The 141,819-nt window shown below is 43.9% G+C and overlaps 11 protein-coding genes and 2 long non-coding RNA genes across 16 annotated transcripts; 12 read left to right on the top strand and 1 right to left on the bottom strand.

The window, feature by feature from the left end:
- The first annotated feature begins 6,092 nt into the window (after positions 1-6,092).
- On the top strand, positions 6,093-7,020 carry LOC107279131 (uncharacterized). Its single transcript, XR_001540480.3, has 2 exons — positions 6,093-6,303; positions 6,608-7,020. It is a non-coding gene; the product is annotated as an uncharacterized lncRNA (long non-coding RNA).
- Positions 7,021-40,660: 33,640 nt separating this feature from the next.
- LOC4348553 (F-box/LRR-repeat protein 15) lies at positions 40,661-50,261 on the top strand. The gene is made up of 17 exons (XM_015759007.3): positions 40,661-41,488; positions 43,058-43,319; positions 43,404-43,536; positions 44,195-44,294; positions 44,374-44,571; positions 44,659-44,929; positions 45,045-45,143; positions 45,224-45,312; positions 45,414-45,513; positions 45,620-45,790; positions 46,053-46,205; positions 47,046-47,206; positions 47,278-47,476; positions 47,825-48,288; positions 48,371-48,434; positions 49,581-49,670; positions 49,764-50,261. The coding sequence occupies exons 1-17, from the start codon at positions 41,082-41,084 to the stop codon at positions 49,839-49,841; spliced, it is 3,039 nt and encodes a 1,012-aa protein (XP_015614493.1). The 5' UTR covers positions 40,661-41,081; the 3' UTR covers positions 49,842-50,261.
- Positions 50,262-52,372: 2,111 nt separating this feature from the next.
- On the top strand, positions 52,373-54,981 carry LOC4348552 (MOB kinase activator-like 1A). Of its 2 annotated transcripts, XM_015757620.3 has the most exons (8): positions 52,373-52,575; positions 52,644-52,683; positions 53,232-53,280; positions 53,577-53,685; positions 53,779-53,872; positions 53,953-54,086; positions 54,201-54,364; positions 54,671-54,981. In XM_015757620.3, exons 2-8 carry the CDS (start codon positions 52,658-52,660, stop codon positions 54,743-54,745), a joined length of 651 nt encoding a protein of 216 aa, XP_015613106.1. In that variant the 5' UTR covers positions 52,373-52,575; positions 52,644-52,657; the 3' UTR covers positions 54,746-54,981. The 2 variants fall into 2 exon arrangements, with proteins under 2 accessions (XP_015613106.1, XP_015613105.1); XM_015757619.3 differs by having other exon boundaries at positions 52,415-52,683.
- A 1,062-nt stretch (positions 54,982-56,043) lies between these two features.
- LOC136353674 (uncharacterized) lies at positions 56,044-56,683 on the top strand. The gene is made up of 2 exons (XR_010737066.1): positions 56,044-56,179; positions 56,254-56,683. It is a non-coding gene; the product is annotated as an uncharacterized lncRNA (long non-coding RNA).
- A 2,289-nt stretch (positions 56,684-58,972) lies between these two features.
- Positions 58,973-60,623, top strand: LOC4348551 (F-box/kelch-repeat protein At3g23880). The gene has a single exon (XM_015757824.3). The coding sequence runs from the start codon at positions 59,071-59,073 to the stop codon at positions 60,346-60,348; it is 1,278 nt and encodes a 425-aa protein (XP_015613310.1). The 5' UTR covers positions 58,973-59,070; the 3' UTR covers positions 60,349-60,623.
- A 3,907-nt stretch (positions 60,624-64,530) lies between these two features.
- On the top strand, positions 64,531-66,956 carry LOC107275889 (SH3 domain-containing protein C23A1.17). Its single transcript, XM_026021014.2, is given in 5 exon segments — positions 64,531-64,705; positions 64,708-64,736; positions 65,776-66,092; positions 66,094-66,494; positions 66,497-66,956. Coding segments are annotated over 5 exon segments (1,227 nt in total). The 3' UTR covers positions 66,802-66,956.
- Positions 66,957-69,706: 2,750 nt separating this feature from the next.
- LOC107277819 (uncharacterized) lies at positions 69,707-74,099 on the top strand. The gene is made up of 3 exons (XM_015758153.3): positions 69,707-71,944; positions 72,052-72,341; positions 72,795-74,099. The coding sequence occupies exons 1-3, from the start codon at positions 71,692-71,694 to the stop codon at positions 73,848-73,850; spliced, it is 1,599 nt and encodes a 532-aa protein (XP_015613639.1). The 5' UTR covers positions 69,707-71,691; the 3' UTR covers positions 73,851-74,099.
- A 1,078-nt stretch (positions 74,100-75,177) lies between these two features.
- Positions 75,178-78,892, bottom strand: LOC4348550 (uncharacterized). 2 transcript variants are annotated; one of them, XM_015757512.3, is made up of 8 exons: positions 78,754-78,892; positions 77,350-77,443; positions 76,962-77,009; positions 76,827-76,873; positions 76,332-76,398; positions 76,211-76,254; positions 75,737-75,794; positions 75,178-75,540 (listed from the first exon to the last, which is right to left on the bottom strand). In XM_015757512.3, the coding sequence occupies exons 2-8, from the start codon at positions 77,440-77,442 to the stop codon at positions 75,490-75,492; spliced, it is 408 nt and encodes a 135-aa protein (XP_015612998.1). In that variant the 5' UTR covers position 77,443; positions 78,754-78,892; the 3' UTR covers positions 75,178-75,489. The 2 variants fall into 2 exon arrangements, with proteins under 2 accessions (XP_015612998.1, XP_015612999.1); XM_015757513.3 differs by having other exon boundaries at positions 77,350-77,427.
- Positions 78,893-79,000: 108 nt separating this feature from the next.
- On the top strand, positions 79,001-80,929 carry LOC4348549 (probable glutathione S-transferase BZ2). The gene is made up of 2 exons (XM_015757511.3): positions 79,001-79,423; positions 80,346-80,929. Exons 1-2 carry the CDS (start codon positions 79,076-79,078, stop codon positions 80,730-80,732), a joined length of 735 nt encoding a protein of 244 aa, XP_015612997.1. The 5' UTR covers positions 79,001-79,075; the 3' UTR covers positions 80,733-80,929.
- Positions 80,930-85,319: 4,390 nt separating this feature from the next.
- LOC4348548 (stress enhanced protein 1, chloroplastic) lies at positions 85,320-86,405 on the top strand. Of its 2 annotated transcripts, none has more exons than XM_066305031.1 (4): positions 85,320-85,429; positions 85,631-85,681; positions 85,778-85,959; positions 86,056-86,405. In XM_066305031.1, the coding sequence occupies exons 1-4, from the start codon at positions 85,372-85,374 to the stop codon at positions 86,158-86,160; spliced, it is 396 nt and encodes a 131-aa protein (XP_066161128.1). In that variant the 5' UTR covers positions 85,320-85,371; the 3' UTR covers positions 86,161-86,405. The 2 variants fall into 2 exon arrangements, with proteins under 2 accessions (XP_066161128.1, XP_015613638.2); XM_015758152.3 differs by having other exon boundaries at positions 85,610-85,681.
- Positions 86,406-89,591: 3,186 nt separating this feature from the next.
- On the top strand, positions 89,592-113,629 carry LOC4348547 (protein OPAQUE1). Its single transcript, XM_015757865.3, has 38 exons — positions 89,592-89,861; positions 90,019-90,162; positions 94,985-95,130; positions 95,201-95,357; positions 95,666-95,724; positions 96,080-96,236; positions 96,934-97,083; positions 97,180-97,316; positions 97,953-98,099; positions 98,167-98,268; positions 98,717-98,774; positions 98,865-98,966; positions 99,694-99,731; positions 99,805-99,931; positions 100,030-100,203; positions 101,082-101,213; positions 101,300-101,409; positions 102,577-102,637; positions 103,081-103,258; positions 103,768-103,973; positions 104,849-104,968; positions 105,611-105,709; positions 105,905-106,126; positions 106,476-106,594; positions 106,802-106,892; positions 106,985-107,029; positions 107,105-107,188; positions 110,027-110,197; positions 110,276-110,425; positions 110,879-111,055; positions 111,173-111,310; positions 112,065-112,135; positions 112,226-112,325; positions 112,397-112,453; positions 112,554-112,610; positions 112,721-112,801; positions 112,890-112,972; positions 113,068-113,629. The coding sequence occupies exons 1-38, from the start codon at positions 89,733-89,735 to the stop codon at positions 113,207-113,209; spliced, it is 4,521 nt and encodes a 1,506-aa protein (XP_015613351.1). The 5' UTR covers positions 89,592-89,732; the 3' UTR covers positions 113,210-113,629.
- A 4,763-nt stretch (positions 113,630-118,392) lies between these two features.
- Positions 118,393-124,573, top strand: LOC4348546 (serine/threonine-protein kinase RIPK). The gene is made up of 5 exons (XM_015757339.3): positions 118,393-118,993; positions 121,233-121,368; positions 123,298-123,434; positions 123,827-123,950; positions 124,115-124,573. The coding sequence occupies exons 1-5, from the start codon at positions 118,580-118,582 to the stop codon at positions 124,471-124,473; spliced, it is 1,170 nt and encodes a 389-aa protein (XP_015612825.1). The 5' UTR covers positions 118,393-118,579; the 3' UTR covers positions 124,474-124,573.
- Positions 124,574-132,536: 7,963 nt separating this feature from the next.
- LOC107279087 (uncharacterized) lies at positions 132,537-133,820 on the top strand. The gene is made up of 2 exons (XM_015758151.1): positions 132,537-133,177; positions 133,277-133,820. The coding sequence occupies exons 1-2, from the start codon at positions 132,537-132,539 to the stop codon at positions 133,818-133,820; spliced, it is 1,185 nt and encodes a 394-aa protein (XP_015613637.1).
- The last annotated feature ends 7,999 nt before the right edge of the window (positions 133,821-141,819 follow it).

The following is a 141,819-nucleotide window of genomic DNA, read 5'->3' as shown; positions in this document are numbered from 1 at the left end:
GAGCCCGCCGCCGCCGCCACCGAGCCCGCCGCCGCCTCCACCGACCGGCGACGCCCTCCACCGAGCCCGGTGCTGCCGCCGCGAACTCCTCCTTCGCCGAGCCCGGCGCCGCCGCCACCGAGCCCGGCGCCGCCACCACCGAGCCCCCCCGGCCGACCTCAGGTGAGTCCTCCATCGCGCCACCCTCTGCTACCTGCATGTGGTGACTGATGAAATGTGGATGTTGGGATGAATTTAGTGATAGATGATTTTAGTTGATTGATGACATGACGATGAATAGATGAAATGTGGTGCATTAATGAATTTAGTGATAGATGATTTTAGTGATAGATGTTTTTTGGGATTGATGATATGTGGTGAACGAATGATTTTTTTTGATTGATGACATGTTGATGAATAGATGGAATGTGGTGCATTAATGAATTTAGTGATAGATGCATGATATGTGGATGAATAGATGGTATGAGGTGAATTTATGATTTTAGGATTTGATGATATGTTTAATTTATTTATATGTGACATTCAATTCATTCTATTACTGTGAGATGTGCAATTTAGTTTATTTATATGCTTCATTTATTTATAAGTGACATTCAATTCATTGTAATAGATTGTATCACTGAATTGTGTATTTTTGTTATTTTGAAAAAAAGTAGACGATGTCTCAGCAAGGCGAACCAATGTCGACGACAACTAGTGGGTCCTCAAGGGCACGTACTCCTAGGACTGGGAACAAAATCCCTAAGGAACGGTTCCGCATAACAGCGGTGGATGCCGTAGGGTTGCCGGCATCTCCAAAGAAAATATTGAGCCGATTTAGGTCTATCTGCGGAGTCATAGGGAGGCAGAAATTCAATATTCTGCAAGATGACATCAAGCTCGTGCCGGCCGCAGAGAAGGACATTGCTTGGCTAACGTTCAAGGAGAGCTTCGATTATCCTGCGGAGCATGAGGACCGTCTCAGGTGGGCTGCATTCAAGGTTATGGGCAATGCTTGGAAGAACTTCAAGACTAAGCTAGTTGGCGAGTTCGTCTACAACCCGGCGAATCTAGATCCAAGAGAGAAATTTCCTTGGATCACAGAACAGGTCTGGGAGGAATTCCATACGAAGAAGTCGACCCCCGAGTCCAGATCTAGTAGCGAGGCATATCGTTTGCTCCAGACCAAGAACCAGCATCCACATCGGCTTGGCACTGCCGGATATGCCGGTAAGGAAGAGGAATGGCAGCGTGAGGATGAAGAAGCGGAGGAATCAAACACGCCGCTCGTGTTTGGCGATATCCCACACCCTCGGGCTAGGAACTGGGCCAGAGCCAGGTACCAGAAGAAGGATGATGGCACAATCTTCATGCCAAATCCAGAAGATCAACGAGTGTACGAAGCTATAGTAAGTGTCTAGTCAAACTAGATGTTCGCATTGTTTCCGATCATGCAGTTTATTTAACCCCACTAAATTGTAATGCAGAAGGAGTTGGTTGCTGAGCAACAAGCCTCGCAAGAGGCCTGCTCTCAAAGATATGAGGATGACCTCCTCACGAAAGTGTTGGGCAACAAGGAACACCGTGGACGGACACGGGGCGTTGGGTCTTCTATTCCCTGGAAGTATGGATTTCCAGACTACGCGTGGCAGTACAAGAAGTGGACTTCCAACAAGGCGGAGAAAGATGCACGCCTTGAAGCCAAGATCCGGGCGTTGATAAGAGCTGAGCTGACATCTGAATTCGACGAAAAGCTCGAGTCGATGAGGGCCAAGATTAGGCAAGAGATCCGAGAAGAGCAACAGAACCCCCAGGCTGCCGCCGCTGGTGCGCACGAAGAGTTAGGAAGTCCCACCCAAAAACGTAGCAGTTGCACATCAACTGAGGTGGCGGAAAATCCAACATCGGTCGACAGCGCCATCGACCACATAACGGTAAAAGTTTCATCCACAATGCATGAAAGACTTAACGAATCCATATGATATATAATATTCTAAAAAAATTGATTAATCTATCGCAGGAACCAACGAGCTGCACCCTCACAGTTAGGGTGATGCCGACCTTCACGGTTCCAGCAGCCGAGGGACTTGCGTACAAGCCGACCCCAGAGACAAGAGTGCATGGAGCGCAACTCAGGAGCGACTGTGCAAAAGTTCAAGTCGACTCGGTGAAGCTGGAATATGAGCTATTCCCACTAAAGTATCCACCGAATGACGAGGTCCTCTCACTAGGAAATGCCCGTGGTACCTTCATCCAATGGCCCAAGGACCTCATTGAGATCAGGATTACAGTGAGGCCAACCACTGCACCAGGCGGTCGTCCACCAAAGAGACCCGCCTCTGCTCCTTCAGTCCCTCCTGCTCCTGCTCAAGATCGTCATGCATAATCTTACGATATGCAGTTGCAGTACGACACGGATTTTTGGGAGGACCGAACGGAGGCCGACAGCAAGGCGATTCATGAACCCCCACCGATGAAGAAGAGCAGGAAGGCACACTCTTCCCCTCAGAGAATTACTCTCGATAAACCCGAAGCAAAGGGGAGAGGAAGGGGAGGAAAGGTGCAGTCCTCGCTTCTAGCTCCAAGGAAGCTAGATCTGGGCAAGGGCCAGGAAGAGGCTAAGGGCAAAGAGGTCAAGAAGAAATACGTCGCTCCACAGGAGTTCCAACTAGGCATGCCATTGGTTGGAGATGACGTGCTTGCCGCAATGGGCACCGCTTGCAAGGACCTTCACGCATACTACATGGAGAAATCTAACGCCAGGAAGCCGAATAAAGCTACCAATATCCTTGGAGAGCACGATGGAAAGCCATTCCTTGGTCCAACAAATTATATCGTTGTCGACTTCAAGGATCTATTCGACCTCTACAGGCTCCGAGCGGTGGACACAAGCCTCCTTAAGTGCTACTCCTTGTAAGTATTGTCGCACAACTTAATCTGGTAATAACAATCGGATTAACTCGCTAACAAGATCGTTTATCCTGTGTGTAGGTTAAGTTGGCAATGGTGTCAGAAGAATGCACCGGAAGTTGCCTTCCTTGATCCATAAGTGGTCACTGTCACAAATCTCCAGAATGACCGTCAAGGAATGGTCAACTACATCTACGACACCTTGTGGTCCCACCGAGATAAGGAGTACATTATGTGCGCCTATAATCAATAGTAAGTGTGTTATCTAAATATACACAACAGCATGAAACATTCCTTCAGTACTTAATTAACTTTCACTATATTAATGCCGCAGTACCCATTGGATCCTTCTGGTCATAACACCTAAGTGGAGTACATGTCACTACCTGAACTCTAGAATTGATAAGAACGCATATGATTGGACCCCAATTCAACTAGCGATAGATGAAGCGTGGGTCCAATACGTGCAAAGAGGAGGCCTCAGGAAGACAGGACATGACACCCTTATCCACAAAAAAGACTTCCCGGTGAAACAACAAATAGGTGACCAGTGCGGATTCCATGTGTGCCACAATATGCGCCTTCTGTACAGAGAAAAGGTGAAGACTTTGGCAGAGTTTGAGGTCGGTGGTCTCAATTGTGATAGACTAACTACATTTTAGTACTTATATATGATCGATCAATTAATCTGGAATTATGACAATGTAGGGCACAATAACCAAGTCTCTGCCTACCAGCTTTGAGGAGGTTCGCGAGGAGATAGCCAGCTTCATCCTCCGCGAAATAATTAACCCCAAAGGAATGTTTAGGCTTAAACTAAAATGATGAACAATGTTGAACTTTTATGTTTAGGCAATGATTAACACTTATTATGCAACTGTGATGATGTAACTGTGATGCTTATATTTATGTATATATTTCATATGTTTATGTTAAGACTTGCTAAATAAATATTTGATCCAATTAACTCAGTTTTGCAGGTGAAATATGATAAATATTTGAATGGATGTGAAATATGTGAATGGATGTGAAATATGAGATGGCTGTGAATGTGTGGTTGTGTGAAATATATTGATGTATGTGTATGTGAATGCATATGTATATGAATGGGTGATGCTGGGGGGCTGGGGATATTGGATATCTGTGTTTGTTTCTGTCATTTCTGCAGCGGGCATAGCTAGCAAAGGCCTGAGGCTAGCCAAAAAACAAATTTTATTTTTTTGTGGATTATAGTCATCTGTGACGGGCCATAGCTAAATGCCCGATTGAGATGATAGTCATCTGTGATGGGCTCTAGTTTAGGCCCGATTGAGGTCAGTAGTCATCTGTGACGGGCTCTAGTTTAGGCCCGATTGAGGTCAGCAGTCATCTGTGACGGGCTCTAGTTTAGGCCCGATTGAGATGAGTATCATCTGTGACGGGCTCTAGTTTAGGCCCGATAAAGGTTAGTAGTCATCTGTGACGGGCGCTAATTGTGGCCCGATTGAGATTGGTCATCTGTAATGGGCTATAGTTTGACTGATCGTCTAGGTCAAAGCTATCGGTGACGGGCTTTACTTAGGGCCCGATTGAGATAGATTCATCCGTGACGACCGTTTGCCCGATTGAGATAACTCTTCACATTAGTGACTTCTAGCCTGTGACGGACGCTGTGCCCGATTGAGATGAGGGTATCCGTTCTAGTGATAGGCCCAGCTTTTATAAAATGGCACAACCGTAAATTCTTGTTTGGGGTTGGACCACCTTACAAGTTTGGGCATAGCCACAAATTTCTACCAAGAAAGGACTAACAGTTCAGCAAACCCTCTAGACAACTCTAAACATCACAGGTTTAGGCGAACTATTCGGCGGGGCGGCGGTCACAGGGCTTCCCGCACGCGGTGGCCCCTCCCTGGCGACGCAAGCGGCGGTCGCAGAGCTTCCCGCGTGCGGTGGCCGTACCTATTCGAGGCAAGCGGCGGCCAAGTGCGGCGAAGGGAGGCGATGGACGCGTTGCCGGGGGCGCAGCATGGCAGGCGGCGGCCGCAGTCCTTGCATGGCCAAGGCAGGCGGCGACCGCGTCGAGGGCTAGCGGGAGAGAGCACGGTGCTGCGGGCACGCTCCTACGGCTGCATCCGGGTGTTCCTCATCCTGTCCCTGCTGCTGCTCGCCGTCAAGGTAGCCGCCTACCTCCAGGGGTGGCACCTCGAGGAGGTGGTGTCGCTCTTCGCCATCGACGGCCTCTTCGCCGCCTCCTACGCCTGGTGGATGCGGCTCCGCCTCGACTACCTCGCGTCGCCGCTGCAGTTCCTCACCAACGCCTGCGTCGTCCTCTTCATGGTCCAGAGCATCGACCATGAAGGCTAGTATTTCTGAATTTTGGTCAAATTTTGTAATTGCCTAGTATTTGTGATTTTTTTAAAGTACAAAAACATCACAAGAGATGCTCATATTTGGTCGAAATGCTCATCACACAAGCTGAAATCACAAAATAGAGGTAAAATCACACAAAGCTGAAAAAATGGGGCACAAATGCAATAACCACCAAGGGTATAAATGTCATTTTTTCTACAACTAACACCGTTAATACCAGCTGTTAGAAGTGGGGGTACACTACTGATTCAGATTTAAAAAGTAGGAGTAAAACTGTAAACCCTAAAAAGTGGAGGTAAAACAGCAATTCGAAAGTAGGGGCATAGATGCAATTGTCCCTATATATATTGTGAAAGAAAGTAGGAGAGTAGTATATAAATAAACAATGTAATGAGGTGCTGGGGATGGCAGATTCACTCGCATCAACATGTCCATTTCAAAGGAATATATTTGTGTGAAAAATTTGAAAGCATTTCTCGAAAGATCAAATGAAACCATTTCTTAATCCAATGATCAAACCATTTATGTGCAGTTTAATTTTCTTCGTCCATTGGACGTTTGAAGCTTTATATTTGTTAGCTAGTGACGGAGTAACAAAAAATTGGTGACTATATACATACATCCTTGTTTGTTTGGACATTATATTGCACTTGCAATCTTCAGAATGCTGCATGTTGCTTTCTGCATCAACGTATCTCACAGCAAGCGTAAACAGTTGATGAAGCGCCACTCGAATAAGCATGAGGGGGCCCATCTGACAGTGAGTGCTTGCCAGAAGCTTTCTACTCCTAACCACATCTAGTAGAATATTATCTTCTCCTTTTTACGCCTTATCCTTTGAGAGAATTCCTTTGGATGGTCGGTATAAGAGATAGCAAGAAGGCAAGCTAAAACAAACCAGCTAAGCATAAGGTGAAGGGTAGATAAAATACAACGGTGAAGTTAAAAGAGAAACAGAGATGAACAAGCGAAGGTTCTCTACACACTCCCTTATCTTGGTGACTGTGCTAGCAGTTCTAATTGTTCTTGCTATGCCAACAGCTTTGCTGGGGCTCAGTATAGGTACAGTTGAGATCCTTATCCCCACATATATATTTTTTTTCCTCTTCAATTTCAGGTTAGAAACAAAATTTTCTTTGGCCGGCCGTAACGTCCCATGATACGGCAAAGACGGGAGATGTAAACCATTTCCACTATCTTGAAAAAAAAAAGAGCAAATTTTTCTTCGAGAGTCGCCTCATCTGGCCTTCTAAAAATAAACTTGAGTTAACTGACAATTGTTAATTTAAAGCATCTTATATGATCGAGCAGATAATGAGCATCTCATCTGTAGATTATTTTGTGCTCACATGAATTTTTCCACCAGGGAGGCGTGCTTTGGGTGATCCACATGGAGTTCAATCCACAGCTGCCATGCAACAAGATGCTCAGGCCGTAGGTCCTGCGTGCAACACAAACGATCCGAATGTTCCATCTCCATGCCCACCTCCACTATCACCTCTCTCGCCATGAAACCTGGGCAAAAACAAAGCTATGCTCAAGGCCTTCGCTTCCTTTGCTCCAGCAGGGGATTTTGAGCCATATATGGTTACACTATTAGGTGATAAAGCTATACGTTTGTACCACGAGAACTATGACAAGTAAACGTATAGATTAACCAACATCTGAATTGTGACGAGAATTCGTACGTTCTTTCAGAGAATGTTGTACCTTGTGTTATATGGTGCATGTACCTCTATATAGTTGTGTTTGAATAAAACGAAGACATGAATTTGGCGAGCCGACAGGAGTCATCTTGTTATTTGTTTTCTGTACTACGAAGTATGCAGGCTGTACCATATAATTTGGGAGAAGTTTTACCATGTTTGCGAGGTACATAGAGGTATTGAGAAGTTTAGCTATGTAGACAATTGATCGAGAGAGGGGTAAGGTATGGGAATGAATTATTGTAACCGATAGCAGTGGAGTAAATAGCTAATAAAAAATATGCATCGATTGGAATTGGATCAGATTACACCACTCACAAAGCCAAATCGCTCTACTCCATCGTATCACCGGCGTCAACACCATGCACGTTCGATCACCGATATAAGCTGCATATTCGATTTGTGGGTTTTGCTTGTATGCCGGCACCGAGGAGGATGGCAAGATTGGCAAGGACGAGCTTGCAGAACACGGGAAGCTGCCACGCGAGGTCGGACAGCATGCCAAACAATCTAAATCTTCTCAACCATTGTATACATGCAAATACCAGCCGATAAATAGACCTCAATCAGGAGGTTGTTTCCAAATTTATGTGCAGAAAGATGGCAAGATGGTTTTATTAAGGATTAAAGCCAGGTCTTGCTGTCCAACACTAAAATATTCATATTTCAGTTTATTAATTGTGGTTTCGTCCAGAAGTGATTTTATCAAGATTTCACGTTTTTTGGATAAAATTTAAATCTTCAAACAATCATACAAACATTCAGTGGTATTTTAATCGATTTGTGTTTCTTATGAGCAAAATGTAAATATAAGAGAAACCATGCAAATAACGTAAAACAGAATTAGAGATAGAGATAAACTACCTACACGGTACATATCTAACCTACAACTAACACTAAAGACAATTCTATATTTTTACATCTCCTAGCAATATATTTACCCTCTCTACCAACCTAACTACCTATACCTTTGAGATGGTACCTTTTATTATGAACCGTTGGATTTTTATTATTTTTGAAATGCAAACACCGTACAATCCCGAAGTAGGAATCAATCGAGTCTGCATTCTAGTAACGTTAAAGCACAAAATTTGACACTTTTATTTCGAAATCGATGTACCACAGTTTGATTTGGCATAAATAATCAAGAATTTTAAAAACCACAGGACTACGCGCTGTGAAAGTACTTTATCTGTCTAAAAAATGTCCAATCCTGATGATTAATCTAGACAAGCAAATTCAGATTCATCGTTAGAATTTGACTTCTTTTTAGACAAGCAGTAAATTTTAGTGATGCCATCAAGTGATAAGTCAGTCAGTGGTCAAAGTGTAACCTTATAAGGTCTACATGGCACTGAGTGCTTAGAGCAGGTACAATAACAGGCTATTAGCCAGCTGTAAATATATTTTAGTAAGATAAACGATGAGAGATAAAAGCAGCGGGCTACAGATCTGTAGCCAGCTACAGCGCGGACTCCAAGACTCAATATGTGTATGGCAGGTGGGACCATATATTAATAGTATAGTAAGCAACTATTGTATGAATTGGCTATTAGATTGGCTATAGATGAATTGGAGCTAGTAGTGGGCTGTACTATTAAATTTGCTCTCTTATAAGGTCTACATGGTGGTGAGTGCTTACCGGAAGTTCCTATACCTGAGACCCTGACCAAATATAGTAGAAGTTTTTCCTTTTTTATCTTTTGACACTATGGGGGTGTTTAGATTCAGGGGCGTAAAGTTTTAGCGTGTTACATCGGATATTATATCGGGCACTAATAAAAAACTAATTACAGAATCTGTCAGTAAACCGCGAGATGAATTTATTAAGCCTAATTAATCAATCATTAGAAAATGATTAGTGTAGCGCCACATTGTCAAATCATGAAGCAATTAGGCTTAAAAGATTCGTTTCACAAATTAGTCGCAATCTGTGCAATTAATTTTTTAGCCTATATTTAATACTTCATGCAGATATTCAAACGTTCGATGTGACAGAGTATAAAATTTTGGGGTTGGATCTAAACCGGGCCTATATCTATCCAGAAAGCTTCTTGAAGGGTTAATATAAGAGAGAGCAAGATAAGGCTATCCAAGATACAAAGGTGAAATTAAGGACTGGTTTATTTCCCAAAATTTTTTCCCAAAAATATTACATCGAATCTTTAACACATGTATGAAGTATTAAATATAGATTAAAAAAACTAATTGCACAGTTAGAACGGAAATCGCGAGACGAATCTTTTGAGCTTAATTAGTCCATGATTAGCTATAAGTGCTACAGTAACCCACATATGCTAATGACGGATTAATTAGGCTCAAAAGATTCGTCTCGTGGTTTCCAGGTGAGTTTTGAAATTAGTTTTTTCATTCGTGTCCGAAAACCTCTTTCAACATCCGGTCAAACATCTGATATGATACCTAAAAATTTTCTTTTCGCGAACTAAACATGCCCTAAGAAAAATAGGGATGAACAAAGCCAAGAGCTAGCCTCTGCTCACTCTCTCCTCTTGGTGACTGTGCTAGTGGTTCTAATTGCTGTTGCCATGCCAACTACTTCGCTGGGACATGGTGCAGGTAAGTTTGTCATGGCACTCCCCTTTTTTATCTCCTTTAGTTTCAAGTGAGAAAATGAATTTCCCTCATACAAATTGCTTGTTTGTGTGCCCACATGCATATCAAGGCATGTGGGCACACAAACGAGCAATTGGATGCAAAAGTTATTTAATCCTGCACAGATATGCAATGATACTATTTATTTCTACATGAATAAACTAATAGAACATCTTAGATGATAATCAATTTGAGAAAATCTTAAAAACCTTATGAGATGATTGGGATGGAGAGAGTAATTGGCTTAGGGGTGACAATTTTCATGTTGGAGCAGGGGACGGGTAAGAATTTTTATCTGCATCTGAGTGGGGACTGGGGGCCTCGCAAATATGCAGGGACGGGGATGGGGGAGGGGTTTGACCCGCTGGTCACCCGCAGGGCCCCGGGATAGCCTATTTCAAGGCCCAGCCGACCCATTAAGGGAAGGAGTATATAACTATGCCCTAATTTCCTCCACACCATTCAATCGCCAACTTCCCACCCCAGCCAACGAGCCGTTGGAGCGCTGCTCCAGGAGGGAATGGGGGATTCGGGTCTAGCCAGGGCATGCGCACCTCGCCCAGAGCTCGGCTGCCCCGGCAGCCCCGTCGCCGCCCCTAGCCATCGTTAATTCGTCACCTCCCCACAGCTGTTGCAGGCCCTCTCCACCTCTAGCACGTCTTTCATCGTCTCCTTTCCTAACGTCGTCGCCCTCCACCTACGCTCGGGTAGAATGCATGTGCTTCCTTCCTGCGGTGCCACTCTCCTCCGTCGGCCTCTGGATCTGGATCACCACTGCTAGGGGCTATCACCGTCACGGCCACCGCCCCACCTCCATCTCCACCACCCAGCCCTGCTGTTCACCGCCCTTCTCCGCGCAACCGCGCCTCTCTCTGAATTGCTATCAGAAGCAATTTGAGGTCTATTTTTGTGATTTATAATTATGTTGGCAATGCGGGGCCATGCTCACCCGCCGGGTCCTGTGCGGGGGTGGAGGTGGGTGATGTTTTTCACTCATTGCCTTTGTGAGGGTGGGGGCGTTCCAGCCTAGTTCGCCCGCCCCGTTGCCACCCCTAAATTGGCTTGTTTACATAGACTCAAAAACAAAAAAAATTATATAAGTAGGAGCATCTACTTTATGTTAGGTTCTATGGCTAAGTAGGAATGATATAATTTTTTTTATAAAACTCCAACTAAATCTTATATGCAGTTACTCTTAGAGAAACATATTAGCTTTGATTTTGGGCAAATCTACAAATGAGTGATGAGGAGAAGGAATCCATGCCTAAATTTAGAAATTACAATTATGCAAATTTTCGCCGACTTTGGATGCCTATTTTCTAATAGGATTGTTGTTTGAATAAGTTATATCACTTCTTTTGGTGGAGTTGTTATTTGTCTTCCATTTCATTTTATGGTAGCTAAGTTTCGGGGCTTTAAGCCAATAATTATGTAATAATTGGTTGTAGCTTTTGTTGAATTGAAGGCAGACTTTCGTCCATTATCTTAAGAAAATTGAAGCGTTCGAGTCAAAAGTCACGCCTAATTTAAAGTCTAGTAGTTTGGAATTCAAGAATTGTGCACAAAACACATGGGTTGATTCTCTACTTTTTTTTAAAAAAAAGAAAACATGGGTTAATTCTAGTAATGCAAAATTCATTTGTTTGGCATGCAATACTTATATCTTATATGTTCAATAAATGAATAAATGAATAAAAAAATAATTAGGTATATAGAAAATTATATTTATGGAATTTAAAATAAAGTGATGGGCGAACTACGGGAGTTGAACCCACACATGGATGATTCACAATCCACTACCGAGATCCCGGCAAAGGATTTTCTCTTCTATTTTTTCTGATGAATGGACAAGTTTATTAGATAAATAGTTGAAAGCATGCAGTCTGTTGCGAGAATCACTAGCTGTTTTGTAAAGGATGATGCGTTGCCTCTTCGCCAGCAAGTATTAATTCTCTTAGCAAACAATATATTAACACAAAATTAACATGATAAGGCTGAGTACGAGAGTGCACGTTTCGAACCCATCTTATTGACGTGGAAAACGAGGTAAGTATTGTTTTAAAACTTAAAATAGATTAATATTATATTTTAAAGTAACTTTCCTATATTTTTTTTCAAAACCCATCATTTAGCAGCTTAGCATTGCGTGGAAGAAAAAGATAGAACTTGGGAAAGATTTGTTCCAAACAAAGCCTAGGTCTCTAAGTTAATTGTGTCATAGTAGAGTGATGAGCCACCAACCATATTAAAATCTTAATGCTCGTGATTACACACAGACGGATGAGTGTTCAATAGGAATTTAATGAGGTCTAAGGATTTATCATTGGATTGCCAATTTGCCATCTCTTGAGCGTGTGAGGGCGAAGTACTACAAGCCTCTACATGTATATAGGATTATACGATGAGGTGAAGGAGAGAAGTTAGGAGAAAGAGAATGAGCCACATCTCGTGCAAGGGGCAACCTCCACACAATCTCTAAGAAAAGTGAAAGAAGATGTGAGAGTAAATTAATATTGGGGTTTGGGTATTAGTTGTGATATATTGTACACTACTACGAAAACCATCTTTCGTGGTGGCCATTTTGGGTTTTCGTTAGCGGAATTTGGAGACACCACAAAGCAAAGGCAAGTGAAAAACAAGATCTTCGCTGGCGGTTATCGACTGCTAGCGATAATTCAATTTCACTAGTAGCCGTCTTAAGCCATCCGCCAGCAAGGCAGCAAAGATCCATTTTCACTGGCGGATGTCTTACACCGACTGCCAGCGATAATTCATTTTTGCTGGCGGCATCAACCGCCAGCGAAAATCTATTTTGGGCCAAGAAAAAAAGACCCAATGCAGCTGCCCTAGCCACCAGCAAAGAGGAAATTTGAAATACAAATCATTTACACAGATCAAACATCATTTACACAAATCAAACATGAAATACAAATCACAACATAGGCATCATCTGGAACAACATGCACAAAAAAAATCACATCTAGCAATGGAACCCTAGCCACCATCGGCCCCGTCCCCTCCCGCGACATAGCCACCGCCACCATCGGCCCCGTCACCGCGGTCGCGGTCATCGTCGTCAGCTCCACCGCCGCCCGCCTGCCATCGGTGCCGCGGGGGCCACCACCCCCTCCATTCGGCTAGATCTGGGAGAAGGAGAGGGAGGGGAGGGAAGGGGAGGCGAGAAGCCGCCAGATCCGGCAGCGTCGTCGTCGTCAGCTCCGCCGCTGCCCGCCTGCCGTCGCCGCCGCGGCGGCCGCTGCCCCTCCCTCCGGCTAGATCTAGGAGAGGGAGAGGAAAGGGAGGGGAGGGGATGGGAGGAGCTGCTAGATCCGGCAGCGTCGTCGTCAGCTCCATTGCTGCCGCGGCGGCCGCCAACCCCTCTGTCACGCCCAGAAATTCCCGAATAGGATTCCAAGCAGAATGTGCATTAAAACCCCCGTCCAGGACCGGCCGGGGTACACAAACGACAAAATTGACATACAGATCCACGTCTTACAAACATCATAAAGCCTTACATAAATGCAACGGAAAATTAAAAGATAACTGGAGCTAAGCCATGACTTGGACCGCAGCGGGATCACCACTCCACAAGCATCCTTGACGGCACGGACGAAGCCTACTCCTCGGAGAAGCCACCATCTAACGCATACTCAAACTCTGGGGTTTGGGGAAAATAGAGCAAGACTGAGTACTACCCACTGTACTCAGCAAGTCATACCGGAATAGGGGTATGATGCAGGGAATTATCAAGGGATAGTTATAGAGGTTCATTTGCATAAAGCGAGCATTTATAAACAGTAGTTGGAAGCAGTAAAACAATTATAATAATTAATCAATATTAATCATCCACTGTCCAACGCTATACCATGTTGCAACAGGCCCAACCATCCACCTATACTATTCAATTCCATTAGACTAGACTAGGGTGAATCTAATCACGGTGAATCTGGTTGACCGCCCATAACCGCGGGCACGGCTATTCGAATAGTTTTACTCTTATCAGAGGTGTACAACTGTACACACAAGACACAGCCCCACGATACGTTTTCGTGCGCCGACATGCCACCACGACATACCGGATAGAGGCCGTGATAGGACCCTTCGCATAACCCCCTCTAACCAAGCACACTACACCTCAGGTTTCACCCCCACTCCTCGCAAGGCAGCGAGCAGTCCCCTCTCGTGCCTAGGTGAATCCGGAAGCCGCATAGGCCGTCGCAGGGCCCATCCAAACTCCATCACGCCCACCCTTGCCTGGATGCGTCAGCTAGAGGAAAGCTACACTACAAGCCCAGCCGTTGCCCACGCTGGCTTGTGGTAAGTACGAGGAATTCTTCCAGGGTTTCCCGCGAACTGGTCCTTAAGTGCCATGGGCGCGACTAGCAAAACCATGCACCCACAGCCCACCATTTAACATATTTTAATGAAGCGACACCAGGACGGTGGCTCTAACCCAACATCAACACTAGAACCTGAAGTCTATCCATTAATATGATTTCCCCCATTGTGTGCTAGTTGAACTAAGCATGGCTAAGCAATCCCTAGTCCAATATCTAATCATGTTATATCCCAAGCTAACAAAGGAACATGGTACAAAATAGCATGGCTATAACAGTAGGTAAACATCCCATGGTAACAGTATAAAACAATGCAGTATTTGAAGGAAAACAATGGAGCATTTCCAATATAGGATCAACATGTTCAAGTGACAAGCATGACTTGCCTTGCTCTGCTACTGGAGGAACCTCGGCGACTATTTCAAAGTACACCGGAGCGTCGGGAGAGCCGGAATCTAGACGACATAGAAAGCAAACAATACAAACAGGCTACAAGACTACTGAAACAGAGAACAAAACCATTTTTAATGGATTCTATACATTTTTCTTGATTACTGAGACTTGAATGGGCTTAAACGGAGCTCGGATGAATTAGATATGATTTTAGAAGATTCACTGTATTTTTACTATAACAGAAAAAAATCCTTAATTTATTTATTGCGCAATAAATAAATCCCGGGAGAGAGAGAGAGAGGCGACGCCGACATGCGGGCCCCACATGGCAGTGGCTGCGGGCGCTGGTCCATGGTGGATCGGGTCCATGGACCGGGGAAAAGGGGCGGTGCACCACGTGGTGCACACGTGGCGCGCACGTGGCGGCCTCATGGCAGCCACGCGGGCGACGGGATCGGATGGCCCCGATCTACCGCTCGGTAGATCAGACGGCGGATGCGGCTCGCGGCCGGCGTGCACGGGCACGGCTCAAGCCAGCCCGGCGGCCATGGCCCGCGGCGGCGCGAGGCGGCGACCGGCCGACGGCAGAGGGCGGCGGCGCAGCGACTAAGCGGTGCGGGAGAGAGGGAGAAAGGGGAGGAGGGGCCTCACCGACGACGATCGACGACGGCGAGCGACAGAGGGTGATGGCGACGGCGAGACGAGCTCCGGGACCACCTAAGGGATCAAAAGGGATAGTAATTTGCCCGTGCTACCGCTACGGTGACATTTAATAACATAATTCAAGCAACCTGCTAACGCTATAGTGACATTTAATAACACAATTCAAACAACCAAAAATATATACAAGACTATATTGCATAGTTATAAGATCAAGCAAAAATTAAAAAAACTATCACTATATAAATAAGTCAATCTGTTCTGTACAATCTGTTGTACGCACATAAATAAGTCCAAAGTAGGTAGTTCTGTACAATATATAAATACTGTGCAGGTAATAACTATCACTATCTTTGACCAGTAGTGAAACACATATTGTTTGCTACAGATCAATAACAAGGCAACATATTGCATACACACCATCACAGTTCGATCATCATCGATCCATTAAAGCAGTCATGGTCAGTGCAAGGCTAGTTTTCTGTAACTCAAGACATTTTGATCTTCAGAATATGTTTGCACGGCCTCATAAATAAAGGAGAAGGCATATTCACAAATCTTGGAATACAAAGGAGGTAAACGAAATTTAATTTGTTCTATGACAATAATCTGAAATCTATAACACTCTAAGTATGACATCCAACAATTATACGAGAAGGTAGTCACAACTTAAACCTTGAAGCCGGAACCCTTCATTTTGCTTGTCATCGTCCAATGATATGAAGAGATTCCTTTTGCTTGTCATGTTATCCTGCGAAGGAAGTGAAAAACATGTTTGCTCCATTGTACCCGATGCACAGAGAACAATTTTGGATCATAGCAACTACAGTTATGTTTGCTCCAAGTTTATCCTTGTCAATGCAAACATAGTGTATTTACTTACCAACAAACATTGTTTCTTCTTTGATTTCATATTGACAAACAGATCCCTTGAAAGCTTGCTATTTGAAGAGGATATACGCCTCGGTCCATTCTTAAACAGTGAATAAATCGTAAGGGTAACATATATAAAAGGCTATAAATTTGTCATAATTTTATTCTTTTCTCTCTATATGATTCATGAATTTGAAGATATGATTATCCATTGCACTATCCAATACTCTGTGAATTGCATTTGACGATCCAATACTCATGTGTTCCCAGTTGAGTAAACACATGATAGTTCTGTATATACAGGCATGTTAGGCCTCAATGCATGGTAGGTCTGAAATTAGTATAACGGCAGAAAAAATGACAAAACATTAGTTTGACAATTAGCCTATAAATACGACTTCTCTAACCCAACAATTAAGAGTTACTACAAAGCTTTTGTTGAGGTAAATATCCTCTGCATGAAATGACTGACAAGTAGTACTTGCATTATACACATAACATAATTTGAACATAATTCCGTTCAACAGCCAAGATGTGGAGGCGGCATCAGGCTCTCCTTCGCCGCATCTCACCGCTTAAGCATCCAGCGGGCTGGCCTGCTAGGGGGATCGGATGCTACTACGCCACCGAGCCGGAGGGCAGGAAGCCAAAGACGGCTCCTTTGCAGGTAATTTCTGGAATATGTTATCTCTAGGCTAGGCTCGGTGCTTGCTATCATGGCAAATCCCTCCCTTTTGAGTAATGAATGCAGGTCATTGCCGAAATACGTGTCTCTTACCTTGAGAGTTTTGGCGACGAGTTGTATATTTGTACGAAATATCAGTCAGGATAAAGACAGTGAGAACAGTGAGAACAACGGACTGAACACATTATTTACCACTGCAGCTCAACAGCATAATAAGAATTTCTCATAAGCAAGCTATCGTTTTGTCTGAATTACTACTTTCCTACACACATTCCATAGAGATGCTTTGATTTTCAGTGGATTTTAACTTTTTTTTAATCGTCCCAACTACACTTGTGGGAAATAACAAACTTGCATTATGTAAAAGTTTGACAATCGGAATATACTGAAAGGCACCCATTCTTTGGGGTTTCAAGAAATCCATGTCATCAGACGGATATAGTAAGAAACATCCATACTGAAATTTGCAGTCAAGGGGCATGGTGGATAGGTTCCATTTGCGTGCCAAAGGTGGTGATGGCGGCAATGGCTGCATCAGTCTTCCTCGCTCCAGGTCAGGATCGCCAAGGCAAGCCTGATGGTTTAACGACTCCCCTGCTGCACAGCCCATGGAATTGTCACATGGTGCTAGCAGTAATCTTTTTGTGTATTTTTTTGTGGTGTAATAATGCCTGGTCGTGATCAACATTAGCCTAGATCTTAGTGAAAAGGAGTAAGATCTAGGCTAACTTCCTTCCCCATCTCACAGATTGTTAATTGCTTACAAAATAAAATTCAGCAGCAGCACCTAAGTAGAGTAAACTATCAGATGCCCTGTTTTTCTACATAATGCATAACATTAAATTTATTTCTTTCTGAATAGTCTCCAGATCACAATGAATGCATTGGAAAATATGTCGGTATTTAATCAATCTAAATATTAGTTGGCCCTAACACATTGACCTAACTTAACACTTACCTATGATGAGATCGGATAACGAGTGATTGACGACGACCTGATGGCTGCGCGGTGGAGACAGGACGGCGAGCGATCCGATGGCGGAACGCGGTCAGCGCGAGGGTGCGCCGGCGGCATCAATCTGGAGGCGGGAATCGACGGCGGCGCAATGGCGACCGGATGGAGAACGGACGGCGATGGGATCGAGAAATCCGGATGGACAACGGACGGCGATGGAGAGAGGGGCGGCACGCGGCGGGGAGAGAGGGGCGGCTGGGGTCGGCGGCGACGTGAATCGCGGCAGGGGCGGCGTGATGGTGGAGATCGGTGGCGGGCTGGCGTTGCATGAGAGGGAGAGAAGAGAGATTAGGGCTGGGGAGGCGTGGGCTGGGATGGGGGAGGGGGCGCAGTTGAGAGGTGCGAGGTGGAGAGGATCTGAGCGTTGGATTTTACACAGAGATGATCCGAACCGTTCCACGAGGAATGAAAGAATGAGTGATGAGTGATAAGTGAAACCATTTGTTCAACTATAGGGTAGAAGATAGATGAGTTAGAGAGGGAGAGGGAAACCATGGATGGGTAGGGCGGCGACCGAAGGCGCCGGCCATGGCGAAGCTCACCGGCGCGTGGCACGGGCGGGGTTCTAGCGGCGGATTACTACGGAGGAGGGGTGGACGGGACGGCTCGCACGACGGCGAACGCGACGACGTCGACGGTGCGGCTCGGCACGGCGGCTAGTGGCGACCGGAGCGGCGGCGGCAGCGGCGGCGGCGGAGAGGAGGACGACGGCGCTAAGGCGGTGGAGTGCACGGGAGCGGGCGATTGCAAAAATAAAAAGAGAGAGGAGGGAACGTGTCACGCCCAGAAATTTAACCCAAATTTCCAGACTATTTTGCGTATTAAATCCCTGTCCAGGACCAGCCAGGGTACACAAAACGACAAGTAATATACAGTTCCAAACGTAAATAAAGCGTAAAATACTTACAAAAGAGGCACTTAGTCCTCGCACCGAAACGAAAGCAGCAGCAGCGGTAAAAGGCGATCCTAGCGGGGCTTCAGCTCCACTCCACAGGCAAAACTCAACTGGGGTCTGAGCCTTGGTCCTCTAACTTCGTCTTCAGCTCAAAAGCACTACACTTCTGAAAAAAGGGGAATAATAGCAAGACTGAGTACAACCACCGTACTCAGCAAGCCACACCAACGATGCAGATGTGCAAGGGGATACAAGGATGGTTTGTGGCTATTTGCATAAAGGCGGTTGTAAAACATTTTATTGAGCAAAACCGTAAAACTGTTGAGTAACTAAAGTAACATTAAATCTCCACTGATCAACGCTACACCACGTTGAACAGGCCCAACCAACCCACCTGTACTACAGTGCATTGGGTCGATTTATTAAGATGGGACTAATCACGGTGAATCTGGTCGATCGCCCATAACCGCGGGCACGGCTATTCGAATAGTTTTACTCTGGCCAGAGGTGCACAACTGTACCCACAAGACACAACCCACCGACATGTCACCGCGTCATCATGTGCCCATGATGCACACGTCACCATGTCGAGTGATTGTGACGAGACCCTCCGCATAACCCTCCCCTAACCATCCACACCACGCTAAGGTTTCACCCCCACCCCTCAAAAGGCAGTGGGCGGTCCCCTCTTGCGCCGAGGTGAATCCGGCAACTGGACAACCGGACACCCCGGCCGACCCAACTCCATCACGCCCACCCTCGCCACCGATGCCTAGGAAAGGGTCGAGCTATACTTCAGATCAAGCAGTTACCCACTCCCGCTTGTGGTAAGCACTGTAAGTCTTCCAGGGTTTCCCGTGAACCGGTCCTTAATTGCCATGGGTGCGACTCGCAAAACCATGCACCCACAGCCCACCATTCAGTCACATTTTAGTTGGATAATTACGACCATAGAACTTGGCCAGATGTCTCGAGCACGCAGCTCAACAAGATACTAGAATGTCTAATACTGCAATTATCCCATCGACTGAGCTAGTGGTAATTAAGCATGGCTAAGCATATAGTTCTAGCTAGGTCATCAAAGTAACACAAGCTAGGCGATTTATTACCCACGGTTGACAAAGGACAGATATCAAGTAAACATGGCACAAGCGAGCAGATAGGTAAACCCTGATCCCATGTAATTAGCAAAACATGCATATTTATTTGTAACCGGTAAAACATTTATAAATTGGGATCAACATGCTCAAGGGGAATGTGTGACTTGCCTTGCTTCTTCAAAACAATCTTCCGGACTCTTTTCCTCGCGACTGCGGACTTCCGAAACGACGGATTCTACACGCTAGCACGCAAAACAAGGAAAAACTCTAATAAAAACCAAGGAAACAGTACATAAAAAGTAAACAAACATGTAGAGCTCAATTTTAGATGAATTTTGCAAGTTGAATGGCTCAATTCGGAGTTTGAATGAATTAGATATGAATTTTAGAAGTTTTGAGACATTTAAATGAATTTCTAGAATTATTAACGAATTATGACGCAATTATTATTTATTTTTCCAAAGGAAAAGAGGGTTGCTGACGTCATCAAAGGGGAGGGGCGGCTCCGGCAAGCGGGCCCCACCGGTCAGCGGCACAAGGGCGCCGGTCCACCGTGGACCGGGACCACCGAGGCGGTCCACCGCCGGTCCACGGGAACCGACGGTCCGGATCGGCCCAAGCCGATCAGGCTGCCAGGGGCGGCGCGGCTGGGGCACAGCACGGCACAAAGTCGGCTGGCCAAACGACGGCGCGCGGCGGCGCGGCCACCCGCGGCGACGGCCGGCGACAGCTCCCGCGGGCGAAAGCGGCGCACGCGAGAGCAGCGGCGCGGCGCGGCAAGGGGGAGGCGGCAACCGTCTGCCCGGCACCACCGGCAACGGCGCGGGCACGGAGCGCGGAGCGCGGCGGCAGCGACCCGGTCGGACGGCCACCGATGGTGGCAGCGCGTCGCGAGGACGACCTGGAGGCGGCTGACGAAGGGGAGGAAAAGAGAGAGGGAGGGGAGTGCTCACCGAGATGCACGACGGCGAAGGGGCGGCCGACGGCAAGGAACGGTGGCGGCGGGGCTCCTCAGGAAGACGACGCGACGGAGCTCCGGCGACGGGCGTCGCTCGGGATGGGGCGGACGGGCTCGGCCTCGATCGGCGACCGAGGAAGGAGGAGCTCTGTCACACCCAGAAATTCCCGAATAGAATTCCAAGCAGAATGTGCATTAAATTCCCCGTCCAGGACAGGTCGGGGTACACAAACGACAATGTTGACATTCAGGTCCACGTCTTACAAACATCATAAAAGTCTTACATAAATGCAGCGGAAAAACGGAAGACAACAGGAGCTAAGCCTTGACTAGAACTGCAGCGGGAACACCACTCCACAGGCATCCTCGACGGCATGGACGAAGCCTACTCCTCGGAGAAACCTTCATCTGACCCATACTCGTGCTCTGGGGTTGGGAAAAATAGAGCAAGACTGAGTACTACCCACTGTACTCAGCAAGTCACACCGGAATAGGGGTATGATGCAGGGAATTATCAAAGGAGAGCTAGAGTAGTTCATATGCATAAAGCGAGCATTAATAAACAGAAGTTGACAGATTTAAACAGTTGTAACAATTAATTACTATTAATCATCTGCTGTCCAACGCTATCCCACGTTGCGACAGGCCCAACCATCCACCTAAACTATCCAAATTCAAAAGATTATACTAGGGTGAGACTAATCACGGTGAATCTGGTTGACCGCCCATAACCGCGGGCACGGCTATTCGAATAGTTTTACTCTGATCAGAGGTGTACAACTGTACCCACAAGACATAGCCCCACGACACGTTTCCGTGCGCCGACATGTCACCACGACATTTCCAATATAGGATCAACATGTTCAAGTGACAAGCATGACTTGCCTTGCTCTGCTGCTGGAGGAACCTCGGCGACTATTTCGAAGTACACCGGAGCGTCGGAGGAACCAGAATCTAGCGACATACAAAGCAAACATTGCAAACAGGCTATAAGACTACTAAAACAGGGAACAAAACCATTTTTAATGGATTCTACACATTTTTCTTGATTTACTGAGACTTGAATTGGCTTAAACGGAACTCGGATGAATTAGTTATGAATTTTAGAAGATTCACTGTGTTTATTACTATAACAAAAAGTCCTTAAATAATTTATTGCGCAATAATTCCCAGGGCTGACGTCATCAAGGCGGGGCGCGGCGCCGGCAAACGGGCCCCACCGGTCAGTGGCTCGGGAGAGGGAGGAAGGGGCGGCCTGGCTGGGCCTCGGCCTGCGGCCGGCCCAGCAGGGAGGAGGGGGAGAAAACGGAGAGAATGGGCCGGCGGCCCATTCGGAAGGGGAAGGGAAAAAGAAAAAGAAAAAAAGAAAAGGATTTTCCTGGAATTAAAATATTGCTTGCTCAATTTTAATTGGTTAAAATTATTTCTAGGGCTCTGAAAATTCCACTAAAAATCCTGTTAGTGGATTTCGACATGTAGAACTCAAGAAAAAATTCCACATGCCACTTCCGATTATTATTTGCATTGATTTAAAAGGGTTTACTCTTGCTTTGCACTGGTATTTTCTTAGGGTCGCTTATAAATTAAACTTTAGGCTTGGGAGGAGAACTTTGGGGTGTGACAAACCTATCCCCCTTAAACGGAATCTCGACCCCGAGATTCGGAGGAGCTGGCGAAGAGGTGCGGATGGGCGGCTTTCAACTCATCTTCCCTTTCCCAGGTTGCTTCCTCCTCTGAATGGTGACTCCACTGAACTCGGCAAAACCTGGTGACCTTGTTTCTGGTTCTTCTTTCGCTGGTATCAAGTATACGAACCGGCTTCTCCACGTAGGTCAGATCCTCCTAGAGATCGATGTGCTCCGAAAAGGCCTGTTCTTCGGGTACCCTTAAGCACTTCTTTAATTGGGACACGTGGAACACGTCATGGATGCCGATCATATTGGATGGAAGTTCTAGCTGATAAGCAACTTCTCCCCTTCGTTCCAAGATTTTGTAGGGTCCCACGAAACGTGCTGCCAACTTGCCTTTGGTTTGAAAACGGTGCACTCCCCGGAGCGGAGTGACACGAAGATACACGTAATCCCCTGCTTCAAAAGTGAGCTCCCTTCGGCGGTTGTCCGCGTAGCTCTTCTGTCGAGACTGGGCAATCCTCAACCTTTCCCTGATAATTCTGACTTTCTCTTCTGCTTCCGCTAATACCTCTGTCCCGAACAGTTGACGCTCGCCTGTCTGATCCCAGAAGAGAGGTGTGCGGCACTTCCGGCCGTATAATGCTTCGAACGGTGCCATCTGTAGACTGGCCTGGTAGCTGTTGTTGTAAGAGAATTCCGCATATGGCAAGTTTTTGTCCCAAGCTCCACCAAAATCAAGAGCGCAAGCTCTCAACATATCTTCCAAGATTTGATTGACTCGCTCGGTCTGACCATCAGTTTGCGGGTGATAGGCCGTGCTGAAATTTAAACGGGTCCCCAATTCTTCCTGCAGCTTCTGCCAAAATTTTGAGGTGAACTGACTCCCTCGGTCAGATACAATCTTTTTGGGTACTCCATGTAGACACATGATTCTCGAGAGGTAGAGCTCTGCCAACCTTTTGCTCGTATACGTGGTATGTACTGGTATGAAGTGAGCAACCTTAGTGAGTCGATCCACGACTACCCAGATTGAATCGTGACCCGATGATGTCCGGGGCAATCCTGTTATAAAGTCCATTCCGATCTCCTCCCATTTCCATTCCGGGATTTGAAGAGGTTGGAGTAAACCTGCTGGTCTTTGGTGCTCTACCTTCACTCGTTGGCAAACATCGCAGAGTGCGACGAATTCAGCTATTTCTCTCCTCATGCTGACCCACCAAAACTTTTCTTTGAGGTCTTAATACATTTTGGTGCTGCCTGGATGAATGGAGTACTGGGTCTGATGAGCCTCGGTGAGTATCAGATCCTTCAGTTCCTTGTCGTCAGGTACACACAATCTTTCTCCCAACCAGATTGTGCCGTGTTCATCCTCAAGGAAATCCCGAGCCTTTCCGACTCTCATGTTCTTTTTCAGCTCTGCTATTTCGGCATCATTCACTTGAGCGGCTCTAACTTGATCGACGAGCGTAGGCCGTGCTTCCAGAGCGGCTACGAACCCGTGTTCAACAATTCCCACGTTGAGACGCTCCAACTCCTGCTGCAATTTCTCACACATGCCCTCGATGCATAGGGCAGTGCAGTAACTTTTCCTGCTTAATGCATCTGCCACCACATTGGCTTTACCCGGGTGGTAGTGAATGTTCATGTCATAGTCTTTGATTAGTTCCAACCATCTTCGTTGTCGGAGATTTAGGTCCGGTTGGGTGAAGATGTATTTCAAACTCTTATGGTCCGTATATACTTCGCAGCGGTTGCCAATCAGATAGTGCCTCCAGATCTTCAAAGCATGAACCACTGCTGCCAATTCCAGGTCATGGGTTGGATAATTCCCTTCGTGTGGACGCAACTGCCGCGAGGCATACGCAACCACTCTGCCCTCTTGCATCAGGACACATCCAAGTCCGTGACGGGATGCATCGCAATAGACTTGGAAGTCTTTCATCTGGTCGGGCAGAATCAAAACTGGTGCGGATACTAATTTCTTCTTGAGCTCCTCAAAACTCTTATCGCACTCAGCTGTCCATTTAAACTTCTCATCTTTCTTAAGCAACTGAGTCATAGGACGGGCGATCCTGGAGAAGTTTTCAATGAATCGGCGGTAATAACCCGCAAGTCCAAGAAAACTCCGAATCTGCGACATGGTCTTAGGTGGGGTCCATTTGGTAACTGACTCCACGTTCGATGGATCAACTGCCACACCCTGAGCTGTAATGACATGCCCCAGAAACTTGACTTCCGTCAACCAGAAGTCACACTTGCTGAACTTAGCATATAGCTGGTGCTCCTTCAACTTCTCGAGTACCAGACGGAGATGTTGCTCATGTTCTTCTTCGGACTTTGAATAGATAAGTATGTCGTCGATGAATACCACAACAAACTTGTCCAGAAATTCCATGAACACTTTGTTCATCAGATTCATGAAAAATGCAGGTGCGTTGGTAAGTCCGAAAGACATAACCGTGCACTCATATAGCCCGTACCGAGTGGTGAAGGCCGTCTTTGGAATATCCTCTTCCCGAATTCTCAACTGGTGGTAGCCTGATCGCAGGTCTATCTTAGAAAACACTTTAGCTCCTTTCAGTTGATCAAACAAATCATCGATTCGCGGCAAAGGATATTTGTTCTTGATTGTGACTTCGTTGAGTGCGCGATAATCAACGCACATCCTCTTCGTCTTATCCTTTTTCTCCACAAAAATGACCGGAGCACCCCAAGGTGAAGTACTTGGTCGAATGTACCCTTTCTGCAGCTGCTCATCAACCTGCTTCTTGACCTCTGCTAGTTCGTTGGCCGCCATTCTGTACGGTCTCTTGTAAATTGGAGCGGTTCCCGGTGCCAAGTCAATCCGGAATTCAATCTCTCTCTTGGGTGGCATGGTAGTGAGGTCTTCGGGGAACACTTCTGGATACTCGCAGACTATGGGGATATCTTCCAATTTCCTCAAATTCTTTTCCACGGTGACCACTGGGATTTCCGCTTCAATCTGATTCAAGGAGACCCCTTGCTTTGGTGAGTCTGGTGATTTGTACACTACTGTTTCTCCCTTCTCGTTGGTCAAGGTGACTGTGCGATTCGCACAATCAATGACTCCCTTGAACTGGGTTAACCAATCCATCCCAAGAATGACATCTAGGTCTTTGGATTTGAGAAGAATGAGGTTGGCTAGAAATGGTGATCTTTGGATTTCTATTAGCACTGAAGGGCTAAAACTGACTGAGGTTGAACTATTTCCCGGGGCATGAACCCTCATTGGTGTGCTAAGCTCTTCTTTCCTTAACCCATGCATCCCGACAAACTTCTTTGAAATGAACAAATGCGTTGCACCAGAATCAAAAAGTACTGTTGCAGGGATTGAGTTAACAGGAAACGTACCCAGTACAACCTCTGGTGCTGCTTGTGCCTCCTCCGCAGATGCGTGGTTGACACGAGCCTGGATAAACCTTGGCCCGGCACGCCTAGGCTTCGGGCATTTGTCAGCGAAGTGGCCAAGCTCGCCACAGTTGAAGCAGGACCCTGGTTTTGCTCCAGTCTCCTTCTTGGCTTGCGCGGACAGGCCTGACTGTGCCGGTGCCGTTGGTGGGCGTGGAGCTGCACCGCGGTTGGGCTGACCTCCATGGTGGTTCTGACTGCCACTGGCGCCCTGGGGAAAATTGCTAGGGTTGAACGGGCGGTACTGGCGGACGATCATGGTGGTAGGTCCACCCTGCTGCCCGGGAGCGAAGCGCGGCCTCTGGTGACTTCCCTGAGGTGCCCTGAACTGAGCGGCCTTCCTCTTCCTGTCCATCTTGTTGCGTTGATCCTCCTGACGGATTGCCTTGTCCACCAGCCTTTCGAAATTGGCGTAATCTCCAGATATCAACTGGTTGGTTAGCTCATCATCCAGACCTGCTAGGAATTTTTCCTGCTTCTCGGCGTCAGTACGGACATCCTCCGGTGCATATCGCGCGAGGCGATTGAACTCATGGAGATACTCCGTCACAGTCATGTTACCCTGATGGAGTGCTCGGAATTCTCTCTTCTTTTGTGCCACGACCCCGTCTGGCACCTACGCCTTCCTGAAGCTACGACAGAACTCTGCCCAAGTGACTTCAGTGCCTGGCGGGCGGGTGGCCATGTGATTGTCCCACCAAGCTGACGCAGGACCTTGAAGCTGGTGTGTGGCGAAAGCAACCTTCTCCTGATCATTGCACTGCAGGAGATTCAGCTTCTTCTCTATGGCATGGAGCCAGTCATTCGCCTCCATAGGGTTGGTGGTGCTGGAGAAGGTGGGTGGCCTGACACGTAGAAACTCTGGCAACTTGGACTGAGGGGGAGGGGGACCAAACAGCTGATGCTGCTGTTCAGCGTGCTGCAGCATCCGCTGGTGCATCTGCTGGTGCTGCTGCTGCATCTGCTGCATCATGGCTGCCATCATCTGAGTCTGATGTGCCATCACTTGGGCTAGCGTCGGATTCTCGGGAAGTGGTGGCGGACCATTGCCGGAATTGCTGTTGGGATGCACACCCTCAGTGCGCTCTTCGCCGTTGTTGCCCTCGCCTGTTGCGCGGCTACCATTCCTGGTGTAGACCATCTTGAGGAAGAGCATACGGGGGAAAAGAAGAAAAACAGATGCTCAGGAACTAAGCTTTATTATAAAGGAATTTAAACTGCAATTGTTCTGATCTGAATTAAAACACTTAAAAAGCAAGCAAAAATCCTTATTAAGACAGCCATATCATAGGCACATGATATCGACCGTCGACTGACCCCAAGCAAGCAACCTAAACACACAAACTAACAAGCAGAAGCTAGCAAGTCGATAAACTAATGGAAAACGGGCCTAATGCTCGGAACGGCTCCTGCGGTCGGTGGAGTCGAAGGCGTCCTCCTGCTCGTCACCAGGTCCCTCTGAGCGACTCCTGGAGCCTGGCAGATAAGTCTCGCCGCTGCCCGACTCTGAGCCACTGGAGCTACTGCTGCTGAGATCGCGGCTGCCACTGGGAGTAGCGGACAACCAACCTCCGTTGCCACTGGCTGGACCCCTGGCGGCTGATGCTAGAGCGAAGGAGAGAGCGGACGCGGGAGCTGACACGTGAACGGGAGCTGGAGCTGGTGCTGGAGCTGCAGGAACTGCCGGAGCTGCGGGCGGAACTGGAGGTGCGGGAACTGCGGGCGGAGGTGGGTTCCTGGGCGCAAGCTGGATGCGCACGGGTGCAGTCGTCTTCTTGCGGGGCGTAGTGCGGATCCGGACTCCTCCTGGCGCGGGAAGACCCTTTAACTGAGCATTCTCCCTCTTCAGGCGCGCTATCGCGTCCTTCAGAGCGACGATCCTCATGAGCTTCCCATCATTCAAGGCCTTGGACGCCTTGTGCAGGTCCGAGTGCATCCTATCCAATCCCCTCATCACAGCACACATGTGACCAAAAGTAGTGTCGTTCTCGCCGGCTGTCGGACGGAAAGTACTGACATCATCACCGCTGGCTCGACGAGGGTGAAATCGGTACGCCGTGTCGTGGAAGATGTAGTTGTGGCGCTCCCGTAGTCTGGCCATCATCAGGTATGCTGCCTCCTGACAGGCGTGATCTGCTGTGCCTCCGGATGCCTCAACCACCATATTAGCTAGGCAGGTACCCACGTAGCCGTGGACCTCCAGGCGAACACGGTGAGGAAGCTCGCCACTGAGCGGTGGAACAGTCGTGTACTCTGGCGCGTTGGGGTAGCCCACCACCAGCGTCATACGTGCCAACTCTGCCACAAAGTCAATCATGCCTTCTCCGCGGTGGTTGGGTGGGTGGCCGGCCATCTAGAGAAGACAAAGGAGTAGGGTCAATGCATGCTCAAATCCAAATTTAAATAAAGCAATAAAAGACTCAAATAAGAGAATCGAATAAGAGCGAAATTTTATGCATAGATCATTTTGCATGAGAGCGAATAAAGAAGACAGACTCACATAATGATAAAATAAATGGGAAATTAGATACATACTAATAATAACAATAAGAGCATAAATACCTTGCAACCCATGTTCCTGAGCTAGGACCTAATGCATTTCACCCATCAAATCCCAACTGACTGACGAATAAATCTCAATAGTTTTACTAAAACCCTAGACTGACTTGTTTTGACAAATCTCACTTAAACGAGCGACCAAGATTTTTCCCCTTGAACCACAAGAACAGATCCCAATTTTCCCAGAACAAATCCAATTGCAAAGAACATATGCAATGAAAAGGATTCAGAGGGCTCTTAGGTTTTTCCATTTGGCTTGTCCTACGGTCAAGGTCGGCTCTGATACCAACTTGTCACGCCCAGAAATTCCCGAATAGAATTCCAAGCAGAATGTGCATTAAATTCCCCGTCCAGGACCGGCCGGGGTACACAAACGACAATGTTGACATTCAGGTCCACGTCTTACAAACATCATAAAAGTCTTACATAAATGCAGCGGAAAAACGGAAGACAACAGGAGCTAAGCCTTGACTAGAACTGCAGCGGGAACACCACTCCACAGGCATCCTCGACGGCACGGACGAAGCCTACTCCTCAGAGAAACCTTCATCTGACCCATACTCGTGCTCTGGGGTTGGGAAAAATAGAGCAAGACTGAGTACTACCCACTGTACTCAGCAAGTCACACCGGAATAGGGGTATGATGTAGGGAATTATCAAAGGAGAGCTAGAGTGGTTCATTTGCATAAAGCGAGCATTAATAAACAGAAGTTGACAGATTTAAACAGTTGTAACAATTAATTACTATTAATCATCCGCTGTCCAACGCTATCCCACGTTGTGACAGGCCCAACCATCCACCTAAACTATCCAAATTCAAAAGATTACACTAGGGTGAGACTAATCACGGTGAATCTGGTTGACCGCCCATAACCGCGGGCACGGCTATTCGAATAGTTTTACTCTGATCAGAGGTGTACAACTGTACCCACAAGACACAGCCCCACGACACGTTTCCGTGCGCCGACATGTCACCACGACATACCGGAAAGAGGCCGTGACAGGACCCTTCGCATAACCCCCTCTAACCAAGCACACCACACCTCAGGTTTCACCCCCACTCCTCGCAAGGCAGCGGGCAGTCCCCTCTCGTGCCTAGGTGAATCCGGAAGCCGCATAGGCCGTCGCAGGGCCCATCCAAACTCCATCACGCCCACCCTTGCCTGGATGCGTCGGCTAGAGGAAAGCTACGCTACAAGCCCAGCCGTTGCCCACGCTGGCTTGTGGTAAGTACGCTAAGTTCTTCCAGGGCATCCCGCGAACCGGTCCTTAACTGCCATGGGTGCGACCAGCAAAACCATGCACCCACAGCCCACCATGTGATTTATTTTAATTAACCAACACCAAAGCGGTGGCACTAATCCAACAATACCATTAGAACCAACAGTCTAAACATTAATAGGATTTTCCCCATTGTGCACTAGTTGAACTAAGCATGGCTAAGCAATCCCTAGTCCAATCTCTAGTCATGTTATAACCCCCAAGCTGACAAAGGGACATGGTACAACAATAGCATGGCTATGACAATTGGTAAACACCCCATAGTAACATTATAAAACCATGCAATATTTGAAGAAAAACAATAGAGCATTTGCAATATAGGTTCAACATGTTCAAGTGACAAGCATGACTTGCCTTGCTCTGCTGCTGGAGGAACCTCGGCGACTATTTCGAAGTACACCGGAGCGTCGGAGGAACCGGAATCTAGCGACATACAAAGCAAACATTGCAACGGCGCGGGTCGGCGTCGACCGAAGCGGCGGCGCGACGCGGCTGGAGTCGGCGGCGGCGGCGGAGAGAGGTGGTTCGCGTGGCTACGGCGCTACGGAGGTGGAGGGGGGAAATGGAGCGGTGGCCGAGCTTGCCCGGCCGGTGGCAAAGCTGGCGGTGGCGGCGGAGCAGTGTGGCGGCGACCCTAGTGACGGGAAACGGCGGCCGGAGTTCGCCGAAGTGTGGCGGCGCGCGGGAGCGGCGTGGGGAGAGCGAGGGAGAGAGTGCCGGGTTCGGGAAACAAGGGGAAATGGACGAGGGGAGCACGGGGGTGCTTTTTATGGGCTCGGGAAGGCGGGATCGAGGCCGGACGTGGCGGAATCGGCCGGCGAAGTGGGGCGCCGACGTGGGGTGGTGGAGGGGTTAACCGGCGCCGATTTTCGCGGGGAGAGTGGGGGGAAAGGTGGAGGAGGTGAAGGGGATCGTTTTCACGCACTCATGGGGCGGGGTGGGGCGCGGGAGCCGCGGCGTCGTGGGGCGAATCCGGCGGCCATGGCGGCGGTTGGGGCGACGGGAGGTTGGGGAAGAAGATGACAGGTGGGGCCTCGGGTCCCACCTGTCGGGGAGAGAGAGAGGGGAAAACGGGCGAGGGAGGTAAAGCAGACTTGAGGGAGAGAGAGAGCCGAGCGGGCCGAGGGAGAAGGCCGGCCCGAGAGGGAGAGAAAAGGGGGATTGGGCTGAAAGGGGCCCAAAGAGAGGAAGGAGGATTTTATTTGTTTTTCTTTTTTTATTTTAATTGATGTAATGATCTTTGTGCTATTAAAACTATTTCTCGAGCTCCGAAAATTCACGGAAAATTCCGGAGAGTACATTAGGGCACAAAGAATATTACAAAATATTCCCGACCAATGATTTTTAAAGGAAAATTTCAAATTCTCCCATTATTTTACTTGATTAAATTGATTTAACTTTTATTTAATTTCTAGAAAATGTATTATTAAATGATTTTAAAACCCGAACGAAAATCGGGGCGTTACAGAACGGTGGTGCTTTATATAGACCCACGAGGGTCGATCGTGGCCAGGAGACCGCGATTTCGTTGGCGGAGTGGGGAGAGGTGGGGAGGAGAGAGAGGCGGGATTCAAAAATTGAATCCCGGCCGTCTCGAGCGCGGGCGCGGGCGGGAGAGAGGGGGAGTGGGCGCGGGGGACGCGGGCGCGAGGGCGACGTGGCCCGGAAGTCACGGGAGCGGGGCGCGGCGGCGGTTGCGGGGCACGGCGGCGCCGGCTGGAGGTGGGAGACGGGCCCGACAGGTGGGCCCCAGGGCTCGGGCGGCTGGCTGGGCCGTGGCCTTCGGCCAGCCTAGCGGGGAGGGGGAGAGAAGAGAGAATGGGCCGGCGGCCCATTCGAAAGAGAAGAAGGGAAAAAGAAAAAAAAGAAGGAAATGAATTTTCCTGGGATTAAATATTGCTTGTGCTCAATTTTAATTGGTTAAAATTATTTCTAGAGCTCTAAAAATTCCACTAAAAATCTATGACCAGACCACTAAAAATTATTTCTCGTAAGGGTCTGGTCATAAAGATTTGAGAGAACTTTTAAAATTCTGACCATTAATAATTTCTCAAATACTTAGTTTTAATACAAAGGAAATCAAATTTGGCTTGAAAAGTTCTATATATCACGATATCATCAATTCGTTAGATATATTTCATAAACTTTTCTAAAACAAAATTGTTATTCGGAAGGGTCAATTGCATATTTGCCACTGGATTGAACAGGTATCGTGGATCTGCAACTAAAAAAACTATAATTGTAAATTTGCCATAAAAAACAGTTTGAACATAATGTAACTGACACTGAACTCAAGCTTAGACTAACACCGTTATATGGCTGGTTTTCATGAAAATTAGGACAAGAATGCCCTTCCTCAATAAAACACCATTTAAGGCAACAAGCAAGAACATAGTCAACAAGCATCATTTTCCTTGTACAGAATCTAGAGTGAGCGCAGCCAATTTACAAATGGTGTTGATCTGAGGATGATATTAATGAAGACGAACTTTTCCTGTATAAAATCTAGAGTGAGCAGCCAATTCACAAATGAAAAGAAAAAAAAAGGATGACAAGTACCTTTTGCTAGCTATAGGTCCTCCCTGACATGTCTTTGCAAAGTGGCCACCATAGCCACCATGCCGCTTGAAGCAGTCGACGCTGACAGCCGTCGCAGCGGCGTGCCGCGGCCTGACGCCGCCCGACGGAGACGCCCACTACAGCTGTTGCCCCAGGCCGCCGCAAGTGCTGCAGTAGACGTCGACACCCGCTGCAGTCGCGCGCTGCAAACCTGACGCCGCCCGCTGCAGCCATCGCCCAAAGCCGCCACTTGCCTTGCCTAATCGCCGAAATAAATCTGCACCTCTTCTATTGGCATCTAATACTCTAAAGTAACATATTGTTGGTTGATTTGCTCCTGATTTGAAAGAAGGATGAGAGGATCTGAGGTTTAGGGTTTGTCGTGGGAGAGGAGAGGAGGAGTTCGAGTGGATGTTTCTGATGTGGTAGACTTCGGGAAGAACAGGGATAAGGTTGAATCTGGCATGGGCAACATGGTATTATCGCGTTGCCTTTTTTTAAAATTCAATTTCATGAATTTTTTTTATCTGTGAATTGGAACGGCGATGGCATACGGAATCTGCGCACACTGTTTTCAGTGGTAAATTTGTAATTCGTGACTTTATAATGGTTATTTAGAGTTAAGGGGTGAAAGTAGTGGCAAATATGCAATTCTCCCTATTCGGAAACTTATAACTTTCTATGAATCATGCCATATATGTCAAATATCTAGATAAACATATAAAAATGCATCTTGTTTAATCTAGTAAACAAAAAACAAAATTTACACTGATTTATACCAAAATTGCAGTTTTTCGTATTGTGCAAGTTTAGCATATTCATTGTTCAAGTTTAGTCGATTGATGGGTAAGAAAAAAAATCAAGTGACTGATAAATACCAACAATTTCTATTGATACACACTCGTTGCCCTTGATAAAATAACTCTTGATAATAGAAACGTGTATACTTATGTGTTTGCATGTGTTATCTCCTGTGGGGGGATACCACTCAGAGTGACCTCGAGCTTATCGGCGGCAGCTACGACAATGACGGATGACCTCGATCAGTGACGAGTGATCGAAGCCGATCAGCGGCCGCATCTACTACGGCGGCGGCATCCTCATCAGCGAGTGGCAACGACTACAACATTATCGACTGCAACGAGATGAACTCGGCGGGCGTAGATGACAAGCACATCTGTGGCGGCACGTGTTGGAATTAATAGATAGGCCTTAGCCAATTCAAAGATTAATTCTTTAGAAAATCATAAAAGCCCACTTCATAGGATGGTAGACATGGGGACTTTAGTACCACTTTATCTATTTCAGGAGATAGATACCTCATTATAAGGTGGGATGCTCTCCTAGCCACTTGAGGCATATGACGTAGAGAGAACAGGGGGGCATAGCCCTTTTGCAGTTTTGTTTTGCTGCGGGAAATTCGGATTTGTTTGTTTTGGAAACACTCCGAATAATCCGGTGCGTGAAACGGCATGGAGTCTGGATAAGTTACGCATGACTTGTCCGGTTCTCGGTTTTGTAGCTTTGTTTTGCTGTGGAAAATTTGGATTTGTTTGTTTTGGAAACACTCCGAATAATCCGGTGCATGAAATGGCATGGAGTCCGGATAAGTTACGCGTGACTTATCCGGTTCTCGATTATGCGGAGCGGAGATCGTGCAGGCGTCCTGATCAAGCATCCTGATATCTCTATATAAGTTGAGTCGCCACCTCCACGTAACATACGTAAAATCAATCTAGGGTTTGCCTCCTCCTCCTCTGTACTGCGCCTTCGCTTGTAGTCTACTCCATCCCACTCGTCAGCGTGCACCGGTGATCGGGAGAATAGGTTTCCGGAACATTCGCCTTTAACGTCCTGCAGTGGGAGAAGGCGGCAAATAAGGTTTTTGGAACGTCGCACGACTGCTCCCTGTTCGACCACAACGGCTCGTCTTCCTCTTCGCTCGCGTGCTGCGCATCGTCGTCAACCCCCGCAATCGCGAGTACTTCCTGCTGTGCAACTGGTTTTCCGGTACCCTCGGTACGTATTCAGCATGTTGTGCATATTCGATCTGTTCATATTTTATTATCAGTTTACATGTGTAGATCTTATGATACATTTATGTTAGTTTACATATGCAGTGTCAGGATTTATTTATGAAATAAATTAAATCATTATCTGCTTATAAACCCTCGCCGTAGATGATGGAGTGGTCGGCGAGCCACCGATCGAATTCGTCTACAAGCTCGGGCCTTGGCCGGCAGCCCAGTGAGCTCATCAACCCTATGCGAAGGCACGACGAGCTCATCAGCCCCATCCAAAGGCAGTGCTGGCTTAGCCACCTCTCCACAGTTCATAGACCGGTGTTGAATGCACGATTTGCGCCAAGGCTGTCTAACCGGGTGAACCAGCCATTTGGAGTTCATTTTTTTTAAAAAAAAGAAAATGCTGGGACATTTCATTCTCGAGGACAATTTCATCAATTGGAATTGAGCATCTGAAATTTGTTACTTTTGATATTGGTACGGTAAGAACTGATAATGATGGGTTGCTATCATGTTGTGTTGATCTTGTTTATATTGGGGCTGAACCAAATCAATTCATGTGCAAGCTACAATTCACCAACCGATAAATATGGTTCACACAATCAATCTCTCATCTTGTCATGTACTTTAAGAATAACTAGTAATCGTGCACATACAAGGTACGTTCTTCACAATACATATTCTAAGATAGCCATATGTCAGCCTCGATCCTCCTTTTTTTTTTCAAAGTCCCCGAGTCCCTCCAAATTGCTGAAGCCAAAAGTCCAATGCAGTGCAGATACAAGTTCAGCCCGCCACTTTGTTGCATTCTAACTGCGATGCCCATAGCACCTGATTGTTACAATAGCTGGTGAGAAAGGAAAATGATTGAGGCCGAGTATAGTTTCAAACTTTTTCTTCAAACTTTCAACTTTTCTATCACATCAAAACTTTCCTACACACATAAACTTTCAACTTTTCCATCACACCGTTCCAATTTCAACCAAACTTCCAATTTTGGCGTGAGCTAAACACACCCTGAATTATACCTCACCATCGGCATCTAGCTAAAAAATCACAATCAACAGGTCGTTATTAGTGGATGACATTCACGTTTGCACAATTTAATTTCTGAATTTAAATTATTCTCCACTGGACATGAAAATGTCCAGACTATATATCAAAAAGTGCCAACTTAAGTTGTGATCACTATTTGCTCCTAAAATTTGTGAAAATAGAATAATTCCAATTATAAGATGTAAATGAATAAGTAGAGCATGCTCACCTTTCCTAGAAAACAAAGAGCCCATGCGATACCTCAAGCCCTCAACATGCAGAAGAAAGAATAGAAATAACAGTGAACGGATCTTCTAACTTTTGTAAAAGGATCTTCTAACTTTTGTAAAAGGGAAATGCTATTGTCTTGCAAAACCAATGAACAGTGTAAAATGTTAGCAAATATTATTAATTCAGTAAGCTGCAAGCTGAACCAGAGGAATGGAATGTGCTGATCATAATACCCTGCTTTGCGCTAAATCTAGTGTATCCATAGCTTTATGCTGATGTAAAGTTAATCTACTGAATCATTTTATCAAGCATTTGTTGAATACAATAATCAAGTGGAACTTCGCTCCTCATTCCAATGAGCATGGATATTTATCAGTGGATGAGACTCTACTAATGTTTATGCAATTTAATTTCTAAAGTTTAATTGCAGCTCATAGGTTCCCTAAATTCGTGCGTATTTATAGAATCAGGTTAGGAAGCAAACTATAGACATACCTTTTGCTTGCTCTACCACTTCAAAATTGTAGTTTCTTTTCCTTTCCCACATTACAAACCAGATATTACCCAAAAAAAAAAAGAAACCCATGCCAAAAAAAATACAGGGACATTAGTTGAGATTAACTGCATAAAAAAATCAAGATTAGAATATAAAAAACATTAAGACTATTTTAAGTTTCACCACGTTGCTCATGGATACCATGTTTTTATCTACATAAATCTTTGACAAAGTTGTAAAAGTACGACATGTGTTTTTCAGTAACCATAAGGTATTACAAGGTCATGTACTAAGACACTGAATAATTCTAGGAAAGCCGAATTATGTAAAGATGAAAGTTACCCCACACAGCCATCTATTTTTATTCAAGAAACAGTTTCAATGTATCTTCAGCATTTCAGCAATCAACAAAGGTCCTTGTTGGACTCAAAATCCTTGTCATCAGTCATTAGCGTAGGCAAAAAATCTTGATGAAAATAATGCCCTGAGATGCTGAGAAAAAAAAATAAAGTTGGCTGTTGCAGATGTAATTTCCTAAGAATCATATACATGTTCATCAGGTATTTTAGTTGATGCATTGACACATGGAACATCTATTACTCACCAAGATATATGCATATACGGCCTGAAAAGTAGTAGAGCAAAAGATTAGTTTAGGATTCTCCTAAATATATGGTTTTTCTCTTCAAGAAGTTGGGTATTCTCTAGGGATCAAAGACAAATGTTATATATTTCTCAGTAACTACTTACAAGAATAGTAGGATGGCTTCATAGTGATTAGTGGTAATCATCTGGATTACAAGCAAATTTAAATCCTCCAGTGATCTCAAAACATCACATTACCTCCAAACAACGAAAAATAATAATAGAACCAGCCAAAATTTTCCTCCTATAATAGGCTTTGATTTGACAACTTTTGCCGCTGCAAAATTAAGTCATTTGGAAGCTGAAATTATATAAGTCTGCTAGATTAAAGATTTTCCGTAAAACACGAATCCTTGTTGTGTACTTTACGCAATCCTTGTTGTAAAATGGGATCTAAAATCTAAGAAACCACCTGAGTGTGATGTGATAATACCTGAGGTGCAGTACTCAACTTCTCATATGTAAGCATAATTTTATCTGCTCCTAACCAAGAGATGAGCAGACTAAAACAAGATAATTATACTGCTGACACCAGCCACGCTGTCGGCTGAACATGACATGAAATCAGCATTAGTAAAGTTCGGAAGAAAGAATGGATGCAAATCAATTGATAGGGGCTGCACAGTTTCAATAGACATACCTCAAGTCCTCAACATACAGCGCTGGTATATATTATCTCGACTCACTTAGCCCCAAAACATGCTTCCTCGTTTAACCTCTCCTATCCTTAGCTTTGGTAAATTGACCATGTTGTTCTAGACAAATGGCCCTCCAATAATTGTTTTATTCCGTAGCAATTATGGTACTAAACTATGTGCCATGTTAGAAGTCTAAACCTGGACATCACATTTGTCTGGTGACAATGTACTTGAAATTGTAACCTTGAATGTTTACTTAAAGAAAAATGAAGTTACATACTGCGATTTTTTTTGGCAGAGATAGTTGTTTTGCTGCGAACTTTAGGACCAAGAATAATATCCATATCCAATCAAAGAATATATTTTTTTTGCCTATCTTGTTGAGCGACAAATCAACTTCTTCTAGATTACTAAAAGCATGAACGCACCTGATGTGGATTGAGAAGAGACAAGGGCACAACAATTGTGAAGATATAGAAGACCATCTGCGCGAAAAAACAAATTGGAGCAGCATCACCAATTAAAACAACAAGCATGACTATTAGATCAGCACACAGCCATGGTACCTGAGCTGCCTCGTCCTGCTCTCCACCTCGGAAATCCCTATTTTGCGAACAAAAGAACAGAATGGGAGCACCTCACGTCCTCACCAACACGGCATCTCTGAAATTGTGCAAGGAAACTACTGATGAGAGATCGATTGTTGCTTCAGATTTAATTTAATTTGGCACATGATCCTTCTATGGCAGCGCTTGCCAGTATTTCCTCTCGAGTAGCTCATGTGTTTCGCTCGTCAGCATGTAATTCAGGTCATCCAACCATATGATCATGCAATTAAATCATGCAGACATGAAACAATGCATTATGAACTAAGGGACATAAAGAAATTCAGTCTTATGAAACAAAGACATTAATGGTGATGTGAAACAACAAAAACCTTGCCTTACTCAAGCTCTAAGATGGTCTCTGAAGAAGGCATCATCACCTGCACGTAGTATCTTCAGGATCTCGATTAGGGTCTCCGTGGGCTGAAATTGAAGCTCCCTGGGAGAGTAAATAAATAATTTACTTCCATAGTAGTCACATTTTGAAGATTTCATTTGCAACAGCAGCATCATACATTTGCTTCCATAGTAAATAAATAATTTACAGCAACCGTTGTTAGAAATTTTATTCAAAAGTTCACAAAAGAAGATCACCTCAATGTAATGTAATTATTTGATTGTTCACTAAATTCAACAAAAAAGGAAAATCATGGTCACTTGTTTTCAGATCGTGTTTTCAATGTTTTCAACTACCAAATGCTACAGGCCAATGCTCAAGGAAGAAGATTAAAATTTCCACACGTATGGAGAAGATTAGGGATTAGGGAAAGAGACAGGATTTGAGGGACTTACTTGATTACTTGATGAGGGGCCGATGCCTGCTCCGGTGGCGGCTCCAAGTGAGAGTCCGACGGATCTCCGGCAGACTTCTGGCAGAGCTCCGGCGAGGATGCGGCCAACGGGACACGATGATTTACATGGAAAACCTCATTGATGTGAGGAGTAAAAAACCATGGGACTAACGGTCCACTCCAAACTTCCACTATAATCAGCAAATAGGTACAAATGGAGTCTTCTCTAGAACATCTAGAGGCACATCACAACATCAGCTATAACATCAAGTTACACACTTGGTATCACAACATCAACCATCAAAACTAACAAGAGGTATATCAATAAACAATTAGAGAAATAGTATATTTTTGTCCTCTTTGGTTCTCAGACGAGATATCCCAAACCATGTATGCAAATTGTATGAGGCAGAAACGATGGTCTATGAGTCCCTTCCAAGCTGTCCAAAAACAGCCCATTTGGACACCGTTTGACCCCTCGAACTGACATTCTACTAAATGTTGTACAAACTGTAACTGCAGTAACTCGACCTGATAAACTACTATTCAAATCTGGTGCTCTTCTCAACCAATCCTCACATAAACTAACTAGATTGAAGTGCTCAAAGTGAGGAACCAATCCAACCACATATGAACCTCCAATCGCTAATTTAATGAAGATCGGGTAAGAGCCACCAAGCTTAACAAACTGCAAATCTTCTTCTCCACTCTCCTCTCATTTCTCTTGTGTTTTTCTAGTTTCTTCTCCTCCTCAATAGCCGCTACTCTCTACTCTTTCAATGGAGGCTCACATTTGTTGGACTTTTGGGTTGCAATGGGCTGAGAGCAAAAGCTCCATGTGGAGAAAAATTTAGCCCAACAGTTCATTCGTTTGAGAGAGGACGCATCAACTAGATTATTTTTTCCCGTATGGACGAAAATCCGACGGAATTTATTTCGTTGGTAATTTTGGTAACCGAAAAATACGGTTTGCTTGCTTTTAGACACTAAATTTCGCTGTAATTTTGGTAACCGAAAAATAAGGTTTGCTTGCTTTTAGACACTACGTGATATCTCATCTCCTCTTGGACACTAAAATCGTACCATTATTCATGTTCTAGTTAGCAGCAAATCAACATGCTTACTCAATCTGGCACTAATTCCGAGATTATGGAAAAAAAGTTTTATCCTCTGCCAGCAATCAGCAATTCAAGAGGTTCATCCTTGCTCAAATACAAGGTTCATCTTGCTCGGTTGCACCGGTAAAGGTTGAGCAGTTGCACGTGTAAAGGATTTTGGCCTGGTTTAGTCCCTAATTTTTTTTTAAAAACATCACATCAAATCTTTAGACATATCCATGGAGCATTAAATATAGATTAAAAAAAACAAATTGTACAGTTAAAGGGAAAATCGCGAGATGAATCTTTTGAGCCTAATTAGTCCATGATTAGACATAAATGCTATAGTAACCCGCATATATTAATGACGAATTAATTATGCTCAAAAGATTCATCTCGTGGTTTACATAGCTATAATGATCGAATATGCTAGTAAGAAATTAAAGAGGATGGAGGGGATATCCCAATTAAGCTAACGCTGGATTCTACTCCCATACTGACAGGTGGACCCCCACAGGGGCTAATTTGGTAGGCGTCTACCTACCATTAACGGCGGGAAGTCAAACCTACGCCATCACGTAGCTGACCGCCCCGACCACTTGCTCACTGACAGGTGGGCCCGGGTGGGTACAGGATTGCGCAAACACACCGGGAAACAGCACACCCCCGTGAGGGACACCGTGGGCCCACCCTGTCCCTCCCCTGTCTCGTGCGCGTCTCTCGGCGGTCAAAGCGCACGTCAGGGCAACCCAGGCACACGACGAGCGAGCTGTACCAATCCTACCCACCCAATGACATGTGGGGCCCCAGTAAAATCGTTCCCACATGTCTGTGACGCCACGGAAAATAAATCGAAGCAACGCGCACCGACCTGACGCGCGCAACATCTCTAACGCCGCTGACAGATGGACCCCACGCCGTCTCGCCGACCCCCCTGGCCCTCTCATCCCGTGGGCCCGCGAACAGCACGGCCCCACCTGTCATTGGCCGCGGGTACTCGAAGAGTCACGTAGAAACGGGACGAGATGAGCAAATGCAGTGCACCCACGAGAACCCCGCCACGTATCACTGATACGTGGGCCCAGTAACCGGATGGCCCCACCTGTCGGCGGTCAGATCCGCCCGCGATACAAAAGGGCCGCGCCTTCCCATTTCCACGGCCCGAACAGTCTCTCTCTTCTCTCTCTCTCTCTCTTCTCCCCGAGAGCTCGCGAGGCGAAGCCGCGGCCACCGGCGCTCGCGCAGCGCGCAGATCCGCGCAGCCCGCGCGGCCGTTGGCGAGAGCGGCTGTACGGACGCGGAGAGCCTCCCCGCGCCTCGCGCGCTGAGCCGGAGGCGGGCGCCCTCTACCCCCACGCGCGCGCGGAGCCGCCCCGATTCGGACAAATCCGGTGGAAATTCGGCGGCAATCGGGGGATTTCCGGTCGGTGGTGAGTGGCGGCGTGGTGTGGTGGGGTGGGGTGGGGTGGGGTGGGGTGTTCGGACTCGTTCGGTGGTGGCCCGAGGAGACGCGGAGGGTGTGGGGGGCATGGCGGCGGAGGTGCTACTAGGGTTAGGTTTCCTCGCGGTGGTGTAGTGGCGACGATGGCGGACCGGGGGAGGATGAAGGGGGTGGAGGGTGGCGAGGGAGGGAGTGGTGCCGGGGAAGGGGCGGAGGGGAGGGACGGGGAGGCACGGGAGGAGCTGGAGCTCGCGCTGTCGCTGGGGCGGCGAGGGTGGCATTTGCCGGCAGCGCGGCGCGAGCCGCCGCCCCCGCCCGCGGCTATGAGGTGGACGATGCCTCCTCATTCATGGGACCACGACGCAGCCGGGAGCTCGCGGGCTGCGACACACGTCCCTCCGCTTAGGTGTCGCGACATTTGGCACGGAGACAATGATGCAGGGGGCGCTATAGAGGGCGCGGAGGAGGGAGACGAGGAGGACGAGGAGGGAGATGAGGATGGAGACAGGGATCTGCAGAGTAAACGGCCCAAAGTGCGCGGCTTCGGCGAGTAAGTTGCTTCGACCGTTACTTTTCCTATTTTGCTGTTTTGCATGCTTGTTTGTTGTGTTCAGAGTTTTAGTGGAGTTTTATTGCTGATCTCATGTAAACTAGTAGTTTGTAGTTAAACCCTATCACGTCGATATTGTAATTTGGAGCAACTCATGGATGCCATAAGTAAGTTTTTTGTTCTGTTCAGTGTTTTAGCAGAGTTTTATTGTTGATCTCATGTAAACTAGTAGTTTGTAGTTAAACCCTGTCATGTTTATATTGTAACTTGGAACAACTCATGGATGCCATAAGTAGTTTGAAGTCGCGTTGGGAGTTTTTTATCAAACACGCTTATTAGAATGAAAATAGGATAAGTCCAATTTACTCCCCAGAACTATAAGATTGGATAATTAACCCCCTGAACTATTAAAAATGGTTCACTTTACTGGTTATTTACATTTCTTTTCTTTGTTTCTCTCTATATCAGTCGTATTTTAAGCTTAAATTTTGTAGAGCCATAGATGACACCTTTATCAAAGTTTTAAAATTGTCCCAAAATTTTTCTTGACTATCTGCTTGAAATTTAAAACCTCTATGTTTAAATTAGTCTCAGTGCTTCCAACCTATGTAAACAGTGATTAAAAAATTGAAAAAATGTTGAGAGATAAGTTATAATGCATATATCAATCCCACCAAATTTTATTGCAAAAATGACCTATATAGAGAGAAATGAAAAAGAGAAATGTCGTTACGGAGTAAGGTGAACCATTTTCAATCGTTAGGGGGTGGGGGGGTGTAAAATGAGCCGAAAATTTGTTTATGGGGTTAGATGCTCAGGTGAAAGTTTGGGGGGAGTTAAATGGACTTTTTTCATGAAAATAATGAGGGAAACAGTATATAATTGCACTTGTAGATGTTTTATTCTGGTTATTAGAAATACTGATACCCCTTGGATTGGTAATTGACTGCTCTGCCTGTGGTTGATGCACTTGTTCCCTATTCCCTTAAATTCATGTTAGTACGTATTTTCTGCTGCAGAGACAGCCTACATAAACTTACTTGCCTAAGTATCCTTCTGGAAGTTTTGTAAGATTAATGTGGACATCTAGTATTCCTTCTTTTCACCATTCTTCCTTTCTGAACTATGACTTGCATCCCATTTACGTCCTTCAGATAATAATACAGTAGATCAATATTGATTGCAGCCATGCTGCCAGAATGATTGGCAATCAATTTTTTGTATTACTGTTTTACAATTGTGAAAGAAGCAAGATGTTTGCCTCCCCCCTCTCTCTTTTGTGAAAGAAGCAAGAAGAGGTGCTACCTCATAAGTAAACCTTGCATAGATTATCTGATATTTTAGTATTCACATTATGTAGATTATTCCAGGTAGTTATATCCTACATGATTTTCATACTGTTGTAGGTTAGGGCTTATCTTTCTCTGTGGTTGGCAATGGGTATTGATAACCTTGTTTTGCTGAACAGTAGTGGTATTTTCTTTTTATGTGGACTTGGTCATGAAGTACTTCTTTTTGCTTACCACTCTTCATGTACATAGTGAGTAAACATATTCTTCCTTTTTGCAGAGAAAGCCCACAACATTCTGGTGTAAATGCTTCCTTCTTTGGCTTGGAATCAACACATTTCCCTGGTTCTGATGAACATGGCCATTTCAAGCTCTCACACTGTCCAGAAAATGAATTAGATTTTGGTTTGTCGCTTTTCCCAAATGATGGTGTTAATGAGAACCCAGGGGATGGCAATGTTGGTGATGTAGAAATCTCAGGTGGAGAAAATTCTGAAGATGTTGAAATAAGAATGGATCTATCTGATGATCTATTGCACCTGGTGTGGCGCTTGTTTCTTTTGCACTTCCTCTATATGCAAAATGCTTGGTTGAAGTATACTAATTTGTTAAATATGCTATTACAGATATTCTCTTTCTTGGGTCAGAGGGATCTATGCAAAGCAGGTGCCTCCTGTAAACAGTGGCGCTCTGCAAGTATGCATGAGGACTTCTGGAAATGCTTGAAGTTTGAGAATACTAGGATATCTCTGCAAAACTGTATGTCATTTGGTTGGCTCTTTTTTATTCTTTTTAAATACTATAATTCATATGTGAAATTATTTAAATGTTGTATGGATTTCAATGGCATTTAGGCGTGAGACAGCCAGATAGGGATTGTTGACAGAGATTTTTCAAACTATTACCCAATTATCGTATTCTTTTATTACTTGCTTCTTTGGTTACAAGGAACACAACTTCTTTACCTAATGCTACAGAGGCTTGGATGGATCTAAGAGCTTTGGGATCATGTTATCTAGCTCTCCGAATGGACTTCCATCTATGTTATACTTACATGATGTTAATGATTAGACATACTTTAACTTTGCTGATAAAAGTACAAATATAGAGGTGATGATGGAGTCTGGTATCAACTGCTAGAAATTTGCATTTGGCTGTAGTGAAAACCATCAAACAAATACAATTTTATTTGGATTGAATAAAACATGTTGATTGAAACCCATTATTTGTGATTTATAACTTCTATTTACTAAAATGGAATTGTTCTCTGCTGTTAAGCTACACTAAGCATATGTTCTTTTTCTAGCATATACACTACAACTGTTTAGTCATATCCATTTCATGTCTGATTGTATCCCTCTGAATTATTACTCGATATTGCTGACATGCTTTATCACCCTGTTGTTGACATTTGCAGTTGTTGACATTTGCCATCGTTACCAAAATGTGACATACCTAAATCTGTCTGGTGTCCCACATGCAGAATTACTGGTGATGGAAGCGATAACATGCTTAAGGTTTTCTTCCGATTCTATTTCATTAACCTTTGATGTGATAATTTTGTCCTCGTATTTATCAAAAATGGCACTTTTCTAGGCATCTCAAGACACTAATAATGGGCAAAGGGCAGCTGGGAGAAGCATTTTTTCAGTTGTTGTCTGAGTGCCCATTACTGACTACTCTGACAGTTAGTGATGCATCCCTCGGGAGTGGCATTCAAGAAGTAACTGTTAATCACGATGGATTACGTGAACTTCAAATTTTGAAGTGTCGTGCACTCAGAATATCTGTCAGGTAACAAGCTTGTTGCAAATACTTCATTATATATAATATGTTCATGTGTCTTTTGATCTTTTCAATATATGTTGTTTTATCATCCAGATGTTCCCAGCTTCAAATACTCTCATTGAGGCGAACTGGCATGGCTCATGTATCACTCAACTGTCCCCAGTTGGTTGAATTGGATTTTCAGTCCTGCCATAAACTTTCTGATAATGCCATTCGCCAAGCTGCTACAGCTTGTCCGCTGTTAGCATCACTAGATATGTCATCTTGCTCATGTGTTACTGATGAGACACTGCGTGAGATAGCTAATTCATGTCCGAATCTCTCTGTTCTTGATGCATCTAACTGCCCAAACATTTCATTTGAGGTTTGTTTCTCTTTATCCTGTGTTCATTTTGTGTTTGATGGATCTTGTCTGCCACAGTATGTGAATTTGAAGCATGTGTCTGACTTTTATTCTGTTTATTTGCCTCCATAATTAGTCGGTAAGGCTTCCTATGTTGGTAGACCTGAGACTACTAAGTTGTGAGGGGATCACGTCTGCTTCCATGGCTGCAATAGCTTACAGTCGTCTGCTTGAGGTAATTATTTAGTTCTCCTTGTAATGGTTTTCTACCTTTTGTCGTAAGTACTAATGCAGCTTCTTTTGGAACTGTTTCAGGCATTACAACTTGATAACTGCAGTTTGTTGACATCTGTGTCTTTGGATCTGCCACATCTCAAGAACATAAGTCTTGTTCACCTGCGCAAGTGAGTAGGGATTGCTTTTGCTTTGTCTCTTTTAGTTATTGCTGTTTATTTTTATGATTGTTCCCCATTCTGTAATATGGTTGTTGTAAATGCCATGTTAGGTTTGCTGAGTTGACTTTGCGAAGTCCTGTTCTTTCTTACATTAAAGTTTCCAGATGCTCAGTACTTCATCGTGTTAGCATAACATCAAATGCTCTTCAGGTCAGCTCTTATGTTTGTTAAAAGGCTGAATTTTTTTACTCTGTCTATTGCTTTCTGCGCTGACCTCTTAAACAGACATTACTGATCAGAGACTTTGTGGCTGCAGAAATTGGTGTTGCAAAAGCAAGAGAGCCTATCAAGTTTGTCATTGTTATGCAACAACTTGATCGATGTCGATCTTAGTGACTGCGAATCATTAACAAATGCAGTTTGCGAAGTTTTCAGTGATGGAGGTGGTTGCCCATTGCTCAGATCATTGATTCTTGACAACTGTGAGGTATGCCACTTCAAATTTGCATCCTCTTTACTTTGGACAGCCAATACTCAGTCATACACAATAATGATTCTGGCTATCCAGCTTTTCTTGACTCATTGTATATATATATATATAAACATGGCTGTTGATATACATAAAGCATTAAAGCAATTTGTCAGCCTATGCATGCCTACTGTTTTTGTGTATTCAGATAATAAGAGTTATGGTAGTGAATTGTTGTTCTTATTAAGTTGAGTTATGCTGATTTTCCCTCTTGTACCAGAGTCTGAGCACTGTTGAACTGAATAGTAGTTCCATGGTCAATCTCTCTCTTGCTGGTTGCCGCTCCATGACATTACTAAAACTTTCATGCCCAAATCTGCAAAATGTGAATCTTGATGGCTGTGATCACCTCGAAAGGGCGTCATTTTGTCCAGTAAGTGTACCATTCTTTTTTATCTGTTTAGAAGGTGCAAATATATTTTCTTTGGAACTAGTTTTGAACATTCAGCTTATATGAACAGTTGTTTTTTATTTGATGTTGATTGTGTTGATTCCTTAGAAAGAATAGTGGGGTTTGTGATATTCATTCATCAAACCATATAATAAGAGCATATCTTGTAATTTGCACTTCTGTCACAAATTACAATTATTTACCGATTAATTAATACAGGAATGGTCAAATGGGATATCAAACAAATGTTTGTTGTTCATTACTGTGCTGCTTTGTTAATTTACACCTTTTTAATATATCTTTTCCTTCCTTCCATCACATGTATTCATTGTGCTTGATTGTACATGAATTGTAAGGCTCCCATCGGATGGCCTAATAAGCCAAAGAAAAAGCCAAATTTTGAATTTTCAAACTTAATTTTGATATTGATTTTGAGATATTTTCAACGTAGTTTCTTTTTCAGCATTGGCTTTTAAGTCACTGAGAACACATATATAAAAGTTTTACCTACAAATTCATTTTTATTCCCTAATAAGCCGTTTTGGCTTATTAAAAAAAAGCGAAACGATGGGTGCCTAAAATAATAGCTAGTAGTTTATTTTTGGGCTAGCAATTTGATTTGTTCAGGAACCCTCGTTTGTAACTTTTAGGAACTCTGATTTGTCAGATAACCCTCCTTACAAACATCTATGAACTGTTTTATTGTGGTCGTCCCGTAAGATAGGGTGAGTGATTTTGCAAAATGGATTGTGGATAAAACGAATGAAAGTAATTTTTTTCTCTGTTTATCTATCAATTCCTTCTGACACTGGCATCTTTTAGGTTGGTCTTGAATCCCTAAACCTTGGAATATGTCCAAAATTAAGTGATCTTCACATTGAGGCCCCAAAGATGTCTCTATTGGAGCTGAAGGGTTGTGGTGTTCTTTCCCAGGCATCAATAAATTGCCCTCGCTTGACATCCTTAGATGCCTCATTCTGCAGGTTGTGTCATCCTTCATATTTTTCTTCTAAACATCACTGACTGGTGCTAACTAGCTATTTTGTGTCTTCAGGAAACTAATGGATGATTCACTGTCTCAAACAGCAGAGGCGTGCCCGCTAATTGAAAATCTTATCCTGTCATCATGTGTATCAATTGACCTCAATGGATTGTCCTCTTTGCATTGCCTTCATAAGCTGGCCTTGCTTGACCTGTCATACACATTTTTGACCAACTTGAAGCCTGTTTTTGACAGTTGCCCACAGTTAAAGGTGTGTGTGGTTAGTTTGTTGTACTATTTAAATCATTTTTTTAGTACATGTCACATAGCAAATGAAAAACCTTGGCCCAGTATGTTTACTATGTGATTTTAACATATCACTGCTGGTCTGCTGCATATTTTAGAATTGTTGTGTTCTGTAATACTGTTTGAAAATACTTGCGATGAACTTATACAATGTATTGCATTTATTTATTGGGGTGTCTGTAGCAGTTCATTTTCATGCTATCTTTCAAAAATTCTTTATTTTGAGGTTTATTCTACGAGAACCATTGGAAATACATATTTTAATGAATCATTGAAATGGCTATTTTCTGACCTTATGCACTCCTATTGGCAGATCTTAAAACTTTCGGCTTGCAAGTATCTCAGTGATTCATCATTAGATGCCCTATACAGAGAGGGTGCTCTTCCTATGTTGGTTGAGCTAGATCTGTCCTACTCATCCATTGGGCAGACTGCAATCGAGGAGCTTCTTTCATGTTGTACAAATTTGGTTAATGTGAATCTGAATGGATGCACAAACCTGCATCAGTTGGTGTGTGGGTCAGATGACTGCAGTTCTGGTGACATGCCTGTTGATGTTTGTCCACCTGATTCAGCACCAGTGAGGAGTGAAGAGATCAGTGAAAGGTCTGATCGTCTGCTTGAAGTTCTGAATTGTACTGGTTGTCCAAATATTAAGAAAGTCATCATCCCTTCAATGACAACCTATCTACGCCTGTCTAAAATCAATCTTAATCTGTCCACAAATTTAAAGGAAGTGGATTTGACATGCTCCAATCTTTATACTTTGAACCTGAGGTATTATCATTGTGCATTTCTGTACCGCCCAAGGTTTTATGATGTATTATTTACTTACAGCATATACCTGTATCTTTCCCAGCAATTGTAGCTCCCTGGAGGTTCTGAAGCTTGATTGCCCAAGACTGACAAATCTCCAACTTCTGGTAGAGTATTCTTTGGGCATCCTTTATTTGAGCTCTTGCTTCTGCTTCCACCCTTACAAGCAGCTTGCTTTTTCACTGTCCTCCAGAGCCATATCTCCTCTGACACTGGCATAATTCAACTTATACAGTTTGATGGCTTGGCTACTTTGCTTATGGGAGCTTGATTTAAATTTTTTCATTGTGGATTGTGCTTCCATGATACACAATTTTATGATGACTAGTGCTTTGCCTGTATGTATCGACATCTAAAAGAACACAGAATAATGATTTTATATGGTTTAGTTTTTTCTATCCAGGCTTATTAGTCGGTTAATTTTGGGAGGGGGCCGTAGGTGGGAGTGGTGGGCCTGGTTTGGTTTTATGGAGGGTTTTTTTTTTGCGCTGCACTCGTAGGAGAGGGTGGGAGGACGAAGACTCCGCTTTTAAGGTAGTAGAGATATGAGGCAATGTACTAATTGGTTAGTACCTTGGGATGCTTTTAATGTTCAAGATGACTTGTGCTCAAAGTACATTGGTAGATAGTACAAAACCTTGGTTAAAGTCTGGTTGATTTTCTGTTATTGAACTTATGCTGCTTGGGATGATTGACAAGTGTTTGCTTCAGTGCTTAATATTGATACTTTTTCCCTGATCTCAAATGTTTTTTTAACTAATTCGCTAAAGGCACATAATACTAAGATATTCAGTAGATTTTTCATCTAACATAGGAGTATATGAACTGTGCGCAGACTTATACAGTGTTGGGAATTTTCTTCATGTCTCACTTGAATTACTAACTTCTACTCCCTCCATTTCATATTATTTATGTCGCTTTGACTTTTTTTCCTAGTTGCACTTCTTTAGGTTTAACCAAGTTTATAGAAAAAAAATAGCAACACTAAATTAGTTTAATGAAATGTAATATTGAATATATTTTGATAATATGTTTATTTTGTGTTGGAAATGTTACCATATTTTTCTATAAATTTGGTCAAACTTAAAAAGGTTTGATTAGGAAAAAAGTCAAAATAAATTATATTATGAAACAGAGGGAATAATATATGTTCCATATTGTGGTCTTTATTTATGTATCAGCTTAGTCATTGTTTTGTATGGTGCTCTATTATAACAGACTGTTGTTTTTTTTCCAATATCAATCCCCTGCAGGCATGCACCATGTTGCAAGATGAGGAACTAGAATCTGCAATATCGCGCTGCAGTGCATTGGAGATTCTCAATGTGCACTCTTGTCCAAAGGTAAGCATTAACATTTCGAGTGTGTCCTAATCCAATCTTGTGTGCCTGTAGTGTTTAAATTTCTTCTAATCGGTTTATTTTTATTACGAACAGATAAATGTGCTGGACTTTAGCAGACTGCGTGTGGTTTGTCCAAGCCTCAAGCGCATCCAAAGCAGCCTTATCACATAATTTGAGGCTGCGATTATTTCGAGGAGAGTTATTGAGGCAATAGTTTGCATCCGTGCGGCCCCTTCCATGGACGCGGGTGATTCTAGCTTAGATTCAGAAACAACAACAAAAAAGAAGCCCTTCATGGCACTCTTGTACATACTAGTGGCGGCAGCATCACCATTATATTTAATGGCAACGTATATTAGGAGCCAGGGGGTGACGCGAGCCGCTTCTCAGTTGATTCTCGTGCGGTAATAAGTAGTACCATCTAGCTGAATCCTGGTGGGTGTTCGAACTTGTAATTGTTTCTGTTTCCTTTTCTTACCTCCTGTATTCCGCTCCTATGGAGCGATCAGATCTGTATTCCGGTTTACATATGCGTTAATAATCATCTTGGTTGGATCTGAACTAAAAAATGCAATGCTTGATTAAATAGTACATACATGATGTCCAGCTCTGACTGTAACAGATTTGGTCTTCACAGTCAAACTCAAAATGGAAATGATGCTGTTTCCTATCCCTCTGTGCTTGTGCTTGTGCAGCAGCGGGAATGGCACAAGATGTTGACTTTGATCGGTGCTCTGCTCTGAGCTGTTGCTACGCTGGCTGATGAAGAGAAACTTGTATGATATACAGTATCATCTGTGCACTCCTGTCACGCAAGCGCGCACGAGTGCTTTAACATGATTGTTGCGAGTTGTTCGACGATGCGTGCTCGATGCTAAACCAAACGGGAAGACGACGGCGGCCGTCGCCATCGCTCTACCCTGTAACGATGAACCTGATTTTTGGGGGGCCAGTCTGCTATCGCTGCGACCGTGATGCTTTTGGTGATAGAAACTATGAATCTGACATCGAGCTAATCTTCTGTCTCTCCGCTGCGCTACGCTGTTATCAACTGATTACTAGTACACTTTTCGAGCGCGGAAAAAAAAAATGCTCGCATGCACTTCTGAGCGTTTGTCCTAGTATAAGATATGCTCAAGGAGACTTACATATGATTAACATCACAAAAATCTTATTGAAAATTTGTATTGAGTATGTATTAGTATCGAATCCAAGAAAAAATATTGGATCCTCCCATACTAATAGTCTAATTATTAAGTAATATAGCGATTAATATGAACTAAAGCAGGCTAGAAATAGACAAACTATCCGGTATCCGATGTATACCAGGTAAGGTACATGTAGGAGTACCCCTGTATCTATATATGATTGTACGAGAATTTAAATCCTAATCCGTGGAGTGATGTTTCCACCTTTCACACCTTCAGTATTATCCTTGTTTTGATGTACAACTGCTTAGATAGGGAAACATTCAGCCTATTTGGATAAATGGGGACTAATTTAATCCAAAACCCTGTTCAGACGTCATGTGTTTGGAGCCGTGTCAAAAGAGGAAAAAGGGATCACAGATCATTTGATGATCTAAACAAGAACTTCCCTCAGCAAATCGCTCTGGTTGGAGGAAGTAACTGGCTGCCACCGATAGTTTGGACCGTACTTATCATTGACAAGAAAGAAAGAAAGGGGAAAATGACTAATGAACTACCGTGTTTGTGCTTTACAGCTAAAAGGAAATTATGCGCCCCCTGTATATCGTTTCGCCGATGAAGTTTGGCAAAGTTGGCGTCCGATTGGTGGCGTCAGATTTGATGCCTAAGGTTGAATAAGATGACGGTTGATTTATCTTTTAACATTCTATTCGGTCCCTTTCATGGTGCCAGCCTGTTAGTATGTACTACTAGTGATTTCCCGTCTCAAGAATACTTTTAGAAGTTAGTACATCACTTTTTTACATATTAAAAAAACTTTGTTACAAAATAATAATACAAGAAATGAAATAACAATTTCATAGTTTCACTTAAATAAAAAAAAGCAACACAAGTACGACAATATTATGAGATGTTCTTTTTTTTGTTAAGAATAATTTGGGGGTCGTCGGTGTGCTTTTATCAACAATGTCGTATGTTCAAGCCACTAATCGTCGTAGGAAGTCGAAATTGTTCGGTTGTTTTTTTCCGATGAACTTGACAACAATAACTTGTGACAGGTCTCAGTTGTTGTAGGCCATTGGTTTATGGTGTTGTACCGCCTTATACTATTGTTTTAGTTCTCTATATAGGTTTTTATAGTTTTGCTTTAATTTAATTAACTGTGTAGTTGTAAGGTTTTAATGTGTGAGTTTCTTATAAGCTGCGTCAACTCTCTTCTTCTCTAATAAATCGCATGAACTCCCAACCCTCATTGAAGGTTTCTTTAGAAAAGAGAAAAAAACTTATATCCAAATAAAAGTTAATGACATGTAAGATGATCACCAAGTGTTTTGACTTCTTGTAGCCCCCCCTTTGTTAATGTAAACAATAGTTAATCCAAATCATGGTCTCCCTAAATATAATAGCAAGACTGCAAGAGAGAGAGAGAGAGAGAGAGAGAGAGAGAGAGAGAGATGTTGTGGGGTCCAAAGGAGAGAAAAAGGAGGCATTAGCCAGGCTGGCCAAAGGAGGAGTGGAGGTTGAGATTAACCTCTCTCCTCTCCCTAAGACCCTGCCATGCTCATCTAAAATAAACACCTCCCTCCTCTCCATCGCAACCAACAGCTTGGAGCCAAAGAGAAACAATAGCCAAAAAAAAAAAAGCAGCCAGAGCAAAAGGGCAGGACAGACAGGCAGACCGAATAAAATCTCTCCACGACGATCCTCTCCTCCCCCTCCTGCCTATTTCTCTCTCTCTCATACCTTCCGCTACAGAGGTATTTATAGGGAGAGATCGGCGCCAGCATCCCTGATCATATTCAGTTCTGAGTTTTTCTTTTGGCAGGGAGAGGGACAAAGATGAGTCTTTTCGGCCTCGGAAGCAAGTATGATCGATCAACCTTGTCTCTGGTTCTCTGGATTCTGATTAGCTTAATCTGTTCTTGCGTTGTTCTTGGCCATGTCCTGTTTCTTGTTCTGCATCGGTTTCAGTTCCTACCAATATTGTTTTTTTTTTTGCATGTCATGTTTTCTTGTTTGTTTTGTTGAGATGGTTTGCATGTTTGTTATGTGGCGATTTGATTAAGATGAGAGTGCTCTTCTTTTTTGTTTTTGAATTCGTGATCACCTTGATTTACAAAAGCAGGGTGGAATAAACAAACGGTTCTGATCGGAAGAACAATCAGGCTTGCATGTTCTGCCCGCTATTATTTGCTAGTTTTTTTTTTAAAAAAAAAGGTGTTCGTGCTTCGACTGAATTCATTGTGGCAATCAATTCTGGATTGGTCTACGGCCATTGCATTTTACAGACTTTTTCTTCCTTTCTTCAACGGCCTTAGCAAATGCTTAATTTGCCTTCGTATCTGATCTTTTTTTTCAACTTCTAGTTTTTCTGAAATAAATTTCTTATTATTATATTTTGACTGGGAAGCAGGAACCAGAAGACATTCAGGCCAAAGAAGAATGCACCATCTGGCAATAAGGTCGGCGGTTTTTCTGTCAATGATTAGATTGTTATCATTCCATCCTGTCAAAATGTAATTATTTTCATATTTTGCACCAACCATCAGGTGATCACGAACTCTGGAAATCTTTTCAAATGCAACATACCACAACAAACAATTATGCAAAGAAAACTGCTGTGCTCAAGAATTTTATATCAATTAGAATATTTCATACAAACACTATACAGATACACTGTCATATATATGACACAGATTCTTGCAGAGTGAAGATAAAGTTTTCTTCGTGCTGATCTTTTGTGGTGGATGTGATGCAGGGTGTGCAGCTGAAGAAGCACATTGATGCAACCTTAGGAAGTGGTAATTTGAGGGATGCGGTCAGGCTGCCTCCTGGAGAGGATCTCAATGAATGGCTAGCTGTTAACAGTAAGCCTCATACAGCTTATTCCTTGTTAGAAAATGTCAAATTGTTTTTCCTTCTATGCACTAACGAATTAATCAATGCTTTCTTGTTCAAAGCTGTTGATTTCTTCAACCAGGTGAACATCCTTTACGGCACTCTGATGGAGTTCTGCACGCCTACTACATGTCCAACAATGTCAGCTGGACCTAAGTAAGATATTTGCCTCTTTGGGAGATAAATTTGTTTTGTAGAACTTTGTAAATTTACTGATGACAACAACTTTTTGCCAGGTTTGAGTACAGATGGGCTGATGGAATTCAGATCAAGAAACCCATCGAGGTTTCGGCACCGAAATATGTCGAGTATCTGATGGACTGGATTGAGGTCCAGCTTGACGATGAATCCATTTTTCCTCAGAAACTTGGTACTTAACTGTTCTCACCTGATTCAGAGGCCACATTTGTCTGATTAACTTGTTGTTAGGACTATTACTTCTTTATCTGATAAATTTGTTTGCTTTTAACTACTTATTATGCAGGAACCCCCTTCCCACAAAATTTTCGGGAAGTCGTGAAGACGATATTCAAGCGCCTTTTCCGTGTTTATGCTCATATTTACCACACACATTTTCAGAAGATTGTGAGCCTCAAGGAAGAAGCCCACCTTAACACCTGCTTCAAGCATTTCACATTGTTCACCTGGGTTAGTTGCCTCTTGATCTCCCCCTACTCTTATATCGCATTTAATCAATTAGAAGGCTTATTCTTATTAGTTTGTACAATCTTTGAGTATTTTTTGATTGAAAAACTGTAATCAATTTAGATGGAGAAGATAGATAAAATTTTCTGTTGACGGTATTTTGAGCTGCTTGATTTGTTTGGCAGATATGCACTTTCTGATTAGCCATTGTAACTGAATATTTGTTTTCCAAGTAAAAAAATGTGAGATAAATTCAATGCAAAGCTATTTTTTATTTGTATAAATTTAACTATAATGTTCTTTGTGTAGGAGTTCAAATTGATCGATAAGGCTGAGCTTGCTCCACTTATCGACCTAATTGAGTCCATTGTTTCCGTTTGCTGAGATGCCATCGACAAGTGTGAAGACCTTTTTCTTCCTTTTCTTTTAATTTATTTTTCGGGTACAGCAAAGTGTGCAGAAAGAGCGAGTTCATGGCTAAAAGAAATGGCCAAATAAGTCAATTTTTTTCTTCTGATTTTGTGTTCCTTCTCCCTTCTATTCTCTGAATTTAAGAGATGCTTTGTCTCATGAACACTGGGATAAATTCAATGGGGGAATAGAGGAGATTGTTGTTGTTCTATGCTATTTCTTGCATATAGTTATTAATTAAATTCTAGTTACCATGAAAATTCTACTATTGTAATTTAGCATAATCAAACAATTTTGTTAGGGTGAATTTTCATTGAACTTAAAAGTATTTCCACACTAATCAGCACTATCTACACCTCTTGCCCGTCAAATAAATTTCATGAAACTATCACACATTTTCATTGAAAATCATGAAAAGTACGGTTAAATCACATGAAACTTTAAGATATGAAACTTCATGAACTTGAAACTAGAAAACCACAACCACATAACTAATGGTTTATTGTATCCATACCATTACTAATTTATCCATTTTGAAAAACAATATTTGGACCCATATCATTGCAATTTTATAGCTATTGGAGGTTTGCTACTACTTATCCCTTTGGTGTATCCCTTCTTTCTATAAAACTAATGTCCACTAAACATCTAAAGCTCAACATGCAAGCATAATATTTATTAGCATTCATAAAACCTACATGCTTGCATACCACATCAACTCATTAAGCATACAAAGCTAAACATGCAAGCATATAGTAATTATATCTACAATTTATTTCATTCCAAAACTAAATATACACATGCTAAATCATCATTCCCAATATTTCAATTGACTATATTTAATGAAAAAGCACAATCTCATGTTGGCTCTGTTCAAAAAACATTTCAATCCAAATCATTTCATCATTTCTCCAATATCTAATGTATATTTCGCAGCAAAGCGCGAGGCATCATCTAGTTCATAAAAAAATTGGACCTGTTTGCCCTTTTTCCTTTCTCCTCTCTTTCCCACCGGTGGAGTGGTGGGTGGTGGGTGGTGCTGCTCACTATGGCAAGTGCCCCCTACTTACTATGGTCATGCATGTATGGTGAGGTTGGGTCCTGCGGTTCCTTTCTTTTCCTGTCCCCCCTTTGCTCACTCCGGTGGTGGAACATGGCAAGGTTGGGGCCAGAAGTTTTGTCTCATCCTGTATCTCATCTATCTCTTCCTCCTCTCCACTCCGGGTAAGCTAAATCAACAACCTTGCCACTGCTTTTGACCTCCTTTGTCTCCATTCCCTACCTCTCCATTGTCGGATCTACATCACTTTCCCTGATGGGCGCAGTGGCCACGGCCGCGGGGGCTCGCCTACCTACACCCGCTCGGTAGTGGCGGCGTCTCGCACCAATGCCTGGAGTCAAGAAAAGGTCGGTGTTAGGCTAGAGGGAAATGGGGGAGGTGGTCGAACGAGGTTGATATCGAGCTTTTCCCCTTTCCACAGTGCATGCGCTATAGGAGGAGGAGTGGGGGAAGCACGTGATGGCACTGAGGAGAAAGAGGGAGGTGACCCGGCGGAGATGCGAAGGTAGAGATGGTGGATGGGTTCATTGGAAATGGACGAGCGAAGGGAGGGGAAGGAGAAGGAAGAAGGGCAAAATGATCCAAAAAATTTTAGAGTTAATTGGATCCATACCATTGCAAATATGTCGATTCAGATAAATGGCACTACAATTCATCTATTTGTATCCATGCCATTCGAATACACACAAAATTGGAACCATGCCATCGCCATCATGTTTTCCGCCATCATATAGACCAAAATACCCCTAGATGTGAGACCCATATGTGTTCCATCTTCTTCCTTCATTCTTCCCTCTTCTTACTCTTCCCCATCTCCCCTGAGCCAAATGTGGTAGGCGGCGAGGACCACTCAGCTGCATCCACATTGTGGCTACCTCAGTATAGCTGAGACCGATCTTCTCCCTGTCCTCCTTGTCAAGCTTCCAACCCATCGCCGGTCTCTTCGAGTTTTTGCCTTGTTGGGTTCCTGCCCTACCACTGCTATCCCATCGTCCTAATTGACCTCCTGACCAATCGTCATTGCCGTCCCATCCTCGTCAAGCTCCCGTCCCATCGCCACCATCTCATCCTCTTTGATCTCCTGACTTGCTGCTGCTAGCCTTTTCGAGTTCCCACACCATGCCTCATCGAGATCCCCCCTCCACACCCACCACCGGCCTCGTTGAGTTAGATTCAAGCCACCTCCCAGCGCTGCTGCCCGACTGACCTTGCCTTTAGCTCCTTCTCTGGCGGGCTGCTCATGCCGGACCTCTTCCCCAGCGCCTGCTCTCTCACAACGAGGCCGCCACCACCTCCACCGTCGAGCCCCGCACTGCAGACGTAGCTGCTATTGGGAAGAGGGAAGAGAGAGGTGGTGAGAGATGGGGAAGAGATTGGAGAGGGGAGGATGGTGTCTGGGCAATGGTTTTGGCGTCAGCGCCGTTGCTGTGGCTGGCCAGCAAGAGGGTAAAGGAGAGAGAGAGAGGAGGAGAAGAAATTAGGGGAAGAAGATGGAAAACGTGACGGTAGTGGCATGGATCGATTTTTGTGCAAATTCGAATGTCATGGATATGAATAGAGAATATTAGTGACATTTTATTGAAAATGACATATTTGTAAGGAAAAATTATGAATTACCCCCCTCCCCCGCACGAACTATCGTGGTCGACCGAATTACCCCCCTAAACCCAAAAACCAGACATCACTCACCCTAAACTTTCAATACCAGATGAATTACCCACTCGACCCAATCCAGAGTAGTTTTGTCTTACGTGGTATACGCGTCGCAATCCAGTCAGCATTTTTCTTTTTTTATGATGGGGCCCACCTGTCATATATACTATCTCACCTCCTCTTTCCCCTCTTTCCCCTCTTCCTCCCTCTTTCTCGGCCCGCACGGCGGCGCGTGGTGGCGGTCGATCAGCATGCACAGTGGCGCGCTGGGGCGGGTGGTGGGCAGCAGTACGCAGCCCACTGCGGCGACACGCGGCGCAGGTCAAGCGACGGCGGGTGGTCAGGAAGGGACACGACAGTCGAGAAGACGGTAATGTTGGAGGGGCCGAGGGCGCAGGAGACGGCAAACCAGATGTGGGCAGTGAGCGACTGGAAGGAGGAGAAGGGCTTGGCTCCCGGGAGGAGGGTGTCATTGGCGGCGGCCTTGGCGCGGTGACGCGGAGGGCGGGATGGAGAAGACGCTATTTCTTTGGCGGGGTGTCCTATTTCTTGGCGCTAACGGATCTCGACGCCACTGGGAGGGGACCCCTGCGGCACCATGGCCGCTGCTGCAGTGGGCCACGCGCCGCTGCCCACCACCTGCCCTAGCGCGTCGCGTCGCCGTGCGTGCCGAGAGAGAGGGGAAGAGGGGAAAGAGGAGGTGAGAGAATATATATGACAGATGGGCCCATCATTTAAAAAAGAAAATGCTGGCTGGATTGCCACGTGTATGTCACGTAGGATAAAACCGCTCTGGATGGGTCAGGGGGGATAATTCATCCAATATTGAAAGTTTAGGGTGAGATGTTTGGTTTTGGGTTTAGGGGGTAATTTGGTCGACCGCGATAGTTCGGGGGGATAATTCATACATTTTCCTATTTGTAATGACATGGATTTAATTTACCTTAAAAATTTAACGAATGCACTGAACGAGTAAGTATTGACATATCTCAAAATAGCCCTAAAATTGTAATGATACATAGGGCGTTGAATAGTAATGATATTTTTTAAGACGGACAAAGTAATAATGGCATGGATCCACTAACCAAAAATTCGATCGGGTTACAAACTCGCAGCCTGTTCCGACTAGAAGACGGAACGCTTGTTTTTCCCACTTATCTTAACAAAAATGATTTACATTATTGTTCGAAACAATAACATGTAAATCCAAATTTTATTCAAATTTGGGTTTCTTGTAAGGAAAAAGTATACCGAAAGTTCCTCGACTTGTCATCGAGTTACGAAATCATCTCCTAACCGCAAAACCGGATGTCCTATATCTGGTTTTACGGTTGGAGGACGATTTTGTTACTCGATGACAAATTGAGGGACCTTGCCTGTACTTTTTCCTTCTTGGAACTCCAGGTTAGCCTAGGCCCAAATTCAGGGCCCACCAGGCCCACGTGTCTGGCCATTAAAAAGAAGAAACGAAAGAAAGAAAGAAAAATGAAAATAAAAAGAAGAGGAAAGCTCTCTACCCGCACGCCCTAGTCCCCTTCGCCGGCGGCGAGCGCGGCGGCGGCCTGCGTCCACCACCGCCATCGCCATGGAACCAGGAGCTGCGTTGCGCGCTTACCTCCCGGACGATCTCGTCGCCGACATCCTCACCCGTCTCCCCGCCCGCTCCGTCTGCCGGTTCCGCGCCGTGTGCAGGTCATGGCGCGCCCTCGCCACGGAGCGGCAGTTCGTCCTCGCCCACGCCGCCCGCGACCGCGCCGCCGCGGTCCCCATGAATCACCACCACCGCAAGGTCCACCCGCCCTTCTCTCCCTCCCCCCGCCGCGGCGGCGGCGAGCCCACCGTCATGCTCGCCTTCGTGATGATCTGCCGCCGCAACGAGCCTGACCGCTCCTTCTACTTGGAATCGCGCGAGGACGGCGCCTGCAAGCTCCTGGGTTGCTGGGATGGGATGATGTGCATCGATGTCAGGAGAGACTCGCCGGCTTGCCGCGACGGCATCGTGGTGGTCAACCCAATCTCCATGGCTTACGCCGTTGTCCGCAGCCCGATGCCCGATGGCGGCGAGTTCATCGCCGGGTACGCCCATCCGGACACCTTCGCCTTCCACCTCATGTATTGCTGCCACAATCAGGGTAAGGTGATCTTCCAGGTCATCAAGGCTGGAGACTCGCAATGGCGTGAGATTGCTGCAGATCGCCTCGCGATATCTGGGATCGATTTTGATAAGCAAGGTATCAGCTCTGTCGCGCTGCACGGGGGATTGCATTGGCAGCTGCGAACAAATTCAGGACAATGGGTGATGCTGGTGTATGATATGGTCACAGAGAAGTTCAGATCAATAGCCGCGCCGCAATGCGCGATTACTTGGGTAAGAGGACTCTCTGTGTTGTCCGGCAGACTGTGCAGCATTGTCATCCCCGAGTCCATGACCGCGGAGATCTGGGTTCTTGAGGACTATCATGAGCACCGGAGTTGGCATTGCATTAGGGAAATTGACATGGCTGCTTCTGCCGAGCGAATAAATTTAGAGAATTTTTGGGATTCAGACTTGAGGATGTTCCTCAAGGTGGACGTGGAGCAGGGTATTGAGCATGAGGTTCAAGAGATCATAATTCACCATGGGAACAAGATCATCTCGCAGCCCTGCTCTGTTTATGAATTGCGGCGCAATGAGGCTGTCTACAATGTTAGGCACAACGTCTGGCACAAGAGTACGATGTGCTTTAATGAAGAGTCCATCATGTACAAGGAGAGCATTGTGCCATACCAGATGAGCTTTGGCATGAAGTCACAGTTTTGTGAAAGGAAACGTGGTGCCTTGCAGTTTTCTGAAGGGCAACATGTTTACCATCTTCCTCTTTGAGTAGCTGAGAATGAACTTACCTATTAGCTATATATCTCTTCTGCCTAAGAACATTATCATGTTATTTTACTGATTACATTGATCCATCGAACACTATTTCTTACTGGCCCTCATAATGTTTTCTCATGGGCCTCGTGCCCTCGTAAGGTTTTACCATCAACTCCATGGCGCAAGCGCCTTGTGTCACCTGAAGTTTAAGTAATTCTCTCGTATGTTTGTTTCTTGCTGGATGATGCTAATAGAGGATAAAATAATGTATGTTCAAGCTTTCTGTCTTTTCAAATTCGGGTCACATTGATAAACTTCATAGGCCTGTTCTGCACTATTTTTTTCATGACTATATACATACTCCTTTTGTGGTTAAGAAAGAAATATGATCATATACTCGACTGTTCATCCATTGTCATCGTGAAAGTTTGATCCACCCTCCCTGCAAGCTTACAGATAATTTAGTTCTGTATTCAGTTGGTATTGATTCTTCCTGAACTTGATGTATTTGATTTCTCTTTCATATAACACATTTCTGTTTCTTTTTGGGGATCAAATATTTACCCCAGGTTATTCTGCTTTCTGTAATTTATTGTTCTGTCCAGCAACTAAGATTACAATACTTGATCATTGGGATGTTTGGTTACATATATAGATTAATAGATGTTCTAGTTTTTACTTCATATAAGTTTCAGCATTGTAATGTATGCACCGTTATGATTATTTTCCTTGTGTTGGCATCATACTTGAGATTGATATGATCAAAGAGTACCAGACAGCTGAACATGTTTATCATGTCCTCCTTTTGCATTCTCCTTGCTCGTTCAGACGTTCGCCAGTTGCTGTGGCAGCTTCGTTTGTTGCTTTGTGTGTAACTAAACCTCAGGTTAGGAGGTACCAGGAACAGTGAAGAAAGAGTGTATTATCCAGTAGTGGCTAATTTCTTCGGTGTAATGGAAATTATATAAGCCTAGGATGCATATAGTTAAATGAAAGTAAATGAATTAGCCAATCTTGGAGTGATATTCTTCATTTCACACCGGTCCTCAAATTTATAGAGACGGATTTATAGCCAATAAATATAATGATTAATACCGGTATTTTATCTTAAAGAATAAGTATGTCCTCCCAATAATAGCTTTGATAGTGGCAACTATCCACCTTGAATAACTCCCCGTGTCGCTCTTATGCGGGTGGCTCGGGGGGGGGGGGGGGGGGCACCCTAGCCGCCTGCGCCTCCACTCCTTCCGGCCGGTGAGCAGGGAAGGCGGCGGCGAGGCATTTCTTCTTCGTGGCGTCCCCCTCCTCGGCACGACGTGGACGGGGCGCCATTCCCTCACCAGCATGGTCCGAGGTGGCCACGGCAGCGAGGTGTGGGGAGGCGGCGGATCCGGCGCCCCAAAGGCCGGATCCGGCCATCCCTCGCTTGGATCTGGCGCAGCGGCAGTGGCTGCGGCTCGGCTGGCCCGGCTCGGGCACGGAGGCGGCGGACTACTGCGGCTCGGCGTGGAGGCCGCAGGCGCCTAGGGCGGCGGTGGCATGCCTGGCCCATGCAAGGAGGCGGCAGGCAGCGCCGCCTACCAAGGGCGGCAGCGGCGCCCCCGCTCACCTGCTCGGCCCGGTCGCCTGGTGGCAGCCCAAGACGCGGCCAGCGTGGTTCGCCGGTGCGCGAGCAGCCCCTTGCATGCGGTGGGTTGTCTTCCTCGGCGGCCAGGCCTCGGTGGCTGCTCGGCGTCAGTGGCCGGGCAGCCGGGATGCTGCCGCGGTGGCCAGGTGAGGTGCGGCAGCCGGACAACGGGGGCACCGGCGAGTGGCGCCGATCTGGAGCGGCAGCGCCACCGGCGGCTAGATGGCAGTGCAAAGGGAGCTGGCGGCGGTGGGTCATCTTCCTCGTTGCCGGTTGGCATCCTCGCTCTTCCTTGAGCTCCTCCCCTTCTTTGCGGGGAGTTTCTAGATTGGATTAAGGCAGCACTCATCAGCGGGGGAAGCTTAGGCTGTCGAAGCAATGCCACCCCGTCCCGGGTTCTCCTTCGGCCAAAACTGGCGAGGTGGCCGGCGGGTGGTGAAACGAAGGGGTCCTGGGCCAGCTCTCAGGGACAGTGGTTTGATGGAGTCGGCTGACGGAGGGACGTCGGTGTGGTGCGGTGGAAGCTGTGTGCTACCATCTATCTATGTGGTGGTTCTGAGTTGGTGGACGGTGATCTGCAGTTAAGGTTGTAGGGTCCCAGGTAAAAGGCTAGTCCGGTGGTTCATCGGACCGGCAGCGGCTACGCCTTCAGGCATCGTAACCTCCTTGGGGCATTGTCGAGGGTTACCCTCTCCCTTTCTTGACGAGCATCTTTGGGTGAAAATCACATCTTTTTAGATGGGCGATGGTGACATTCTGGATGTCGTGACCACTGTGGTGACATCGTTTTTCGGAGTCTCGTCTATGTGGTGTCGCCGTAGGCCTAGCGGCGTTCGGCTACGCTTAGCGGGGGTCGTTTGGTGCTAGGCTTCACCCTTAGTGGTTTGTGCTTGGGTGGTAGCGCGCGGTGTATGGCAATACACCTATTGTGTTGTTTTTTCTTGTAACTTTTACTCTTCTTAATAATACATTCGGATGGCCTACTTCAGCCTTCCCGATGAAAAAATAATAGCTTTGATCAAACTTAACAAGTAAAAAATACAACTAATAAGGCCATATCTGCCGCTGCTGCCCCTTTGTCGTTGTCGGCCTCCTCCCCTCCAGCTAGGTCTAGAGAGGCATTTTTTTTTAAAAAAAAGAACTGTTGTGAGACACTCGTGCTGTGTCGATACGGTTTCAATAGCATCTTTTCTTTTCTTTTTTTTCAAGCAGACATTTTGGTCTCGGCTCTAAAAAAAATTTACATGCGGGCCTAAAAAATCAGAGTATTTTTGCAAATGAATATCTTTTAGTCCCATATGTAAAAGTCAATTTTTACAGGCGAGGCTAGATCTATTTAATTCTTCCCGTTGTTTTTATGAGCATGACTTTTCTAGTTCGTCCGGAAAAGTAAAACGGAGGTGTTGAGAAAAACCTTTTTTAAGTGTTCCCAGCCGCTTACCGAGGCCATCCGCTCGTCACCGTTTTAACAGCTAGCCATATGCCACTTTCTTGGCTAGAGACGATGCAGAACAACAAAAAAAAAAGTGATCAAAACATAATCGAAAATGATGGAAACGGTCTAGGGAGTAGGGACACGACTGTTTTTTTTTAACGACTGGGACACGACTGTTTTGATCGTAACATGGAATGCAACATGGGCTTCTGATTCTGCTTTGATCGTTTCCATCGTATTTTGGCTGCAACACACACGTTCAAAACGATATGCTCCATTCGTTTCAGGTCATAAGACGTTTTAACTTTGATTAAAATCAAAATGCTTTAAGTTTTACTAATATTGTAGAAAAAAATAATAACATTTTCAACCCAAGACAAATTTATTATGAAAATATATTCAATTATTGATTTAATGAAACTAATTTTGTATTATAAATATTACAATATTTGGCTATAAACTTATTTAAACTTGAATTAGTTTGATTTTGATTAAATTTAAAATGTTTTATAACATAAAATGGAGGGAGTAGATCGTATTGGCTGGAACTTGGGCTTGGGCTTCCTTAGGAAAGGTTGGAAATAAACACACATGGTCAAAACGATCGTTTCCATTATCGTACGTATTGGCTGCTACACTCCTGAACAGACTCAGAGACGGAGCAACGGCTACCGTTGAAACAGACCCGGGAACAACGTACGAAGACCCCTACAAGGAATTTTTGTAATCTAGCTACTAATGGTAAGCAGTAAAAAAAACAATCAAAAACGGCTTAGAGTCGGCCGACGGACAACTAAAACCAAACTGAACTAGGACAAGGGCATATTCCTACTCCTACTCCCCTTCAATTTCCCCCAAATTGAATTCGAATCAAACGACCGCCTCACTCCCACAAAAAAAAAGACATCTCATGCCACCCCAAAAATACACAGCCCTCACCACGCCACGCGCGAGCACCGCGACCGATCATGACTCAGCTAACTCTATCTCTCTCTCTCTCAACCTAACTAATCCTCTCTCTATCCCTCTCCCGATTGACTACAACTCCGACCAACTAGTTATCATTAGCCATGGGCAGAACGGCCGCCGGTGCATGGGGACAGCGGCGGCAGCGGTGGAAGCAACAGCAACGATGGGAAGTGGAAGGGGAAGGAGAAGGTGGTGCCGGAGTACGGCAAGAACCGGCACGGCATGCCTGTCGGCTTCTACTTCGTCCCCAAGGACCTGGAGCTCCTCGCCATCCTCATGTGCAAGCTCGTCCGAGGCAAGGTCCCCGGCGCCCTCAACAACGTCTTCAAGCATATCAGGATATTGAATTCCACCCCGCCCTCCTCCATGGTACGCCCACTTCGCTGCCACCTTCTCTCTACTTTTCTCTTGTTGTTTCCTTCATCATCAATATTTTAAATAGTGAGCTAAGACATTTAGCGGTTGGGTTTCTTAAATAACTATATCTATAGTGGGTTAAATGGAGCTATTATAGTTAAATTGTATATGAAAGCAAATAGTTGGACCCTTCTTAAACATTTATAACTGAAGAATAGCAACAGCTATAGCTGAGGATTTAAAACCATGTTCATCAACATCTTCTTCTCTGGCAATGGCGTGTGCAGAGACGTATATCGAGACTATGGAGGACGGGTACATCTATTTCTTTAGCAAGAGGCAATTCGCAACGAAGGCTAGGAACAAGAGGCGGCCGATGAGGGTGGCAGACGGCGGGACGTGGAAGGCGTCCGGTGGGAGCAAGAAGGTCGGTGGCATCGATGTCAGTCAGAAGTTCACCATGGTGTTCTACGAGCGTAGGTTTGAGGGCGACCGAAATCCCGTCAAGACCAACTGGGGCATGCACGAGTTCACCAAGATCATTCCTGGCACCAAAAACTAGGTAGCACTTGTTAATTATCATTCCTGGCACCAAAAACCAGGTAGCACTTGTTAATTTATATTTAAATTCAAATCAGTATGCATATATACATTACATTATGATATATATCTAAACATTGTATTTTGTCTTGTAATTAAGGTTCCATTATACTCCCTCCATTACATATTACAGGTCGATTTAACTTTTCCATAGTTAAACTTTTTAAAGTTTGACCAAGTTTATAGAAAAATTTAGTAGCATCTAAAACACCAAACCAGTTTCATTAAATCTAACATTAAATATATTTTGATAATATATATTTTTTTATAAATTTCTTTAGTCAAACATTAAACTGAAAAAAGTTAAAACGAGTTATAGCATGAAACCAATAAAATGGAGGCAGTATTCATGTTCAAGCGGATTGATCGAATTCCATTCTTTGAATTTGAATTTCGGATGCAATTTGTGCTAATTTGGCTTGATAACTTAATTATGTGGATTTTGGCCAAGCTTGAGGACCTTGCCGTGTACCGCGTGTACAAGATCAGAAGGAAGGAGGACACAGAGCCGGTGAACGCCGCCGCCGCGGTGTCGAGCACGGACGAGCCCTCCACGCCGGCGGCACTGCCACTGCCTACGCCACCGCCACGGCCATTGCCGGACATGGCCGGATCGTCATCGGCAACGTCGCTACTGCCACTGCAATTTCCAGGCTTGGCTGGGTCGTCGTCGACGATGCCGCTGGCACTGCCACTGCAGCTGCCTGGCCTGCCCAGGTCGTCGTCGGTGATGTCGCTGCCGGGCTTGGCTGGAGAGATGACGTCCATGGGCCATGGCGAAACAGGCGAACATGGCCTCGACGTCACAGGCATCAACACCGTCGTCGGAGCTCCCACAAGACTGGTACGACGAGTACGAGGTCGCGTACGGTGCCGTGGCGCCGCCGGCTCCTAGCACGATCAGCTGGGCGGCGCTGCCGAGCTCGCCGACGGCGTGGTGGCCGCCATCGAACGGCGGGCCGATGCAGCACGACGGCTACCTCGGGATGGCGGATCCTGCGTCGTACACGTTGGAACACCTGTTGCCCACCGCGGCGATCCCGCCAAAGCCGATGGCGCCGCCGAAGAGCTCGCCGGCGCCACCACCAGCCGTCGGCCACCACCGGCTCTCGCCTCCGCATGACGCCGCCGGCAACTACGACCACCTGGAGCTCGCCAACTACGGCGGCGTCCGGCGCAGCACGAGCATCATCATCATCATCCACAGGAGCTTACGGATGGCACGGACGGCGACGGTGCCATGGCCGACGGCGACACACAGCTAGACGCCGCCGCCGCCGCCGCGGAGTTTGATTCCGAACGAGTAGCCGAAATAGTATCCCAAATAATGGACGGTGAATTCGAGTTTAAATTCGACGACGACACCATTGTTAGCTTCAACGAGGTGGTGGCGGCGCCGATGTTGATCGACGGCGATGGGGACGGCGACGGCGATGGTGCAGATGGAGGTGTTGGAGATGATCCATTCGAGAATTAGGCCCTGCGTTTGGAAACCGCTGGAATTTTCAGTTTTTCTGAATATAGAATTATGCCTTCAAATTTACTCGTTTTTTGTAAGTTAATGTTCATATTTATTATGGCTGCATGTTTTTTAGTCTGTTCAGACCTTGTGTAATTGTACTTTACTATGCAAGCCAGGATGCAATTGTCATAACTAATCGAGATCTACTGTTGATTATTCTGAATTGCTCGAGCATGATTGCATTTTGGACAAAATGAATTGCCTCTCCGCGTCAGTCGAGTTAGAATAAATACTCGATAGATGAATAATCCATTTATGGGCCATAGACAAAGGGGTTCATAGCTATTATTTTACTATTCAGGGAGAATTCATATCTGGAAAATAGCAACATGTTCTTTGCTATGTGTAGGCATGCATAAGGGGGACTAACAAGAAAAAAAAAACTTGCCCAAGCTCCAAATTAGCCTATAGCGACCATATGAAGTCATGTGTTGCTTTAGAGAGTGTATATAGGATATTAAAAAGGAAAAAATACGAATTACCCCCACCCCATCCGAACTATCGCGGTCGGCCGAATTACCCCATGAACCCAAAAACCAGACATCACTCACCCTGAACTTTCAAGACCGGACGAATTACCCCCCTCAACCCAAACTAGAGCGGTTTTGTACTAGTAGCAGATATAATCAACATTTTCTTTTTTTAAATGGTGGGGGCCCACCTGTCATTCTCTCTCACCTCCTCTTTGTCCTCTCCCCCCTTCTCTCTCTCTCGGGCGTCGTCGGGCACGGGCGCGAGTTGAGCGGCGGTGGGCAGTCGACGTGCAGGGGCGGGTGGTGGGCGATGACGCGGGACGTGGAGGCGGGATCCCTCTTTGTCCTCTTCCCCCTTCTCTCTCTCACACACTCTCTCTCTTTCTCTCTCTCTCTCTCTCAGGTGTCTTCTTGCGCAGGCGTAGGTCGAGTGACGGCGGGCTGTTGGCACGTGGGGACGGGTAGTGGGCAACGACGGGGGAAGCAGAGGCGGGAGCGGAGAACTCCAGGAGGGAGCCAGAGTGGTGGCCCCTGCCTCCATCTCCTCCCATCCTCCTCCCCCCTTCATGATGCTAGCGGCCACCGCGGTGGTCAGCATCCTGGAGGGCACTGCCGGCGGGGTGTCCTATGGCGGAGTGTGCCAAGTGGGATGCCGAGGGTTAGCGGCTGCCTGTGTCAAATTTCTTCAGTGCTGGTGTGTCCGAGCTTCGCGCGCGTCGGGACGGCGGGGAAGGAGAAGGAGGAGCGGGTTGTATCCGGCATGTCTGAGCTCCAACGCTGCTAGGAGGGTCGCACTACGATTCACCATCGACGCGCCGAGCAGGCGGCTGGTCGTCGTCTATGCCGACCAGATGCCGTGGTTCAGGTACTCCGCTGTGGCCGCCCACAACCCTGGCTCCCTCCCGGAGTTCGCCGCTCCTGCCTCCATTTCCCACGCTAGCGCCGACCGCCCGCCCTCGCTTGCCACCGCGTGCACTGAACGCTCGCCGTCGTGCGGCCTGTGCCCACGCCCGAGAGAGAGGGAGAGAGATAGAAGAGGACAAAGAGGAGGCGAGACAGCATGACAGGTGGGCCCCACCATTAAAAAAAGAGAAAATGCTGATTGGACCTACCACGTGTACGCCACGTAGGACAAAATCACTCTGTATTGGATGGAGAGGGGTAATTTGTCCGGTATTGAAAGTTTAGAGTGAGCGATGTCTGGTTTTTGGGTTCACGGGGTAATTCGGTCGACCGCAATAGTTCGCGGTATACTTCGTACTTTTTCCTACTAAAAAATATTCCATTCAAAAAGAAGTGACCTTGAAATATCAAATAAATATGGTCCTGTAAAGTGATTTGCTTTCAACAATTTTAGGCAACAAATTATAGCAACGTAACATAAGTACAACCATTAGCATTCACAAGCTCATATATGAACTTCAAAACTAGCAGCGCTAGAACACTGGCTAAAATCTGATTTTTGTGATTCATGGATCGGTCTGATGAGGAGAGGAGGGATGAGTCGCCGGTTACTTGATTGGCGCCCTGCTGGCTGCTGGCGCGTGAGAAATTAACTGAGAATGAGATCGAGGCGGATCGGAGGTGCCGACGTTGGGAAGATTGCGATCGAGCGCCAAAGTAATACTCCCTCCGTTCTTACTGATGCCGTTGACATTTTAAATATATATTTAACTGTTCGTTTTATTTAAAAATTTTTATGAAATATGTAAAACTATATGGGTACATAAAATTATATTTAACAATAAATCAAATGATAAAAAAAATTAATAATTACTAAATAAGATAAACGGTCAAACATTTTTAAAAATATTTAGAAACAGTAACAAACAGATAAAGAAATGGGAAGCTGCATGCATATGCTCTCGAAAGGAAAGCGTACGAGCGATGTACGGACTCAAGAAACTCCCAGGAGAAAGTGTGTGGGAATCGGAAGCGGATGTGGAGGAGATCAACGTGCGCCGGGTGGCGCCAAGGGAGAGTTCTTTTTAATAGTACTATAAAAAAATACCCCTACGTTGCAGTGGGTAAATTAAAATTAGGGGTTTAGTTTATATGATATGAGCTCTTTAGGAAAATCTATTCCTAATGAAAATAAAAAAGTTCAACTTAAGGCACCTCAAGTGAACTTATTTCGTGCGGAGCATACACGCGGCCCATGAGACGGCCAATAGTGTGAGTGGCCTGGGAACAAATTCAGGGACAACTTTAGGGACATAAAGTGAACTTATTCTGTGAGGAGATTACACACGGCCCAATAATGTAGGCGGTCTGGGAACGGCGCCCAGCCCGACATGGGAGAAGCTAGCCGTCCAATTTGATGGACGGTCCTGATTGATTCCGACCTATATAAAAGTTCAATTATTATCCAAACCCTAGCCCTAAAACATTTCCCCTCCCCTGCTCTCTCTCTATATCAAAATGGCAGCGCCTCTTCCCCTCCGCCGCTCCTCCTCCTCCTACCCGGGGGCGCCTCTCCCCCTCCCCGGCAGCGCTGCTCCATCTCCCCCTCTTCCTCCTGACCGTCCTTCCCCTCCCCTCTCTCTCGCCTCCCTCGTGCGACGGATCTGACGACGCAACGGCGGCGCCGGCGGCGACCGCGGGTGGATCTGGCCATGGTGGTGGCAGCCAAGGACAGATCCGGCGGTGGCGGTGGCTCCCTCCGACCCCTCTCGCCTCCCGCGGCAGATCAGACGGTGGTGGTGGTGGCGGCGTCGGCGGCGATCGTATGTGCATCTAGCAGTGGTCCGGTGCAGCAGCGGATTCGGTGGCTGCTGCTCCCCCTCCCTGGTGTGGCGATGCGGCCGGGAGCGGCGGCGGGCTTAGGAGCCGGCGTGACGGAAGGCGGCAATGTCGACGACAACAACAACAACGACGACGATGACCATGAGGAGGGCGGCCGAGGGAGGTGGCTAGGGTTAGGGTTTGGATTTTATTTTTGATTTGGGATATTGATTTTATGGGGATTCTTGATTTTGATTTGGGATTGCAATTGAGTGATTTCGATTGGGGGCAAAGGGGTTGGGAGCAATCAGCTGATTTGCTCGGGGATATATTTTAAAGATAGACTCGGACTCAAACGATGACGACGGACGAAGCGGACGATTGGAAGCCTTACGTATTTTCTTACCTATTTTTTAAGTAGGTATAGATTTATCGCCCTTTTTACGGACTTTTTTTTCTCCGCGTCAAATTAAATCGGACTTTTTTAAAAAAAAAATTGCCTTTTTTGTTATTACGGATGACAAAACGTTTTCATTTTTTTTATGGAATCGGACATCCATTTTTTTAATGTTGCGCGGACCTTTTTTTTTCACTAACCCCTTTTTTTTATACCGGTTTATACGGACTTATTATAATCGGACAGAAACCTTTTTGTTGGCACTATTTGTTTCCTTTTTTCTGGGAAGACGGAAACTATTTTTTCGCGCGTGTTTTTCCTTTTTCCGGTACGGACGACGGAACCTTTTCCCACTAACTTTTTTTGAACGACCGGTTTATGCGGGCGTTTTTTTAATCGGTCATAAACTTTATTTCGCACTTTTTTTTTGTTTTTTTACGGAAGACGGAAACTTTTTTTCGTGAGTTTTTTTAGGGACGATGGAAATTTCTTTTATATTTTTTAAGTATATAAGTAGAGACAGATAGGTATAGATTTTGAAGCGCTATTTTTAGTTAACACGTTTTTTAAACTGTTAAATGAAACGGATTTTTTAAAGATCTATATAGAAGTTGTTTAAAAATTTCAAATAAATCAATTTTTTAAGGTTATAATTATTCATGCTAGCTTAATTAATTATTAATTAATCATGTGCTAATTACATGCCTTAAAAATCTGACTTCAAGACTGCCAATCGAAGGCAACCTGAATCGGATGTTTTTTCCTTTCTTTTTACGGATGAGAAGTTAGTCGGACGCTTTTTTTTTTCTTTTTTTAGGAGTCGGTCTTTTTTTTCATTTTTTTATGACATAAGTTTCTTTCTCGCTCTTTTTTCTTTTAGTTTTCACGGACCAGAAACGAGTATTAATTTTTCAGTAGTAGCAGTAGATTAACATACGCGCAAAACATTATTCACCAATTAGTATGTTCGCCTGGCTGTCATGTTGCACGCCACAATTGGAAATAGAAGCCGGTCTCTTACATCATATTTACATAGTATTCCTACTCTTACTCCCATAAATTTCCTCCAAATTGAATTCCAATCAAACAGCCGTCTCATGCCCTCCCCTCAAATATGCCGCCCTCACCACACCACGCGCGAGCACCGCCGCGACTGATCACGACTCGGCTAGCTCTCTCTATCTCGCCGACTAATTAATCCTCTCTCCTTCTCCTGATTAACTACAATTCTGACCAACTAATTCCCCCGCCATGGCAGAACTACCACCGGAAGGCCGCGGCGGCGGTGGCAACAACAATGGGAAGTGGAAGGGGAAGGAAAAGGTGGTGCCCGAGTACGGCAAGAACCGGCACGGCATGTCCGTCGGCTGGTACTTCGTCCCCAAGGATCTGGAGCTCTTTGCCATCCTCAAGTGCAAGCTCGTCCGCGGCCAGCTCCCCGGCGCCCTCAACAACGTCTTCGAGCATATCAGGATCCTCGAATTCCACCCCGCCCTCCTGCATGGTATGCCTGCTTCACCGCCGCCCATCTACCTCTCTCTTTCTATCCCCTTCATCAATAACCGTCCTCTTCTTCTTCTTCTTCTTCTTCTCTGGCGACGACGTATGTAGAGATGTACATCAAGAACGAGGAGGATGGGTACATCTACTTCTTCAGCAAGAGGCAGTTCACGACGAAGGCAGGGAACAAGAGGCGGCCGACGCGGGTGACAAAGGGCGGGACGTGGAAGGCGTCTGGCGGGAGCAAGACAGTGAGGAGCAAGAAGGTCGGCGGCATCGACGTTGGCCAGAAGCTCACCATGGTGTTCTACGAGCGCAGGTTTGAGGGTGACCGGAACCCCATCAAGACCAATTGGGGCATGCATGAGTTCACCAAGATCATTGATGGCACCAAAAACCAGGTAGTCCTTGTTTTGATTTACTTCAAATTTAAATTTAAATCAATCTGCATTACATTACAATCTACTCCCTCCATATTATAAGTCATTTTGAACTTTTTTTAAGTTGAACTCTCCAAGTTTAACCAAATTTATATAAAAAAATTAACATCTACAATATAAAAAATTAGTTTCATTAAATGTAAACATTAGATATATATTTTGATAATATGTTTGTTTTATGTTAAAATTATTGTTATATTTTGGTTAAACTTAAAAAGTTTTACTTAAAAAAGTCTAAATCGACTTGTATATAATATAAAACAGAGCGAGTATATTTAAACATTATGTTTTGTTCGTCTTGTAATTAACTGATTGATGCTCAAGTGGATTGATAGATTTTTTGTTGTTTGAATTTGAATTTTGGATGCAATTTGTGCTAATTTGGGCTGATCAATTTCTGTGGATTTTGCCAAGCTTGAGGACCTTGCCGTGTACCGCCTGTACAAGATCAAAAGGAAGGAGGACGAAGAACCGTCGAACACTGCCGCCGCGGCGTCGAGCACCGACGAGCCCTCCACGTCGTCGGCATTGCCACCTCCTACGCCACCGCGGCCATTGCCGGACATGGCCGGACCGTCGTCAGCAACGCCGCTACTGCCACTGCAATTGCCGGGCCTGGCCGGGTCGTCGTCTGCGATGTCGCTGCCTGCACTGCAGCTGCCGGGCATGGCCGGGTCGTCGTCGGCGATGCCGCTACCGCCACTATCGTTGCCGGGCCTGGCTGGAGGGATGATGTCCATGGCGGACCAGGCGAACATGGCCTCGACGTCGCAGGCGTCCACACCGTCGTCGGAGCTCCTGCAAGACTGGTACGACGAGTTCGAGATCACGTACGGCGCCGTGGCTCCGCCGTCTCCTAGCACGATCAGCTGGGTGGCGCCGCAGAGCTCGCCGACGGGGTGGTGGCCGTCGCCGAACGGCGGGCCGGTGCAGCACGACGGCTACCTCGGGATGGCAGCGGATCCAACGTCGTACATGCTGGAAAACCTGTTGCCCACCGCGGCGATCCCGCCGGAGCCGATGATGCCGCCGACGAGCTCGCCGGCGCCACCACCAGCCGTCGACCACCACCACCGGCTCTCGCCTCCGCATGACGCCGCCGGCAGCAACTACAACCACCCGGAGCTCGCCGACTACAACGGCGGCGTCCAGGCGCAGCACGAGCATCAGTATCACCCACAGGAGCCGCAGGCATCGCTGGTGGATGCCGAGGACGGCTACAGCGCCATGGCCGGTGGCGACGACGCGCAGCTGGGCGGCGCGGAGCTTGACACCGAACGAATCGCCGAAATGGTAAACCATATAATGGATGGCGAATTCGAGTTCAAATTCGAGGACAACACCGTCCTTAAGTACAACGAAGTCTTTCCTGACAATGATGAGGTGGTGGCGGCGCCGATGATGATCGACGGTGGTAGGGATGGCGATGGCGCAGATGGAGGTGATGGAGACGACCCATTCGACAATTAGGGCCCTGTTTGGAAAACCGTTGGAATTTCCAGTTTCCCAGGCTGTAAATTCTTTATCTTCAAATTTTACTCGATTTTGTAAGTTAATGTTTATATTTACTTTGCTCTATGTTTTTAGTTTATACTTTGGTAATTTTACTACTTTAAAATAATAGGCGGTACGAGGTTCACATAGAATTTTTTTACTGAGTCGGAAAAGAGAGGGGAAGAGAGAGAACGGGAGGACGACTAATTAACTGCCCAGCTATACATGCAGTCCGAGGTGTGGGCCCGTAGCAATGGTAGCTCTAGCAGCGCTTGTTCCTCCGAGCGTCCTTCCGCGTCGCCTTCGACACCGTCTTCCGTGGCCGCCATCGTCGCTGTCTTTAGCGGCCGCCGTTATCCTGCCACCCTCGTCCCCGGTAGTGGCGGCCGCCGTCCTCATCCTCGGCAACAGTCGCCGTCGCCGTCTTCAACGGTTGTCCTCGTCCTAGGCGGTCGCCACCGTCACCCGTGGCCATCCCACCACCCTCGCCCCATGGTCGCCGTCCATGTCCGTGGCCATCGCTCTCGTCCGTCCAGCGGTCCTGCCGTTTTCATCCTCTGCGTGGCGGCCTACGTCTGTCTCGCCATCCACCCTCGCGTCCACCGCGGCCGTTGTCCTCGTCCACTACGACTGCTACCGTCGCACGCGGTTGTCGCACCATCCTCGCCCACGGTCACCGTCCCTCGTCCCTCACGTCCGTCCCGCCATCCTCGCTCGCATCCGCCATCGTCGCTCGCGTCCGTCCCGTTGTCCTCATCCTCCGTGGCGGCGGCCCACGTCTGTCCCGCCGTCCTCGTCCACTGCGGTCGTCGTCTTCGTCTGCGTTCGCCGTGGCTGCCGACGCTGTCACCCTTGTCTATCACCACCATTCGCATCCAATGCGGCCATCACCGAGCCCTTGTCCACAGCGGCCGCCGCCTTCGTCTACATCTACCGCGCCCACAGACGCCACCGCCGCTGCCGCCCTCATCCCGCATCCACAGCCGTTGCCCGTGTCCACCGCAGTTGCCACCCTCGCCATTGCCCGTGTCCACCCGTGTCCGCGCAGGAAGAAAAAAGAGAAGAGAAGATGATGGGCCCATAAAAACAATAAAATATTTATGTTACAGGAAATAACGCTTACTACAGGTGATGTGTTCACCTATTGCAGAACAACGAGCTTCCTTATTAGTCAATTCATTGTTATGAGTCAATTCATTGTTATGAGGATACTCCCTGCCTCTGCACCACAACCGTGCAAGTTATGTGTTGCTCTAGAGAGGGTATATTTAGATTATTCACAAAATTCAATACCAAATAAATATGCTCCAGAAAAGTGCTTTGCTTTCACCAATTTTGGGCCCCAAATTAACCCAATTAGCAAAGCAACAGGAATACAACCATTAGCATTCAGAAGCTCGTAGATGAAATACTCATCAAAGCTAGTAGTGCAATTCTCGCTATAACTTTGGTTATATAACTACTTTGTGATACATCGACTCCAAAGAAATCATAGTTACAAAATTCTAGATTGGTGAGTGTTAATTGCTCAGCACTAATCATGTCAACATCTATGTTGATGAAGTGAATATATATGTGCCCAGCCATTCCAATCCCAGCTCGGTATGCAAAACTATTACCATAGGCGGTTCTCAATTATGGTGGAAACAATATATTTCATTGTTGCCTGCAGAAGTAACAAAATTGTTTCAGATACATACACGAGATGACGAGAATACTATTGATTCCAATGCAAAATAATGGGGTCTAATCTCAGAACACACTAATATGCACAGTACAGTCGACCATGCTTGCTGCTTTGGCAAGATTCAGGAGAAAAACACGGAGAATTGCAGTCATATGAAGGGAAGTTCAAATAATACCTGGGAATGATCCTTCAGACCAAGAGATATCATCAATGACCGTGCTGAGCCACTACCACTGCAACAAAGAATATTCCTTTAGTATGTGTCTGTAAGAAAATGGAGTGTGGTACAAGTGCCAAAGGACAGTTTACAAATCAGAGCTGGACAAATTATGTAACTAACTTTAGCAACCGAAGCCGAAGTGTCACAATAATTGCGTGAGACAAAAAAATCACTGACCACAATTAAAAGGGTCACTGCTGGAGACATTTGCATCTAAATAATCAAATCCAAGAGCAGCTTAAAAGAAGAGGAGCTTATTGGTGAAAATTACATTCAAAATTGAATGGAATCATAGATAGAAGCAGACACAGTTTCAATTATATTTCTTATCCACGAAATTGGCATGAAGTTTAATTTTTAGTTGCATGAGAAGCAAGTAGATATCACACAAGAAGTTCTTCGAATAATGGTTGGGGTGGGGGATCAAACCTTATGTGTTCAATAAGTTGGCGTGCACAAGCTAGTAGTAATGGCTGCGGTCAAAACAATATGCACATTCATTAGATCTATCCATGGTCTGACCTTACATTGAACAGTATAATAACCTTACCTCATCTCTCTTTCCAAAAAGAACAGATACATTGTAGGTTGGATCAGAAAAAACACTTTCATCTTTCCTATTAATGAGGAAGAAAACATGATCAGAAATACTAAAGTGGCAGGAAAAACAGAACATAGTAACAACTACAATGGTATATCATCAATAAAGTGCTAGCTGTCAACTATCATCTATCGTGTTTAAGAAATAACAGAAGCATTATCCTGTATAAACTGTAACATCATGAGGTCATGAGTTATGACCTGACATGCACTCCAAAATCTATGTTGACAGTTTCCTAGCCTTTTTGCAACTAGCGGATAAACGCACCAACATATGTATGCGGAATTGTGGATGGATCCTCACTGTTCTTTCAGAAACATAAGCTAAAAGCTGAGAGCTAAAGGTTTAAAATTTGGATAGGACTAATAGCATGGAAAGAATTGTCTATCCTGAACTGGCAATGCCCAGAATAAACCATGCTATATGTGAGAATAAACAACATACCTGGCAGCTAGTATGGTTCCCATGCATCCTATTTGTGTCACCATCACCTGTATATTTTATTATTAGGTGAGCATATTTTATATGTGAAAACTTGTCATCCAATCAAATAAATATCACTTGCAAGGTGTAACTAACCATAAAGTTATCCTCATACTTGCTGATAACAATATCTGTCTTATTGCCCTAGAAAACCAAGAAGGAAAATAAGTTAGCTGCACGCAAAGAACTGAAATAACTAACACCAAGCAATGCAAATGTGGTTTTTGCAAGGACTAGACAATTACAATTTGCCAAAGTGATAACAATTGACTAAAGTATGATAGCCAATGCAGATCATGTTCGCGTCCAACGACAGAACAAACTTGTTCTTACGGGCAATGGCTAACGATATGCGATGACATGTTGAATCGAGTTCTAATCCAGGAACAGTTTTAACAAACTGTTTTTCTAAAAGGTGTTTTTATCGCAGTCATATGCAATGCACTAATATATGCTTAACAGTTACTGGAGCAAAGGCTCTCACATTGATATCCAAAGAGAGGGACTTGTGCGGCACAGGAAACTGAGCATTCGGCTGCACAGAATTCATCCCCATCTCCATCTGCGAAACAAGCATACTGCGAGTAATCAGAGAGACCACAAAGAAGGTCATCGACACACCAACACATAAGAGAACCCAAATAAACTTCTATTCACTAAGCAGAAGTTACAGAACAGCCACGCAGCTTCTGAATCCCTAAATCACAGCGTTCGCTTCGAGAAATCCCCGCATAATTGGCTAAATGGCTGGTGCGTAAAAGATATTGCCCCAAACCTTTATAAACTGGCAATAAGGAAAAATAGAATGGTGTCGACCGAACTTCAAGACAACACATGGATTACCTCCTTCCGACAAATCACAGAGATTGAAACCATCAATGAACTAGTTCAACTAGGTGGACTCATATCTCAAATTCAATTGCAATTGGGCACTGAGGATGACATAATTTGGACAAGAAATGAAACTGGAACCTGCATATCCAAAAGTGCCTACCTTGCGCAATTCATTGGATCATGCTCTAAACAAGAATTCAGTCATCTTTGGGGCTCTCAAGCACAGCCAAAACAATAATTTTTAGGATGGTTGATTCTACACCAAAAAACCCTAACGGCTGAAAACCTGCTAATTAGACATTGGCCTTGCCACTGGATTTGCTCGCATTGCAGCGAAGATTTTGAAGACACCGATCATCTCTTCAGAGACTGCCCCTTCACGAGGCAAGTATGGAACAGAGTTTCGACAATGAGAGGGTCTGATCCAAAGCCGCCGTCACAAAACCTCAAAATTTGGGTGGATGATATCACGGCCAATGGAAGTAAAAAAAAACACAAGCGAGAACAGCTTGATCTCCTCGTGATGACTTGGTGGCACATCTGGCTACAATGAAACACAAGAATTTTTCAGCAGCAACCAAGCACGACAGCACAAGTCGTAAACCTAATTATACAAGACATAGACCTACGCGAATTAGCTCTCAAACCGCCTTGATTTTCTACCCCATCCTTCTTCCCCCGAAGTTGTAATCTCTTCAACCTGTATTCGTCTAAACCACCCTATTCTTCTTTTATTTACTTCTTCTAATATAATCGGCAGAGCTCCTGCCGCCTTATTCTTCAAAAAAAGAAATCCCCGCGGAAATCCCAAATCAACAAAGGAGTTAGGGGGCAAAGTACTGGGGGGGGGGGGGGGGGAAGAGGAGGGTTATGGCCGTCGGGAGCTGTGAGGTTGGCGGCGCACTCGACCAATCCCCCTCCTGCGCGGCGGCGGCCGAGGAGGGGAAGTTGTCGGCGGTTCACGGCGGCGAAGCCGTCGCTAGAAAGAGGGGGCTGAGCAGGTGGTCGAATCAGGGAGTTCTCCGAGTAAATCAGGAAGAAGAAGAGGTCATACCGGCGCAATCAGACGGCGAGCTCTCCGGGCCTTCGCCGCCGCCGCCGCCGTCGTCGTCTCCGGCGGCGACTCGAGAGAGAGAGCGGGGGTGGAGCGGAGGAGAGGCGGCGGCGCAACTCAACCAATGAGCGGAGGACACGTATCCCCCTCCCGCGCCCGTCCGATCAGTAGCAACCCCCCGCGCCAAGATTCGTGCAGACCACGCGCGTGCAGGTAGCAACGGCTCACGCACGCGCCGCAGCTACCCAGCCACTCCTCGATCGTCTCCTCCCCATTATAAGCAGCAGCAAGCAAGCAAACCAAAGCAAAGCATCGATCTCCCATGGCGGCGGCGGCGGAGGAGGGGGAGGGGGTGCGGCTGCTGGGGGGGAGGATGAGCCCGTTCACGATGCGGGCGCGGATGGCGCTGGCGCTGCGCGGGGTGGAGTACGAGCTGGTGGAGGAGGCGCTCCACCCGCGGAAGAGCGGCCGCCTCCTCGCCGCCAACCCGGCGTACGGGAGGATCCCCGTGCTCCTCCTGCCCGGCGGCCGCGCCGTCTGCGAGTCCGCCGTCATCGCGCAGTACGTCGACGACGCGTGGGGCGGCGCCGGCGCCGGCGCCGCCATACTGCCGGTGGACCCGTACGAGCGTGCGATGCATCGGTTTTGGACCGCCTACATAGATGACAAGGTTGGTGATTGCTGATTGGTGATGTTAATTAATACTAGAACTTCCTTGATACAAATATGTACTCCCTCCATTCCAAAATATTTGGCACCGTTGACTTTTTTAAATATGTTTGACCGTTCATTTTATTTAAAAAAATTTAAATAATTATTAATTCTTTTCCTATCATTTGATTTATTGTTAAATATACTTTTATTTATACATATAGTTTTACATATTTCACAAAAGTTTTTGAATAAGACGAACAGTCAAACATGTTTAAAAAAGTCAATGGCGTTAAACATTTAGGGAAGGAGGTAGTACTACTTTCAAATAATGTTAGGAAATACTCTCTCCGTCCCTAAATATTTAACGCCGTTGACATTTTTAAACATATTTGACCATTCATCTTATTAAAAAAAAATTTAAGTAATTATTAATTTTTTTCCTATCATTTGATTCTTTGTTAAATATACTACTACTAATGTTTTTAATAACATTTAAAAAAAATTAAATAAGACAAACGTTTAGTGACGGAAGGAGTATATTCGTACTATCAAAACTCCCAATTATTTGAATCGATTAGTTAAAAGTTATATAAAATCAACGGAAAATCATAACTTGTCAAAAGTTTATGGTCACAGCTTCATCATTTCCGAGGTACACCTATTTATTTATAAGCCATGACGATTTATCAGCGATTAAAAAAACAATTTGTATATTTTCTAAACAAATTAAATACAAGTACCGAAAAATAAATGATGATAAAAAAAATCTTAAAATCAACTTTTAGAATATAAAATTTTGCAGCGGCATATATGCTGAAAATTCAAAGTCCTTTTTCCATCTCATTATGTTGCTCAACACTATCCAAATCGACAAAATTTCCACTGTTAATAAGCAATGAGTAAGCACTAAACAGTACTGATTTTTCCCATTATGGCAGTTCTGGCCAGCGTTGGACGCCATCTCACTGGCGCCAACGCCGGAAGCGCGGGCCACCGCGACGGCGAGCACCCGCGCGGCCCTGAAGCTCCTGGAGGAGGCCTTCGCCGCCCGCAGCAACGGCGGGGCCTTCTTCTCCGGCGGCGGCGCCGCCGCCTCGCCGGGCCTCCTCGACGTCGCGCTCGGCTGCTTCCTGCCGGCGCTCTGGGCCTGCGAGAACCTCAACGGGCTCCGCCTCCTGGACGACGACGCGACGCCGCTCCTCCGCGCGTGGAGCGCGCGGCTCGCCGCCACCCCCGCCGCCATGGCCGTCATGCCGGAGACGGAGGAGGTGGTCGCGTTCACGAGGTTCCTCCAAACCAAGTTTGGCGTCGCAGGATCGAAATAATTAAGACAATATTATGTAATTTAAGTTAATTTTTGTTGCTGTATTTGTATCGTCCCAAAGTTCGATCGCTCCGGGGTTTATGGTTTAGTTTATTCCTTCCTTTGTTTTTATTGGTGAACATGCATGCAAGGTTGGGTTTGGCATAAACTCAAACCATGATGGAATTAATAAAAGTCCGCGAGAATTTGATAATTTTACATCCTCGCGAAGGTACCACATTTAGCGCATGATTTTTTTTTTTTGAAATTTATCGGTAGGAGGCGTGTCGAGGGGTTTTTAGCCCATAATTTACCACACTTCCATGGGTCTATGGACCAGCAAATCTCTATCATTACTCGCTCAGCTCACTGACCTGTGGGGCTCACCGTAATTACAATTGTTTTTTTAATTGGAGTGCCATGTAAGCACCATATAGGTGCCACATTAGCCAAAGCTGGTTCCAATACTGTCTCTGTGATATTGTTAACACTGGCATTACAATATGAGGGATGTATTGTATCTGATTTTACGGTTGATGGAGGCGAATGAAACTCAACAATAAAATTAAGGATGTAATGTGAACTCTTTCCTGGTTTACCAGTTTGAGTACCACGGGCCAGTCGCTGCCTGTCCGATCCAGATTGCCTCTTGACCCCTGCCACTGTTTTGTTTTGGAATAAGTTCATCTGAGGTCCCTTAACTTGTCAACGAATCCGATTTTCGTCCTTCAACCAGAAAACCAGATACAACGGGTCCCTTAATTATCAAAACCAGTGCAGATGAGGTCCCTCGGCAGTTTTGAGGGTGGTTTTGGATGTGGCGCATACGTGGCAAATTTGACTTGGTCTTCATCTGATGTGGCATTGACGTGGCGCATACGTGACAATTCGATCCAGAACAATAATAAACTTCATGGGACCCACATGTCAGTCTCACACATGGGCCCCACATGTCATTCTCAGCATCTCCCCCTCTGCTTCCTCCTCTCTCTCTCTCTCCCTTCTCCCATCCCCGAGGCAGCGGGCGGTGTCCGGCTCGCGGCGGCTGGGCGAGGGAGGCGACCGGCGCGCGGCGGCCGGGCGAGGAGAGGCGACGGCCCGGCGAGGAGGGAGGCGGCGCTCGGCGGCCTGACGAGGAGAGGCGACGCGCGGCGGCCGGGCGAGGAGGGAGGCGGCGCTCGGCGGCCTGGCGAGGAGGGAGGCAGCGCTCGGCGGCCCGGCTATGAGAGGCGGCACGTGCTGCTACCGAGCGAGGAGGGGCGGCGCCGTCCGGCTGGGCATCGCGGGCGGAGCGGCCGACAGAGTGTAGCTATCGCGCTCGCCGGCGACCTCCTCCTCTGCCTCTTCCTCCTCTGGCAACCTCTGCCGCCCGTGGCCTGCCGCCGCTCCGCCTGCCCCTCCGCCGCTCCGTCTGCCGGCATGCTCCTGCCGCCGCTCCCCGCGAGGACGAGGGAGAGCGAAGAGGAAGAGAAACGAGAGCCGAGAGGGACTTGGGGCCCACGTGGGCCCCACCATCTTTATTTTTTAGCTGACATGTGGGTCCACGTGGGCCCCACCATTCTTTTATTGATTTATGTGTGAGACTGACATGTGGGTCCCATGAAGTTTATTATTTTTTTGGATCAAATTGCCACGTATGCGCCACGTCAATACCACATCAGATGAAGACCAAGTCAAATTTGCCACGTAGGCGCCACGTCAGCCAAAACCACCCTCAAAACCGCTGAGGGACCTAATCTGCACTGGTTTTGATAGTTGAGGGACCCGCTGTATCTGGTTTTCCGGTTGAAGGACGAAAATCGGATTCGTTGACAAGTTAAGGGACCTCAGAAGAACTTATTCCTTTTGTTTTTGCCCATCAAGCTATAAAAGAAAGGCCCATCTCAAAGAAAAGAAAAACAAGTTATTTTAAGGACTACCTACAAATTTGTTGATAATTTTGTAATATAAATATAGTACAATCATAATGTATTTCCGTAATTACATTGTAACTGATACTATAGAATAATTTGTATGTAATTGTCAAAAATCCCACCATAACACGCTATTTTCGTGAAGCGGAGGTCGGGGGACAAAATCCCCTCAGGCATGTTTGCTCTGTGATTTTTTTCTTCCCCGCTCGCACGAATTTTGAAGTAAATCTAACAATTCAAAATTATATGAAAGTTACATACATGTTATATTGTAATTAAATATAAGTTACAATATAATTACACTATAATTATAATGTATTTATATTTGATAAATGTTTAGAAGGTAATTTGTCGATAAATTTATAGCAGAACCGGTAAAGAAAAGGACAGAGAGGGAACTTGGTCGCGATGCCCCCAACCCACCCTGAGACGCTGAGTCAGTGTGCCGCTAGTGTGCACTGGTTCTACGAGCCGGAGCACCACATGAGCGGCGATCCATCGTGCGAGGAGCTAGAGATGGAGAGGTCGCAAATCCTCGAGTCGATCCACCGCTCGTATGAAGTCGCTCTAGGGAGGCTAGCCTTCGTGAGAGGCCCTTCGTGCTTTCGTGCTTCCTTGATGCCGCGCACCTTAATTTGTCTTCGGCCTCCTTGATTCGGTCCCCGTCATCATCACGAAAATCCCCACATGTGCTAACTATCCTAAAGCCTCCCATGCAGTCCCTAACGGAAATAAACAAGGTCAGAAGGTGTTTCCTATATGGGCTGGCCATGAAGAGCTCCCTAGGGGAAATGCAAGGTGGAATGGACAAAGGTTTGTTCCTCGCTAAAATTTGGAGGCTTAACGGTTCTAAATTCAAAAAAGTTTGCTATAGCTCTCCAGCAAAGATGGATTTGGTATGAGCGGAAAGCGCCAAACAAACCATGGTTGGAAAAACAGTACCTTGTGATGATATTGATAGGGCACAATTCTCAGCATCCACTGAAGTCACACTTGGAAATGGTCATAAGGTGAGTTTCTAGGAGTCCAGCTATATCTAGGGGTAGACTTTACGAAGCATTGAGCTGAACCTGTACAATATCACTCTCGGAGGGAAGAAGAGAACACTGCAGGAGGCCCTAAGTAATCAGCAATGAGTAGAACACATATGGCACAACATCACGTCGGTTTTGTTTGAGGAATAATCTACAATATGGTGCATGTTGGTGCGAACCAACCCTCAGCTCTGCGAAGGAATAGAAGATATGATAAAGTGGAAATGGACAGCTACCGGAGAATATAGTGCAAAATCGGTATATCAAACCCAATTCAAAAGAATGATCGAAGCGACATCATGTAGCCAAATTTGGAGAGCTTGGACCCCTGCCAAATGTAACATTTTCACATGGCTGCTGCTGCAAGATCAACTTTGGACTGTCGACATAATGAAGTGACAGGGTGGACAAACAACTATTTCGATCAGCTATGCATGCATATAGAATTTGGAAACAACTCACCATCTAATCTTGGAATGCCTATGTTGTCCATGCTGTGTGGAATGAAACCTTCACCAAGCTACACCAGCCCTAACTAACCAATATTCATTACCAAAGCAACCTCCCCGATTGGTGGTTAGGTAGAACGGACAATACTGATCGCTCCTAAGCACAAGCCTCAAATATGCCCTAATCTTAGTAGCATGGGAACTTTGAAAGGAAAGAAACAAAAGAGTATTCCAAGGCGACAAATCATCCGTACCACAAGTATGCAACCGTATTTTGGATGAGATAAAGGTGTGACCCATGGGAGGCGCCAAGGATTTAGCGAGAATATCGTCTTAGAGTAACTTGTACAATAGCGACAAGTATGTTTGTTGTCATGGATGTAAATCATTTTCCTTTTTCATACCGTCTTTTGGCAATTTGTATTTGTTCCTTCTAAGATAAATAGAACGCCAGCCGCCTAAGCTGGTCTTTCGAGAGAAAAAAAAGTGTCTCTGAAGAGTAGTCCATTCGAAGCCTAGATTAAATGGAATTGATGAACCACTAGTAGTTTTTTGCTTGTTTAATTAGCAAGCTATTTATACAATGGCATCTGACCTTGTGATATATGATTTCCCTGCATTTTTTGGCAGCAGTTTATTTAGTTTTTCCTAAACTACATCAGTCATCCGAGAACATGTCCCGGCAACTTCTTACCTTGAAAATTTTGCTTTCTTAGAGCTGGTGCATTTTCTGGTAATTTTAGGCTAAACGAATTATTACTATCAGTTTTCGGTATTACAAGAACATGTTTGTTATGATCCCGATTCCCATCAATTGAACTGCCAGTCTGCAATTCTCCATGCTGAATAAAAAAAAAAGAAACGAGATTTGGAGAGAGAGACACCCTCCAAACATTTTTTTAAGAAAAAATTTTGAGCAAGTTGAGAATTGAACACTTGACCATGGAGTTGAAACCACATACACTCTTTGCCAACTGCACTATCAAGTGCTCTCTCCGTGCTGAATTAAGGAGGTTAATCGCATTTGCTACAACCTGCTGCTCCAATTTCAGTCCTTCAGCGTTGTTCAGAGTTCAGAGTTGAGGCCACGGAAAGAGTGTAGCTGGGCCGTTTATTCTCTGATCCAACGGTCACGCTTAGACCCGGATCAGGCCACTGAAACTGACCGAGTTCGCTACCCGCGGATAAGAATCAAGAAGCTCCTCTTCCCCTTCCCCTTCCCCTGCTCCTGTCTCCAGTCTCCACTCCTGCATCACCTCACCACCATGGCTCAGCTCCTCTCCTCCTCCGCTCCTCCCCGCCTCCATCTCGCCGCCACGCCAGGTAAACCTATTTCCCTCTGCATCATCCTCCGGTGATTCTTCCATGGCTCACCTGATGATTTCTTCTAGTGCTGGTTTTTGCTCTTGCTCTTTTTTTTTTTTGTTTTCCTCTATCTGTATATCCGTTTTTATGACTGCGAAATTTGATGCCTTCTGATGATGCTACGTACCGTCCTACTAGCTTGCTTCTCCTCCTCTTCAGGCCATGGCGTCTCCCGCTTGTCCGTGACGTCAGCATGCTCTGCCGCTCCCGGTAGCAGATTTCTTCTCGATTTTTCTCTTTCTTTCGTGATTCCGTCCCCATTTCTGGGCATCTTGAGAGCTTAATTCTATTGTTTCGAACGGGCAGGGTCGCTGGTGAGCATGAGGAGGCAGAAGGCGAGGTCCCTGACCGTCCGGTGCGAGCAGGGAGCCAAGGGCGGCGGCGGCGGCGGCGGCGGTGGGCTGGACGTGTGGCTCAGCCGCGGCGCCATGCTCGGCTTCGTCGCCGCCATCACCGTCGAGCTGACCACCGGCAAAGGCGTGCTCCAGGTTTAGCTCCTCTGCAAAATTCATTCTAACCTGTGAAAAAAATTCTCTGAAGAATTTCGCCGTTGAATGTTTGGTCTCTCCGATCCTGCGCCGCAGAACGTGGGGCTGACGTCGCCGGTGCCGACGGTGGCGCTGGCGCTCACCGGGGTGGTCGGCGTCGCCACCGCGTTCCTCATCTTCCAGTCGGCGTCGCAGGACTGATCGGACGATCGCCGCCGACGACGCAGCTTCTTGCTGCTTACCAATGGGCCAATGGCGTCACTCCATTGGTCTCCGTGTTCTTGGTGCGTTTTGCGTGATGCGTGTGTGTGGGGAGATGTGTTTCATAGGGAGGGGTCAAACTGTACCGGTGTTAAAATTATAGAGATCTTTCTTGTTCAGAAATTACTATTATTATAGTACTACCTCTGTTTTCGTTTCCAAATAAATGACGTTGTTTAGTGCAATTTTGAACTAACTTGCGTAAAAAAAAACGGAGAGATATCTTTTTTTTTTTGGCAAACCTTTGCTTCTAGTTTCCTCCCTATTCCTTCTGATTGCTGTTGCTTGTATGTTCTGTTGCGTAAAAAGGAAAAACTAAATCCTTCACGTCTTAAGACCAACACTATATGTTTAATGGGATATTTGATAATGGGAATATGGGATGTAATATGAGAGACATACAATTTGTCAATTTGGTTTTGTTATTATACTCAGTGGTTTTCAGATGACCCACATGTTAGTGAGAGGGAATTGTACACTTCTAACACAATGGTAAATTGTCAAATATATCCTGTTTAAAATGCAAGAAATTCCAATTTCATATTAATTTTGAAGTGTTTCATGCAAATTTCTATTAGGACTGAACCAAACACCTTTGATGTACAAATAGCAATTTACCAACCGACAAACACATTTCACACAATCAACCTCTCACCTTGTTATGAACTTTGAGAATGATTTCAACTAACAAAACATATGTGGAATAATAACATTTACATGCACATAAATGACGATAACAAATTTTGTCTCCTTCGACTCTCAACTCAGATCTCCTGAGCCATGGACAACATATGTTGAAACTATGTAGTCACTCAAGCGGATGAACCCTCACTTAAATCTAGTACTCTAGTCAACCAGGCAATAAACCATCTGACCAAATTGAAGTACTCAAAGTGTAGAAAAAATTCACCAAGTTTTGTGAAATCTAACTACATTTGAACCTCCAATCGCCGATTTTATGAAGATCGGGTAAGAGCAACCGGACTGAACGAACTACACTTGTTTTTCTCCACTCCTTCACTGAACAAGGTAATCTCCACCATTTATCAAGAAATAAAATCAATCACTCATAAATATTGGACTTTTGGATTGTATTGGGTTATGAATAAAGATCCACGTGAAGATAATTTAGCCTCTCAATTTTTCCTAGAGACAAATAAAGAGTAAAATGCATGAAGGGTCAATAAACTTGTTTAGTTGTGTCATACATGTCATTCTACTTTTAAAATGCACATTTGGATCACTATTGTGAGTTAAGTGAGTCATTTGGATCTAACTACCTACATGAGTACACCTTGTACACATGGCATGTCACATAGGATTGGAAAAATTGCATATCAGAAAACTCCCTACGCATTGTGATTAAATTGACTCATACCAATTCCCTCAAAATTGCATAGTAGTTATCTGGAATGGTTAGTACGGATTGGTACATATCATGAGAGGAAACAGATTGCGCAGAGTGAGAGAAGACGTGATTTGCATCCTTGGCAAAGAGGCAATACACACTAGATACCTCTGTGTCAGTGTGTGTCCTGCCTCTCCGGCAAGGATGTAAATATGCAGATAATTTATCCGTATCTTAGCCTTGATGATTGCCTCTTGCAAATGTGCCATGTGCTGATTCCGGGATCTACTTATTGCATATGGTATGAGTCAATTTTTTTTCATTTTTACGAATTGGTATGAGTTGATTTAATCACAATGCATAGGGAGGGAACATGATTTTCGTCCCCTGTGGTGCATGACGTCCGATGCCCGTTAAGATTCGTGCCCAAAAGTTACCAAACTGTGTATCCCGTTGTATTCAATTCTTTAGTTTCTTTTCTGAGTGCACCGTATTTTCGATAGGATCATTTCAAGGTGGATGTCAAGTGTACTCTACACTAGTACATAGTCATAATGTGAAGTACAACTGCTGCTGCCGCGGGAGTATTATTGATCCTGCTCAAAGTGAGCTGCTAGTATCATTCTATCTCTTCATCCCTCCTCCAAATCCATGGTGTCACCCCATTCTTCCTCCAGCGCCCATTATCCTCTAGACGGCTCCGGCGACCGGACTTTAGTCCCATGGCTGAAGTGTGGTGTTCCCTGCATTCTTCCTCGAGGCCTCTCCCAAGATCCGTGAAGGATCCAAGCTCGCCGACATATCTCCCGGTAGCCTAAATGGCGAGGATAGGTCTAAAGAGGAAGAACATAACAAGATTAAAGGAAATAAAAAAGGGCACCTGATGGCAATATCGGTAGAATGAGAGGCATCAAGCACCTACGGGTGATGGAAATCGAATCTAGGGCATGCAATATACTGGACAAAAGCTCCATGAAGGTGGATGAACTCTCCATTTCTCCGAATGGAGTGGAGAAATTTTTGCCCCCAATGGAGAGTGAAGGGATGCTTCTGAGCTGGGCATTAGGAGTGGGGTGCTTTTCTATACTCTGCTACATGGCACGGCACGAGCCCGCTGCGTTCGAGGTGGTCCAGGGACTGTACCACACCATACAGTACACACTGTAGCATTCCATGTATACCAGAAATACCAATCCCGGTATTCCATTAAAGCATGACAGATTGGACAATACAACTCGAATCTCCGTGAATGATCCAACGGTGATGCCTGTAGGGGGATGTCCCCTTAGGGGATGATAACACTTTCGCCATAGGGAGTTCTCCGCATATTTTTAGATGCAACCTTTTCAATCCTTAATGACATATATACTATGTGTACAAGATATCTCGCGTGAATAGTTAGTAGTCATATTAATAAGTCAAATGTATATTTTAAGGATGTGACTACACAACTAATGGTAGCTGGTTTAGACAAACCAGCTACCACTTCATCTATGAGAGACACTGTCCACCTATACTTCAAATACAATTTTCTCTTAAACTACTCATCCGATCTACGATCCGATTACACCGTTGTGTTCGTAAGAATTAAATCTTTATAACAAGATCTTGCAAATATAATCATGTAAGATCTTGTTGTGAAGATTTAATTGTAACGAACACAATAGTGTAATCGGATGGTAGATCGGATAAGTAATTTAAAAGAAAACTTTATAAGAAGTAAGAAAAAGACATGCATGTTTAAGAGGAAAAAAAGTATAGGCATGCACGTGTGGTAGTACTTCTTTTCATAATTGGATGGTCTTTGGTTAACACTTAACCGAGAGGCTTATCGGTTTAGATTTTATGATATTTTAAAAGTAAAGTGAAAAACAAATTTAATAACCCTCCATGCATTTTAATTTTTTTTCTTAAAAAATGCGCCTGCGAAATTGCAAGGACTCCAATCCTCAACGGTCGGGCAGATCGCCACGCGTTGCGTTGCAGTGCGATTCCTCCCTCCCGCCATTTCCGTTGCTCCTTGCCCCCTTCCCTCCATCTCCACCGCTCCAGCGCTCCTCCCTCCAAATGAGCATCTCCATTCTACCACCCATTCGCGCCACCACCACCACCACGTCGTGGCTCCTCCTCCTCCTCCTCCTCGCCGCCGCCGCGGCCCGCCGCGATGCTCTTCCGCCCCGGCACCGCTGTGTGGGTGGAGCACCCGGACCATGCGTGGGCCGAGGCCGTGGTCACATCCCCCGCCTCCTCCTCGCCGTCCTCCGTTACTGTCACCCTCGCCGGCGGCGCCAAGGTAGCTAAAACATTGGCCTGGAGCGTGCTCCTGCATGCATGCTTGCTCTGATCGGCGTGAGCGGCGAGCCGCGGCTGTGTGCAGTCTATGTGTTTGATGATATGTCTGGCCGGGGCTGTGTGGTTTCTGGTATTGTTGTTGTTGTTGTTGTTGTCAGGCTGTGGTCGATGGGAAGAAAGTCCTGCCGAGGGACACGGAGGCCGACCTCGGGGGCGTCGACGACATGACCAAGCTGGTCTACCTCCACGAGCCTGGGGTGCTCTGCAATCTCGCTCGGCGGTATGGGTTCAATGAAATCTATGTAAGTATTGCCCTTTATACTCTCACTTTGCATGAAAACCATCATCGCGTCTTAGTAATCCTCTGTATCAGTAGCATGCGTGCGTGTTTGTGTGTGTGGGACAAGGATATTGTTCCTTTATTTTTTCGATAATGGAAGCTTCATTAAAAACTCAGTCAAATACACCAAGATGATACATTTCAACTGAGCCCACTCCCGGCCTCCGCATAAAATTCACATAGCCACACACAAAGAAAGACTTATGAAGACCCCTCTCACAAAACAGAAATATTAGTGGCTATCAATCCGTAGACTAGATTGCCAACCATGCTACCGGGTAAAAAACTCCTGTGCCACTTGGTCCAAACGTCGCGATACCACCACAATAGTATACTGAAGACCCGGTTTGTGGAGGATAGCCTAGGTGCGAAGCCACCGGGTGACTAAAGTAATAACCTGCAAAGGAGAAGACACCATCTTGTTATAAAAAATAACCCCATTTCTGCTTAGCCAAATAGACCAACAAAGAGCTGTTGCGCCCATCAAAACTAGATTTCTCATGTCTTTAGGAACACATGTAAACCAACGCCCAAACATATGAGTCATATTTTGAGGAGGTTGTAAGTTATAGGCCAAATGAATAACAGACCAAACCAAGCGAGTAAGATGACATTGGAAGAGCAAATGTTGAATGGTTTCGTTCTTATGACAGAAGCAACATTTCTTGCTACCTTTCCACTTTCGCTTAACTAGGTTATCCTTGGTTAGAGTTACGCCCCGTCGTAGGTACCATAGAAAAATCTTCACTTTGAGCGGTACCTTAATCTTCCAAATGCGTCTATTGATATTTGGGATACTCGTATGGACAAGAGCTAAATAAAGAGAATTGACTGAAAAGACCCCATTAGGAGTGAGATTCCAGCGAAATTCATCTTGCTCTTGTGTCAAAACCAAATCAGCTATGCGAGGCCATAAATTATGCCAAGCAGCTAATTTTGCTCCGGTTAAATCTCGTCTCCATGAAAAGCTTGGAGGATTGTTTTGAAAGATTTGTGAGATAGTCGAATGTTTGTGCCTAACAATGTTATAGAGACAAGGAAATTGATCTCTTAACGAGGCATTACCCAACCATTTATCCTCCCAAAATCTTATTTGAGAGCCGTCTCTAATACGAAAGGACCCAAACCTAAGAAAATCTTGTTTGACTTTCATAAGACTAGTCCAAAAATGAGAATCTCCCGCTTTCCAAAAGGTTTGAGATAGAGGTTGTGTTCCCAAATATTTATTACGTAGCATCTGTTGCCACATTCCGTCTGTGGTGAGCAATTTGTATAGCCACTTGCTAAGTAAAACTATGTTCTTTACCTCTAGATCGTGAATTCCAAGCCCACCTTGATCTTTGGGACGACGAATAATGTCCCACTTAGCGAGCCGATATTTTTTCTTATGTCCATCCCCTTGCCAATAGAACCTAGATCGAAAGTAGTCAAGTTTCTTACGTACCCCGCTAGGTATTGCAAGGAAAGACATCATATACATTGGGAGACTGCTGAGTACTGAGTTGATCAAAGTAAGTCGCCCTCCCAACAAGAGAAGTTTTCCTTTCCAACTACTCAATTTCTTTTCAAATCTTTCAACCACTTCTCTCCATTCCGCATTTCTTAACTTCCTATAATGGATCGGGATGCCAAGATATCGGAAAGGGAACTTGCCTACCTGGCAACCGAAGAGTTGGTTATATTGATCTCTATATTCAAGTGCTTCACCAAAGCAATACAGTTCGCTTTTATGAAAGTTAATCTTCAAGTCTAACAATTGCTCAAAAGCTAGAAGCACAGACTTCATATTTTGAGCTTTTTGTAGGTCATGATTCATAAAAAGCACCGTGTCATCGGCATATTGTAATATGGATAGCCCCCCATTAATCAAACGCGGTACAAGACCATCTACTTGCCCTTGTGCTTTGGCCCTATTTATCAAGGTGGCTAGCATGTCAGCAATAAAGTTGAAAAGGATTGCAGAGAGAGGATCTCCTTGCCGAAGGCCTTTTTTAGTTTGGAAAAAAGGCCCGACATCATCATTGACTTTAACTGCCACGCTTCCCCCAGATATGAAAGATTCGATCCAAGAAATCCACTTGGGCAAAAAGCCTTTCATCCGTAGAGTTTGTAGCAAAAAGGGCCATTTGACCTTGTCATAGGCCTTTTCAAAGTCAATTTTGAATATCACCCTGTTCAACTTTTTCCTGTGTAACTCATGTAGTGCTTCATGTATGATGACGACTCCATCTAGGATATTTCGCCCACGCATGAAGGCAGTTTGGGTTGGATTCACTAAATGGTCTGCATCAAGCTAATTCGGTTTGTGGCGACCTTAGTGAATAATTTATAACTGACATTCAACAAACATATAGGTCTATACTGTTGGATTCGATTTGCTTCTTCAACTTTCGGAATAAGAGTAATCACCCCAAAATTTAGCTCAAAAATTGGAAGACCGCCAGCATGGAATTCATTAAATAAATTCAGCAAATCTTGCTTGATGACTTCCCAAAATTTTTGGTAGAATTCAACTGGGAAACCATCTATACCAGGAGTTTTATTATGCTCCATTGCAAAGATTGCTTCCGTTATTTCTTTTTCCGAGAAAGGGGCAGTAAGAAAGTCATTTTCAGCTTGTGTAACTTGAGCCATATCATCAGTTATGCTCTCATCAAGCGAAACCGAATTTTCCTCAGGTGGTCAAAAGAGTTTTTTTTGTAAAAATTCGTAATGTACGTTTTCAAAGCATCAACCCCCTCAATTTTTCCTTCATCTTGGTCTAGAAAGAAGATCCTCTTCTTCCTATGTTTGCCGTTGGCAATCATGTTAAAATACTTCGTATTAATGTCCCCTAGGAGTACATCCGACACTTTTGAGCATTGGTACCATTTAATTTCCTCTTGGTGAAGTATGCTTGCAAGATTATCCCACGATTGATCAAGAAGATTTCTTTCTTGATCCGAAAGGAGACGAACCTCTGCAGCGATGTCTAGTGAGTCAATGGTCTGTTGTAAATGGGCTTTTTCCTATTTAAAAATTCCATTGGTATGAGCTAACCAACCTCGGCGTAAAGCGCTCGTCTTATTATTCCATCTTTGGACTGCATTCTGGCCCTTGACTGGCCTATTCCAAACTTCGGTAACACGTTCATGAAAATTGTCTCGCAGAAACCAGCTGAGTTCCAACTTGAACTGCTTAAGGTTTCCAGCGAAGGCCGCTTCCCCTGTGTCAAGCAATAGAGGCGTGTAATCTGACACCCCTCTATCTAGTGCATGGACCGAAACCAGGGGGTATTTAGATTCCCAATCTGTGGAAGTGAGAATCCTATCTAGCTTCTCATACGTCGGCGTAGGAAGCGAGTTTGCCCAAGTGAATTGCCTATCCGTTAGAGCAATTTCTCTTAAGTCAAAGCTATCAATCACAGCATTGAAAAGAAAAGGCCAACGAGCGTCAAATCGGTCATTGTTTTTTTTTCCGCACTACTTCTTAGAATGTTGAAATCCCGCCCTATTAGAGTGGGTAGATGATTTTGTTGGCATGTACGAACTAGCTCCGCTAAGAAACTGGATTTAAATCCATCTTGGGCCGGGCCATACACAGCCATCAAAATCCATTTAAAATTATCCTCCCTATTGTTGAGATGAAATTTAACAAAAAATTCCCCTTCAACAATTAAAGATAGATCCAAGACAGTCGCATTAATTCCAAGAAGTATACCTCTTTATCTTCCCTTAGGCGGGAGACAATGCCAGACAAAATCAGCACCTCCAGAGAGGTGATCTAAATTTGTCTTTGACATTTCACACTTTCTTGTCTCAAGCAACGCAATAAAGTCTAGCTTTTTTCTTTTAACAATCTCTGCCACATACCTATATTTAGCCAAGTCCGCAAGACCTCTACTATTCCAAAAAATACCCTTCACGAGGAAACCATTTTAGAGTTTTTTGGATTTTTGGGATGAGACTTCCACGATTTCCTTTTTGAAGATGATTTAGATTTTCTAGTGGAAACCAACAAGTCACAAATTTTGTTACATTGGTCCACATCATCCATATCAATCTCCGAAATATCTTTTACTAAGTGAGCGAGTAGGGTGCTGTCTATATCGTCGCCCTCGTCATCACTTGACATAAAAGGGTCCACATCATCCACAATATATCGTCGCCCTCGCAGTCTATATTGTTCCTTTATTGATCAGGGTAATCGTGTTATAATTTATATGTGGGTGCAAACAGCAAAGAATGAGTAGAGACCATCACAGTTCTAATTGTTATGGTGTGCCTTACCTGCTTCTGTGTAGGTTGTGTTGTGGCACACTTGATTCCATGGTTTTTACTCTAGTGAATAACATATTGAAATTGTTTCTTGGATTGCATGGGCATCTTACTCCTGTTGAAACCAGATTGATGCCTGCAATCACATAAGTGGAATTTCTGATGTGGAATCTTGTTTATGTTACTTGTTATATTCTACTTTGGATAATTACAGTGGTGGATTCAAAAAAATTTATGAGCTCGGGCAAACCTAACAAACAAATGAAGAATATACAAGTCTATATAGTACATAGATCATTTTAACATGAGCAATTGCTTTATAACTTTGTGTTAAGCACATCTGTTGATGTGGTGTTGCTTCATATGGCCTAGCAGTGAACTAAGCAATGTAATTAGCAAGCTAATTAAGTGTTAATCTATGGATGCATAGCTGCATGTGACAGGCGGAGCCCGGGCCATTGCCCGTGGTAGCCAGGCCCTGGCTCTGCCACTGGATAATTATACTGATGATTCTTTGTTATTTGGTAGACATACACGGGGCGTATTTTAATCGCAGTAAACCCCTTTGCGAAGCTACCTCATCTTTATGATATGCACATGATGGAGCAGTACAGAGGCGTGCAGTTTGGTGAATTGAGTCCACATGTTTTCGCTGTTACAGATGCATCATACAGGTATACATGGAAAGCCTGCATTGGGAATTTATGCTATAGAGTATGGAGTAACACTGTCTCCATTTTGTAGAGCTATGGTTAGTGAGGACCGCAGCCAGTCCATATTAGTCAGTGGAGAAAGTGGTGCTGGAAAAACAGAGACCACAAAGCTTATTATGCGATATCTTACTTTTGTTGGGGGCCGTTCAACAGGTGATATAAGATCTGTGGAGCAACAAGTTCTAGAAGTAAGTATTTCAGATCTGTCATGAAAAGCAATTCTGGAGACAATATAGCAGGGTTTTGGAAAACTAAGCGCTTTTGTGTAGTTAAAACTTTTGAACTCTGGAACATGTCTTAGAATCAGTGATACTGATACACCTTTTAGAATGCAATAAGGTGTCAAAAGTGGGGTGGGGATGAACTAATTTAAATTTCTGAAAAGCAGAGCCAGCCAACCAGGCTATAGGTGGTTTATCAAAACTAGTTTCCATCTGTATTTTTGTTCTAAACCAGTTATTACATTTCCATCTGTTTTTTTGTTATTCTAATGCAGTCAAATCCACTGTTGGAGGCATTTGGTAATGCACGGACGGTGAGGAATGATAACTCCAGGTGAGCTTTATTTAAGAATTTTCCCATTGTTAACAAATTTGTTTGACTGAGCTGTGCACCACAACTAAATATATGTACCCTCTTGTTTGGCTTGGAAAACTGAGATAACATTAGTTCTTAGTTGGGAAAAGTGCAATCAATACAGATGTGTTATCCCCCAGTAAAACAGAATGAAGAAATATAAGAGTGCTTATCACTAAACTCCACAGGGAGAAAGCTTTCTGTTGTATCATATCCAAAGGGATGAGGGGAAGGGTTGTAGACTTGCAGATTGGCATTGTGCCACTTGGTTCTGTACTATTTCGTTGTGTATACCCTCATGTTATCCTTATTTATTTATTTGATTTGATCGCAGTCGCTTTGGGAAATTTGTTGAGATTCAATTTGACAAATCAGGTAGAATATCGGGAGCTGCAGTTCGAACTTATCTTCTGGAAAGGTCTCGTGTTGTACAGATATCTGAGTCTGAAAGGAATTACCACTGTTTTTATCAACTTTGTGCATCTGGGCAGGTTTGTTTATACACTTGGAGTTTATTTTGGTGTTTTTTTTATATACTGTATTAATGTTGCCCATAATATGAAGCTGCAAATGTTGTTCTACAAATTCCATACCAGTACAATGAAATGCCAGAATTTTCCATAGCAGTTTTGTTCTTTTTTAATTGCCAATGTTTCCTGCACGTTATTAGTGTTGTACGCTGATGATTATACCATCATAGTTCAACTAAACCTCTTAAGGGGAATGAGAAAGGACATTGATGGCAAACTCAAAAGTCAAAACAAATTACGAAATAAAACTATGGTTGATGAATCACTTGAAAATAATGTGGTAATGCTGCCATTTTAATCTCAGTAGTTCCTAAAACCATATTACACTCTGTAAACTTTGGGTGCAATACTGTAAATAAAATTCCCTGGATTATCTCCTGATCAGTATATGTTGTAAACCGCATAGTGATAGCATGAGAATGGTTTGTTCTACATAATCATTCTGTGTCCACACTTCAGTGAAGTTTGGTATTACCATCAATTAGAAAGATTGAGACTATGCTGTTCCTTTCAGAAGTAATAGAATCTTCTATTCAGTTTAACATTCTTCCAGCACAAGCCTTTCTTGTATCAGTCCTCATCTCCACCTGTAATATATCACGCTGGAGAGTTATCTCATAAATGATGGCTTATGATTTGTGAATATTTGTGTCTCCAGGATGCAGATAAATACAAACTTGCTCACCCTAGGAACTTTAACTACCTAAATCAAAGCCATACATATGAGTTAGAAGGTGTCAACGAAGCAGAGGAATATTTGAAAACACGGAGAGCAATGGATATTGTTGGTATAAGTTTTTCTCACCAGGTTATTATTAATCTTATTCCTACTTGGCCAAGAAAGTTCAATTAGTTCTTTTTTTTTAACAAATACCTTGGACTCACAGCTTGCTTGCATTAACAGGAAGCCATATTCCGAACTGTTGCTGCTATCCTTCATCTAGGAAATATTGAATTTTCTCCTGGGAAAGAGTTTGATTCATCTGCTATCAAGGATGAAAAGTCTAAATTCCATCTCCAAATGGCTGCTGATTTGCTCATGTGAGTGTTTTGATCAGATCTATTCTGTCTTCTGGACCGACCGATGATGCCCATTCTTAGGCCAACTTGTGTAGTATTTGTTCCTTCAGTTCTTAATAGCTTTTGATATACCATTTGATAACCTGCTAAAAGACGTTTCCTGACCATGGCCTCTTTGAATCATAACCTGTATTTTCCTAGAATAGCCGAGATTCCAAGAATCAGTCCAGTTACCCTCACAAAAGATGACCTTTTCTACAAGTAGCAATCTTAATTGGTCTGTTTCAATAATCGTCGCCATAGTTCAAGAAGATGAAGAAATACCTGAAACTTCTGTTTTCTTCATAGTTGTCATTTGTTTTATTGTGTTCATCAAAAATTTCTTGTGCATTTGACCAATTCTGATAAGTAGTTCCTTACCAATATTTGCCCATGGGTCTACAAATAGTGTTAAAGCTCCAACTCTGTATGTACAGTATTGCTTCCCTATTCACTGCTTGACTCATCTGTACAGTAATGGATAGTCATGCTTAAAGTTTTAGCAGCTTGATTTTAATAATTTTTCATGAGGATTGCCTACAAATCTATTGAGAATTAGACATTACCAACAAAAGATGCGATGTACAGGAACCATTGTATTAATTGATTTTTTTGTAGGGTTGATGGAAGCCTTTTGCTTTCAACTCTGTGCTATCGCACAATTAAAACTCCTGAAGGAAACATCGTCAAGGCAGTTGACAGTTCTGCTGCTGCAATTAGTCGTGATGCTTTGGCAAAGACTGTATATGCTCAATTGTTTGATTGGTATATCCTTCTCTTGTCATATCCTGTTTTAGAATTTTGAATGATGCTTATATCTTTCTTATTGCAGGCTTGTTGACAATATTAATATGTCCATTGGACAAGACATGGAGTCGAGGGCACTAATTGGGGTATTAGATATCTATGGTTTTGAGTGTTTTAAATATAATAGGTCAGCTTTTAATTAATTCTTTGAAGCTAACAAAGTTATGTGTTATACTCATATTTGTGCCAACTAGACTTGAGGCAGATTAAACTGATTTTGAAGTTTTATATTTGTATTCATTTTCCTTTCCTTAAAGATCTGCGGGATTCAAAATAATACCATGTGCAAGCATATATGGCACACTTTTTTATAATATTATCTACCAACACAAGCAGAGCCAAATTGAACTACTAAATAAGCAGTGTACAAAACAAAACTGTAATGTGAGGATAAATTGTTAGAGGAATTCTAATGGAACCTTGATTAATATTATGAAATAGGACACATCTTATTGGTCTATCTTATTGGCTCTTTGTAGATTTAGTATTATTGGTAAAAATTGTATTTGTTGATAATGTTTTTATTTTCTATATATTGTCTTTGTGGAACCGCTAATGACCTTTCTTCTATGTAGTTTTGAGCAGCTGTGCATCAACTTTGCGAATGAAAAACTTCAACAGCACTTTAATAAGGTATGCTATGACCTCTCTCTCTCTCTCTCTCTCTCTCATGTGTGTGTGTGCGCGCACACATGATTTGAACTACTTTGTCTCCCTATTCAGCATGTTTTCAAGATGGAGCAAGAGGAATACAAAACAGAAGAAATCAATTGGAGCTACATTGAATTCGTTGATAATCAAGACATATTGGATCTCATTGAAAAGGTATAAACTTTTGCAAGACATGTGTGACATGTCTGTCAAATATGTTGCTTTGCAGAAGTGATAATTTGATATGCCATTATCAACTTGATTACATTCTAGAGTTATTTAATGGTTCGATAATACCTATATTGATGACAACACATGCCAGACGTAAAATAACTTGTTTATGATCTTGCAACATCATTGATGTACTGAATGATCTAGTAACTGCAACAGAGCATTGAAGTTGACCTTATGCACACTACACTCATTTCATGTATTTGATTGCACAACAATTTCTCTAATATTTTTATAACCCATAATTATGACTATATTAACACTTTGTTCTTTATACAATTATACTCTTCATTGAACTAAACTTTGAAAAGAAGGTTGGAAAAATATATACGATATTTCAGTTTTACTGTGTATGTAGCTGTGTGGTTGTGGAATGCAGTACCATGCCCTATTTATGTTTCTCTGTTGATGTGATCTTCCCTCAATTTGTTTCTAATGCTGTAACAACAAGAATACCATCGTATCTACAACAAATAACAGCAGTTACTTTTATCCATATAAACTAACCCTAAACATATTCTCAACTAATATTTCATGTGTCTATGAAGTGCATATTTAATTGTACTCTGATTTTGTTCTCTCATCAAATTTGCAGAAAATCTTTGTTGCTTATATCCTGTTTATTTCTGTTTGAATAATTTGGTTGTGCTAATGCTGTTCTACTGTGCAGAAACCAATTGGGATTGTTTCACTTCTGGATGAAGCATGGTGAGATGCCCACTTTAAATATTGTGCACTTATGAGTTCTACATTTTGATTTCTTTGTAGTCTTGTTACACAGCATGCTTGGAAAATCAACACATGAGACCTTTGCAATGAAGCTATTTCAGAATTTTAAAGCTCATCCGCGTCTGGAAAAGCCAAAGCTCTCAAAGACAGATTTTGCCCTCTCGCATTTTGCTGGAAAGGCATGTCCCGTGACCAGCATTTCTTGTAAGACATGCTTGGAGTTCCATTGCTTTTGAATGGGTTAGAACATGTGGGATTGACTTCCATATTGTTCCAGGTGATATACCAAACTGAGTTATTTTTGGAGAAGAACCGAGATTATGTAAATTTGGAGCATCAGAATCTTCTTTGTTCTTCCAAATGCTCATTCCTTTCTAGGCTCTTTGCTTTGCAACAAGATGACCCATCAAAATCATCTTATAAGTTTTCTTCTATAGCTTCTCGGTTTAAGGTACATTTTCCACTTTATGGTTTTTCTACTCTAACTTGATTACTTAAATTTGTTGTTATTTTCAATTTGTTCCTTTCTGTCTATTAGTGATCAACATCATAACAGGACAAGTGATGGCCTTATGTCTTGTTATCATTCCGTATGGTTCTTTGTCCTTGACTTTATCATATGTTTATTTACATATTTGGCCAAATATAGATAATCCACTTCAAAATTCTTGTATAATTTATTCACATCATAATTTGAAATGTTTAATTTTCTAACACACTCATGATTATTCTCTAACTTTCATGGTAATAAGGTGATTAATAAAGGGCCAGTATTGAAAAAAAACACAAAAGAAATCATATTTCAAAACAAATATTCCTTTTTAAATTCTGTAATCCAGGAAATAATTTTTTATGGCAACATTTCTTTGTGTGTGCATTAATGCACATGTGTGCTCAAGTGGAACTGACACTTAGATCATTGAATGTTTTAAATTAACAGATATATATTTATCTGCGAATTTCATTTTATTTTTTTTTCGCCGGGCCGGCAAAGATAACCGGCCAAGTTTTGCATTAAGAAGGAGAGAAAGTTTTACAGCAGCCCCTAAACCAGAAAAGGCTTAGGTTACAGAAAAAACTTCACAACAATAAAGACAACAAACAAGCACAGCTGCTAAAACCTCAGCAAATTAACCGCCAGCGATTGCGCTCAGTAGCCCAGCAGCCTTCCATGTTTCCCATTCGTCGACAATTGTGGCACAAAGGTGAACCGCTGAAGTAGCTCGTCCATCAAACACACGTGCATTCCTTTCCTTCCAGACTATCCATGTTACCAATTTCATTTTATTTGGTTTACTTATGATGTGGTCAGTTGTCTAATCTTCACAGCAACAACTCCAAGCGCTTATGGAAACACTCAGCTCAACAGAACCTCACTACATTCGTTGTGTAAAACCAAATTCTCTGAACTATCCTCAGAAATTCGAGAATGGAAGTGTACTACAGCAACTACGTAGTGGGGTTAGTACCATTAAACTTTACTCACATGCACTACTATGTCATGGTTTACGATTCAATTTAGTTACTTCCTTGGATTTTTTTTCTAGGGTGTGCTTGAGGCTATTAGAATAAGTCTTGCTGGTTATCCAACAAGGAGGACATATACCGAATTCATTGATCGCTTTGGACTTCTTGTTCCAGAACATATGGATGAAAGGTAATTTACTGGCTTTCTTAAGACTGAAGAGTACTTCTGAACTTCTTGACACTTCCCATCTTATCGCATAGTGTAATTTGCTTTCTTTGCAATGATTACATGAAATTCCCGGAATTGAGGGCACTAGATGTAGCCAAATCATTTCAACATCCCAGTTATAAATGAAGGAGCAAAAACCAGATAGTGATCTTTCATCAGGGAGAAATTGATTGCATTATTCAGTTTACATATCTACTCTGTTTATGTTGCATACCTAAATTTAGGTATTTGGATGAGCATCATGGTTAGGGAAGTTACGTGACTTATATGTGGCATGCTAGAATTCAAGATCGTTGTGATATTGTGCTAACTTTATGGCTAGTATGTTAGTGACAGTTAGATGGAAGCTTTTGTTTATGCTAAACGGTATATGCATTTTTTGTGGCTCATAATGTCTGCAACCCTCATTTATTAAGCCTTTTGCCTATATGTACAATATGTTGCACTTTGATCTTGATTGTTACATGAGAGTTGTTGACTTGCACATCCAGTTTCATACATTCATGCTAGATATTCAGAAAATATGAGAAATCAAAATGTTTTTGTTGGGGAATCTATCTGGAGGCAGTTCTTTTTGTGGAATTAGTCTAAACCAGATTTATATGTTGCATATTTAGTCCTTCTAGGCTGAAAAGGTGAGTTGTCAGTTGCCCTTGCATGCTGATGCCTGTACTTAGTTCTTCTGTAATTTTTTTTATAGGAACAATGCTTAGTAACTCCATTGTTATGAGAAAGTCTATGCAATGTCTCTCCAGGTGGCTTAACAAAGCTGACTTCACATCATGCATAGAAAAAGATGTTATTCTAATTAAACTCCCTTAGCTTGTATTCTTGCAAACCTTAGCCACATTCAAGTACTTGATTTTTGTGTCTAGTGTTTAATTAGACAACGGATGTGGTGGGCAAAATATTCTTTGGCCCCTGTGCCTCCTGTCATATGCAATGGCTTGCCGCACTTTTGGCACAAATATTGTGGCATGCAACCACATATATATTCAATGTGCTGTAACCTTTTGCTCTACCTGCACAAGAGGTGTCCCATACTTTAATTATGTCTGGGCTCGTGGGAAGATTTGTTTGTGCTTTATTATAGGTTGATGAACACAATGTTGTTTTTACCTGTTACAGGTTTGATGAGAAATCGCTGACAGAAAAAATACTAAGGCAATTACATCTTGAGAACTTTCAAGTACAGTATCCTAATTTTATTGAGGCTTTTAATATGAAAATTTCATTTGCGGATAAGTTCCTTTTTGCCTTAACTTTGCTTTGGTTGAGTATCCTCTGAGCATTCATATTGAACTAATCAGTCTTCCAGCTACCATTCTGAGGCAGCTATTATTTTTTCATTATTTTATTATTGCTTTGCCTGTTTTAGTTTTGGCTTTTATTGAAGAATTTAAGGATTTAGAGTTATATGTATGTGACTTTAATACTCAAATCATTAGTTGGAACTGATTATGAAGTTTAAAAACCATCAAGTACATTGCTCTTATAATGTACATCACTGGCAGAACCAGTCATAACAGTCGAAGAGGCGATTGTTTCATGCGCTGCATATAGATAATTTAATATAGTTATCAGTATTGAATTTGTAATCGACCTTTTTGCAAGACTGACTATATTCTTCAGCTTGGCAGAACAAAAGTTTTTCTCAGGGCTGGCCAGATTGCTGTTTTGGACTCCAAACGTACCGAGATTCTGGAAAAGGCTGCCAGGATAGTTCAGGGTCGCTTTCGAACCTTTGTTGCTTGCAAGGAGTTTCATTCTACTAAGAAAGCTTCTGTTTCTCTCCAAGCATATTGCCGAGGTAAAATATGATACACCGTTCGAGAAAAAAAATGATATACGGAATCTTCTGTTTCCCTTGATTTTTTTCACAGATGTGTTTTCTTATGTCATAACCTTTTCTTATGTCATAACCACTTACGTTCTTCATGAAAATTTTGTGGAGTTGGTTACTAGTGATTTCCTTTACACTTATATGGTCAGTCGTCCATAAATCAAATTCACATGATGCCTTATGTTTCCCTGAGGCAACTTGAATATTTTGACAAACATTTCTTGGGCTTCCAATGTTGTTTCCTGTGGAGTAAATATTAGGGTTCCATCACATAATAAATTCCTTAATTAGAAGTCTTACAGAACCATATTTAAAACATTTTTCCTCTCCAAAAAAGACCGATTTCCTTTTTTCTTATGTAAATGTTGAAGTATCCTGACAGATCTTTTTTCAATCATACTAACAGGGTTTGTGCACTATGAAAATCATCTACGATGCTTAAATAATGGCCTTTGACTTCAACTGTTGTTTCGCAGGGTGTTTGGCACGAAATTTGCTTGATGCTAAGAGACAGATAGCAGCAGCTGTTTCAGTAGAAAAGTATGCTCGGAGATGGTTCTGTCGGTGTGAATATTTGCATCTCCGTTCTTCAGCTCTTGTTATCCAGTCTGGTGTTCGCTATATGCTAGCAATCCAGAAATTGCTGCAATTGAAGAATAATAAAGCTGCTACCATTATCCAGGTCAGCATGATCTTTGAGCCTGTTGAACCAGATGAATCAAAGTACACTCACCTACTCAAAACCTATTTCTGTTTCTCTTGCACACTCACCTACTCAAAACCTATTTCTGTTTCTCTCGTACGCACGGAAATATCATTCACAATTAATTGATGTTCAGTGAGTATAAACAACTATGCTCGGTTTCTAAGTTTCTGAAGCCTTCAAAATTTTGTGGACACTGCATGTGCAGTATTTTTCCATATCACTAAAAAAGAATGACAATCACCTCAGGTGCACCAAGCATGTCAATACTGTCATAGTTTAGTATCTTCTGTCTAATCTTAACTTTATATTAACACCTAGGAGAAAATTAGCTTCATCTTCCGTTAGATTAAATTTGCTTTGTTTTCTCTCGAACACACAGAGGAACTGTGTATCATTACATTAATACAAGAAAAGGTCGTACAAAACACCATTAGATCACATTTGCTACAACTGTAAATTCATGCAAATCTATTGTAGTTCTTATTATTGTTCATTCTATTTCTGCTTCAACACCTTGTATGTTATCTGCTCTATTTTTTTCTTCGAAACAGGAAGTACGTGATGATTAAGCCTTGAAATTACTTAGTTTTGAGATAAATGAATTTCAATAGTTCTGCAAATAACAATTTTGGGATTAAAATTCTTCTTTGTTTATTGAACTCTTTATAAACCAAGGTTTTGAACATTTGATGATTGATTTTAACTTTCAGGTTACATAAGTTTCTCATTGCATTGAGAATGTTGCCCTTTCCCCTTTGAAGATCTCCATGATTATGCTATTGTTCTCTCTTCCTCTATTGCTTGTCTATGTATTTGATGTGTACTAACAATCCTGCCCATTTAACACATAGGCCTTGTGGAGAATGAAGAAGCTCTATGATTTCCATCGGCAATACCGACATGCAACAATTCTGATCCAGTGTTGTTGGAGACAGAAGCTTGCTAAAAGGGCATTTCGGAACCTTAAACAAGTATGAATTTTGATTGTTATCTAATCTCACATAAACCTTTGGTTATGTGGTTGGAAGTAGACCCCAACTTCAAATGATATCTGGAAGCTTGTTAAATTTCTTACACATATAAGATGTCCCAATTTTTTTTTGATAATTGGCTCATTAAGTAATGTTACTCATCAACAAAACCTGTTTTGCTAATTAATACCATCACTTATCATACCAAAGCAAACACATCCATAAAATTGTCACATTGGTAAATATGCTTATGGTTATGATTCATTGGTTAGTATGGCGATTTTTTCTTTTGATAATGGGTAAGCTCGCATTTAAATAGTATGAAGGTTTCTGATGGAAAATCATAACTGCATCTTCAGTGAGTGGGTCGCTAGAATATCCACAATTATTATAGTTGCTGTGAGCAAGTTTCTCTAGATAATAGATCTTGGCTAGACCTGACTTCTGATTTTCGATTTCTTTATGAGTTGGCTTCAGTTTGTTCATGCTTTTTGTTGACTCTTTTTTATAAAAAAGGTTCAGAGTATGCACCAGAATATTTATTCACATGTAGCATATACTGTTAAAACTATGTTCTACATTGGTGCTCTTAGTCCATATTGCCTAGTGGAAAATTTTTCAAGGACTGAACTTATTTTCAAGGCTGCATATGAGACTGGAGCTTTGCGTGAAGCAAAAGGGAAACTTGAGAGGAGCTTGGAAGATCTTACTTTGCGATTCACCCTAGAAAGGAGGCAGAGGGTATGCTTCTTTGTGAGACATATTTTTGTTAATTTATTCTCACTTAACACTTGGTGATTCCTGAAAAAATGTGGTAGCCTCTTTCTTAAAAAAAATGTGGTAGCTTGACAAGAAAAAAAAACACAATTGGTGATTGCTTATTACAAATTATTATTTTTTGATGATTGACAATTTTATTGTCATGTGTATGTCCAGGTAGCTGCAGAAGAGTCGAAGGCACTAGAAGTCTCTAAGCTTCTCAAAATCGTGGAATCATTAAAATGTGAGTTGGAGGCAGCCAATGAAGAAAAAATTAATGGTTGCAAGGAAGTTGCATCAATGCAACAACAGTTAGGGTTATCAATCAAGGATCAAGAACTTCTTCACAGCAATCTTGCTCAGATAGAAGAACTAAAGAGGGAAAATACTTTACTAAAGGTGTTTCCACCTCCTAGAACAGTTAAATTTATTTTATGTCCTTGTTTCAAGTTTTGAGCTCTAGTTACATTTTCAGTCCACTACTTCCAATTTTGAAGAATATACAATTTTCCTTTTAGATCCCAACAATTTCAGACCCATGACCTATGAATTTTACTTATCAATATTTCAATACGATGTTATTTAATTATTGTATATATATTTAGTGTTCAACTCATTGTCTCTGCTAGCTGAACAATGATATAACATAAGCATTCCTATTTACAATTCCAGGACTATTATTTTTCCCTTTCATATGTTGACTGAAATGTGATAGTTTTAACGGCGTTAAATCGTACATTTTATGCAGGGGAAGAATGCAGAAATGGAACAAGAGCTCTTGAAAGCCCAAAAATGCAGCCATGATAATATGGACAAGCTTCATGGCGTGGAAAGAAATTATCTGCATCTTCGGGACAACTTGAAAAAGTAAATTTCCCTCTTACAATAGTATATATATCCTAGGCTTCAGTGTTATTCGCAGGAGGTATTTTGCAAAAGTTCTGTTATTTTTTTATAGTCTGATAGTTACATGTTTTTCCTCAACGAGTATACAAAAGGATTTTTTTTCTTATTTTGACCATACTGTCATGCACAACTCTCATTTACTAAATAATTCACTTTTTGTTATGACAGCTTGGAGGATAAGATCTCAAATTTAGAAGATGAGAACCATTTATTGAGGCAGAAGGCCTTAAGCTTATCTCCTAGGCATAGCCGCACCATGGTACATGGACCTTATATTCTATTCAATTGAGGTATACTATATTCTGAGTCAAAAACTACAGTACTAATGAAGGTATTTATTTTTGTTGGTAGAGCCATCCTATTGGGTCTTCCCCATGCAGCCCAAAGTCATTGATTGTAAGATGCTCAAAACCTAACTCTCGTTAAAGATGTAGGGTCATCTCAGTTACTCTTATACAAATCTCCTTTCAGGAATCTTCACCTGTAAAGATCGTGCCTCTCCCGCACAACCCGACAGAGTTAAGAAGATCAAGAATGAACTCAGAAAGACATGAGGTAGACTCTGTTTTTCTCTCTGTTACGTCCCGAGGTCATGATGGGACAACCGCCGCTGGGAGGATAGGTAGTCGGTGTCGACTCCTGGAAAAGGGATGTAGACTTAGGTAGGGGAGAAGAACATTGGAGGGAGAGATTGGACTAATTGATATTTATTGCTTAATTCTAAATGAATACAATCCCATCCCTTATATATTGAAGCATGTTGTCACGGCCTGAGGCCATGATGGGATAACCACCGCCGGGAGATAGCCAGGCAGCGTCGGCTCCTGTAGAAGGGATGTAGACTTAGGTTGGAGAGAGGAACATTGGAGAAAGAGATTAGACTAATTGATATTCATTGCTTAATTCTAAATGAACTAGGAAGGTAGCCCACGCATTCGCGTGGGCATGCATCATAGACTGTGTTTGAGAAACTTATAAAGGTGAAATATTAACCGAAACATATAAGTAAACGGATGTGTAGCTTATGAAAAATTATAGCTGTTTCAACATTGATTGTTTCTCATCTATTTTAGTAGCTAAAAAATAAGGATGGATTCTAAATAATTTAAGCGAAAATGTATTATAAGATGTTTTGTTTTATCTTAGAATTTCGTTTGATGTTTTTATATTTTTTAAGACATAAGATGTTTTGTTTTATCTCAGAATTTATTTTGTTGTTTTTATATTTTTTAAAACATGACATGTCTCGACTTAAGGTTTTATTAAAATAGATCTAGTTGATGAAAATAATGAATCCATCAAGTTAAGTTGAATTGTTTTCTAATTTTTAAGACATGATACATGGTTACCTAAAAGTGCTATATGGATGTTTAATCAATTTTTGTTATGTAGATTGATTTAATATGATATAGTGCATATAGTCAAGTTTTTTGAAATATCGCATTCTTATATTGAGGTTTTTCAATTTCTTATTTTTCATGTTGTTTTATACTTATACTTTTTAATTTAAATAAAGTCATGAGTATGCAATTCTTATTTTATTTCATGAGATTGTACAACTAATTTAGTTATTTGTGTTTATTAACTGCTATGAGGTGATATGTCATATAATCAATATTGCCAGTTTGCGTCCTTCTTTACAACTTGATAGCATAGGTGTTTATCCAATCTTGGATAGTCAATTTCTTAAACAATGACCTTGCCAATAAATCTTGGCTCAGCGATTGGTGACTAATAGTTTATAAGTATAATTAATACGTAGATTTGAATGTGAAATACAATTGATCCATAAGGTAAGCCCTATATGGGTCTATATGGGTCAAGTACGCTACATCCATATGTCCATATTCATAGTCCTAGGTGGTGTCAAATCTCTATCTAGATTGCCTATTTTTGGACGATGGGAGTATTTAGTTACTTGTAAAAGATTGGTGTATATGTTCAAATGAAAACTTTTATTTTAATACATAAAATATGGGTAATATAAATCTTGAATTATATATTTAATTATAAATAAAAGAAATTCAAGTAAACTAAAAGTAGGTCGGATATAACTTAAAAAATTTAATTATTTAGTTTTCTAATTATTAATTATTTTGATAAATGAGTTAACATTTAGAATACCAAAGAATTGAATAAGAGACAGAGAGGAAGAGAGAGCCGAAGGGGAGAGTACGTATGCATATAATTATAATAATTTTTTTATCAGTTATAGTGTTTTAGCTGCTATTACTTTATTAACTAAAAATAAAATAAAATTTTTAATGATCTATTAAAATCTATCTTTTTTAACTCATCTATACCTACAATATATTCATAGTTGATATTAAAAATATGAACACTACAAATCATTTTTTTGTAAGTAGCACACTACAAATCTAAAAATCTAATAATGTTATTTTGACTTTTTGTTGTGTTAGAATGGGGGTCTAATTTTTTTAATATTACTCAATGTCATGTTCATTTTACTTTTATTATATCTATTTTTTTTATCAAGTTTTGTACGGTGATAAAATATATATCACTATTTTTTATAATTCTATAATTTTTTAAGTGACACGAAAAAGTCGGATGATGTAGCCTTAATTAATGTGACATATTTCTTCTCAAAGTTGAATTAAAGTGGATATGAGTTTTTAAATGTAAAATAGTCAACGAGCGGATCATATATTAGTTTTATGATTAAGATGTTATATTTGTTTAATTGTTTAACAATAGCATTTTTGTTTTTTCTAAAAGCGTGAAAATAGGAAAAGAAATAGGTAATAAAGTGGGGGACATAATTGAGAGGGGAAGTAGACGTAAGAAACGTACGTATATACGTACGTCATGCCAACAGGCCCAGGTGGGCCCAGATATGAGAAGACGATTTTTTTTCAAAGATAAATCTAATGGCTACAAATAATGGGTCCACCAAATTTAATGAAAATTAACGGTTAGCTTTATTTTTAAGATTTTCTTTAGTGCCACGTGACAGCTTAGGAGTGTTTATAGGATGCCACATGACGGTTTAGGAACGTTTGTAGGAAGTTTAATGGACTTTTAGTACATAATAGATAGATATACATAATAGATAGATAGATACAGTCCCATCCCCTATATAGAGATGGTAGGACTTTGACCCGAAGTAACTAACTTGATACGATCTATCTTATCTCATAATCCTATCTTATCACATAACCTGATGCTACAGTACCTGTGGTACTGTTCACTCGCCAGGAATCAGGTCCATGGGCCTTGGCCTCTCGGCCCAATGCCTACGACACTCTCTCCCTAAAGAAAACTGACAGCATGTGTTCTTATCTTCAGAAAATTATATACAACTTCTGTGTAGCTTCAGCGATGGATTATTTTTGTACCAAGTCGGTAATCACGTTGAGTGATTCCTTTCAGGAGTACCATGAACTTCTACAGCGGTGCATCAAGGATGATATGGGATTCAAGAAGGGAAAACCAGTCGCTGCATGTGTCATTTACAAATGTCTTCTCCATTGGGGAGTATTCGAGGCTGAAAGAACAACTATTTTCGACTTCATAATTCAGAACATCAATACAGTTCTGAAGGTTGGCATCCTATTTTATACCCTTAACTGCTTACATTACATGACCATGGTTTACTGGCCTTAACGTTTTGTTCTTCAGACAGAAAATGAGAATGATATTCTGCCTTACTGGCTAGCCAATGCATCTGCCCTTTTATGTCTGTTGCAAAGAAACTTACGGTCAAAAGGATTCATCGCGGCGCCTTCTAGATCTTCTTCAGATCCTCACTTATGTGAAAAGGCAAATGATGTCAGTTCCAACCCTCAAGCTTAATTATCAGCTTTTCAGTTTATACATATTTTCCGTTGTTCATGATAAGATTTTCATTATCTAAAACAAATTTTCGCAACTGCATTATTTCCTGTATTGCGCAAGTATTTTTCCAAAATATATATCTGTCCCTGCTGTTATATATCAGGGCTCATTGAGTGGCTAGCAGGTAGCTGTTTACCCATTAAATTAATTCTGACCAATAGTAACTATGAGGCATTTAATCCTCGTATAAAAGTATATATAAAACTATAAAATTACGGAAATACAATAGCATGTTAAATAAGAAAAATGTAAAGACAAGATAGCTGAAACCAGATGGTTTCCGGAATACATGGAACTGGTATTTCTAAAAAGAAAATTTATTTACCAGATAAATTGCTACCCATATATCTGAAATTATTGTTTATCATGTCTAAACTTTTTTTACAGGCTCTCAGACCACCTTTGAAAGCTTTTGGACAACGGAATAGCATGTCGCATATAGATGCTAAATACCCAGCTATGTTGTTTAAGCAACAACTAACTGCTTCCTTGGAGAAGATATTTGGCTTAATCCGTGACAATCTTAAGAAAGAGATATCACCTCTTTTGAGCCTCTGCATTCAAGTAAGCAATTTTTTTAGCTAATATTTTCTTTAGCAAAGTCATTGATGGCATATGTACATTCAACCTATTCATATTCAAAACTAAGTTCAACTGTTGTATGACACTGATAAAATAAAGGCACCAAAACTTGCTCGAGGAGGCAGTGGAAGGAGGTCGAGATCGCCTGATGTGACCTTGCAGCAACCAATAAGTGCTCACTGGGATCGGATTATAAAATTTTTGGACTCATTGATGGACAGGCTGCATAAAAACTTTGTGAGTTTTTCATGCACCGTTTGATGTTCTTACTCCAAATACGCAGTACCTTTTTTTAAATCAAATTCCATCCTGATTAACTAGCATTTTATCTGTAGAAAAGTCATGCAGATGTACCTCTGAACTTTCTCTTATCCTTTCTGTAGAAGTGTGCCCTTGCATTTGATGACTAGTTTTAGGTGAATGATAATGGGGTCGTATATGTTTTTTATATACTACCCAGACCATTCAGTTTTTCGGAATCATGTTATGTAGTTTGGTATGTTATGCCATTCACTGGTACAACAGCTGGAGGATGCTCTGGTGAAATTCTTTGTTTCTACTTAGGGCAAGTACTATGGGCATCAAAGCACAATCTACTAGGTACCACATAAGCTTAAATAGTGAGGTGGAGGAGAGATAAGATGAGAGAGATAAGGAGCCACCTCTTATGCAAGAGGCAACCACTACACAAAATTCAAGACAAAAGGAGAGAGAGGAAGAGTAGATTGGGCAAACAAATATTGGGGCTAGTGTATTAGAATTAGTATAGATGTAATATATTGTACATGTTACCTCTACATTTATTAGTTGATGATATGGTTAAGATTAGATGCAACATTCACCTCTTTTATAAAACATGCCCTTATCAGCTTATTTTACTTCTGTCCATTGTTCCTAGTTTTTAGTAATTTTTGGTGGGGTCCTTGTAGTTGTTTGTCTTTATGACCTTAGAGCCCTTAAAAATCTTATATATCAATGTTCCATTGTTCAGGTGCCTTCTTTTTTCATTCGCAAGCTAGTAACTCAAGTTTTCTCCTTCATAAATGTACAATTGTTCAATAGGTCAGTCTGATTCATGCATGCCAACTACTATTTCAGTAAGGCTGCTGGTCAACAAAATATTGATTTAGTTTCCTCCTTTTCATGTCTAAGCTTGCTCCTACGACGGGAGTGTTGCACATTTTCAAATGGAGAATATGTGAAAACTGGGCTCTGTGTACTGGAGAAATGGATTCTGGATGCTACAGAAGAGGTTTGTTGCAGCTGTAGCTCTTGTTTCGTTGCTGATGATGAATATAGCATCTAATCTTTTCTACTTTGTAGCATGCAGGTGCAGCTTGGGATGAGCTAAAGTACATCAGAGAGGCGGTTGAATTTCTGGTAATATCTAGTATATATCATGTTTACGTAGCTAGAGGTTGCCATTAATTATTACCACGCCACCTTACCTTCTGTTAATAATATTTACTGGAAATTGCAGATTATTGCACAGAAAAGCAAAAGGACTCTTGAGCAGATTAAGAAAAATATTTGTCCGGTATAGACAACTTACAATAGCAGAATTTTCTCTACTATACAATTTATACTTCACATAGAATTTATTTTCCTCACACGGCGCACTTATTTTGTTTTACGGATATCTGTCAGGCGTTAAGTGTGAGGCAGATATATCGTCTATGTACGATGTACTGGGATGACAAATATGGTACCCACAGTGTATCAGCCGAGGCATGTTCTCATCTCCTCTTGAGCTGTGAACTGTGATCTATGGCCATGTTCTTTCTTTCGGCTAACTTGTGGATTTCTTTAATTGCAGGTTGTTGCCAAAATGAGGGACATGGTGAGCAGCGATGCACAAAATCCAGTGTCAAATTCATTTCTCTTGGATGACGACTTGAGGTTAGTGCCCCCAAAATGTCCATGAGCTTTGATTGCATACGTTTATCTGACCTGTACATTCATCATCCTTCCTATCTAACCTCTGCAAATTGCAGCATTCCTTTCACGACAGAGGAGATAGCAGAGGAAGTACCGGACATAGACATGTCAAACATCGAGATGCCCTCATCACTTCGTCATGTACACTCTGCTCAGTTCCTGATGCAGCACCTTCAGACAACGTACCCGCTAAGATGAATTTGCCTAGGCGTGTTATCTGATAGGCGATAAGGATGATCCAATTGCTTAGTTAGAGAGGAATTTTAAGTCAGTAATCATCATGTGGTTTGCCTAGATTTTTCTCAGTATGACTCGGTGATCCACTTAAAATGGCGCATTGCTTTGTTGCCATGCCTAGCACAAACCTAAAATTGCAGAATCTAAGGATAAAAATGTGAAGTCTTTAACATGGTGACATTTTTCGTACCAATCCATACTCATGTGCGCAAGTTCTTAACTTCTCTAGTTACTAACAAATCATTATTGTAAGTGTTCAATTATTGTTTAGTTGCTGCAATCAAGGACTAATTTGTAAACTGAAGACTTTACATGTTTGACTCGTTGACCTGTACGTCTTCATCCCAATTCCAGTTGGAATGGATCGTTTTTGTAGTGTTTTCTTGTCTGTCTCTCAGAAAGCATGATACCAAAACAGTGCAATTGACTTGGTTACCTGCTGTCTATATATTATCGTGCACTTTATCCTTGACATGGACATGGCATTCGTTTGGTAGGTCTGACAAGGATTCAAAGTTTAGACTAGAGAAAGATGACAAAATTACAGATGACGATAGTCACATTAAGCCCAAATTGTGTCAGAGAAACTTCTTTTTTATGAGATGGTTGTCTTAGACAAACTAGGGAAGGTCACAAATATCGGCAGCGTAAACGCGTTGATGTGGGTCACACGTGCAAGAGTCGGATAAAAACCAACGGGTTTTCGATTGACTATTGTAGATGGAGAGCCCACAAATAATCATCTCGACTTATTTATATGTTTGTCTGAACAATTGACCTAGTGATTTCATGAGTTTTCACAGCTTGAGATCGATGAGCAGAAGATGTGGATGAAACGTTTATCAATATCTCGATATCAAGTTGCATTCACTAACCAGTTTATGAGCTCCCCGCAATGAGTGGACGAGATTCAATTGTGCTTTAGACATGTTATAAGAGCAAGTCTAATAGAGATTCAATTGTGCTTTAGACATGTTATAAGAGCAAGTCTAATAGTATAGCCCACTACTAGCTCTAATTTATCTATAGCCGATCTAATAGCCAATTCATCCAATTCATCCAATAGATACTTACTATACTATTAATATATGGTCTCACCTATCATACGCACATTGTTATTTTCTTTTATTTTTTATCTTATTAAAATATATTTATAGCTAGCTAATAATCTGCTATTGTACCTGCTCTAAGGTGGTGGTTACTTATCTAACCTGATCCTTGGGATTCTCTTTATGCTACAAATTGAAGTTTTGATAGCAGTTTGTTCAGTGACAGAGACAAAGGCTGCGTAGGCACTTCACATACAAGTCTAACTTGTTCCACATGCTGACAAAAGAGTAATCAAACAACGCTGAACCAAGTGTTCCCTAGCTATCATTGGTCAGACACAGCGACTAGTAAATGGATCAAATGCAACCAAATAGACACCAGATATTCCATTTTAAATGTTTAGTTGGTTACTACATTCTGGGTTTCTACCTATCATATATTAGTCGTTCAATTATTTAAATTGCTTTTAAGTGAATGATCTACTCCTAACTTTCTTGTACTGTGTTTTGTCCTTGTCTTCCATCTGACAAAGCTTTTCTAGATTACCTTATAACATATATATTCTAGCGAAGAATACAAAAGCCACAGCTGTAGTTAATTAATAAATACATGTTCTTAGGTGTAATAAACCAACCAATCAATCGTCTCATCAAGAACAAAACCACATTTACTAACTAATGAAAACACCACTATAAGATGGCGAATGGATGTTAAGGAGTACTTCAGTGTGATTTGTTACGAGAAGTCTCATATTCCCTCCGTCCTAAAACATCTATTTTTGTCACGGATAGAATAACTCATAAGCTAGCGTCTTAACAAATTTTGCACTATAGCACACATTGTTAGATTTATTAATTGATGGACATTTTTGTATTTTTTGCCTAATATTTAATACGAGTTGTAATAATAAAACATTACATAGATTCCCCGTAAAAAAAAATAAAACATTACATAGATAATAAATAAAATCCTACAACCTCCATAACTAATTATTAACTATATGATCTAAATATATTACTACCTCCAACCCATATATGAGATTTTTCTATGTAACTATATGGACCAACTAGAAACCCTTCCGCTCCTCCGGAAAGATATAATCCTTTTTATCAAGAGACGAAGGTAGTAACACCTTTATTTTTATTATATTGATAATCTCTCGTTCTAAAAATAATCTGTAGTACACTATGTTAATGCCATCTCCTCTGTTTTAGATTGTACGTGAGGTGTTCTGATTTTCTCCTAAGTCAAATTTTTTCATGGTTGACTAATTAAGTATATAGAAAGATATAGCAACATTTACAACATTAAACTAATTTTATTAAATCCACGTTGAATATATATTTTTCTAATATATTTGTTTGGCGTTGAAAATGTTGCTTCGTTTTCTTGTGAACTTTGTTAAACTTAAAAAAGTTTGACTTAAGACAAAACCAAAACACTTTATAATACACTCCGTTAATGCTACCACCTCCATTCAGAATGTACGTAAGGTGTTTTGATATTTCCCAAGTCAAATTTTTTCATGGTTGACTGAGTAAACATAAAAATATAGCAATATCTATAATACCAAATTAATTTCATTAATTCCACCATTGAATATATTTTTATAATATATTTGTTTGGCATTATAAATGTTGCTTCATTTTCCCGTAAACTTTGTCAAACTTTCGAAAAAAAAGTTTGACTTAAGACAAAAGCAAAACACTTTACATTCTGATATGGAAGGAGTAAATTAGTTATATTATGAGATGAGGAGAGTAAAGTAGTTATATTTTGAGACATATGTGAGAGTAAACAAAACACATCTCCACAACCCGCAAACTAAGTCCAGGTATCGATCCTCCATGAGTCAAAATACCACCTCACCCTAGCTCCCAACCGAGACAATAAACGAAATTAAGGCAATCTAGTTTTTTTTTACATCTCTCCTTAACTCCATGAAAAACTAGACATATATTTATACTAGCAGAGTGCCCATGTGTTACAATAATGGCGAACAATTTAGGAAACTTCATTTTATCTAAAAGAGAAAACTCATTCACTCTTTAGAGACGTCATTCGTTATAGATGGATGATACTTGATATACCGGAGAACCTCGTAAAATTAGGAAGTCATGGAGAAGTATATTGGGTGTACAATTTGGGAATCATGGAGAAGTATGTTGTAAAATTACAGAGGGTATAGTCTTTTAAGATTGTATGTATAGATATTGAGACGGATAAAGTAAAATAGTTATATTTTGAGATAGAGGCCGAGAGTAAATAAATGAAATTGCTGGAAAGCTTCTGCAAGTGTTTTGCCCCCCAAAACTTTCAGATTTGCAATCATCGGATTGCCTTGGGATTTGAGCATGAAGAGAAAAAAATTGCTATAGAAAGAAATTTTTACACATGTCACGCGTAAGATCCTAGTGCTAATCAGCCAAACCATAGTTAAATACAAGTTTTATAGTTAAATACAAGTTTTATATAACTTATATTGTAGTATAGTTACAATGCAATTACAGTATAGATACAGTGGCTTCAATTATACTATAATTATATCTAGAAGTTTTTCACTAAAAAACTTGTAGCAGTTTTTTAAAATATCTATATACCTAACTAAAAAATACATAAGGATTCCGGTATTTTTTGTCCATCACTTTTTTAAGGTTATTTTCGCCCTTTTTTTTTTCCTTTTTACCGTTCCTCCACTTTTTTTTTCCTTTTTCCACCCACCTTTCTTTTCTCCTTTTCCGTTTTCTTTTCTTTTTTTTCGTCTGTTTTTTATTTTTTTAGGGGTGTTTTTTCCTTTTTCTCCATTCTGTCTTGATCTATTGTATCTGTTTTTTTTTATCAAAATCTAAGCGAATCCATAAAGCTCGATATAAACGGTGACTTTTAAGTAGAGATTAGATCCTATAAATTAAAGCAGAATTGAAAGGAAAAAAAACATGGGAAAAATCATGGAGTAGTAGTGAGGAATCTATTTTTGCAATCAATTGAAGGAGGGAACACATTAGGAGGCAGATCGAACGTGACAGCCAAAAAACGGAGAGAAAAAAGACCGAAGAAAAAAAAGAAAAAATGGCGAAAAAAAAGAAAATACACTCTTCCGGGGTTTGAAGACGGCAGTCAGCTAGCTATACGAGTTGAGCCTATAGCTCCCATTGTGCGCTATGTCAAAGAGAGGTAGGCTAAGCACAGAGATGACGTACTAGGCTGGGATTGAAAAGGAAGGAATAAATGAGTTTTTCTGTTCGATCCTCCAAAATTGGTTGAGGGTTTTTGATACACTTGATCTACTGTTTCCTTTTTATCAAAATTTAAGCAACTCCATAAAACTCGGGATATAAACGGTGACTTCTAAATAGAGATTAGTTCCCATAAATTAAAGCGGAATTGAAAAGAAAAATCATGGGGAAAAATGATGGAGTAGTAGTGGGGAATTGATTTTTGCAATAAGGACGGAACACATTAGAGGCAGATCGAACGTGACGGCGAAAAAAAAAGAGAGAGTGAAAAGACCGACGAGAAAAAAAAGGAAGAACGACAAAAAAAATAGAAAAGACACTCTTACGGGGATTGAAGATTGAAGACGGCAGTCAGCTAGCTATGCGAGTTGAGCCTATAGCTCTCATTGTGGGCTATGTCAAAGAAAGGTAGGCCAAGCAAAGAGATAAGGCACTGGGCTGGGTTAGAAAAGGAAGGAATAAATGAGGTTTTGACCAAAAACCAAGGAGTATAATGTATAGTTATCCAAAAATATTTTTATCCATTGTTGAAGACAGTTGTGGGCTATGCTAGCTGGGTCTACAGCTTCACCTGTGGGCTAGATCAAAGAGAGGTAGCGGGCTGGGTTAGGACTGAAATGGAACGAATAAATGAGCTTTTGGTCTAAAGCAAATAGTATAATGTATACGATCCAAAAATATTTTTACCTGTTGCAACGCACGGGTATTTTTTTTAAGTATCTAATAAAATAAATAAAACACTATCTCGGCATCGGAAAACTAAGCCCAGGTATCGATCTTCCATGAGTCAAAAGGCCACCTTACCTCCCTAGCTAGGTACTATACTAGTCTACCCTTCTCAACCAAACCAAACTTAACCAAACCTCCCTCGATAGACCATGACAACAACCACTCCTACAAACAAAACCCACCCCACCCACAAATTAAACACACCACCCTCAATATATATCATCATCATCATCCCCCAATTCCCAACACCGCGACGTGCTTCCTATAAATTAACTCCCCCCGATCCTCCTCCCAACCATTCCACACCTTGGCAATCATGGGGAAGAAGACGACGACGTCGTCGTCGCCGTCGTGGAGCTCGCTGTTCGGGCTCGGCTGCTTCACCTCCTCCCACAGCGACGGCGGCTCGGCGGCGGCCAAGAACCCGGGGACGCCGCTGCCGGCGCGGCCGTCGTCGTGCAACAGCAACGACGGGGTGGCGGCGGCGGTGATGCCGTCGCCGGAGGACCTGTCGCAGTCGCTGGCGGGGAGCGGGGTGGAGGCGTTCACGGTGGAGGAGCTGAGGAGGGCGACGCGGGACTTCTCGGTGAGCAACTTCGTGGGCGAGGGGGGGTTCGGGCCGGTGTACAAGGGGTACGTCGACGAGCGGCTCAAGCCCGGCGTGCGCGCGCAGGCCGTCGCCGTCAAGCTGCTCGACCTCGAGGGCTCCCAGGGCCACAAGGAATGGCTGGTAATTAGTTTAACTCCTCCTCTCTCACTAATTAATCTCATTTCTCATCCAGTTATTAATTACCCGGTGATTAATTGATTAATTAACGGCGAATTAGTTAGATTGATTGATTACTATACGGCCATTCTCAATCCAATGATGGATGGTATCCATAATATTAAATAAGCTGCCACCTAAAATAAAAAATAATGTAACAAGTGAATAAATGAGAAAAGAGAAAAAAACCAAGACATCATGTGAGATAAGTAGCATTAAATTTAAGTATGGAAAAGTGATGTTTACATTAAAAGAGTAGTGTCTAGTACTAGTTTCTTAATGATGTGGAGCTTATGAAAACTATATCTACTGTCTTAGGTGGGGACTGACCTACTAATCAAAGCCTCACTGAGATTATCTTATCAATGCAATTAATTAAGTCTTCTTGTGAGAAATGAAGTATAAAGTTTCACTGAGAGAGATTATCTCATCAAAGTAATGATCAAGTCTTTTGTTACTATAAATGAAGTAAATTAAGCAAGTCTCACTGAGACTATCTCATCATATGTATAGTACTAATTAAGATCACTGAGATTATCAGTACGATTTCAAGTCAAGTAATTAATTAATTAGTAGTCATAGTATTGTAGTTAATTGTCCCTAGAACTAAGATTAGAACTCCCTAATTACTGATCAGTGGGTGTTGTTCTTGAGGACGTGCTTCTATTTGCACTAATTTTAAAGCAAATTTTAGTTGACGGTGAGAGCAAAGAATGACTAAAGAGTGAGATAATGGCTGACGCACAACAAAATGAAATTCAATCGATTAGTATGTATATTTTATCTGTGACTGATTGTTAGGTAAATATTTTCATATCATTTCCATATTGTGTGCAAAGTCAATACGGAATTCTATGGTTGGAAGGACAATTTTGTGGGAATTGCACCTTTTTCTACAAAATTTCTTAATTTGGAAATTGTCCACTCTACACATGTCGTTTAATTTGCCTTTGAACGCATGACTTGGTAACGATAGTTTACTAATCAACACGCAGTATTTGAGTTAGCATATATAGCCCCATTACTATAGTTAGTCGTTAATGTTTCACCGAAATTAATAGGGGTAACGTTTGTGATAATTAGTTGGGACTAATTATCAAGCTGTGTTAAGCCCGTGCATACCGTACAGTATGACACTTCCGTTTCTTTCGTAAACCGGATTTCAAGGGCCATGATGTTGACTGTGCTATTAACCCTGACTTCATATTTAAGCATATTTTAATTTAACTTCGGGAAACTGCATTAATTGAAAAGAAAAGGCCAAACTGCAAAAGTCCAAATTAAGCAGTAGTCAATCTCTTTTCATATTATTGAAGGCCAGTTTATCTAGCATGCATTTACTGGCTCCAGTCAAAACAGAAAAAAGAAATACGAGAAAATAATGATATTTTGGATAGCGACACTGTCGAATACACTAGTTTGATTATTGATAACTAGTAAATTTGTTTAGCAAAGTTATAATATCATGAAACTAATTTAATTTGAAGATAAATCTAGCTATATACCATTTCTTAAAATTAAGTTGAACCAAAATATTCAAATATAAGTTGTTGGTCGAAAGTTTAAATGTGTTAACTACGTACGTACGTACGTTATGAAACTTCACACTCATGGGAGGGAATATATATGATTTAGTGCAATGATTTTATTTTGTCTTTAAAGAAGTCGTTTGTATATTTTTAACAAGGTTCCCTTTTAAGAAAACACATAATAGAATTAATTCGTCTTGAACTTTTATAGACGATGATTTCGATCAGTTCAGTACAAATTGAGCACACACACAAACAGTTGCAACGTCCATTTTAGTACTTCATTTGACAACAAACAAGATCGGATCACACATAAGAATCCTGTCAATGCTGTGGTAAATCCTACTCCAAAGCAAATTGAATAATTATTAGTGCATGCCAGCTACTTAGTTAGCTGTGATCCCTTCAGAAAGTCGCCACGTCTTCCTCTCATGATCATTAGTTCATACTTAATCTCCTATTAAAATCCTTTAGTACCCGGAGGCAAGGATAATGTCGATCAGCCACCTAACTAACTATATATACTGCAATATGCTATTTGTTTGGTCAAACAATTAGTATTTTTAAGAGTGGTTACAGGTTTTGGTCAAATTCTGACATAACTTAATTATACTGATGGAATATGGGCATGTGTTGAACTAATTAATGGATTATATTATGTAAAATTTGGGCAGGCTGAAGTCATATTTCTTGGGCAATTGAGACATCATCACCTCGTCAAGCTGATCGGATACTGCTACGAGGATGAGCACAGACTTCTCGTCTACGAGTTCATGGCTAGGGGCAGCTTGGAGAAGCACCTCTTCAAAAGTACGGCAAATTCCATCTTATGCTTCCTTTTTTTCTTTCAACCAAAATCCCAGAAATAAACAAAGAAATTTTAATTCAAGACATCTTTTAGGCATTTAATTGTTTAAACCAAAATTAAGCATTCTATTATTTCATCTTCAGCTTATTATCAACCACGTCACAAGTTTAAATTTTAAAACTTAATTTTAGAATTGATTTACTATTTTTTATCCTATTTTATTTTTCAGTATTGATTTTAAGTCGCTAAGAACATATATAAAAGTTATCCCTCCAAATCATTTGTTATCACTAATAAACGTTACGACTTATAACAAAATGATGGCACACTTATAAATAGCCACATTCAACATCCCTCTCTATTAACTACCCAACCACATCTCTAATGAGAGGGCATGATATTATTCTTTTAAATATTTTTTATTGTTCTGATAAATATGAACTGGTTAATGGAACTACGAAAAATTAGTATGAGAGAGCATACAACACAGTACAAAAGAAATTGTAGATTTGTTTTACAGGAATGATGAATCAAACTTTTTCTACTTTAGCATAAAAATATTTGTGTATATACATATTGGATGAACTCCCAAGGTATACCAGATCATAATCAAACCGTAGGTAATTAGCTCTTCATTTGCCAGTACATATAGTTGAAGTAAGCAAATGATTACAAGTCATCCAAGTTTTAGATTGTGTTAATTTGGCCATTTCCATTTCCAATTAGAAATTTATATGTACTGGCGAATTTCTGTTGAAGTAATCATTTCTGTTTGAAGTATTGTTAATTTGACCATTCCCGTTTACATTGTGCTTAGAAGTATTCCAACTTAGACCCTCAAAATAACACCCCAACTCCAGCCGTGCATGCAACTTATTAATCAAGAGAAGTCATCCTTTTGCATTATTCCACCACACTGTGGCTCCAATTTTTCCATGGTTCATACTGCTTTTGAGAGGGTTTTACACATGTTAGTGTCAAATCTGTTACATGTTTACATCAACGTTCTCACGAGCATGTACACATGGTAAAATAATATCATGTCCTCGTTTATGTGATGCAAGCATGACACAATTTAATTTCTTAATTTCTTATCGTTTAATTTGGTGTGTGGCCTAAAATTCGTTTTGGTCATCAGCTCAAATTAAAGTGACAACACACATTCCCATTGTTAGTTGATAAAGGGATCGAATTGAAGCGTGGAAAAATAAGCATAAATTTCTAATTGCTTTGATAGTTTATCAAATTGGAGAATCCAAGTAGGCCACAATGATTACAAGTCATGTAATTTGGATAAGGCACTTATATAGGCCACACAAGTCAAAAGTAGCCAATCATGCATGTGACAACAAACAAAATGTTAATCTCATCATAAAAGATAAAAAAAGTGCAGATAGGGAAAGCAAAATGCTGGTGTGGAGTGATGGCTTTATGGGTGTATAACTCCATCTACCAGAGTTTAAATTTCGATAACAATAATAGTATAAACGAATTTACTCTTGGTCTTTATCTCTTGACCATGTGTTAAGAGCTGCATTCATATAGGTGCTTTTGTGTGCTTGTGTATTTTCTACATAATAAAAGAAATAGTGCATCATCTGCATTACCATGGAAGCCTATATATATCATTCTAATGTGGTAATCAATGTTGTCAACTTCACAAGATAGAATGGAAGACAATTCATGCTCTCAGTTATTTCTGGTAGCTAGCAATTAATCTTCTTTAATGTTGGTATCAAGACAACAAAAAATATTCAAAGCTTGCATTGAATTAATTTCAGTGGAGATGCACATACTTACTACTTAATTGGCTGCTCCTAACAATTTGCATTGCCGCCTTTTGCTTTCATCATCTGATTTGTCGATGGGTCATAATTAGTTGTAGATGAAATAATGCATGAACTGATCGATTGTGCAAATTGAAACTGCAGAGTACTCTGCGTCGCTGCCGTGGTCAACACGCTTGAAGATCGCCATTGGAGCGGCCAGAGGTTTGGCCTTCCTCCATGAAGCTGCCAAGCCCGTCATCTATCGCGACTTCAAGACCTCCAACATCCTACTCAACTCGGTATACATATCTATCTATATGAGCTTATTTATACATTGGTTTTTATCCAACATCCTTTTAATATTTCAAAATAGTACTTATATATATTGTTTTTATCTATCTTATTTCATCCATAAAAACAAGTTTATCATGCAAAAATACCAATAAGGATGCATTGTTCTAAAGAAAACCTTATAACTAATTTGTTCTAAGCAATATATATCCGTAGCAGAGGATGTGTATTAAGCTAGTAACAAATTGTCTTTATCTGTATATATGAATTATAAATGAGTGGAGCACACATTAAAACGCTGCAATTTATCAAATGGAAAGGAAATATTGGAGAGCTTCTCCCATCCTGGTAGCTGTTGTCATATGACATTTTGTGACTGACATTGTTTAATTATTGGTAGGACTACGAAGCAAAACTTTCGGATTTCGGACTGGCCAAAGATGGGCCTCAAGAAGACGAGACACATGTCTCCACTAGAGTGATGGGCACACAGGGCTATGCCGCACCAGAATACATCATGACTGGTACTAAAATTGTCACACATATAGTCTACCTAGCTAGCTAGTTTTGTAAACGAGTAGTGGCGAAGTTTAACATAATATACCTTTCATGTACCCTAAAGAAATAAAAATATATACCTTTCATGTTTCAACTAATTGGCTATTAATATTACTTCATGTTATTGCAGGTCATCTAACGACAAAGAGCGATGTGTATAGCTATGGTGTGGTGCTGCTGGAGCTACTAACCGGACGGAAAGCCGTGGATAAGAAGAGACCGCCGCGAGAGCAAAACCTAGTGGAATGGGCTCGGCCATGCCTACATGACTCTCGCCGGCTCAACCGTGTCATCGACAAAAGCTTGAACGGGCAGTACTCGACTCGAGCCGTACAAAAGGCTGCGGCCATAGCGTATCAGTGCTTGAGTGTTAGCCCTAAGTCTCGACCCCGGATGTCAGCGGTTGTGGAGGCCCTGGAACCACTTCTGGCCATGGATGATGGCATTGTAGAGCCATTTGTGTACATGGCACCACCCGAGAGTAAATAAATGAATCAATAATTTGTGTGGAGCATATGTACAAACATGCCATTCTCCAATCCTTGCAATCAATTTAAAATATAGAAAATTCTCCATTTGCATTTAGAAATTTCAGCATATCCCTGTATGCCTCTGAGTTTTTCTTAAGAGTAAATTATATTGGTGATACACAAACTTGTTAGGTGGGTTTAATTTAGTACATAAACTTATAAAATACTTGTTTTGGTGCACGGACTTGTCTAATTCCTGTTTCACACCTTATGCATGTTTAGCACCTTTAGGCATGATTTTTTTATATATTACACCAACTTATGCCAAGTTCGGCTAATTTTAATGAAACTTTCTGTTGATACTATTGTCTACTTAAATTGCCAAACTTTATACTCAAAAGCTTTCTTAAAAAAACTTTACGCGGGCAAACTTTATGCCCAAAATCAAACTTTTTATTGATAAACTTTACGCACATATAAACTTTACAAATCTAAATAAACATTCGGTGTAAGTATTGTATACATAGAAATTGAAATATAGGGTATAGAAACTCTATACATATAAATTTTTTATATAGAAAATTTATACATAGAAACATTCAAAACTAAAAAAGCAAACTTTTTACTGATTAACTTAATACACAAAATCGGACTAAATTTTCTACTTGAAACATTTCTCTGACCATTAAATAATAAATAGATGAAATACTAATAGAAGTTCGGCTTAGAAAAATCAAAATTAGAAGTCATCTGTCCTACTCACATCTAGCGATCTAGCACTTATGAATTAGTCACATATGCAATTTTGACCAGATACATGTGTGTATCGTACATACAAAGTCGCATTGAAGTAGGAGGATGCGCATGTTAGCGAGGAGCTGTGGACGCGAATGTTCGCACAAGACTTACCGGCCATGCTAGCCTGATTATTTTTGGGCCCTGGTGAAGCGGGAATCAAAGGGTAGGCTCTTGATAGCGGGAAAATATACGGTGGAAACTTAAGAAACTACTGTTGGATCGAAAAATAGACGTTCGAGATTCGTCCATGTCATCACGAGTAAAAATTTTACTCCCACATCGTGATTAAAATTTTTACTCGTGATGACATGGATGAATCTCGGATGTCTATTTTTCGATCCAACATTAGTTTTCAAGTTTCCATCACATATGTGGTTTCCACCGCATATTTTTCCCTTGATAGCTAGGCCAGCAGCTTGCACACTTCGCTATATATATATGGCCATGGTAGCTCTCATATCACCCCGCCAATCCACCATTGCATATCGATCTACGGAGGACATCACCAGATAGTAATACCAAAGATCTCAATTAAAAGGAGAAAGCCATCCACTGGGAATGTACAGAATAATTGTCCAGATACAGTGCAATTGATGGTTATAATATTGGGGCATCTAACTGCAACTTGGTACTCCCTCCGTTACAAATTGGTGCTTTTTCACACTTAGCTTAGCAGATCCAATTTTCTTACATTATTATTGAAAACGAAAATAAAATGACTCTCGTTAGATTCTTGTGGTGGAACTAACCGAGACCCAGGTTCATACATACATCTGCCGGCCCATTAGGCCACGACAGAAAGTTTGATGCGATGAGACGAGCGTGAGGTCCAATGGCAATCGCATGCCGTAGATAAGAGAAGACATATCAAATGTCAGGACTACAGTAGAAGATATCATCAACAAGGTAGTCGCGTTATTTCATATCTGCCATTCTTTGGTCTATTGCTGTGGCAATGTAAGTGACTTTTTAGGGGTATTGAAAAGACTTTCTCCTCCAAAATTTTCTGTTGGAATTTAATGGGAATAGCTCAAACATATTTATTAACAAATATATGTGTGCCCTGATCTAGAGATAAATAACTGTGTGTGTGTGAGAGAGAGAAGATTCTCAAGATGTGATCACGGTGGTGGCTAATAGAATATACGGGTCTATGGATGTGATATATCCCAGTGGTGGCCAACTGGCCATTGGAAATATCTTAGTGTGTTTTTACTTTGGAGAGGTGGTCAGGTGGAATGGGTGAGGCCCATCCTTTTTTAGATAGTCACAGGCTCACAGCTATATGTTTGGCATGAGGGATTCGAAGATTCTGTTTTTAAGGGATGATCGAAAGTAGGTGACCCGTATGTTGCCAGCGAGAGAAAAAATGGGTTGAATTGGTTCACCAGTTTTTTAAATATAAACTTATGCTAGATTTTAACTAGGGGAATATTCTCCTTAAAAATGATCATGTTCCACCACCTATCCCTGAATCTCGTCCCATCCTGTCACCTCATCCCATAACCAGATACACACTTAAGGACTTGCATGGGCAATACAGGGTGAGCTAGAATTTTTGTAGAGTTATGAGCAGTAGCACCCAATGTTGGACACTCATAGACGTACGTTACTATACAATTGATTTTTCTATACTACAGGCAGACCATAACTGCTCCCACCTACAAAAATCACTCCCCCAGGATCGGTTCAAAGGGTTCCATGAGAAAATGCATTTTAGCATACAGCCTCTTAAGAGGCCTGCGAAAATAGACTTATTTTTTCAGGTGAGCCTCTTAAGCGGTCGCATGCAAAAATTAGATTTCCGCAGACTTCTCCAGGCCCGCTTGCGAAAATCACTGCAAACTAAATATAAAAACTAAATCATCTCCGCTCCTTCAGCTCTCCTCTCTTATGCTATCCTTCCTCTTTCTCTCTCTCACTCTCCCTCTCCATCTCGTGCGCACGGCTGGAGCGTTGGGCAGGAGCGGCTGATGTCAGGCTTGAGCGGCGAGAAGCTCAGTGACTGAGGATCCATCACGAAGGACGGCGGGAGTGGCGGTGGTGGTGTCCTCGGACACCTTGTGGGGCTTGGTGTGGTGAATGCGAGATCCAACCAGAGCGATGAGCTCGAGGGCAGCGAATCCGGTGGCGCAGCCCTCGGGAGGGGTGGATCTGCCACTCTCAGCCCCGGGAGGGGTAATGACGATAGCGGGCGATGATGGTGGAGCTTGAGGGTGGTAGATCCGGAGGCGCCACCATCAGAAGGGGTGGATCCGCTAGCCCCTGGCCCTTATTGACGGCTGCTACAGTGACGACGATGGCAGTGGGCTACGGTGAGGAGGAGGACGACTGGTGATATTTCTTAACTACGTTATTAGAAATATAATTTCCAGCAATGGCGCCAAAATATTCTTGTTATATTATGGTCACAGATATGATCCGCGAGCGCATGGATATACTATTGTAGTTGTAGCATTTCACTCGGATGTATTCCAAGATATCGTATTTATTTAATCCCATGTGAAGATTGATAAGAGAGAACTATGCTAATAATTTATATATTACTTGTATACATCAAAGTCTATGCAGGGGTTAATTCATTTCAAGGGGTAGGTGAAACGAAGAAGGAAGAACCAAGTTACTCTCACTAAATAAATTCTAGGCTAAGTAGAGAAAGAATAAGAAAATAAATCATTCCTATACTTCTAGTATACAGTTATCTTTAGTTTACACTCGCTAGTATACAATCATGTAGCCAATACCCCCTAACTATGCCCTCCCGGTGTTTTGAGAGATCACTCCTGATTGCCGAGTTCCTTACGACAATCCGTCATGGCCATCCAACCAGAAATGATTACGAAGGAGTACCCATGCCAGGAAAGTGTCTTAGTACTATATACTAATGTGGAGAAAAACCCGTACTGAGCTGTCATCATCAGTGGCCCACCTCTACTGTCCCGTAGTATATAACCCCAAATAATGATATTTAATAATCTAAGCACCACACTTACATTATTAAATACTACTCTATATCCCCTAGAAAGATATAGAGCAATCATTCGCATAAACATTAAACCCACACCAATGCATATCTCTAGTAGCTAGCTACACAATTATATCGAGACAAGTATAAAGTAAAGTCGGCATTCAGATAATAAGAATTAAATAAAAAAGGAAACTGAATAAAGAAGAATATTTCATTAATTCTATAAGTCTTACAAAAGATAGAAGGGCTGCTAGAGCCATACCCGAAATCTCCTGAAGACTCGAGGACTAGGAAAACTATTCTAATTCTACTCCACTAGCACTAGAACAGTAAACTAAACTTTGGAGAGAGCTTGATCGAGTGTGTGAAGGAAGTGAGGAGGTGAGGTACTTTTATAGCTGCCAATGACGGTTACAGCGGTTGGAATAGTCAAAAATACCCCACAACCATCATTGGGGAGCAATCTGGAGCGTCCACGCCAATGCTGAGCATCAACAGTGGAGCTCAGGGTTCGGTCGAACCCTTGACTGGCCCATTTGGCCCACTTTTTGGCAAGTGTATCTCCTGGTGGATCCTCAGCCCAATAGTATGGTAGTTGGGCCCAATTGATGTTATTTCATTGGATTTGTGAGCCCTTCCAACCATAAGTTTTCCTCTCGACGGATTTTGAGTGATCGTTCGGTTGTTTTCTGTCGATTCTCCTTCATTTATGTTGGCAATCCCTGCAAACAAATAAAATCCAAGTACAAGTAGAGATAGATTATTCTAAAACAAATATGCATTGCAAGTATAGCTAGTTCTCCTTTATTCCAGTTATATTGACGGTCGAAATCGGTCTAAAACAACCGTCAACAACGACGACGACGCCTTGGGGAGTTAAGGTTTCGACCAATTTTTCGTTTTGGAATTTTTGTTTTGCCGAAATTATTTTTCCATGTGGTCGGTATAGGTGACCACATGCGAAAAATGAGATTTTCACATGTGGTTGCGTTGGCCGCATAGAAAAATGTGATTTTCGCAGACACCTGAATGCGTGCAAGCAGCTCAACCGCCTGCGCAAATCGATTTTGTAGTAGTGATAAAATGCTATTTATGCCGTCCTCCTTTCTCTTTTCTTTTTCTCGGTTTCCCACTTTGTTTCTTTCATGCTTTCAACAGTTGGATCACCAAGGTGAATATTTTATTAGATATCATTGGATGCTTGGGCTAAGACTAGTTATTCTCTTCATACTAGATCTAAAATATAATATAATATAATATAAGTACTTTTGAAACTGGGTATGGGTATTAAAAAGTGGGTAAAAAAGATTAGAGTGAAGTTGTGATTGGTTGAGAAGAGAAAGTAGGTAAATAATTTAAATGGAGAATGGTTTTGATTGATTGAGATAATGGGGTTGGTGAAGAAATAGGCTAGAGACTAGAGTGGTAGAAATAGCTTCATTAGGAACGAACAGAGTTTCCTTGCAGTGTTTAAGGCTAATACCATCTCTTTGCTCCCTGTCTTTCCTCCTGGGCCAGTTCAAACTACACGTTGTGTAATATAAGCTCTCATTCATGGTTGCAGTTGGTGATTTTTTTTCACCTTGCATCTATTACATGTTTTTTTTTTGCGGGGATGCATCTATTACATGTTGGTTTAGAAATTGCATATAATGAGACATAAAGATGTAAACAGTAAAAAATTCAAGTTACAATAATGAAAGTAAAAAAAATCAACAATCGTCCGATCCACACAAGCCGTGAAAACTTTCCATTTCCATGAAAAGCTCCCTTTCATTTTGACTCCACCATTTCTCTCATGCACTATACTGCGACCTCCTATGCTTCTCGTCACCTCTTCCCACATGTCGCCCCCCTGCCTTCGCCCATGACCACCTCCTCCCCCACTACCACCATCACCGCTGCCTCTTCCTCCCAATTGCCACCACTGCACCTTCTCCCTAGCACTGTCCACGGCCCTCTCCTCCCCGCGCTCCTTAGCCTTTCTTATCCCAGTAACCTCTGTGGCTCGCTAGCAAGTAGAGGGTGCCAAATTAGGCCTCTCCAAGGTCAAGGCCTGGAGGACGTGTGCTTCTGACGACCCTTGGATTCAGTAAAACCTCCCATCACCGCCACTTTTGAGGGAAGACCCTCGATAGCGGGGAGTCGTGAGACCCCCCTTTCGTGAGTTCGGCCGGGGGCAGAAGCTCGCCTCTTGGGAATCACGCGTTCGCCCCTGAAACTGCCGGCTAGCTTGCGCACAATCGGATTATACAGGTTCGGACCGCTATGGAGCGTAACACCCTACTCCTGTGTTTGGGATTATGTATGAGTTTTACAAGGGTTCCTCTACTCCGGAGAGTGCTATCGCCTTCCTTCTCCTAGAGTTCAGGTTTTCTAAGAGTCGTCCCCTTGTCTCGGTGGGCAAGGTCCTCCTTTTATAGCTCAAGGGGATACCACATGCGCCGCCTCTACCTACTCCCCCCCCATGGGAGGGGGACCCCACTCCACTTTGACTGGGTCTCGATCCATGCCTTCTCCCAGAAGCTAAGCAGCAATCGGTCCTTGAGTGGGACCTGGCGTCGTTCCCCGCCTGACACGGGAGACATCCCTGTCATTTGCTCATAAATGAGTGAACACTTGTGGCAACCCTTCTTCGAGTGATGCTCCGATGTGACAGGTCACACCTACCCCCACTCCGCCGGATACAGAGGCGACGTGGGAGCACGGCCGCCCGTTCAATCGGACGTGACCGGCAACAGGCCGGTCACAGACTGGTCACATCCGATTGATAGGGGTCAGTTAGGCGCGTTGCACATCTGCCCTCACCGCATTACACGCAGTGAGGGACAGTTGGGACGCCGCGTATTTATGGTTGTCCAGCCTGGGTCCCCCTCTCGCTCTCTCCCCCCACCACGCGGCAGCTGGGCGAGGGCCTCGGGGCGAAGCAGTGGGAGAGCCCGAGGGGGGGATGCCGCACCCCGAGGCCCCCCCCTGGCGCTTTCGCGACCCGCGAGGTGCGTGAGTGGGGCCAGCTTGCAGTGCCACGTGGCTGGACGGGAAGGTGACTCCCCTTTACTTCACATACCCCCGGGCCCATATCTCTGACAGAAGCCCCCGGCACCATATCAGACATTGGCTTCCTGAGATCAGTCTGACATGGTGCCTCACGACTTCTCAAGCTGGGGTTGTGGGCCCGGCGGGGAATCGAAAGGAATATTGCCGAGCGGCCAGGTTGGCGTGCCAACCATAGCAGCGGTTTGACCGCCACCGACCACGCTAATGATGAGGATGCTTGAGGCGCGATAACCGGGGGGTCGGTCAGACCACGCCTCGATTCCCTCGCCCGCTACTCCTGCGGCGGTTGTGGTGACTGTTCGCTCAGCTTGCGCTCATAGCCGTTGCGCACTCCACCTCGAGTGTGCCACTGACAGGCGCACTAAAGGCGGGACGCGGATACAACGGGTCACGTGATGAGTGGGCGTGGGAAACGAAGAGACAACTGCGGGCGCGAGGATCGTGGGGGCAATTATGAGGGCGTGAAACGAGGAGGTGAGCGCGGATGAGGCAAGGATAAAAGGGGGACGGAGGCAGGGACTTTGCCTCCTTCCTTTCGCCAACCGCCCGCTCGTCCTTTCGCTCCTCGAACCCTAACATTCTCGCCACTTCACACTGTTCCGCGCGCCACGCTCTTCGCCACTGCTCCGCCGGCCACCATGGCTCAAGACGCTGGCGACACAGTGCTCCCTTTTTCCCGCATTACGGCAGACAGGCACCTTAGCCTCCCCCGCAAGATCATGCCGGATGGCGCCGTCGTGAGGGCGGTGGAGTCGCGGCCGCGGCCGCGATATCCGGAGCGGTCCGTGCACCTCTTGTCCTTCGCCATGGCGGGCTTAATTCCGTCGTTCTCCAGATTTTTCCATGAGGTTCTGGATTTCTACGAAATCCATGCCTTGCATCTCGCACCCAATGCCGTGATGACGCTGGCCATCTTTGTGCATCTGTGCGAGATGTTCATCGGGGTGCGGCCGACGATGCGGCTGTTCCAAGCCTTCTTCATCCCGCAGCTGCTGCAAGGTGCGGTGGTGGGGGGATGCTACTTCCAGCCCCGGCCAGGCACGGCGGGGCAGTACATCGAGAGTCATCTCCGCAAGAAATGGGAGGACTGGAAGAAGGACTGGTTCTACACCGCGTTGCCGGACCATCCGTGACTTCGGGTTCCCGCTGGTCCTCCTGAAAGATCCGCCGCATGGCTAGCGGTTTCGGAGCTGGGCGAGGAATACGACGCGGTGTGGGATCGCCTCAGGGGTCTGCGAAGCCTGGGCCTCACGGGGGCAATGGTCTTTGGCGATTACATCCGCCGCCGCATCGCACCTCTCCAGGAACGATCCCGTGGCGCGTGGGAATACACTGGTCCCAACGACCCCATGCGCACGCATGTGGGCGAGCGCTGGGACTGGGGGGAGGAGGACGCAAAGATGGTGCTGGTGCTGGGCCTGGACTCCGCCAAGCAAACGCTAATCCCAGATGGGATCCTCCCCCTCTACTGCGACCGCGACCGGGAGAGCATCCTGGCCGTGATGTCAGTTGTTGGCGCCGGTAGGAGCCGGTCCAGCCGAGGCGGCGCCAGCGGTAGCGCCGTTGGCGCGGGTGGCGGCGGCGCGACTGCGGGTGGGAGCCGGACAAGCGGTCCAGGCGGTGGTGGCTCAAGGGCGCCCGACTCGAGCCGCGGACCTGGAGACGACTTGGTCGGCGACCCAAAGGGGAAGCGGAAGGTGCCCGAATCCCGGCCGCCCTCTCCCCCGCGTGGAGGGGGCACCGAGCACGCGGCAGATCATCCGCCAGCGGGCCACAAGCGCCCTGCCGGGCCCGAGGTCGGACGGAAGAAGAAACGGGTCCGAAAGATAGGGCAAACGGAGCCGAGCCGAGGGAGCTTCATCGAGACCCCGAAGTGGACTTTCAACCGCCCTCCCCGTAGGTACGATTGCTGGCACCTACTTCGGTGCTCTTACCCAGCTCGGCCTCTTGTTCCCTCCTTTTCTTTTTCATTGTTAACGCGATCTGGGTTCTCTTGTAGCGAGATTCCTTCTCAGGGGGTCTCAGGGTCGGAGCCTTCGTGGGGGACGAAATCCGAACGATCGGAACGGTCCGGGCCCGGCCAATCCAAGGCCGCGGGGTCTTCGCAGCCTCGCAGTGGGACCCACAGGCCACATACCGGGCCTGGTCCCGAGCGACCCTCAGCCGGGACTCGACTTGCTGCGGGCAACGGTAGCGGCGACGTTCCTCCCGGGGGCGGCTGTGAGACTAGGGTCCATGCGGAACGCCACCCAGGATCGGGGGGTGAGGGAGGTCGCAGCTCGGGAGCCGAGGCCGGAGGTGATCCTGAGCCCGAGGTCGAAGTCAAGGCTGGGGGCGGTCCCGAGTCCGAGGTCAAGGTCGAGGTTGGGGGCGGTCCTGAGCCCGAGGTCGAAGTCGAGGCTGCCCGGTTGGCCCCCCAGTTCACCTTTGGGCTCGCCTCGGATGAGGAGAGCGGAAGTGGGGGTGACGACGACAACGTGGGCGACGAAGACTGGGACGACGTCGTCAGCGGCGCCGGCCTCGGGGGCCTGGGCACCCCGTGACCATTCGCGCTTTCAATTCCCTTTTGTTGTGTGCCCGTGGCGGGCACTTCTTGTATTTAGGCCATCGTGCCGTCCTATCTTGTTCTGCAACTGAAACTTCCTTAGCCCCTTTTACTCATTTGCTTTTTCCATTGGATGTCTGTGACATAGAGAGAAGAAAGAACCAGAGCAAAACGGGTATAATTAATCTGCCTGTGATCAAAATGCCGTTTTGACCCCATCCTCCCCCCCTCGGGCTTGTTCTAGCGAGAAGGTAAATCCGCGCTCGGTCCATGGTACCTAAGTGGTGATAGGCAAGACCGTCGCCCCGAGGGAGCCGCCCATTGGGACTAGCCAGACCGAGGCTGCGACGACCGGGGGTCAGGGACGGCCGTGTGTAGGCCCTTCCGATCCCCCGAGGTTCGGCGCAACCCGGGGCGCGGCCCGCGTTCGTGCTCCCTTTCGGAGGTTTTCAGGCCGCCCTACGGCACTTAGGGTTCAGAGTAAACGCGGATTATCCCTTAAACCAGGTCAAGCCAGAGGAAGAGAATAGACGGTCTTCACAAAAAGTAGAAAAATTCACTTCTTGCAAAAGGAAAAAAGGATACACAGTGGTAGCCCCCGGCCAAGCCCGCACAAACCAAGGGGTTGTGCGGGGGTTGGCCCGAGCTCCTGGAAAGCAAAAAATCTCGATGCTATGGATAGAAACGACGGAGGTGTTCGATATTCCAAGGGTTAGGCAACTCTGTGCCGTCCTCCGTGGTTAACCGAACGGAGCCTGGCCGGGGCACGCCGATCACTTTGTATGGCCATTCCCACATTGGCGAGAGCTTGCTCAGCCCCAGGCGCGATTGGACGCGGCGTAGGACAAGGTCGCCAACTTGTAGTGATCGGGCCCGGACGTGGCGCTGATGGTAGCGTCGTAGGCTTTGCTGGTAACGCGCGGCACGCAGGGCCGCACGCCTACTCCGTTCTTTGAGATAATCGAGATCGTCGCGGTGAAGGTCATCCTGGTTGGCCTCATTGTACAGCGCGACGCGAGGCGACCCTAGGGAAAGCTCGGAGGGTAGGACCGCTTCGGCGCCGTACAACAGGAAAAATGGCGTTTTGTCACGACCGGAAATAACCCAACGGGCGTTCCTTACGTGCGTGCATTAATCCTTGTCCCAGGAGGCAAGGTACACCAAAAGTTGATACAATTCAGAGTTTAACAAGCGGAAGCGTAAATAGTTAATTTATTACATGGGCAGCGAAGGCCCAGCACACACAAAGACAAACGAGAAACAGCGGAAGACTAGGGCAACGACCACAGGCACTTGACGGCAGGCACGAGCTAGACACCAAAGCCTTCATCCTCCAGGAACTCCTCTTCTGGGTTTGGGAAAAATTGAGCAAGACTGAGTACAACCACCGTACTCAACAAGACACACCCACAAGTGCAGAATAAATGCAAGGGAGTACAAAGGAGTTATACTATAAAGGGTTAGGGTTGCAGTAAACAGCATTTAAAGACATTAGTTGCTCAGGGCTATTTTGCAAACACGATTCTAGTACTATACAATATTATTTATCAAGGCCGTGAACCTACACGAACCTGCCTTAACCCAAGGCCTACGATGATTCAGACCGAACTGGCAACCCGACCCTGGGTCCCAGCTCGTCCCAAGCCAACCCAGGCCAACCATTCCACATTTTAGTTGTTAAGCAGGTTTTAAGAATTAAAACACTAACTTGGGTACATTGCTCGGCTTGCCCATAACCGAGGGCGCGGCTATTCGAATAGATTATACTCTGATCAGAGGTGTACATCTTTACCCACAAGACACATCTTCCTCACGTGTAACCACGTGCCACATACCACCACGGTATACAGACGAAAGACGTGACATAGTTTCCAACCCATCCTAGCCATAGACAAGAGTACCGACCCAATCCCACCTATGGCCGGAACACCCGGGACAGGTAGGCAGGACTGAGCCCCTAGCAGCAGGACACCGGCCCTGTGCCATGACATCTCGACTACCGGGCAGCAGCTCGTGTAGCCTTCATTTGTCCTAGAGATGTCCATCGACCCCCGACTTCTTCCATCTCCATCCGTGAACTTTTGTTTATAACTAGACTGAGCCACAAACTAAGCCTTACCCACTAGACATGTGGAAGTACGGTAGTGCTTTGCAACAGAGGCCCGAAGACCGGCCCTTATATGGCCGAGGTGCTACTATCAAAACCATGCACCCCGAGCCCAGCCTAAAACCATTTTTGGGGATTTTGAATAGAAGGAGCGGTGTGAAGCCAATTCCACAATAACCAAACCATTCCATGGTGTCCAGGTGATATGAATATTCCCAAAGTCTAGAGTTGAAAAAAACCCACCTAATGTTACCTAATTAAAAGCGAAGCATCTACCTAAAATCATACTAGTGATACCATGAGTAGAGTGTCCACTAGTTGGGGTTTTGTTTATTCTAGGGTGAACAAGGAAATAATAACAATAACAATAATAATAAGGTCATAACAAAGGTAAATAGGCATGGCTAAATAAAACGGTGATAACGCGGGAATTTAAATAAAGCGATAATGCAATAAGTGAAATCAACATAATTTTACAAACTGGGATTCAATATGTTCAAAGATGATGTGACTTGCCTTGCTCGCTTTCCCAAACGTCGGCTTCAACCTCCACGAAGAGCGGATCTTCCGAAGCTACAGCGTCTACACGACCAACGGAAAAGAAACGGCTTTTACTCTACTAAACTCCATATAACAAGCAGAAACAAAGCACAAAAATGGGTTCTTGGCTTCTTAAGGAAAAATTAGAGACTTTAACGGTCCAATTCCGAGTTCAAATGGCCAAGTTATGGCCATTTGAAGTTTATATGCTCTTTAAATGGATATTTACGAATTTCTTCATTTAAATTTTAATTTAAAAACATATTTATTGCGTCAGCCGGGAGAGAGGAGCGCGCGGACCGGGTCCACGGGAGTGGGGCCCACGCGGCAGCCTCTCGGTCCACGGTGGACCGGGAGCACGCGGCTTACGCCGGCCGGCGCCGTGGGTCCCACGCGTCAGCCGCACCCGAGGACGCGGGCGGCTGACGGCCGGGCCCCACATGGCAGCCGCGGGGCGCGCCCGAAGGCGGCCTCGCCGGCACAGCCGACGGGAGGCGACGCGCCCGCACCCCTATGGTCGCCGGCGGCGGCCATAGGCACGGCGGAGCGGCGGCCGAGAGAGGGGAGGGATGGGGGAAACGAAATGGGCGGTCCACGGCTCACCCCGGGTCGACGACGACGACGGGAACGGCGACCGGAGCGGAAGAAGGCGGCGGCGCGGCACGGGTCGACGGGGACGGCGGCGTTCCGGCGGTCGGCGGGCGAAACGGAGGGGTGGACGAGGTCGGTGAGGACGCGGCGGAGCTGAAGGAGGCGACGCCGAGGCGGGAGAAGGTCCGAGGCAACGACGGCGGCGGACCGGAGCTCGGCGGTGACGGCGGAGAGAGAGAGCGACGGCGCGAGCTCGATTCCGGCGGAGAGAGAGCGGCGAGTGGCGGAAACGGTGGAGGGAGGCACGGGGAGCGTTTATATAGTGTTGGGAGTGAGAGAGGGCGGCCGGGGGAGAAGGAAACCGGCGCGGCGCTCTCGGGCTCCATCAATGGCGCCGGCGAGATTTGCGGGGGCAAATCCGCCCGTTTGAACGCGAGAGAGAGAGGGAAAAATGGGGGGAAAGGGAGAGGGAATCACGGGGAATGATTTCCCCCTCTTTATTGCGCGCGGGGACGGCGGGAGGCGGCGGGATTCGCGGCGGCGGCGGCGCTAGGACACGGGCGAGGCGGCGGGAGCGGCGGGAGGTAGGGGATGACGGGTTGGCCCCACCCGTCAGCGAGGGTGGCGGGCAGGCCCGCCCGTCAACGGCACGCGCGCGGGGAGGAGGCCGATTGGGCCGCGGGGGAGAGGAGAGAGAGGGAGGGAGGTGGGCCGAGCCGGCCCAAGAGGGGAAGGGGGAAAAAGGACTTTTTAGGGTTTTTTTTTCTTTTTATAAAACCTTTCTAACTTTGTTTATTTCTTAATAATTATTATTTGTGCTCTGAAAATTCCACTAAAATTTATTTACGCATTTTAGGCTTTTAGGAAATATACAAAAATCCTCCAAGCCTTATTTGACTTTTAACTTTGCACATTTTAATTGTTGGAGGCTTTCACATGGATTTTACTTATTCTATGCATAATTTTGATGATGTATTTTAGAGTCGTTTTGGGACGCGACAAACCTACCCCCCCTTAAACGGAATCTCAACCCCGAGATTCGGAAGAACTGGCGAAGAGATCAGGATGGGCTGCCTTCAGCTCGTCTTCACGCTCCCAGGTAGCTTCTTCTTCGGCGTGGTTGCTCCACTGGACCTTGCAAAAACGGATTATCCGGTTCCTGGTCCTGCGCTCCATGGTGTCCAGGATTTTCACTGGCCTCTCCACGTAGGTCAAGTCTTCGCGAACTTCAATTTGCTCTGAGTCGGCCTGCTCGGATGGCACTCGAAAGCATTTCTTGAGTTGCGACACATGGAACACATCATGCACGTTGCCCAAGGAGGCGGGCAGCTCCAATTGGTAAGCGACTTCTCCGTGTCGGGCAACGATACGGAAAGGACCCACATACCGAGGTGCGAGCTTCCCTTTTGTCTGAAACCTGTGTACACCCCGCAATGGCGTGACCCGAAGATACACAAAATCGTCCACTGCGAATTCCAGGTTACGGCGACGGTTATCTGCATAACTTTTCTGCCGGGACTGTGCCACCTTTAGATTATCCCGAATGGTTCTGACTTTAGCTTCAGCTTCTCTCAGGATATCAGTCCCGAACACTTGGCTTTCCCCAACTTGATCCCACAAGAGCGGTGTCCGGCATTTGCGCCCATACAACGCTTCATAAGGTGCCATTTGTATGCTGGCTTGATAGCTGTTATTGTAGGAGAACTCGGCATAGGGGAGACTCTTATCCCAGGTCTTCCCGAAATCCAGGACACATGCGCGAAGCATATCTTCTAGGATCTGATTTAGACGCTCGGTCTGCCCATCAGTCTGCGGGTGGTATGCGGTGCTGAAGTTTAATCGGGTACCCAGCTCTTCTTGGAGCTTCTTCCAAAAGTGAGAGGTGAATTGGCTTCCCCTATCAGATACGATTTTCTTGGGAACGCCATGGAGACTCACGATCCTAGCGAAGTAGAGCTCGGCTAGTTTGTTCCCTCCATAGCTGGTCTTCACAGGAATGAATCGAGCTACCTTGGTTAATCGATCCACCACTACCCATATAGAATCATATCCACCTTGAGTCTTTGGAAGTCCGGTGATGAAATCCATCCCAATTTCATCCCATTTCCATTCAGGTACTTGGAGAGGTTGGAGAAGTCCGGCCGGTCGTTGGTGCTCTGCCTTGACACGCTGGCACACATCACAAAGGGCCACGAACTCTGCAATTTCCCGCTTCATACTAACCCACCAGTATTTCTCCATCAAGTCTAAGTACATCTTCGTACTGCCAGGGTGGATGGAATAAGGACTTTCGTGGGCTTCCTGAAGTATCAGCTGTTTAAGTTCTCTGTTATCTGGAACGCATACTCGATTTCCGTTCCATAGGGTTCCGTGTTCATCCTCTGTGAAACCAGCGGCTTTACCCTGTTTCATATTCTTGAGGAGTCCATGCATGTCCGGATCGTTCTTCTGAGCCTCGCAGATTTGATCGAGCAAGGTAGGCTTGGCTTCCAACGCAGCCAAGAATCCGCGACCAACTATGCTTAGGTTCAGGGCTTCCATCTGTTGACTAAGTTCGGGTGGAATGCCACGGACGTTAAGAGTGTTGCAATGGCTTTTTCGACTTAGAGCGTCGGCGACCATGTTGGCCTTACCAGGATGATAGTGAATTCCCACATCATAATCCTTGATGAGTTCTAACCATCTCCTTTGCCGAAGATTCAGGTCCGACTGAGTGAAGATGTATTTCAAACTCTTATGATCAGTATATATTTCACAGCGATTCCCAATGAGATAGTGCCGCCAGATTTTTAGAGCATGAACCACCGCAGCTAACTCCAAATCATGGGTAGGGTAGTTGCCTTCATGAGGCCGTAGCTGGCGTGAGGCATAGGCCACCACATGACCATCCTGCTTGAGCACGCACCCCAATCCTTGGCGCGAAGCGTCACAATACACCATGAAATCCTTGCGAGTATCCGGCAAGATTAACACTGGCGAGGCAACCAGCTTTTCTTTGAGAGTTTTGAACACCTTCTCGCATTGCGGGCTCCACACAAATTTCTCTTCTTTCTTCAACAACTGTGTCATGGGTCGAGCGATTTTGGAGAAGTCCTCGATGAACCTCCGGTAGTATCCTGCCAAACCTAAGAAACTGCGGACTTGAGTGACTGTCTTGGGTTGCTTCCAATCAGTGACGGCGGTCACTGTTTTCGGGGTCCACAGCAACTCCTTTAGCAGATATCACATGCCCTAAGAATTTGACTTCGGACAACCAGAACTCACACTTGCTAAGTTTGGCATACAATTGATGTTCCCGCAACTTTCCCAATACCAGACGGAGATGGTGCTGATGGTCTTCCTCGGATTGTGAGTATATCAGAATGTCATCAATGAAAACCACAACAAACTTATCCAAGTATTCCATGAACACTTTGTTCATTAAGTTCATGAAAAAGGCAGGTGCATTGGTTAAACCGAACGACATCACTGTGAATTCATACAGTCCATATCGCGTGGTGAATGCGGTCTTCGGAATATCTTCATCACGAATACGTAATTGGTGATATCCGGAACGAAGATCGATCTTGGAGAATACAGTGGCACCTTTAAGCTGATCGAACAGATCATCGATCCGGGGAAGAGGGTACTTGTTTTTGATGGTGACTTCATTGAGAGCTCTGTAGTCAACGCACATCCTCTTCGTCTTGTCTTTCTTCTCCACAAAAATCACAGGAGCACCCCAGGGGGAAGTACTCGGACGTATATACCCCTTTTCTTTCAACTCTTCCAACTGTTTCTTGACTTCGGCCAGTTCATTTGCTGCCATACGGTAGGGTCGCTTGTACAGAGGAGTGGTTCCTGGAGCAAGATCTATCCGGAACTCAATCTCTCGTTTGGGCGGCATACCGGGTAGTTCTTCCGGAAACACGTCTCCGAACTCTCTGACGATGGGGATTTCTGACAGTCCTATCTGATGAAGTTCGGAACTACTGACAGAGGTTGGGGGTGCAAAGAAAACAACTGGTTGTTCCGGCCCTCGGTACAGAGTGACAGTGCGTCTCGCACAATCCACTACTCCTTGGAATTGAGCCAACCAATTCATCCCAAGGATCACATCCAAGTTCTTGGAGTCTAGCAGAATCAGATCCGAGGGAAAAGGAATCCCCTGAATTTCTATGGGAACGGCAGGGCTATAATACTTTGCTGTCATAACCCCTCCAGGGGTGGTGATGAGCAGAGGATTCCTAAGCCTTTCTACCCCCAACTGATTTCTCCCCACGAATGGCACAGATATAAACGAGTGGGAAGCTCCAGAGTCGAACAGAATGGTAGCAGGGATGGAATGAATGAGGAACGTACCAACGATGACGTCTGGAGTTGTCAGCACGTCCTCGGCCGTCACGTGGTTCACCCGACCCCGAATGACATCCTTCCCACCGTTGTTAGAGCGGGGAGGCGCTTGGCCTTGCTGACGCCTCGGCTTTGGGCATTTATCCGCAAAGTGCCCGGGCTCGAAGCAGTTGAAGCACAGACGCTGTGGACCTTGAGCGTCCCTGCGGCCTTGACCAGGCTGCACAGTTGGCGTAGGAGGACGGGGCGCACGAGTCCCTTGTTGATTCTGCTGCTGCTGCGGCTGTGGGACGCGCACCACGAATTGAGGTCGAGGCGCGGAGCGAGGTTGCTGCTGCTGTTGTTGCTGCTGCGAGGAGGATCCCCCTGGATAGGGATTGGTGTAGCGGACCCTTTGGTTAGCACCCTGTTGATTGCGGAAATTCGC

The sequence above is a fragment of the Oryza sativa genome, chromosome 10, assembly GCF_034140825.1.
Source record: "Oryza sativa Japonica Group chromosome 10, ASM3414082v1".
Lineage (NCBI taxonomy): Eukaryota > Viridiplantae > Streptophyta > Magnoliopsida > Poales > Poaceae > Oryza > Oryza sativa.
The sequence above is the reverse complement of the archived record's forward strand: the minus strand, read 5'-3'. Positions and strand labels throughout refer to the sequence as shown.

Excerpts from the sequence above, each read along its gene's own strand:
- LOC4348546 (XM_015757339.3), top strand. The coding sequence starts at position 118,580 with ATGGGGAAGAAGACGACGACGTCGTCGTCGCCGTCGTGGAGCTCGCTG. Across the intron at positions 123,435-123,826 it reads CCAACATCCTACTCAACTCG|GACTACGAAGCAAAACTTTC; the intron begins GTATACATATCT and ends AATTATTGGTAG. Across the intron at positions 123,951-124,114 it reads ACCAGAATACATCATGACTG|GTCATCTAACGACAAAGAGC; the intron begins GTACTAAAATTG and ends ATGTTATTGCAG.
- LOC4348548 (XM_015758152.3), top strand. The coding sequence starts at position 85,372 with ATGGCTCAGCTCCTCTCCTCCTCCGCTCCTCCCCGCCTCCATCTCGCC. Across the intron at positions 85,430-85,609 it reads CCATCTCGCCGCCACGCCAG|CTTGCTTCTCCTCCTCTTCA; the intron begins GTAAACCTATTT and ends CCGTCCTACTAG. Across the intron at positions 85,682-85,777 it reads AGCATGCTCTGCCGCTCCCG|GGTCGCTGGTGAGCATGAGG; the intron begins GTAGCAGATTTC and ends TCGAACGGGCAG.
- LOC4348550 (XM_015757512.3), bottom strand. The coding sequence starts at position 77,442 with ATGCTTGTTTCGCAGATGGAGATGGGGATGAATTCTGTGCAGCCGAAT. Across the intron at positions 76,399-76,826 it reads GGAACCATACTAGCTGCCAG|GAAAGATGAAAGTGTTTTTT; the intron begins GTATGTTGTTTA and ends CCTCATTAATAG. Across the intron at positions 76,255-76,331 it reads TTTTTGGAAAGAGAGATGAG|CCATTACTACTAGCTTGTGC; the intron begins GTAAGGTTATTA and ends TTTTGACCGCAG.
- LOC4348549 (XM_015757511.3), top strand. The coding sequence starts at position 79,076 with ATGGCGGCGGCGGCGGAGGAGGGGGAGGGGGTGCGGCTGCTGGGGGGG. Across the intron at positions 79,424-80,345 it reads CCGCCTACATAGATGACAAG|TTCTGGCCAGCGTTGGACGC; the intron begins GTTGGTGATTGC and ends CCATTATGGCAG.
- LOC4348551 (XM_015757824.3), top strand. The coding sequence starts at position 59,071 with ATGGAACCAGGAGCTGCGTTGCGCGCTTACCTCCCGGACGATCTCGTC.
- LOC4348552 (XM_015757620.3), top strand. The coding sequence starts at position 52,658 with ATGAGTCTTTTCGGCCTCGGAAGCAA. Across the intron at positions 53,686-53,778 it reads TGAATGGCTAGCTGTTAACA|CTGTTGATTTCTTCAACCAG; the intron begins GTAAGCCTCATA and ends TCTTGTTCAAAG. Across the intron at positions 53,873-53,952 it reads ACAATGTCAGCTGGACCTAA|GTTTGAGTACAGATGGGCTG; the intron begins GTAAGATATTTG and ends ACTTTTTGCCAG.
- LOC4348547 (XM_015757865.3), top strand. The coding sequence starts at position 89,733 with ATGCTCTTCCGCCCCGGCACCGCTGTGTGGGTGGAGCACCCGGACCAT. Across the intron at positions 98,967-99,693 it reads TATTGGATCTCATTGAAAAG|AAACCAATTGGGATTGTTTC; the intron begins GTATAAACTTTT and ends TCTACTGTGCAG. Across the intron at positions 112,802-112,889 it reads CCCACAGTGTATCAGCCGAG|GTTGTTGCCAAAATGAGGGA; the intron begins GCATGTTCTCAT and ends CTTTAATTGCAG.
- LOC4348553 (XM_015759007.3), top strand. The coding sequence starts at position 41,082 with ATGGCGGACCGGGGGAGGATGAAGGGGGTGGAGGGTGGCGAGGGAGGG. Across the intron at positions 46,206-47,045 it reads AAAGGGCGTCATTTTGTCCA|GTTGGTCTTGAATCCCTAAA; the intron begins GTAAGTGTACCA and ends GGCATCTTTTAG. Across the intron at positions 48,289-48,370 it reads CTTTATACTTTGAACCTGAG|CAATTGTAGCTCCCTGGAGG; the intron begins GTATTATCATTG and ends TATCTTTCCCAG.
- LOC107277819 (XM_015758153.3), top strand. The coding sequence starts at position 71,692 with ATGGCAGAACTACCACCGGAAGGCCGCGGCGGCGGTGGCAACAACAAT. Across the intron at positions 71,945-72,051 it reads CCACCCCGCCCTCCTGCATG|AGATGTACATCAAGAACGAG; the intron begins GTATGCCTGCTT and ends CGACGTATGTAG. Across the intron at positions 72,342-72,794 it reads TTGATGGCACCAAAAACCAG|CTTGAGGACCTTGCCGTGTA; the intron begins GTAGTCCTTGTT and ends GATTTTGCCAAG.
- LOC107279087 (XM_015758151.1), top strand. The coding sequence starts at position 132,537 with ATGGTCTTTGGCGATTACATCCGCCGCCGCATCGCACCTCTCCAGGAA. Across the intron at positions 133,178-133,276 it reads TTCAACCGCCCTCCCCGTAG|CGAGATTCCTTCTCAGGGGG; the intron begins GTACGATTGCTG and ends GTTCTCTTGTAG.